The sequence below is a fragment of the Drosophila rhopaloa genome, unplaced genomic scaffold, assembly GCF_018152115.1.
Source record: "Drosophila rhopaloa isolate 14029-0021.01 unplaced genomic scaffold, ASM1815211v1 contig_154, whole genome shotgun sequence".
NCBI classification, from domain to species: domain Eukaryota; kingdom Metazoa; phylum Arthropoda; class Insecta; order Diptera; family Drosophilidae; genus Drosophila; species Drosophila rhopaloa.
The window spans coordinates 393,528-537,706 of record NW_025335033.1 but is presented as its reverse complement, the minus strand read 5'-3'; the positions used below and the strand labels follow the sequence as shown (position 1 = coordinate 537,706).

Below are 144,179 nucleotides of genomic sequence, written 5' to 3'. Positions count from 1 at the left end.
ATAATAAATGTCGTTATTCCCCGGCACGTATCCTCTAGCTCAAGTTGATTATAGGCGTTCTTTAGATCGAGCCGAGTACTTTTCTCTAGAGTTCTTCAGTTTGGTCATCAATGAGGCGAATGTCGGAAGAGGATAATTTTCCCTTTTTATGGCCTTATTTGCTCTGCGCATGTCCAAACACATTCGAATATCTTCACATTCTTTAAATTCGATGACAAACCGGCTTCATCTAGTTTTGTGTTTACCTTGGGCTTCAGCGCCGTCGGGACTCGCCTCAAGGGTTGTTTGACAGACACCACCGTTGGATCAATTGAAAGTCTTATGTGAACTTCTTTTCATTTGGGGAACGCACCAATCTGCTTAACTCGATTTATGTTTAACCCTAGCTTTAAAACATTGAGTTGTATCGCAGAATCACATCCTAGTACTGATTGTATGTACTGTTTTCTATGACGTAAAACGTAGCAATCACCTCCGGGTCCCTTTTTACGCTTATCGGAGCTTCAAATACTCTCAATATTTTGAGAGTTTCATCTAATGCATAAAAACGTAACTGATTCGGTGATTAAGTGCGCATGTTGAAAATGGTGGCCTGGTCGTCGATTAGTTTCTGCCAATCTGCTTGACTGCATAGATTGTGTTTGGAACCAGAGTCGATAACCATTTCCATTGTCCTGCCACCGACTTTGCATGGAATAATCTCATTACTATTCCCCTTGGTGGCTACTCGAAAACAATTAGTGTTTACTGACTTTTCCCCGTCGTGCACAGATCCGTATCCGTGGGTGTTTATCCCAAGGCCCGTCCGCGTCCTGGTTGGCCGCTCTTGTATTGGTCTTGCATCTCCGTGCGAAGTGTCCAATTTTGGAGCATTTCCTGCACGTGGCGCTTCTTGCTGGGCAATCTGGGCTGTTCTCCCGGTGTCCGTTTCTTTCGCATCGACCACAGTCTTGCAGTGTATAAGGGTTTCGCGTCTTTTGATGTAAAACTCTCTGAATTATGCTTTGTTGACCAGCTGCACCCATCGTCTCCGTCTGCCCGTTAGCCTGCTCTTCGATGTGACACATCTTTACAAATTCGTTTAAAGTGAATTCGATATCTAAGAGCTTCCTTTTTAAGTCCACCGCCGCCCAGGCATCTATAATTTTGTCTTTGAGACAAATCTAATCAATTACTTTCTTGGTTTCGCCGAAAGAGCATTTTGCAACTTGTCGACGCAAACGCAACAAAAATTCGGTAAAGCCTTCACCTTCAACAGGAACCATAGTCCGGAACATGTGCCTCTCAAAAACCGAGTTCCGTTATGAAAAAAAATACTCGGTTAATTTCTCCACTAGAGGTGTAAAAATGTCATTATTGGCTTCCTCGTCGAACGCAACAAGTTCACCAGGTAAGTTGTACACCACTGCCTGCAACTCTCCCCTCACTAAAACCGAGCCCTGTGAGAACCACATCCGGCCTACTGTAAACAAATGACTCCAGTCATAAAAAAAAAATTAAGTTAATACATAAGTGACTTGTGAAAGTGTATTTGAAAAAATAAAAGATAAAAAAAAATAACAACATAAAAAATTATTTTTTAAAAAAATTATCAACTAATAAATAAATCAGTCGAAAATGTTCGAAAAATTAATAAACGCGAGGTTTGCGCGTCGCGATGCAAATCGCATATCGTAATCTAAAGTTTTAATTAATTAAATAATTAATCTTTACGCACTAACGATAAACAAATGAGTAAGAACGTGGATCAGCGCACTCAACGACAAAAACAACAAGACGAAAAATTTCAGAGAGAGCAAGACAAACGTCGTTTTTCTTTGGCCCGTAACAATGCTTATTTTCCGGTGACGAGTAATACTCTAGAACCGAAAGTACTTGAAGGTGCAAGCTTACTGACCGCCGAAAACCAGAGAGCTAGCTCTTGCTCTCCCGCCCTGCTCTTTACCGCTCAAACGCCATGGAGTGAGCAATGCAAGACTCCAACAGAGCTTCTGCCGCCTAGCACAACAACAACAGCAACTACTACGACTACTACAACGGTCTCTGTCGCCAACAATGCAATAACGACTCCACCCTCTTCTTGTGCTGCAGGTAAAGCAACAACACAACCAAGTGCAAAAATCGGTGCAAACGGCAAAAACAAAGCTACAGTAGAAGAAGTGACAATTCTGCAAGCGGGTTCGGCCATGCAGACAGGCATGGATCGCTGCATTAATATCTCCAAGCGCAAGCTAACACCCCCAAAAAAGCCAAAAATAAATAGTTCCAACAAAGGCCCTGAAAATCCCGGGCCACTAAATGAAAATAAATTTTTCATTCTGGCAGAGCCTGAAACAGAGTCGGAACAATTAGCCCCAAGGAAACTAAAGCCCCCACCTATTTTTATTCGGGAGAAGATCTCGAATGCCCTAGTCAACAAAATAGTTGAGCTTGTCGGAAAAGATAACTTTCATGTTATTCCGCTTATGAAAGGGAATATAAGCGAAACTAAACTCCAAGCCAAAACCGAAAACGATTTCCGAGCAGTGTCGAAGTACTTAAACGGTGCCAAAAAGAAAAGTTGTAAAGGTTTGCAAGTTGTGCTCAAGGGAATAGAACCCGAAGTGACCCCCTCCGAAATTACAGAGGCCTTGAAAGAAAACGGTTTTTGCGCAAAAAATGTTATAAACATTATGAACAAAAACAAGAAGCCGCAACCACTCTTCAAGGTCGAGCTGGAGCCAGACAGCAGAACTTTGAAAAAAAACGCAGTGCACCCGATCTACAAGTTGCAGTACCTTCTACACCGTAGGATCACAGTGGAAGAGCCGCACAAACGGACCAGGCCAGTGCAATGCACAAATTGCCAGGAATACGGTCATACCAGGGCTTACTGCACCCTCAGGTCAGTATGTGTAGCTTGTGGAAACTGCCACGGCTCCAAACACTGCCCTGCCAACAAGGAAGACTCTCTCACTAAAAAGTGTGTAAACTGCCAAGGAAACCACACCGCAAACTACAGAGGCTATCCAGTCTACAAGATGATGAAAAGTCGGATGCAACGAGCGACAACGGCACGCTCCCTGAACACACAAAACACTTACATGAGATCACAAACGACACCGCAAGTTTTCTTCGCAAAAGCAGCCAGATCATCATTTGGCCCTTCAATTACCACCAACGGAATGTCTTACGCCAGTGCTTTAAGATCAGGCACAGTTCACATAGAGCCGAAAATTAATAACATCCAGCAGGCCATGGGACAGCCACAAAGTAACATGGAATCTATGATGATTACTTGCAACAAAATATGATGGAATTTATGTCCTTCATGAAAACCACAATGCAAACCCTTATGCAAAACCAAAATATCTTGTTACAAAAGCTTGCAGCTCAGCAGTCCAAATAAACCATGCCTAGCCTTCGAATAACTCTGTGGAACGCCAACGGTGTTTCACGGCATAAACCTGAAATAACTCAATTTCTGAACGAAAACCACATCGACGTTATGTTGCTGGCAGAAACGCATCTCACCAGCAAAAATAACTTTAAAATACGGGGATACACGTTCTACGGAACTGGCATCTTAATAAGAGACCGCGTCAAACACCACTTTCACCAACGGTTTGCAAAAAATCATTTGCAAGCTACTTCGATAAAATTACAGTTGGGCAACTGCAACCTTGCCATTGCCGCTGTCTACTGCCCACCCCGCTTTACAGTCTCCGAAGACCAATTCATGGACTTCTACAATTCACTTGGTGAGCGATTCATAGCAGCAGGAGATTACAACGCCAAGCACACGCACTGGGGATCCCGCCTTGTGACCACCAAAGGAAGGCAATTATATAATGCACTCATTAAAACATGCAACAAACAACGTTTCACCAGACAGCCCTACATACTGGCCTACAGATCCTAGAAAACTACCTGATTTAATTGATTTTGCTGTGACAAAAAACATTTCTCGCAATCTGATATCAGCAAAATCACTGATAACACTTCTTCAAAGCCCGGAAGTAGAACCAACTGGCTGAAGTCCAAAATGTACGTAAGTTCCCACATTGAACTAACTCCACAGCTCAACATCAAGGAGGACATCGACTGTTATGCCGATGCACTGGAGTCTGTACTCGTCGCAGCAGCCAAAGTCTCAACACCGCAAGGGTGGGACGGGCACACACACCAACACAAAACTAACCTTGAAATCGAACAGCTTGTTCTGGAGAAAAGACGTTTGAGACGTGCTTGGCAAACCAGCAGATCGCCATCCTCCAAACAAAGTCTTAAGGAAGCTGGTCGCAGACTGACCAGGGCTCTAAGGCAAGAAGAAGTAAAAGCACAACGCCAGTACATTGAGAAACTTTCACCCACCAGCACTAAGCAGCCCTTGTGGAGGGCCCACCCAAATCTAAGTGCGCCGGCCGAAACAGTAATTCCCATAAGAGACTCTTCAGGCAGCTGGGCCAGAAGCAACAAAGACAGAGCTTGTACATTTGCTTTGCATCTTCGTAATGTTTTCCACCCAAACCCTGCAACTAATTCATTTGCACTACCGTCTTCGTCAATTCGAATCAAATCTGAGACGGAGCCAATTCTGTTTCAACCAAATGAAGTTGCAAAAGTAATCAGCGAGCAATTGAAACCAAAAAAGGCCCCAGGCGGTGATCAAATAACTCCCAAAATGTTAATCGAACTTCCAAACTGTGCAGTTGAGGTTATTTGTAAACTCTTTAACGGGATTACACGACTTGGCTATTTTCCAAAAAAATGGAAAAAATCGGTAATAATAATGGTCCCAAAACCAGGACAAGATCACACAATACCAGCTTCGTACACACCGATAAGTTTACTCTCGTGTCTGTCAAAACTGCTCGAAAAATGCCTTTTGACGCGCATAATCCCATATCTGAAAGAGCACAACGTTAACCCAGCACACCAATTTGGCTTTCGAGAAAGCCATGGAACAATAGAGTAAGTCAACAGACTAACAACAGAAATACGGACTGCATTCAAGCTTCGGGAATACTGCAGTGCGGTATTCCTTGACGTTGCACAGGCTTTCGACCGAGTCTGGCTTGATGGCCTTATGCATAAAATCAGAACGATCCTGCCGGGAAACACTCACAGGATACTTGAATCGTACCTTTACAACAGAGCCTTCGCCGTGAGATGCAACACTACAACATCCGACGACTACGCTTTAGAGGCTGGAGTTCCCCAAGGTAGCGCCCTTGGCCCAACTCTATTTCTCCTCTACACCGCAGATATCCCCACGAACGAGCGGCTAACTACTTCTACATTCGCAGACGATACCGCGATCATAAGTCGGTCCAAATGCCCAATTCAGGTAACAGCACTACTAGCTGATCATCTCGTTGTAGTGGAGAGGTGGTTATCAGACGGGCGTATAAAAATAAATGCGCAAAAGTGTAAACATATAACGTTTACTCTTAACAGACAAACGTGTCCCCCGCTAACCCTGAATAACACGCCACTTCCACAAGCTGACGATGTAACGTACCTTGGCATCCACCTAGACAGGAAACTTACATGGCGGAGACATATCGAAGCTAAGGAAATTCACCTAAAACTAAAATCAAACAGTCTCAATTGGCTTATAAACGCGCGCTCCCCCCTCTGCCTGGACTTCAAGGTCCTGCTCTACAATTCAACGATTAAGCCAGTCTGGACCTACGGCTCCCAATTGTGGGGAAACGCGAGCAGCAGCAACATCGACATTATTCAGCGAGCACAATCAAAAATCCTGAGAACTATCACTGGGGCACCTTGGTATGTTCGAAACGACAACATCCACAGAGATTCTACCCGTAAAAGATGAAATATCAAAACAAAAAGCGTCATACCACACCAAGATAACTTCTCATCCAAACCAGCTCGCCAGGGGCCTAGCCAGGGTTTCCAACCGGACCCGATTGCAACGCAATGACCTTCCAGCTCAGCAATAGTTATTAGAGCCCCTAAATCTCGCGCCAGTCACCTTGACTGTCAGATAGTTTTTTAATTTAAGATTCTATCATTCTAGCTATTAGTCTCAATTCAGAGAATTTCCAATAAATAAAATGCAAAATGTTAAAAAAAAAAAACTAATAAATTTAATTGGCGCCCAACGTGGGGCCGCTTCTTCAAAAGAAAAAAACGGAATTCGCGCGATCAAACAACTCGAATATTTTGTGAAAAATCAAACCATCCGCAAACGAGACAAACCCAAAGCGATTGTGATCGTTAAAACATTTAAGTTGAAAATAATTGATAAAAAATAATCCATTTAAAAAAAAAAAAAAGTTAATAAAAAGGTGTACCGAAATTTAAATTCACTGGAAAGCAAGAACACAATAAATAAAATAAAGAACTCAAAAAAAAAGACACAAGTAATAAAAAACACATAAACTAAAATATATGTAAATAAAAATAAACCAACACACAAAAAAAAACCCCAAAAGAAGGAAGGAAGGTCTGAGAGCATTCCCTCGCCACAGAGCTACACTAGAAAAGTTTATTCACTGACAGGAAGGAAGGGCTGAAGGGCAATCCCTCGCCACAAAGCTACACCGGAAAAGTTTTAATTTTTACCTCAGGAGGAAACAACAATCAACCACGACCAGCGGATCAAATCCTGACGACGATCTACAGGAAGCAGCAAATCGTGAGGAATTAAAAATTAATTATTTTTTTTACATATATAATTATATCATATAAAGTTAGCCGATAGTTGATAATCTTAAATACTTATTGAACTTCTGTGAATCAAAAACCAATCTGGAAAATTTATTAATTAATTATTATTAATTTATTAATTATTTATTATTATTGGCAACCGGTGGGAAAGGTCAGAATCTTACCAGCAGTGGTCTGGGATCAAATCTAACAATGGAAATAATAAACCGAGTGGTAAATTTACAGTTGACAGGTTTAAATGAAAAAATGCAAATGTAGTGGAAGACTATTAGCTTCAAATAATTGACCCCACAGTTAGATGCGATACAACCCTAGAAGTAGTAAAAGCTTTGCCAAAATTTTATGGAGAACAATCCCAGTATGTCGGATGGAGGTATTTATTGCCCTAACCATTTTACGGAACAAAATCAGGGAAGCGGCGCACCACGCCTTAACTAACCATGGTACCGTATTAAATTTCAAGGCCACACTTTCGAGACTGGATTTTATCTACAATGATAGAATACCAATCCACGTTCTCGAGTCAGAATTAAGCATTTTGAGACAGGGTAAAATAACATTTACTGACTTTTATAACGAGGTAAACAAGAAAATGACAATGCTTATCAACAAAACCATAATGACCTATGGAAAAGAAAGCGAAATTACCAGGGAGACTACAAGAACAATAAGAGGCAACGCCTTAAGAGTTTTCATTTCTGTACTGAATGGTTCAATCTCCGAAACTCTATTCTCTCTAAACCCACCAGACTAACCGAACGCTTTAGCGAAGGTACAAGAACTAGAGTCGAACAACTTCCGAGCTCAGTTCGCAAATAAATACTATGGATTTCAGCATGAGACCAAGAAACAGGGAAATTATCAAAGATTCAACCAGGTGCAGCCCAAGCAAAACTTCAACCCTAAACCGGGAAATAATTGGTATCAAAATAGAAATTATGATCAAAACAATTTTCACCAAAAACAAGCAGTAGAACGTAACATAGAACCAATAGAAGTTGATCCATCAAATCAAATTAAACCCTTTAAATTGTTTAATTGGCAGGGACATAATGAAAGGCAGGGGAATTACAATTATTATAATTCCAACAAAAACTCCAACCGACAGTATTCAAGACGTCCGAACTATTACCAACAAAATAGTAACGAGCCAAATGGAACACATCCACCACTAAAACGCGAACCAACTAACACTATAAATCAGCTCCAAAATAAAACCATGCGAATTAACAACATCGAAGAGAATCATTTTTTAGACCAGGAATAAAAGTAGGGTTACCCTACTTGACGAGGATAGATAGGCAGTCAAACGAAAAATTAAAAATATTGATTGACACATACTGCTATATAAAAAAGGGGATATATTCAAACAAAAGTGAACTCCCCATATACAAAAGAGTCTCCACTGTAAATGGATACTCAATAATAAAACATTACCACGTAATAACAATTTTTAATACAAAACAAATATTCTACGAAATAGAAGGGTTAGACGCCGATTTGTTAGTAGGATATAACCTACTCAAAAAAAAGGGGCCGTAAGCGACACAAATATAGGCGTCATGAAATATCACGGAAAGGAAGAAAAATTAGTTTTTCATAATAAAGTGAGCGGAAATAAAGCAGGAAAAAATTAATCTTCCCCTAAGTGAATTCATTATAAAATAAAAACAAGAGAGAACGCTATAGTCGGGTGCCCCGACTATCAGATACCCGTTACTCAGGTAAAGGGAGTGCGAGGGAGATGGAGATAGAAACTTTGATCACGCATAACTTTTTAACGAATGGTCCGATTTGAAAAATTTCTTTTACATTTCGATAGGTATTTATAAACACAATAAAACTGCATTTTTACTTTTCCGAAATATTTAAATTTTTAAAATCGTATATAAGCGATTGTGGGCGTTAAAGGGGGCGTGGCACCATTTTGAAACAAACTTGCGCTGCGTAGGAACTTCTAAAATCTACATGCAAAATGCCAATCTTCTAGCTTTTATAGTTTCCGAGATCTCAGCGTTCATACGGACAGACAGACAGACGGACAGACAGACGGACAGACGGACATGGCTAGATCGACTCGGCTAGTGATCCTGATCAAGAATATATATACTTTATAGGGTCGGAAACGCTTCCTTCTAGCTGTTACATACTTTTGCACGAATACAATATACCCTTTTACTCTACGAGTAACGGGTATAAAAATACTTCAATGAATTAGCATTAAATAAAACCGATTCACTCTACGCTGAAACAAATAATTGCAGCTCGAAAACCGAGCGTTCCGACGTTGAATTATCCGTCAATAGTGAATTAAATAATATCCAGTTGGAATTGTAAACCAAGTGGAAAGAATGAAAGAAAATATAATAAATTAAATCGAAACAAAACATTCTACGATCGATATCCAAATTTCATTTCGAACGGATGTAAGAGGAGAAATTACTACAATTCATGACAGAACAGTTTACAGCAAACAGTATCCCTACGCTCTGTCAGTCTCAGATTTTGTTATTAGGGAAATAAGCCGAATGCTATCGGAACAAATAATAAGGCCAAGTAGAAGCCCGTCTTAGTGGTCCCTTAAAAAGGGACAAAATGAAGACTGAAGCCCTAAGTTAAGATTAGTAATTGACTATAAAAAACTTAACGAGAATACCGTTCCGGATAGATATCCGATGCAGGATCCATCAGTGATCTTAGCAAATTTAGGGAAGGCAAAAGTATTTTCAACAATCGACTTAGAGTCCGGTTTTCATCAAATCTTGATGAAAGACTCCGACATTGAAAAAACGTCATGTTCCATAAATAATGGGAAGTACGAATTTTTAAGAATGCCATTTTTCAGAGAGCTATGGAAGACAAATTAAGGGAAAAAGTCGGGAAAATTTGTCACGTCTATATGGACGATATAATTATATTCTCCGACTCAATTCAACAGCATTACCAAGAATTACTGAAAATAATAAATATTTTATTCAAAGCAAATATGAAAGTGTCTCTAGAAAAATCCAAAAACGTAGTATCCTACAATATTATTAAAACAGACCCCGAAAAAATTTCAACAATACTTAAATATCCGCAACCTAAAAATATTAAAGAACTCAGAAGCTTCCTTGGATTAACAGGTTATTATAGTTTGTAAAGAACTACGCACTAATAGCGAAACCTCTTACCAAATATTTAGGAGGGTACAATGGTAAAATATCCAAAACAATATCTAAAAAAAACTTTCATACAGCTGGATTAACCCGCTGTAAAAGCTTTTAACGAGCTAAAACCAAATCTAGTAGCTCAAATAGAACTAACTCAACCAGATTATAACAAGAAATTCACATTGACTACAGACGCTTCAGATTTTGCTAATGGCGCAGTCCTTTCACAGGAAGGCAAACCAATAACTTTTATTTCAAAAACTTTATCGAAAACAGAGCAAGTTTACGCAACAAGCAAGAAGGAATTATTAGCCATAGTCTGGGCATTAAAACACCTTCGAAATTATCTCTACGGGGTAGTTCACGGTCTCAGACAAAAACCCTAACATAGAAATGAAGCGATGGTACTCATTTATTGAAAGTTACTGTCCTAAAATTAATTACAAACCAGGAACTACTAATATAAAAATTAACTACCTCTCAGATGAAAATCCAAGTTTAGACAATTCAGTATCAACACATTCAGAACAAAAAACCATTCACTCAGCAGAAAGCAGTTTCGAGAATATTATCGAGCAAACAAACAAACCTTTGAATCAGTTTAAAATTCAACTACTTATTACAACGGGCAGGGTCACCATTCATGAGTCATTGAAAATATTCGACAATACAAGACACATAATCCAGTACGATACACACGAGAATGTATCAATTCTTATAGAATACATTCAACCAAACATAACCTTTGGACTTCACTGAACCCTTAAAGATTTTTACGCAATTCAAAAACCTCTTAAGGAAAATTTCATTAACAAGTTTTTATACCCGTTACTCGTAGAGTAAAAGGGTATATTGTATTCGTGCAAAAGTATGTAACAGCTAGAAGGAAGCGTTTCCGACCCTATAAAGTATATATATTCTTGATCAGGATCACTAGCCGAGTCGATCTAGCCATGTCTGTCTGTCCGTCTGTCTGTCCGTCTGTCTGTCCGTCTGTCTGTCCGTCTGTCTGTCCGTCTGTCTGTCCGTCTGTCTGTCCGTCTGTCTGTCCGTCTGTCTGTCCGTATGAACGCTGAGATCTCGGAAACTATAAAAGCTAGAAGATTGGCATTTGGCATGTAGATTTTAGGAGTTCCTACGCAGCGCAAGTTTGTTTCAAAATGGTGCCACGCCCCCTTTAATGCCCACAATCGCTTATATACGATTTTAAAAATTTAAATATTTCGGAAAAGTAAAAATGCAGTTTTATTGTGTTTATCAATACCTATCGAAATGTAGAAGACATTTTTCAAATCGGACCATTCGTTAAAAAGTTATGCGTGATCAAAGTTTCTATCTCCATCTCCCTCGCACTCCCTTTACCTGAGTAACGGGTATCTGATAGTCGGGGCACCCGACTATAGCGTTCTCTCTTGTTATTTACAAGAACATTCGTTCTAGACATAGAAAAATATGAAGATAAAGCAATTATTATTGAGGAAATTCATTGCCGTGCCCATAGAGGACTGGACGAAAACTATAAACAAATAACGAGACTTTACCACTGGCCGAAATTATTTTTAAAACTTATAGAATATATTAAGATCTGTACAATTTGCAACGAAAACAAATACTGTAGACACCCTGCAGAAATTCCGATTGGGGAAGCCCCTATACCATCAAAGGAGGGAGAAAATCTACACTTAGACATTTTTTACGCTGATATTGAAAACAAGGTCTTAGAAATTTTACAACAATACCCACTGGCCAAAACACTTATGACGGACAACGAGCCAAGTTTCGCTTCGGCACAATTTAGAGCATTTATAAATAGATGCGGACTTACAATACATTACGCTGACCCTAGACATACATAGTTCTTCGAACGGACAAATCGAAAGAGCACATTCCACACTGACAGAAATTGCTAGATGTATTAAAGACGAATTTAATCTTACTGACCACTCAGAAATAATTATTAGATCTGCCCAAAGGTATAACCAAAGCATTCATTCTGTAACAAATGAAAAACCAATAGACATTCTATACAATAAAATAAAACATGAAAATGTCCCTGAAATACTTAAGGTAGCGCAATTAAAAATGCTTAAATCACATATCCAAAACAAAAAAACAAAAGAATATCATGTAGGACAAGTAATATATGAAAAAAAGTACGGGGAACAAAATAAATTAAAACCAAGATAAAAAATAAAAAAATATTTTTAACCTGCATTGACGCGTACTCCATATTTTTAGTAGTAAAAGAAATTGAGAATAAATTAAATATTGAAAACAAGGTCTTAAAAATTTTACACCAATACCCACTGGCCAAAACAATTATGACGGACAACGAGCCAAGTTTCACTTCGGCACAATTTAGAGCATTTACAAATAGATGCGGTCTTACAATACATTACGCTGACCCTAGACATAGTTCTTCGAACGGACAAATCGAAAGAGCACATTCCACACTGACAGAAATTGCTAGATGTATTAAAGACGAATTTAATCTTACTGACCACTCAGAATTATTATTAGATCTGCCCAAAGGTATAACCAAAGCATTCATTCTGTAACAAATGAAAAACCAATAGACATTCTATACAATAAAATAAAACATGAAAAATACATATACTGTTAATATATTTATTCATTATTTAAGGCGAACTGTTGGGCCAGCATAAACTAAGCTGGACTTGGCCGGCGGCAAAACAAAAAACGCAGTAAGTTTTTATTTTTTTAGTAATTTTTCTATTTCAGATATACTTGGTCAGGAAGAGCCAGTACATAAAGCACGAAGTCTAAAAAAGGGCACCGAAACCGAAACATCCTCAACACCTCCGAGACAACTGAAAACGTACATATGTAGATTGAATTAAGTTAAATTAATTAGTTATATGTAATGAAATAAATGAAATAATAATGAAATATTGTAATAAAATAAAAAATGAAATTTATATGAAAATTTACTGAATGAATTTTACTGATGAAAAAAAGCGATGAAAAAGCGATGAAAATTCGATGAAAATGCGATGAAAATGAGATGAAAAAGCGATGAATTACTGATTAAAGAGTGATGAATTACTGATGAAAATGTGATGAATTCATCACTCTTTAATCAGTAATTCATCACTCGTTAATCACTATTTCATCGCATTTTAATCACTCGTTCATCGGATGTTCATCTGTAAACGCTGTTCAAAGAGTGATGAATTACTGATTAAAGAGTGATGAAAAACTGAAAAAAGAGTGATGAATTACTGATTAAAGAGTGATGAATTTTTCACTGATTAACTCCTAGGACATGCCAATGTTAAATTCATCACTAATTTGTATGAAGTTTCATCGCCGATTAATCAGCAGTGATGAATTTTTGGTGATGAAAAAGCGATTAAAAGGTGATGAACGGTACTGCAGGGTGGCAACATTGTGAAATAATATAACCTATAGTTGTCTCAGTCGCTCACATGTAAATAGAATTGATGCGTGTGACCAGAAAGTAAGCAGTGACAATCAAAGAGGGAAAGATTCCCGGAAAAATGCCAACAATTGCTGAACTTAAGGTAGACGAGTTAAGGTTCCTACTAAGAGCGAGGAACGCGGCAAGCGCTGGCCTAGAGCCGAATTAGTACATCGCCTAATAGAGTTAGAGAACTCTGAAGACATAGAGATGCCAACAGCGGCGGGGCTAACCGCTCAACAAGAGGAAGTGATGACGTCACAATCAGCCGATATTTCACAACTGAAGAATGATATGCGTGAGTTGAAAGAAATGATGGCTCAGTTAGTCAACATGCTAAGACAAAACGTAGTAGCATCGGCTACAGCTATTCAGGAGCAGCAAAATATGGAGGCAGAATCCGAAGACACAAGCAACGAGGGTAATCCTGGTAGTCAGGCCACCAACAACGTAAGGCAAGCATTGGTCAAAGAGATTTCAAACACTTGCCAGAGTTTGATCATCTCCGTGGATCAGTTTATCGATCGTGTCAACAAAGTGGTTGATGCCTACCAGTGGGACGAGAAGTTCTTTTTGTTCGCAATTTACACCAAGCTCAAGGGTCCTGCTAAGATGTAGCTAGATTCCTCCCCTGTTTTACACACAACATGGAACCATTTTGCTCAAGCTATATGCGGCGAGTTCGGAGCAAACCCAGACCCAACATGACTAACGCAATCAAATGGCCAAAGGAGACAGTTAAAGAATACTGTTTCAGGATGTCCGCGCTTGGGGTGCAGTACAAGCTTAGTTGGGCAGCAATTATAAGATATGTCAGATAAGGTCTACAGCACCGAGAATTACAAAACAGTATTGCAGCGATTCACTTTTCAACGATAAAGAAACTTCGTGATGCAGCCGAGTCATATTTTGTAATCAGAGGGTGTTCAATTACAAATAAGAAAGAATTCTTCCCAAAGAGTAGCAAGCCACCAAAGGCAAAGGAGCCACAGAAACGTTACAACTGCGGAGATTTGGGACATTTTGCCAATTCGTGCCCAAAAGAAAGGAAAAAGTCGCGCTGTGCCAAATGTAACAAATTCCACGAGGCAAATGCTGTTTGCCAAACTGCAAATGTGATGCGCTTAGGAGCCACTAATCAAGACAAGATATTCTCCAGGAAAGTAAGCGTAAGCTCTCAATATTATAACGCTTTCATTGTATGTAGTATCTAGTATTATCGACACCCAGTTGCACAAAAAATTAACGCTGAACGTCACAAGTGCTCTATGAAGATTAGAGGCATTCACAGAAGCAGTAGTTTTGGATATGGACATCGACGGCAACATGATCACGAACAAAGTTTACGTAGCAGATGACAATCTTTTACAGGAGGAATTTTTGTTGGGACAGGACGTCATTATTAGCGCTTAGCTAACTTTAAAATTTCAATAAGGCGATACCAAAGTTCAACGAACTTAACCAACAGTTCTCTTAAACGACACTGCTGTCAAACAACTTCTTGTTAATTTTTAAAACGGCAAGGAATAATTCAAAATGCTCAGTTTGTTGGGAAAGTTCGTTGATGTTTTCTCCACAGGAAGAAATCATTCAAGCTGATATTATCGTCGAGAGTAGTCATGCAGTTTCTCAAGCGCCCTATCGAATTTCCGAGCCAAAGAAAGAAGTTATTAGCAAAATGGTCGACGAACTTTTGGAAAAGGATATTATTACCACATCAGAGTACGCCAGCCCGGTGGTGCTTATCAAAAAGCCAAACGGTAGTGATCGAATGTGCATCGATTACCGCCGCCCAAAGAAGCTGATCAAATAGGAAAATTTCCCAGTACCAAACATCGAAGAGCTTCCGCAGCAGGCAAAGCGATTTAAATTATTTTCTTCCCTGGACCTCAACAGTGGCTAATACTAAATCAAAGTGGCCCCAGAAAGCAGTTTACAGCATTTATCACCACGGATGGTCTTAATGAGTTCCAGCGGCTAACGTTCGGATTGAAAAACGTCCCTGCTGCTTTTAATCCACTCATGACAGAACTACAAAAACGCGTGCACAAAGGCGACATGATTCACTACATGCCACTTTTCACAACCCAACTTTACACCAGTCAGGGTGTGGACAGGAACAGGTGGTAGTCACTTGGCGCTAAGTCCGGGCTATATGGTGGATGCGATAAAATCTCCCATCTTCTGACGAGTCATCAAAGAAGTGTGTGGTCTGGCGTTTAGGGTTGTCAAAAATTTTAAAAATATCGTATCGATGATATTTTTTTATCAAAAAAAAAATGATAATATTTAAAATATCACATAAAAATGTCGATATATTTGATATATTTGATATTTTTTGTGTTAAATGAAAAATTGACCGCCCACAATAAAAAGACAATAAGTTTCTTTTTAAAAACAATAGTATTTTATTATATAATATATATTTTATGACCAGTATGCAGGGTTTAGGGATTTGAATAACACCCTTTGCGTTATGTGTGCGTCAGTCATCCTGCTTCTTGAGTCGCACACAACACATTTGATGGCGGACGCCGTTTTTTATATCCGTATAGTTTGATTTTAGACTCAATTTTTTATTTTGCCCCTGAATTCTTTCAGTCGATGTTGCTTTGGAATTCAGAGTGACCAAGGGCAAAAATATCAAAAAAAATATCGGAATTCCGATATTTGGGCAAATAAAAAATCACGATATAAATATATCATTTTTAGGGAAAAATATCGATATATTGATATTTTGATATATTATCAACAACCCTACTGGCGTTGTCCTTGTGAAACACTACACCCTTCCTGTTGGCCAATTCTGGTCGCTTCTGGTCGATCGCCAGCTTCAAGCGGTCCAGTTAATTAGCGTCTGGCCATAAGGGAGCAGCTCATAGTGTATGATTCCCTTCCAATCACACCAAACACAGAGCAAAACTTTCCTGGCCGTCAATCCCGGCCACGACCACGACCGTTTTGCTTGATATTGTCGTATATGATCCATTTTTCATCGCCATTCACCCTCCGCTTCAAAAATGGGTCGAGTTCATTCCGTTTCAGCAGCATATCGCATGCGTTGATTCTGTACAACAGGTTTTTTTGCGTCAAATCATGCGGATCCCAAACATCCAGCTTTTTTTTGTATCCAGCCTTCTGCAGATGGCTTAAAACGGTTTGGTGACTAACTCCTATCTCCTCGGCGATGTCACGAGATGTCACATGCCGGTCTAGCTCGATGTTTTCCATGATTTGATCGCTATTTGTCCTCCATGTTTACACATGTATAACTTTTAAACGCAATAACCAAACTTTTTATGAATAGCGTCGTTTTGTAGGTCACGACCCTTCAATCGATATATTGCATTGCCCGATACCGAAATGTAGCGCTTTGCACAAAGCCGCAAAATTCCAAACCCCAAAAATGCGGACAGGAGATATTTGACAACCTGATATCAGAGCCCTTACGAATTATATTGCGCAAAGGTCAGAAGTTTTAGTGGGAAGCTCCACAACCTAAAGCATTTGACGAATTCAAGAAATGCCCTATTTCAAATCCAGTCCTGAGTACTGATACAACGTGAAGAGGATCAGCTGAAACCAATTGCTTGTCGAGCGACTTCAAAACCGGAGAAAATTTACCACAGTTATGAGTTAGAGCGATTCAAGTACTACATTTATGCCAAAAATTTTAAAGTTATCACAGACTGTAATGCCTTGAAATCGTCAATGGAAAACCGAAGGCTTATTCCCCGAATAGCAAGATGGTGGTTAGGAATCCAAGAATTTGACAAAGATATTGTTCATCAAGACGGAACACAAATGACGCGTTAAGTCGCGCTCCCTGTGAGGATGCGCGTAAGATGGAAACAGCGTGCCTAAAGATATCAAAAAGATCGGCTCTTTCGTAAATATGACAACAAGTTGTTATGGGTTGTACCAAAGCAGTTACGATAATATGATCTATACGAATGCCACGATAAGTCTGGACACATGAGCACAGTCAAAACAATTAATCGTATCCTTAATTTGTTTTGGTTTCCTCGAATGCGCAACTTCGTTAAGAGCTACATAAAGTCATGTGTGGGTTGTGCGCTTTATAAAATACCAGGCGGACGTCAGGAAGGTCAGTATCATTACGATGTCATTAATCCTGTCCCTTTTTCAACTATACACATGCATCATCTGGGACCCTTTCCAAAGAGTTCCAAGCGAGATGAACATATTCTTGTAATTGTCGACGAGTTTACTAAGTTCACCATAGTACGCGCCGTTAAAAGTACAGCAACTAAACAAGTCCTTGATATCCTACCAGCTACATAGGATTACCAGATTGAATCATTACTGATCGTGGAAAAGCATTCACTTCTAAGGATTTTGAAAAGTACTGTAAATCAAATCATGTAAAACATGCTGTCAGAACACCGAGAGCGAATGGTCATGCAGAGCGAACGAATCGAATCATTTTGTCAATGTTATTGCCTTCAAATGAAAACGAGAAGCGTTGGGATGAAAACATCCAATCAATATAGTGGAGCATCAATACCATGCTAAAAAGTACTACTAAATGCTCCCCATTTCAACTCCTGTATGAATATAGCGCCGAGATATTCCGAAGAACATCTTAACGAACGCGATCCAAGGCCAGGATTTGAAGATGCAAACGGATGCAAAATTGGAAAAGCTCCGAGCAGAAACATTCAGCGATCATCGAGCTGCTGCCAAAAAACGCTACGATTCCAGACGTTCTAAGCCAACCATGTACAGCCTTGGTGATTTTGTGTTGGTCGAGAATGAGCCATTTAGTACAGGTACATCACGCAAATTGGAGCCTCGCTATAAAGGTCCTTAATCGTCAAGGAGGTTCTGCCAAACGACCGATAACTTTTAGAATATATCCCACATGCACAGCAAACGCAAAGGCACTATTAATCGGTGTACTCGTCCGACAAAATTAAGCGCCGGTGCGAACAGCCACGAGACGACTCAGATGAAGATGACTTAGAGGACATATCACATCCCGAATCTCGCGAGGACGTTGCGAACTGTCAGGAAAGGCCGACTGTGAACTGTTGTTAATTTAGCAACGGTGTTGAGGCCGTGTTCTACGAAAACGGTCATATATAAATATCGATATAACCCAAGCCAGTGGAACATTGTGGAAGCCGAGCAGCAGACGGCGTGTAGAGCAAAAATCAATTTCCCAAATAAACCTACTTATACTACCCTTCACAGGTAGGGGGACGTGTTTTCAATACCCCTGAGTTTCCAATTAGAAAGCCTTAAACAGCCCGAAAATAAACAAAGTGAACACGTGATCCCCAAGGAGGCGGTACGACCAGGGTGGGTCTGTGCGTTGAGTACACCATATTTTAGCGTTTAGATCAGTTAAAACTGGTGCCCACCGAGGGTAGAGGGAGAGGGGTCACCAAGACTCTGTTTTCTCCCGCTCTCTTCCCACTGGGAAAACAAAAACAAAGTTTTCCCGCGGGCGATCTGCGCGTTTCCCTTTTTGGCAACTGGACAAACAGCTGATCACCGAAGTGCTGGAAAGCGCTCAAACCACAGCCAGAATCGGAAACAGAAACCAGCCGCTACTATCAGCTAAAAAATTGCATAATTCTAGGCCGAGCTCAACCAGTAGATATTCAACTCGTAGCAGACAGCTTGAGCAGACAGCTTGAAAGGGTCGAAGCGTGAGTTCAAAAGGCCGATCTTCTACACTAGTCTAGATAGGGAATTAGGGGCAGCAAGTCAAGGATCCGACAAATCCAACCCCCCGCTTAGGCGGTGCCCCAGCAAACGGGGCTCTGGGGACCGAAAAGGGGCGGTATAACCCCCATCGTTAGAAAGTCTAGGAGAAATCTGAGACCAGCGAGGGAACCCCTGTCGCGACGGTGAAAGACCAATGGACCAGGCAAACCCCTTCGCAAAAGCACAGCGATGGCCAGATCGCCAAGGCAGGCCAGCATAAGGTTGAACAGCAGCCAAAACAAGAGGCATACGTCCCTGGAGGACATTATTGCGAAAATAGGCCCGCCGTGAATGGCCTCCCTTCTGTTTAAGGACCACAGGGTCGTCAAACAGCCGATGCGCGATCTCCTAACAAGCTGGTAGAGCTGCAAAAAGGCAGTGGCCTCCATCAAGCAGGAGGAAGCCACAGGAAAGGAGGCAGGAAAGGCCACGCAAACCACACCGAGAGCCGAACAGCAGACAACTGTGGAAAAAAAGGATAGTAGCGACACCAAAAGGGCAAGGGCCAGCAACAGGCCAAAAATGACGCCACCAATGAAAGGGTACATCGGGAACGGATACAGAGAAGCGACACGAAGATTTCCAGCAAGTAGCCGACAGAAACCCTAAGGAAATCAAAGGCAGCTCAGGGCCAGACCAGACGCCATCGTGGTTGCAAGAGTCGGGGAGATTACCTACGCGGAACTTCCAAGGCCGTTAAAGGAGACTCCACGTTAAAACACGTCAGTGGGGACGTACAGACCATCCGAAGACGGCCAAGGAGATCTTTGCTGCAGCTGAAGAAGTCTCCAGACCACAGCGCGGAGGAGGTTAAAAGGCAGTCGGAAACGCCTCGGGGTTAAAGCAGTTGTAAGGGCCCTGACCGAGCAAACCAGACTTCAGGTCAGGACTTGGACGAAGTCACAACCAAGGAGGAGATAGTGGAGGCTCTAAACAGTAAGCTAGGCGATACCCCTCTTCGGAGGAGGCCGTAAAGTCGCTAAGAGCCACCAGAAACGGCCTGCAGATAGCCACACTAATGTGCCAACACCCACAGAACAAGCTGGTAAACTTGGGAAAATAAGGATTGATGGGTGATCTGCCGGATTAAACCCATTTTTCGCCAAAACGCTCTATAGTGTCTAGCGTTCGGCCATATCTCGTCGAACTGCACGGAAAAAACGGATTTGCGCGGAGCATGTTTCAAGTGTGGTGGAAAAGACCACGAGGCCAGAAGCTGCAATAGGGACCCACATTGCCTACTCTGCGCGCAGAAAAGAGATCCCCAACAAACCACGCGTCTGGGAGCTTTAAATGCCCAGCGATGTCGAGGCGGTAAAACTCAACAAAGATGCTAAGGGTCATGCAGCAAACCTCAACCACTGCAGGGTGGCCCAGGACCTTCTCACCCAAACAATTGAGCCAAAATAGACCTGGCAATTCGGCGAACCCATAAAGCAATTAGATCCAACACGTGGGTCACGGATCAATTGGGAAAAGCAGCAATCTGGACATGTGGGCAACCGGCCCAACATCTAGCAGGCGTGAAAGCATCAAAGGCTACGTAAGGGCGAAGCTAAAAGACCTTTGGATTTTTAGCTGCTACTTTCCACCCAGCTGGACACTAGAGGAGTTTAGCGAGACGATAGACAGCCTGGCAATCGACATAAGAGCACACTCGCCTGCGATTGTTGCCGGGGACTTCAATGCGTGGTCAACGGAGTGGGAGTCAGCCTCAACAAACGCCAGAGGAAGAGTGGTCACTGAGACGTTCGCATCGCTGGACGTTATCCTACAAAACAGGGGTTCACCCCTACATTTAGGAGAGCGGGAGCGCAGTCCATAATCGACCTCACCTACTTAAGCGCAAGCTTGGCGGCGACGGCGACCTGGGAAATTAGCGAGACCTACACGGCGAGCGACCATAGTGCAATTATAAGCACCATCCGCATGAGAAGAACCGCCACACCGACAATTACTCGAGGACACTACAAAGAAAATACGCTCGACATACCATCATTTAGAGCGGCCCTGGAAGGGATGGAATTAGCGGAAAACGAACGGGCATTGATGGCAAAGGTCAAGGAAGCCTGCGACGCCAGCAGCAGCGCAGTAAAAGCTTCAAGGGGCGCAAGCCAGTCTACTGGTGGAACCAAGCGATTGAGGAGGCACGCCGCGAATGCATAAGCGCAAGGAGAGCCTACCATAGGGCCCGCGGAACCGAAGCCTTCCATATACTCAGGGAAGTTTTCACCCAAAGAGGAAGATCCTAAAGCGGAAAATAAAAAGCAGCAAAAGGCGGTGCTTCCTGCAACTCTGCGATGAAGCAGAAAACGACCTGTGGGGAAAGGCCTACAAGGTGGTAATGAAAAAACCAACGCCGTTAAAAACGTGACCCCAACAGGCTCCGAGAAACTGGGAGAGATTATAAGGCACCTTTTCCCAGCGCAGGAAACGAGGCAAGCGGAAGCGTTTGGTGTCCCGGACCACCAGATACCACCGGTTACCCTACAGGAGCTGGTCAACATAGCCCAGAAGGTACCAAACAACAAGGCACCAGGGCCAGATGGGATCCCAAATCGGGCACTCAAACTTGCCATCAGCATGTACCCGAGCACCTTGCCAGTGCATACACTAAGTGCCTGGCCCAAGCCTGCTTCCCAGAACGGTGGAAACAGCAAAAGCTGGTGCTTATTCCAAAGCCAGGAAAAGACAAGGATGAACCGTCGGCTTATAGGCCCATTTGCCTTCTAGACACGGCCGGCAAAATATTGGAAAGTATTGTCAGTGCAAGACTCGGAGAGGCAATAGAGGCTGCCGGAGGGCTCTCAGAAAGACAGTATGGCTTTAGAAAGGCTCGCTCGACCCTAGATGCACTAGAAGCCGTGGACCGCATAGCCAGGCAGGCCATAGAAGGCAAAAGGTGGCTGGGAGGAAACAAACAATACTGTTTGGTGGCAACTCTGGACATCAAAAACGCCTTCAACTCGGCATCCTGGAGCAGAATAATGGCCTCACTCGGGATGCTGAACATCCCAAAGTACTTGCAGGCGATCGTTAGCGACTACCTGAGCGACAGGTGGCTCCACTATGACACGGACGAAGGACCTCAACGCTACAAAATCACAGGAGGGTGCCACAAGGGTCCGTCTTAGGCCCATTATTGTGGAACACTATGTACGATGGTATCCTGCGACTAAACTTCCAGCAGGGCGTAAACGTTGTTGGCTTCGCGGACGACGTCGCGGTCATAGTGGTCAAAAAGTCCAAGCTGAGGTAGAAAGCCTACAAACGCAGCAATCAGTATGATAAGTGAGTGGCTACAAATCGTAGGACTTGAACTGGCTGAGCAGAAAACCGAGGCGGTACTCATCAGCAGCAGGAAAAAAAGTGGAAACGGCACGAATCACTGTGGGCGGAGCCCAAGTGGAACGAAAAGGGCTATAAAATACCTAGGTGTCATGCTGGACACCAGGCTGTCCTACAGGGAGCACCTGCAGGCGACTCATAAGAGGGCCACGGAGTCACGATGGCAGTGTCCCGAATGATGCTTAACCATAGAGGCCCAAAATCCACGAGCAGGAAGCTACTGTTTAACGTAGCAAAGTCGTCCATCATGTATGCAGCACCAATATGGGCCGAGGCGACAACAAAAAGAGCTACATAAAGGGTATAGAGTCGGACTACAGAATAGGAGCTCTTAGGGTAGCCTCCGCCTTCCGCACGGTCGCTACAGAGGCCATTCTGGTCATCAGTGGTATAACACCAGTCGAGCTCGCAGTTGTTGAGGCCAAGGAGAACTTTGAAGCGAGAAAATTAGCTGACACACAGGCGGACCACCGCTTGGCAAAACTAAGGTCAAGAACAAAGTCCCTTGAAAACTGGCAGCAACTCATCCCCAATATAGCGGCTTGGGTAAACAGACCACACGGCGAACTAACGTTCCATCTGACACAGGTGCTGAGCGGGCATGGATGCTTTAAGGAGTATTTACATCGCTTCGGACACGAGACAAGCCAAATCTGCGATACCTGCGGAACAGTGGAAAATGCCGAACACGCACTAACCACATGTGTCAGGTTCGGAGAAGAGCGCCGAAGAGCTGAACAAATCCTGGGGACCCCTATCACAGTGGAGGGACTTGTTCCTAGTATGCTGGAGAGTCAGGATAACTGGACAGCTGTATGCAGTCTGGCTGCGGAAGTCACGACGGAACTGAGGCGGTTGGAACGCATAAGGAACGAGAGGTCCTAAACAGGCCAGCCAGCCTTGCGAAGCAATGCTTCACGGCAGTCCCGCAAGTCTGGATATCATATGTATATTTATTAATTTTGTCTATATATGTAATTTATGAATAAAAAAAAAAAAAAAATACTACCCTTCACACACGTAAATTTATAAAATTGGTTAAAATGCGAGAAGTTTTTCCAGCCAAAAGCGAAAAGTGTAATACTACCACCGCCTTTTTCTTGATAACAAAGTAAGTATTTAAATTGTTTTTTTTTCTGAACGCACAACATTTCAAGAATTTTGGATTAAAATTTTAGAATGATTAAAACTTACCTGGGGAAATTTGTCCTTTAAATAATGCAATTTGAATTTTTCAATTTAAACCACCTTTTTTTTAAGGTGCCGCTGGAGATCGCCTATATCTCACACACTTTTCAATATTTTGGATAAAAACATTCACACATATTGTTTAATTGTTTTTTTTTTACTCTCATTTCGACTACATTTTTTCCCTTCAAGAATGCACTTTTTATGAATACAAATGTGATTATAAAATATGTTTAAGTTGCAGACACTTAAATACCATTTGGATTTATAAACCTGTATTAAAAAATTAGTATAAATTAATTAATAAAAATATTTGCATTTAACAGGGATTAAATTTCTTTTGCTTTTTGTTTACTTGTTTTTAAAGGTTTTTATTCACAAATATTACAAAACAATTTTTAAATACATCTGAAAATATATACTAATGTGGATGTTAAATAACTTAATTTTCTTTATGTCTCCAACATAGAAGTTGTTGTGCTTGCAGTTATTTGGTTTGATCAATTGTTTTAAGGTTTTGCTTGTAAGGTGTGAGAACTATTTATCCACCGTAAAGTGATTTATACATCTAAAAACTAGGTTTACTACAGATTCAGATTCGTCGAAGCACTCTCCTCTGCGTTGTGTATATTCTTTATAATTATGGCGGTGACAGCAATACTGCTTCCGTTAGGACTTATGTTTACGTTTTCGAAATTCACACCTCTGTTTGAAAAGGAACTCCTGCTTCTTAAATGTTAGGACTCGACTCGATCGCAACTTTGATTTGTGTGTTGTATTAAGCCTTAAGGTGAGTTTCTGTCCAAAGTAGCACCAATTACGCAGCCTGAAGAAACATATCTTCCTAATATCGATTTAACAATAGATACGGGTAGTGCATGAACGATTTCATCTCGTTGGCAACCTTGACACAAGCGTCACAGCAGAATTTCAGACTGGGCCCTTGGAAAGGACATCTCTTGTTCAGCTAGTAAACCCAGCCATGTTAGACTGGACAGCCCTAATGTTGCATTTTTTGCACAAACAGACCAAATTATTGTTACTCATTTTACTTATTTGAACCAATGTACTAAGAAAACGATATTGAAATTTATAAGCGAGCAGTTAAAAGTACCGCAAGAGTGCAGATACTGCACGCCTTTCGAAACAAAGAGAGCGAGAGCGTAATTTAGTTAAAGTGCATGCAAAAGCAACACTAAAAGCAGCAGTACGACTTACCACGAGATACAAAATTAAAAGTTCTGTTAGTTTTTAGTTTGTGCACAAAGTTAGTACAAAGTTGGTACAACAATTGCTGTCACAGACCCGACGCCGTTATTGTCTGTAGGCAATTTGTTCATTGTGAAATTCAACAGAAATCTGCGAATGTGTGCAAATAAAGGACGCCAAGTTTACGTATGTATTAGTACGTGTAGTCACAGAACCCGTTGCGCATTAAGTGTTGGTTTGCAAGTCTGTTCGAAAATTGTCTCAGGAAGCGGAGAGCGTATTTTGGTGACCAAAGACGGCTATGAACAGGGGCATAGCTAGCCGCCAGGGCGAATAACACACCCCCAACCTGTCGCTAAAAAGTCCTAATCCACTAAATGAGACAATACAATTTAAGAAGCAAAAAGATGAGTTCCTCCGATAAGCAAGATTCTGTTGAAATTGGAATTGGAAAATTTGGACGACACCATACTAGAAAGTATAGATCAAGTTGCAGGAGTGGATGTACATAACAAAATTGTACATCAGGGTATGAATGATATCGCACAACAGAAGATAGGTAAGAGCGACAACTCCGAAATTGTGCAGATCTCCAAACAGACATAAAAAGTATTAAACATGATATTCGAAATGCACATTTAGGAATACAGAGTAATCAACGTGACATTAAGTCTCTATCTGATCGACAATTAAGGCAGTTTGAATGCGTACGCGATACGCAATACGATGAGAGTAAACATAGAACGGGTAAAGAAAACAATACTGACTCCAACGGATGCCATGATCAACTTTTGTACGCGAATATTCAAAGTCCTCAGGGATCCACCGTAGTCCTTCATGATCTACCTAAGTTTTCTGGAAATACTGAAGAATGGCCGCTGTTTAAAAGAAGTTTCGATGACTCAACAACTCTTTTTCAGTACAAAAATTTGCAGAATCTGTTACGTTTAAGAAAATGCTTGGTGGAGAAACCAAAGGAACAGTGGCATCCCTACTTATATATTCCGACAACACACGAGATATCATGGAAGAACTGGAATTCAGATTGCTAATTCGCGCTCAACTAACAATTCGAGAATTCCAGAAGGTGCCAGGCTTATGAACAGATTGTAACTTTCTTAACGAATGTTCGTAGAGTGGTTAATTTTTTATCAGCGTCCAACCACAACGAGCACTTACATAACCCAATCCTATTATAAGAACTTCTAACAAAACTTCCCACTCATTTGCAGATGGAATGGCTCAAGAGAGCAGAGAGTAATGCCGTGGGTGCTTCTATCGACGAATTTTCCTCTTGGTTGAGCTCTACTGCAAGAATAGTTGGTCTATTACCAGCACTGGTGGATACTTCAGGAAGACAATTACTTACACGCAACTCTAAGCCAGTATTTATCGCGAATACACACACAGTCTCAGTCTGCATTTTGTGCAAAGAAGAGCATAATTTGGACTCATGCAAAATTTGGAATGAACAAACTGATGTCAAATCGCGATGGGACATTGTGAAAGAGAACCGTTTATGCTTCGCATGCCTTAAAAATGGGCATAGGGTTGCAGAAACAAGCGACTTTGCGCAATTTAAGGTTGCCATCATTCACATCATGTCAGTCTGCACAATTTTACACACCCGGAACTTCCTCAACCGACGGATTCGAAGCCTTTATTCAATTGCCATCCCAACTCTGCAGACGTACTTCCATACCTTTTTAAAATCATCCCAGTTAATTTGTATGGACCAAATGAAAAAAATGGAAACATTCACCATGTTTGACGACGGAAGTGCAGTAATCTTGTTGGAGGAAGTTATCGCAGATCAATTGGGCTTAAAAGGTAAACAATTTCCATTAACTTTACAGTGGTATGATAACAAAAAGAGTGTTGAAATGTCTAAAAAAGTAAGACTTAAAGATCTAAAAGGCGTACAAACTATAAAGAATCTAGATTTACCACTACAGTCCTTTTCAAGGTATCAATATGAACCTACCAATCCTTGATTATACCCACGTCAAGCCTGATTTGCTAATAGGGCCAACTTAGGATTGCCGCAAAATATTGTAAGCAAATAAACTACACAGCCAGTAGCAATTAACACAAAGCTGGGATGGTTAGCTTATGGCCCAGGCTAGCAATTGTCAAAAGAACGCAATGTAGAGATATTTCACGTACATTTCGTGGAAACAGAGACCAAATGGCAGGATGTAGTTACCGAGTTCGTGGAATCTGAAAATTTTGGATTGAATAATTGGCCTCCAATAGAATCCGTTGATGATATCAGAGCAAAAAAGCACTTGACCGAAAAAATCAATTCGATTTGGAAAACATTTTGAAATAGGATTACCATGGAAGGAAAACGTAACTATGACTAATAGTTACGATAGTTAGATGGCTGAAAAGAGGTTACATGGAATCGATAGGAAAATGAACGCTAACTCAAAGTTTGCTAAGAAATACAAATCGGAAATGGCCAAATATCTCTCAAAGGACTACGCTCGAGAACTTAGTACCTCTGAAATCAGTGACTCTTCCACTCTTCTATGGTACATACCCCATTTCGCGGTACAAACAGTACACAAGCCAGATAAAATGCGAATTGTCTTCGACGCTGCTGCTGCGGTCGAAGGTATGTCACTTAACAAAGCGTTACTTAAAGATCCTTGTTCGCGCACTTTGCGTTTTTAATATTTTTTGAATAGTGTGAGGCGGGAGCGGGAGCGCAATAAAGTTTTAATCGCTCTCGCGAATTCGCTCCGTCTCTCGCCCCCTTCGTTAAGTTAGGGTTAAGCATTTTTATATTGAAATTAAAGTCAGTTGTTAAATGAACCTCATCAAGCAAACTCCCTTTCATCGCTTCATCGTCAAAAAAAAATAAAGTCGAATTTTTCCCCTACAGTAATAGTTTCGCGTTATTAATACAAAACAGTATTAAACTTTTCATGGTGACCTCGACGTGATTTGCAGTGGAACTCGAGTGTTATTTTTTTTGGTGAAACAAACATAAATTGTGTTTTGGCCCATCTTTCAACTTTTTGCATTCGTGTGAAAAATTCGGTAGATAGCGAGCATTTTAACCGAGAAATAAATAAAACTTGCATGTACTAACGATTATAATTCTGATACAAACATCCATACATATATAGTGACATATCCATAGCACCACAAACCTCTATGTACATGTCTACACACCCACACATACATACACACGTACACATTACTTTAAGACACCCTCAGAGAAATCGAAACCTAATTGTCAACAAACCATGGAAAATTTCCATGTTATTAAAAACTCCAGACTAATAGACTAAACAATTCAAATGAGTCGCTGATCTGACTATCGGCCCTTTCCCACGACTCAGGATACTCAGATTTCGGAACCGTCATAAACAAGATGAGAACAAAGAACGGTCCAAAGTACAATTATGAAAGTCACTCAATAAACACTAAAGCCACTCATTAGAAAGCTCCAAAGCTCAGAACCGAGGTTTGATCGTAGAAGAAGTAGGAGTTAGAGAGCGAGTTCAGTTTGAGTCTTAAAATAGTTAGGACGGTGTTCTTCCAAATAACCATTGTAGTTGATAAGTTGATAAATAAAAATTAAAACCAGTTTTTTTTTATGTAAAACTTATGGTGCAAACATTTAATTATATACATATTTCGAATTATACATATAACACATAAGTGAATCGCTTTGGATTAAAGTTAAATAAATATTTGTCGGCGGTTTAAAAAAAAAAAAAATAAAATTCCCCCTTTTCCGTCGTAGTGAACACCAATTATAGCTTTACAAAAAATTAAAAAGGTAAAAGTTGAGAATTGAGAATTGTGAAAAGTTATAATTCCAGAATTAAATCCCCGGCAAATTTTCTGCCGCGCATTTTCCTCAACTTTCCCTCGCTTTTCGCCAGTTCCCGCGCTTTTCAGCGTCAGGTTTATATATTCGTTGCCCTTAGTTATCGGTCAGTGCATCATTCTCCGTTAGCATAGCGTTGAGCACCGCCAGCCGTACACACATACACACACACACAGGCAGCGCAGCCCGTTCTTTCGAGTTCTCTTTCGTCGTTTTCGTTTTTGATCGCTGGAACGGTGCAAGCGTTGCCGCTGCCTAAACGCTTGTTCGTTTTTTGGTGTTTGAGCTTGGCGTGTGCTTCCCTACACTACGTGCGCTCGGCATATAATAATTATTGAATTATTAAAATAAATTAGGATTCCTTAAATTAATTCCTTAATTCATTTTAAATAACTCCCTACACTGCTTGCGTTCACCTTATTCCTCTCGTTGGTTATTATTATTTAAATTTAATAAATTTAAAAACAAAATTTTGTTGTACACACTTACATACATATAATTAAAAAAAAAAAAAAATGAAAAGTTTAATACGGTTTTGTATTAATAAATTGGACTTTATTTTTTTTGACAATGAAGCGACGAAAGGGAGTTTGCTTGATGAGGTTCATTTAACAACTGACTTTAATTTCAATATAAAAATGCTTAAGCCTAACTTAACGAAGGGGGCCAGAGACGGAGAGAATTCGCGAGAGCGATTAAATCTTTATTTCGCTCCCGCTCCCGCCTTACACTATTCAACAAATATTAAAAACGCAAAGTGTGCGAACACCGCCCCCTCTGAAGGACCGCCGTCTTCAGCATACCACAGGCAGCACCGCCAGCCTATGGACCGCTCGCCGATACGTCGCATCCTTCGTCCTCACGTCCGCCACTCGGACCTTGCCGTCAGCGCCGACGTACACCGCCACGATCCGCCCGATCATCCACTGCTGCGGCGGAAGATTGTCCTCGGCGCCGACTGGTTGGGCTGACTTGGTCCGGGAGCGCTGCTGAGGGTGGAGCTAGGAGGGGCCCGCCGATCAGGAGATGGCCTGGGCTTAGGGCTTCGCCGTCGTTGGGATCTGTGCTGATCGCTCCGAGAGGCCTGGAGTTGAGAACGGCCTCCACGCTGGTGAGGAGAGTTCCGAGCTCCTCCGCGGTGAGGATGTCTTCGCCGACCTTCCGAAGAAATAGGTGTTTTGCAGACTTCACACCTGCCTCCCAAAGTCCGCCGAAGTGAGGTGCTCTGGGCGGTATGAACGCAAACTCGCATCCTTTTCTTGATGCGAATGTTGCGATACCGCCCCCCTGCTCCTCCAGACGGGCCCGAAACTCTCTTATGTGGCGCTCGGCTCCGACGAAGTTCGTCGCGTTGTCGCACCACACCTTCTCCGGACTCCCGCGTCGACTCACGAACCTTTGGAATGCCTAAGTGGACCGCTTTTGTACGGTGGCTTAACACGGATATGATACGTTGTGTTAAATGGGCCACAAAAATCGACACCACAGATATTAAAAGGGCGGAGAGCTCGAAGTCTGTCTGATGGCAAGTTCTCCATGATTTGCGCCAAGAGTTGCGGCTTGCACCGAAAGCAACGAATGCAAGAACGAACTGTTCTGCGGCAAACTTCCTGCGCATTAACCAACCATATCTTTTCTCGCAACAGACTTACAAGAGCTCGAGAGCCAGCATGACAATTTGTAACGTGCAGGTAGGACACGTAAGTTTTAACAAACTGTGAGCCTTTCGACAACAACAACGGGAAATTGGCTTCGTACGGGATAGAAGCATTCAACAACCGACCCCCAACTCGCAGCAATGTCGAGGAACACCAACCTAATTTTCTCCTGGAGAAAAGGGCTTAGTTTTTGTATATTCGTTGCTACCGGTTTATTTTTCCGAATTTAGCCTATGTCGTCACTGAACTCGAGAGATTGGATCTCTTCCACTATTTTCTCGAACGCAAAGTTCAGTTCTCTTGGTGTAATACTTTTTTCAAAGGGCTGCGACACTTTTTTACACCTATGAATAAACCGTAAGACCCACACGAAAACCCTTAGAAGCCTTATGTGCGACGAAAAGGATTCTATTTTCTGAAGCAAATAATTGGGCTCTGGGGTTACCACAAGCGCCAATGCTGATTTTCGTAATTCCATCGACACGACATCAGCAGGTACTTCGAAGTGTCGATTTACAGGCCAATCTTTTTTTTGCATCGAGCAAAAACGACGGCACAGCGAACCAAATGTTACATCCCCGTGACACGATGTCCGCTGGGTTTACTTTCGTGGGGACATGTCGCCAGATTGCTTTTTCCGGCCACTCTTGAATCTCCGCAACTCGGTTTGAGAAAAAAACCGACAACGACGAAGGATGGGTTTGATCCAATGCAAAGTGATCTCCGAATCCGTCCAGAGGAACACTTTTGTAATCGGAAAATTAAGCAATGGTCTTACACGATTATAAAGATCCGCAAGAAGGTGAGCTGCGCACAACTCAAGGCGAGGTCTTGAGGGGAGCTACTTTGGATTTTGCTATCAATAAAGATACTTTTAAACCTTCAGCGGTACTAGTGCGAACGTAGATGCACGCTCCATATGCTCGCATGGAAGCGTCAGCGAAACCATGTATTTCTGCCGGGACTTTGGCGTCTGTATGAACGAATCGCGATACCTTGATCTTGGGCAGCTGCAACAGCGTTCCATTAAAAGCTTCCCAAGATGTCTGCAGTTGCATCGGCAGCGACTCGTCCTAGTCTAACTTTCGAAGCCACAGTTTCTGCAACAACATTTTTGCCCTAGTCACTAGAGGACACAATAGGCCAAACGGATCGAAAAGTCGGGCAGTCACCGACTGTATGTTTCGTTTTGTCGCACGAAGATCCAGGAAAGAGTCATCCAACCGAAATTGAAAGTAATCTTTACCCGGCAACCAAACCACGCCAAGGGGTTTAGTTACTTCTGAATCTGCCGTTAGCGGCATGACAGCGCTTTCAGATGCGGACAACTCTGGGCAGTTAGAAAACCACTTTGCCAATTAAAATCCTGCCTCTTGCAATACCTGAGAAACTTCGTCTCGAAGGCTTAGCAGGTCTTCAATGCATCTGGCGCCAGTCAACAAATCGTCAACATAAAAGTCATTCTGAATGACCTTAGCGGCTTTTGGACACGAATCCTGCGCGATCTCTCCAAGCCGCATTAAACACCGAATCGCCAGATATGGTGCTGGCGAATTTCCATAAGTCACGGTGTTCAGCTTGAAGATTTTTAGAGACTCAGATGGATCTCGTCTCCACACTATGAGCTGAAAGTTTCGGTCAGCTTCGTCAACCATTACTTGACGATTACGTCTGCTGCAAGCGCAAACTTGTGCAGTCTGAACCGAAGCAGGGTCGAATAGAGCTCCTCTTGAATGGTGGGGCCAACCATCAACATGTCATTCAACGCGACCTGCGTCGATGTACGGCTCGAGGCTCTCAACTTTGTCGAGGTTGCTGCACGCATTGGTGCGGAATGAAATAGTGCGGACTGTCTGGAATTTTATTGTTAGTGGAAGACATGTGGCCCATGGCTTCATATTCTTCCATGAATTCCAGATACATATTTTTTAAAGAAGGATCTTTGGATAATCTTCTTTCAAGCGACGAAAATCTACGTTTCGCAACTTCATATGATGAACCAAGAGTGTTTGGGTCAGATTTGAACGGCAGACCGAAAATCTCCTGGACGACAATCTTTGAGTATTTTTCTCAAAGTGTTGCTCACAAAGTTGCTGCTCAGGAGTATGGACCTTGGCCTTGGGCGGCAAGTCCTCCACAGACCAAAATTTCTGCAGGGTTGTGTCTATTGACTCCAACACTTCCTCCTGGCAGCTGAGATGTACCAACTTTTCAGCATTTCTTATTTTTTCTGACGCACATCTCCCTGACACTATCCAGCCGAGAACTGTTTTCTGCAAAATGGGAAACTCAGGCCCTTGCTTTATCTGGCCGACTGACAATAGTTCAAAGAACGAGTCTGCGCCTATAAGCATGTCTATTTTTTGGGGCTTGAAGAAGAATGGATCTGCCAATTGAATATTTTCAGGCACCCTCCAGCCGCTGGTGTTCACCGTTTGATCCGGATGATAACCAGAAATATTTTTTAATATGTAAAATTCGGACGACAATTGACTGCTACCCACTCGCGACTTGACTATCGTGTGTATTTTTTTGGTTGCTTGAGCATTAGTTCCACCTATGCCCCGCAAGCTCAAACACACGTCCTCTCTCTTAATCTGAAGTCTCTGGGCGAGCTCATCGGTCACAAAATTTACTTGTGAACCAGAATCGAGCAACGCTCGAGCTAAAACTAATTCGCCACTTTTTGTTTGGACGCTCAGGGCCGACTCACACTCGCTCCAAAGAGGAAGCGAGGTATAATCTAACTGTTCTTCCCATTTTCTTTTAGTTCCTGCATCGACTTTGCCCATTACTAGATGGATGAGGATGGCAGTCCTGACAACTTAAAGTCTTTGGTAGCCATTCTTATGCAGTTCAGACAAAACAAAATCGGTGTAACCGCAGATATTCGGGAAATGTTTTCCAAAATAAAGGTGCACGAAACTGATCAACACGAACAGCGTTTTTTATGGAGAAATGGAGACTCGACTCAGCCAATTCGACATTATGCTATGACTTCCTTAATATTTGGCGTCATATGCTCACCATTTTGTGTCGATTATGTCAAGAATCGGAATGCTGAAGAGTACAGAGAGCAATATCCAAGGGCAGCAGATGCTATTCGTGGATGATCTCGTCATAAGTTTTACTTCAGAGGAAGGAGGCATCGAAATCTGTCAACAAATAGTCAAGGTTCATGGTTTTGGAGGTTTCGAACTACGTAATTTTTGTTTGAATTCCGATACATTACAGAGCGTCATGAATGGTAAAAACTTCCAAAGGCATTCAAGTTATCTACAGAACCAATCGAGCAGTGAAAAGGTCTTGGGCATGTATTGGAATACGCAGCAAGATGTCTTTCAATTCGAAACTAAGTTTCATCGAATACCGAAAGGAGTAATAGATGGAGATCGAGTTCCAACTAAGAGAGAGCTACTAGGCATAGTGATGGCAATATTCGACCCATTTGGCTTGATTGCGGACTATCATATATATGCCAAAATTCTTGTACAGAATACATGGAGCAATGGTACAAATTGGGATGACGCTATACCAACAGAGTTACATCAAAATTGGAACAACTGACTACCAGAATTGTGTCATATGCACCACTTTAAAATTTCGCGAGTATACTCTCCCAACTTAAGTTGTTATGAAAAATTGGAAATGCATATTTTTGTTGACGCAAGCCAGGCCGCTTTTGCAGCTGTTGCCTATTTATGTGTTCTTAGTCCAACTAAAGTTGATGTTGCCATTGTCATGAAAGCAAGAAAGTTTAAACCATTTGTCGGCCACCGAATTGCCGAGATCTTAGCCAGTACTACATCAACGCAATGGAACTGGGTACCATCCAACTTGAACACCGCGGACGTTTGAGTAATTTACCAAAAATATGTAACGACAGTCCTTGGATACTTGCTCCAAGCTTATTAAAATCGCCACGTTCAGACTGGCCACAGATGATTGACATAGCTGCAACGGAACCATTGGAAGAGGAACTTTGCGAACGCAAAATGCTGAGGTGTCGGGTAGGTGTCTCAGTTATACATTTTAATCGATTCTCTTCTTACAGTAATCTGAAGCGTGTTGTAGCCTGGGTAATGCATGCAAAAATAATTTGGCTTAAACTTGCACCCAAGAGAGGATCTTTGACTGCCGACGAACTATCTGATGCCGAAATCGAGATATGTAGACTGGTCCAGCAAGAGGCATACGCAAATGAGATCACGTCATTAATAAACAACAAAATGCTGTCAAGGGATAGTGTAATTTATGGATTTTCACCTTACATAGAGACAGATGGCCTGTTACACCTCGCGGGTCGAATAGATGAGGCATCACATCTTCCAAGCTCGAGACGGCGACCTATTCTGCTCCCGAAAGATCACAAAGTGTCCACCCTTATCATGAGATATTTTCATGTAAAATATCATTATCAAAATCAGGCGGTTATAATCAACGAAAGTCGACAAAAGTTTTGGATTCCGCATGTCAGGAAATTGCTTAACAAAGTTAGCTCAAATGCTCTAGATGTGTTATAGACCGAAGATTACCGAAAACCCCACAGAAGTGTCAATTGCCACCTGATCGGCCAACGCCGAGCGTTAGCAACTCATCTTGAACAAGGTGCAGACCTTTCAACAGATGTATTTATAATCTGTCTACGAAATTTCGTCAACCGTAAGGGTACACCTGTAATTAATCGAAGCGATAACTGCACAAACTTCATCGGTGCTAATAAGGAGCTCAAGGATCCTGAGAGTTTGTTGGATTTCGATACTATACCGAACGAAGCGGCTCAAAAGGGTATTAAATGGATTTTCAATTTAATTCGAATCATAAAGGGATTGTTGAAGAAAACTTTAAGCGATCTTTACCCACGCGTTGAGACTCTTCAGTCAGTATTAATAGAAGCGGAAAACATTCTGAAGGCGCGACCTTTAACTGAAATATCCTTAACACATGAAGCAGAAGAGCCTTTGACACCAAACCACTTTTTAATGGGATGCACAAATTCAACGCAAACCCCACACCCACCGGATGAAGCTATTTGCCTAAGGAAGCAATGGAGGATCGCTCAAGCCCTTAAGGATCGCTTATGGAAGAGGTGGATAGTTGAGTATCTCCCTCAACTCATGTCTAGAACTAAATGACATCATAAAACAACTCCATTTGAAGTTGATGACTTAGTACTTGGTACTTAGTACGCCACTGCACCGAGAAGTACTTGGAAAAAAGGAAGAGTCATAAAGGTGTTTGTCGGGAAGGATCAACAAGTTCGTTCTGCCGACGTCAAAACTGAAGATAACGTGCTACGCCGGCCAACATCCAAGTTAATTAAACTTAAGTTAAGTGGAGAATCCTAGGACGATTCACGGGGAGGGAGGATGTAAGGATTTAGTATTAATTTGAGAAAAATATGTATTGTTATTGAAAAGGAAAGAGATTTGTTTTGTTATGAGCTGGTCTTACTGGCAATGTGAAGAAAAGAGTTGTGAAAAGTAGACGCGCTAAGGAAGCACAAAATTGAAACGCAGAATAAAGATTGAAAACGAGAATTTTTGTGTATTTGACTGAACAATAACGCTGTAAAAAATGTGAAGTAAAAATTGTCGGAATTGAAATAAGTGAAATTCGTTGCATTGGACAAATACGAATTTAAAAGCGCGGGAGACAGAAGAAACCAGGCTGAACACACAGACATGACTTTTTGGCTGTGTGGAAATAATGTGCACTCGAACTGCGCTGGTTTTACTGGCTGAACAAGTAATGACCTATGCAAGGGCCAAACCCTCCAATTCTATTGTGACGCTTGTGTCACGGTTGCAAACGCGATAAATCCGCTTACGTTTGAAGAACCCAGCATAATCATATCTGAGGTTTCCGCCCGCTGTCTCCGCAATCTCAGGAACGCAGTAAGATTGGATCAATTCAATTCTTAATCTGAGATCTGATAAACAAATGTTCAGTTTCCCTACGTAATAACTCTCATAATGTTAATTTTAACAGTTGTTTACTGATTGCTAAACAAATGCGAAGAGACTGGCTTTAAAAGAGGGATAGTGCTACTAATGCAGTTGCTAACATCAAGCCTTTAGAGCAGAGCTTCTGCAGCTGTCGAAGGCAGCATCCATACTAATGCCAACACCCTCATAGAAATAAATGATTTGTATGCCGCTAACAAGCACTTGTATGGAGCGTGAATTTTCGTTCGTACTCGCACAGCTAGTTAGCTTCCCTAAACAGGACGCAAATGCCTCGCCTTGAGTTGTGTGCAGCTCATCTCTTTAACTGTTGTTTGTCGGTTTTTGTCTCAAACCGAGTTGCGGAGAGTCAGGAGTGCTAAGAAACAGTAATTTGGGTTGACGTCTTTAAAGGGCAACGCCCGATAAAAAGAATTCAAGAAATATGTTTTGATTAATAAATACATTCCTTTTCAGAGGAAATAGAATGAAAATTAGTCGTTTATTAAAACAAAGCACTTTATGATTAACTCAAATTTCGATTAACATTTAATTAATCCAAAAATTTAATGATTTATGGGAAATTATCAAATACTTTTATTTATAATATTCTTCTCTATGAGAACTTTTATATTTAGTACAGGATGATAATTAGTTAATCGTACATTATTCAAAAACTAAGGAACTGACTGTAACAATCCGAATACCGGATGTACATGTACGCGTGCCAAATTAATTCAATTGACTGAATTAAGTAAGCAATACATTTTGTAAAACCTCATATTTTGTAATAAGGCCAATTCTTTAAGTGAATACACACATTTATGTAAGACTATATAATTTCTCAGAAAATTACATAAATAAGCATAAATAACATAACTTAAACTTAAAAGTAAGCATTGAATGATCAAATTAAAGACGCTTTCTGGTTAAATTTGTTTATTAAATTATTACAAGTGAAAAAGGGCTTACACCAGTTTGGCTGTGTTTAAGAACACATTTAAGTGTTTTCTTCTATAACATATAATTAAATCAAGATAAAAACCACTTAATAGGAACAGGGAATAAAGAGTAAGAAGGATAAGCTATACTGCTTAAATAACATTTTAAGTACGATATTTACGAGGCAACGCAAATATAGGTAAATAATAATGAAAACAAATATATAAAGACATGCATTTTGTATTTATATATTTGTTACCTGTTTAATAACACTAGTGCAGGGTAACTTTTCATTCACACAAAAATATAAAAGTTAATTATTCTATGAAAGCTTTGTAATCAAACATGTTTACTTGAATTTAAACAACAATTAAGGAATAATACAAGTAAAGTAAAGTACAAATATGCGTGAAAAGTAACTATAAGGCTTTAAGATTTCGAGTTTAACAACAGTTTTTGAATATTACGGAAAATTTAATTATCTACAATAAGCTCAATAATTGATGTTGACCTTATTTTCTTATTGAGGCTTACTTTGCCAACTTTCAGAACTACCATCCAACTTTGGCAAAAGGGGCATGGAAGCTGCTGGCGTGTCTCTGTCATCGTGTTCTCCATTTTGCAGATCTCCTTCTTCTGAAGGAACTAAACTACTTATAGAGGCATTATCCGTATACTCAGGGTTGCTTTTCTTCCGGTTATCTTTAAAAGGTTCACTGACACTGTTGCTTTTTTCGTCGTGAGATAATTCTATATTTGTAGGTGATGAATTCACACTACGGGTAGGCTTAGATAGGCGTCTCGTACTTTGATTTGGTGCAAGGAACCGTGGTTTTTCATCTTCTGTTATAGAGTGTAATAATCGTTCCACTTCATCATCAAAAGTCTCACTGGAAAATGTTCCTGATTTACGACTCTTTTCCAACAAAGTAGCTTTTTTTGCCGTAAGATATAAAACCCTTTTAATTGCAATGTAGATCACATCAGATATAGCACGAACGGAATAATCAGGTACAAAGGATTGTCGAATTTTCGAATCCATATTTAAAGACTGCAAAGAACCCATTTGTGTTGGAGAGTCTAGAAAAAATGTAAACATATAAAATTAATTATTTTAAAATCGTTTTTTGGCATTTCCGAGATTTAATATTTATAAACATTAGGGTATATTAACAATAATAAAATTATCGCATTTCTAATAAATATATTCTTATCCATTACATTTTATAATATCTTGTTTGTATGGATTATAGTTAAGGGTCAAATAATCTAGAAATGATATTTTTTCAATTTAAAATTTTTAAATGCTTATTTTTAATTTAAAAAAATAATAATAATTTTTAAATGTTTGTTTTAAAAATTGGAAATAAAAATTGTATATAAATATCCTTTAAACACGAGGTATATAGTTTTTGTTATAATAATATAATCATTGACGTTTTTGTCATGACAAAGCAAAAAGGAAGCGAAGATTTCTGCGACATCAAAAGTGGTATCGGCTTTGCCCAATGGACAGGCACCTGACCAAAACATATGGAAATATTCAAGAACATACAGATTCCGAAAGCACCAGTGCAGAATACACCTGACACCGGTGGTGCTGGAGCAGACCCCGAACCTTGATGTACGGCTGACCTTATATTTGCAAGCGACGTAATGGAAGGCGCGCTCTGGTAATATCCCTAAGCAAGACGTTAGAAAGCAGCGGGCACAGTGGAACCGCCAAATATGTTTTCTTGTAAAACCAAAAGGAGTAATAGGCTTGTCTGTTGATTCTGCTCCATTTTGTTTTGACTCTGGACCACAATATTCCTTGGTTAAGGAAAGCATAGTCGACAAATTTAAAGAGACTTTAGAAAATTGTAAACTAATTGCATAGATGAAAAGAGGCCGCCTATACGTGGTTAATGAAATGCTAAAATCGAAAATTATTCGCCATAGCTTTTCACTTTTTGCTATCCCTATGAAATCAGCGCACCTGAGTTTGGCCATGGTTTCACTAAGCATGTTAAGCTAATATTCGTTCTTTACAAAGCTTAGCCTAATAATTGTGTTAGTAAATTTAAATAGATCTTCCAGTAATCGGGTATGTGTTTAGTTATTTTAACATTTTTATTAGATTTGTTTAATCTCGTAGCTTTGTCAGTGTAATTTACACTCTCTAAACTTACTACAACTCTTTTACTCCCTCTCAATCTCTCCCGCTCTATTTTATAACTGTAATTTACTTTCTATGAACCTGCTGAACTTCTGGTAAACTTTTTCGGTGCTATTTCTCTAACTTTGAGGTATTTTTCATATTTTAATTTTATTTGCTTTAAACTTATAATGGCTCTTGTCTGTTCTAAGAAAAATTGTACTCTTGCGTCTTCAACTAAAGACCCTTTTATGTTTTGCTGGCTCTGCGATTCAATAATGCACGTTAAATGTGCAGGATTTACTGGCAGAGTTAAAGATTTCATTGATCTTAATTCTGTTCTCATGTGGTCATGTGGGTCCTGCAAGGAAATGGTAGTTGAGATGAGCGGCTTTATGAAGCAGACTCGAGACAGCCAATTGAATATCTCAGGAGCATTTAAACAACTCAATGAGGGGTTCAATTTCGTCTGTGCCCTGTTTAATAATAAAAAATTATTAACCGAGTCTTCTAAACGCAAAAAGCCAGTTTAACCGCCGTTAATACGATCCGAAAATATTGCAGTTTAATAATTACGATTTTCATACGCTCGTAGGATATAATCTTTTAAAATATTCGCTGCGCCTGATGTGTTTAATGTATTACTTTCTGAAAGCTTTTGGATTAATGATGATTTAGTAATTAAAGAATTTGTTCCCAATAAATAAACCGAGAACAAATAACAGGCCTTCCACTGTGCCAAAAAACTAATAAGTTTATTTTTGGCGTATCAAAATGTTAGGGGACTAAATATGAAGCTTCACAAGCTTTATGCTGACTACTCTGCATTCACTGAAGATATTTTGGCTTTTACGGAAACTTGGCTGAAACCAGAGATATCTGACTCTGAAGTTCTGTCAAATAACTTGAATACTTATAGGATAGATCGCCTCTCACGTAGGGGGGGCGGTGTGCTGATTGCCGTTACCTCTAGCCTAACATCTGAAAGAATTCTCACTCTAATCCCAAATAAAATTGAATTTGTAAGTGTTAAAGTTTCCTTGCAATCTTTATCTATTTTTGTTACATGTTCTTATATTCCACCTGGCTCTGATCTAGTAATTTATGAGCACCATCTGTCTGCGATAAAATCCGTTCTATCCCTTCTTTCTAACAGAGACCTTTTGATTGTTTTGGGTGGCTTTTATCCACCTGATATTTCTTGGTCTCCTCCTACTGACTCACTTGTCGCTATACCTTTATCTGCCCTTGATTTTGTGGATGGCCTTTTAGAATTATCGTTACAACAAGTAAGCTTTATACGAAATTCCTTAAATAGACAATTAGATCTTGTGTTTGTTTCTGAGGTCTCGGTATGTAGAATTGACGCTCTTGTTGTACCTGAAGAGCGATATCATCCAACAATGGGATTGACAATTTGCCTCCCCTGCCCTGATACCCTCTCTCCTTTAGTTTCTCCAACTAAAATGAGATGTTTTCGTAAATATGACTATAATAAACTTAACGATATGATTTCTCATTATAATTGGACAGACTTGTACAGATATTGAAAGTGCGACTGAACTATTCTTTATAGTGTTAAATACTTTTTTTAATGAATGCGTTCCTGATAAGTTTCCTTCAAACCTAAACAGGCCTCCTTGGTTTACCAATGCGCTTCAAAGACTTAAAAACCTTAAATCAAACACTTATAAAAAGTATAAAAAATCGGGTAAGACATCAGATTTTTCGAAATATGTGGTGGCTCGATCGGATTTCAATGTTCTCAACAGTCATTGCTATTCTATGTATCTAAATCGATGTAAATTTGAATTTTCAAATGATCCGAAACAGTTTTTCAACTTTGTTAATGCCAAGCGTAAGTCATCGACATTGCCTTCGCCGGTACGTCTAAACTCAACGGAGGATTCTGATATTGCTGATTTATTTGCTGAGTTTTTCCAAACCACTTATAGTTCGACAGCTTGGTCAAATTCTAACTACCCTAATCCCTTAAATAGGGCAAATTGTATTTTTACCCCTTTAATTACTGAAAACTCTGTCTTAATCGATTTAGAAACAACAACGCCGACTTATTCTCCCGGTCCAGATGGACTTCCTGGATGTGTGCTTAAGTTTTGTGCGTCAACCATTTGTAAACCGATTCTTAAATTTTTTAATTTGTTTATTTCATCATCAGTTTTTCCTATTATCCGGAAGGACTCTTTTATTATTTCACTTCATAAAAATGGTGCGAAAGCGGTTGCCAAGAATTATAGAGGTATTTCTAAATTTTCTGCAATTCCTAAAGCATTTGAACTTCTCATTTGCAACATTTATGTTTCTCGCTTATATCACCGTGGTTTTGTTAAGCGAAGATCGATCTGGTGGTTGAATTGTCCTTCAATTCCTTCTTGAATTGTCATCTATTGTAATAAATGGATTTAAGAACAAAATGCAGGCTGACGTTATATATACAGATTTTAGTAAGGCCTTTGACTCCGTCAACCACTCTCTTCTTTTATGCAAAATCTTATAAGAGGTGATTTTGATTCTGCAGAACTTGTAAACCGCCTAACTTTCAATGTTCCTGATAGACTAATACGAAATTATTATCCTCTAAATTTGCCACGATGTACATCAAATTTTTGTCTGCCCGAGCCCTTTCGCGCCCTATGTAATAACTATAACATCCTTTATCATTTAATTTGCATTTCAACTTCTATCCCGGTATTAAAAACTAATATTTTAACTCATTTGCTCCAATCTAGTTGTGCCTTTAATTTTCATTTGTGTCTTGTCTCTATTTGTTTTATGTATCTTCCTCGCGAACTCGCATTTTTTGCCCAAATTGATAATAGGGCCCCACGCGTAACAAGCACGTGCTTGGTGTCGTTGGACCACTTGTTTGTACTGCTCGAAGTGCATCAACGTCCATCATATATATATCATATATGTATAACCCCCTGCGAGAATTTAAATGGAAACCGGGATGTATTCCTTGTTGAACTATAACTTGAGCTACAAAAAACAAAGATGAATATGATTTCCCAATAATTGTTTATAATTGATGTAGTTGCAGTGGGAGCGCAGCTTCAAAAAAACGATCCTGTAAGGTGTTTCCGTTGTCAAGAGTTTAGGCATTCTTTAAATTCGCCAGATGTGAAGGTGACCATGAGCCAAAGGACAAGGGGAAATGCCTGGCCATGAAACTGTACCTCTTTCTTGAGCATTTAGCTGTGGTTTTATACATAGTGCGCCCGTCGTTTTCCTGCCTGTTTCAAAATGGTTGGTTTGCCTTGCGTCTTCCTGCATTCCGAAGTTAGCCCATGCTATCGTTTGATTTAGGTAAAAAAGTATTACGCCGACTAAGCCAACCAAATATTGTAACTGTAAGCGAGACCTCTTTGTATGAACAACCTGGCAAGGACAGGTTTCTGGAATTTGGTAATGAATAAGAAAGCAGTAAGTGTCTGCAATTAACAAGCTGTTGGTACGGATTAATCAATTAGGGGATAAATATCGTTATTCAGAACGCCAAGAACTTAGTTAGCAGAGATTAAGCACCTACTCCAGGAACGTAACAGTGACATTTTACTGATCTCAGAGACACATTTTATCAGCCGTCCATTCTTCCTGATGATCGACATCGTGGTGGTGCTGCTGTGATGGTCGAATTCTCTTTAGATTATCACCCAAGCGCCACAATATTGGAGCCTGACCTGCAAGCAGTTGCCAGAAGTTTGCTCAGATTTTCAGAATTTTGTTTGGTCGGCTGAGAAATATCTGCGCCTGTTTCGCTCTGTAGGTAGGCACTTTTTATTGGGATAGGAATATAGGGGATAGGAATGCGCACCACAGTTTCTGGGGTGCAGGCGCTCGTAACCCCGGGGAAACACCCTGATGTCAGTTGTTGCTGACTCAAATATGCAGATTTTGGCTACTGTCTTTGTTGAGCAGATCCATCAAGCTGCCCCTCCTTGTAGAAGTATAGATAATCCTCCTCCAAATTGGGATTCTTCGAAGCCAGAAATTTTTGCCTTGGCCAGAGTATGACATGCACTTCGCCGCGTCTGGATAAGGACGAGGCATCGTCCTTATGGCAAGGTTGAAAGCTATTGTGTCAGAGCTTAGAAAAGTCCTCTGCTTGGCAAAGCCAGAATTTTTTATGGACAAGCTCAGTGCTATTGGTCCTAACCAGACTCACGGAATCGCGCTGTGGAAATGCACCCGCAACCTAAAAAGTCAGCCGCATCAGGGGTTTTTCCTTAAACGTAGCAATGACACTTGGGCCCACAGTGGCTCCGAAATTGCTGAAATATTTGCTAATGATCTGGAGAATCGCTTCACTCCATTTGGAATTGCAGCAAGCGAAGAGGTCCAGACAACAATCCCAAGGATAGGGCTTTCCTTTGGCCCTCCTGTTGCTGCCCGTTTAGTAGACGACGATGAGGTCCGTGATCTTATAAAGCGACTGGTTTACTACTCCTGGCATGGACGTGATTGACGGCAAAGTAGCAAAGGCACTGCCTACCTCATTCATATCTCTCCTTTGTGTTTCCTTTTGATTGCCTGAACGTTGCACAATGGTGCAAAAAAAAAAAAAACCCATGATCCCCGGTATCTTTTAGGCCGATTAGTCTCCTTTCCACTTTTACAGGGCTCGAAGGATTTTGCAAACGACACTGTATTTCTTGCAGCTGGTAGCACCGTCTGCCTTCCGACGAGTCCAGACATTCATAGACGAATTTGAGTGCTGGGCTTCTCGATCGAACATTGGCTTAATGTTGACAAAACGCAGCATGCCACATTTGGTCTCCGCTCTGGTCGTTCTCGTAGCACGAAGAAAAGGTGAAAAACATTTTATTGATGAAGTGGCCATTTAAATAAACCTTTCCAGACCCGTATATAAAGGGCTGTCAGGTCAAAAAGAAAATACATTTCGCGGTGAAGTCCCAAATAAATTGTAGTGAGGTGTCGTTCGATTTTCGGAATTTTAAATAAGCCTAAGGATATCACGCTGACCATTTTCTGAATTAATAGCTGTTGGTAAATTTAGGCAAGCTCCGACTATCCAAATCTGAAGAAGATCCTTAAGGGTTGTACCTGACGGATACAAGCCCCTCAAAAAGATGAATATAGTTTCAGTTGCAGCAAAGAGCTGTTAATATCGACTGATTTGTCACCTAAGCATAAGTTATGTGAAAAAACAAGAGAGAACGCTATAGTCGGGTGCCCCGACTATCAGATACCCGTTACTCAGGTAAAGGGAGTGCGAGGGAGATGGAGATATAAACTTTGATCACGCATAACTTTTTAACGAATGGTCCGATTTGAAAAATTTCTTCTACATTTCGATAGGTATTGATAAACACAATAAAACTGCATTTTTACTTTTCCGAAATATTAAAATTTTTAAAATCGTTTATAAGCGATTGTGGGCGTTAAAGGGGGCGTGGCACCTTTTTGAAACAAACTTGCGCTGCGTAGGAACTCCTAGAATCTGCATGCAAAATGCCAATCTTCTAGCTTTTATAGTTTCCGAGATCTCAGCGTTCATACGGACAGACAGACAGACGGACAGACGGACAGACGGACAGACGGACATGGCTATATCGACTCGGCTAGTGACCCTGATCAAGAATATATATACTTTATAGGGTCGGAAAGGCTTCCTTCTAGCTGTTACATACTTTTGCACGAATACAATATACCCTTTTACTCTACGAGTAACGGGTATAATTATCGAAGAACTACTCAGATATTGCCATAAGGTTGGTTGAGGAAAGGCTGCCGTTTTAACGTCATCCCAATTGGTTGAACCCCAGTTGAACGGTTGAAATTTTTGAAATGAATCTTTTAACTCTATAAAGGTGAAAATAATACTTTTAAAATACTTTTAAATTGCAGGCAATGTGATATTGGTTCAAATATTATAAAAGCTTTGAATTACTAGCTTACAGCTATTGTTTAAACAAATTGTTGCCTGGGGACAGCTTACCTCTTCAGAGAAATAAAGAGATTAAGGCCAACCAGTAAATTTGATTTAATTAAAGTACGTATTTTGATAGTTGGTCGAGAATTCACGATTAGTTGTATTAACTTTTCTCCGCTTACGGCTGGACAGATAAAACGACTCTCCTAGTCATTGAAGCGTTGCTTCAAACATTAACAAATAATTAAGATATTATACAAGCTTAACAACGTAACATGAGGTACTGAACAAGCCTCAATTCCGGATATCCGGTGTTTAAAAAATTAAAGTGAGTCCGCGAAACTTTCCAACTTATACGTCAATAATGCATGTTTAGAGCACTTGATGAATATTGAGTCTGGAGTGTTTTAAGTTCTTCAAACTGCAGGATTTGAATTGACAAAATGGGGTTCTTACTCTCCTGAAGTCACAGCATCTGAGTTACAGTTAATATCCATACATATATTGTATTCAGAGTCAACTAGGGCTTAAGAAATATCGCAATTGCTTAACGAAGATGCCTTCATGTTTTAAATAGACACTAATGTTTTGGGTCGGTGACTTCGAAACGGTTGGACCCCTTTGCCGACCCATCCATAAGACCTTGTAGGGCTGGCGTCTATATAAGTAGCAAAAGTGCAGGAATATTAAATTGTCGTTTTTGACATTAAAGCTCAACGTAGAACCGCTCAATACTAAAACGCTTCCGAACGAAAAGTTAATTGGTTGGATTTCGAACTTACGCTTTATCATGAGCTCCAGAACCCCAGGAGCGATCAGCAACGACACGCACTAACTCCCGGGAACTTACTAAAAGGCTAGCCGCTGGTAGCAACCCCAATACAATAGCGCCATCTAACGGATGACTTTGGAACAGCTGGCCAAAGTGTTCAGCTGAGTCAACGTTAATTCTCGATAAGGAATTCTATTAAAGAAAATTGCGATGGTTTTTATACCCGTTACTCGTAGAGTAAAAGGGTATATTGTATTCGTGCAAAAGTATGTAACAGCTAGAAGGAAGCGTTTCCGACCCTATAAAGTATATATATTCTTGATCAGGATCACTAGCCGAGTCGATCTAGCCATGTCCGTCTGTCCGTCTGTCTGTCCGTCTGTCTGTCTGTCCGTCTGTCCGTCTGTCCGTCTGTCTGTCCGTATGAACGCTGAGATCTCGGAAACTATAAAAGCTAGAAGATTGGCATTTTGCATGTAGATTTTAGGAGTTCCTACGCAGCGCAAGTTTGTTTCAAAAAGGTGCCACGCCCCCTTTAACGCCCACAATCGCTTATATACGATTTTAAAAATTTAAATATTTCGGAAAAGTAAAAATGCAGTTTTATTGTGTTTATCAATACCTATCGAAATGTTGAAGAAATTTTTCAAATCGGACCATTCGTTAAAAAGTTATGCGTGATCAAAGTTTATATCTCCATCTCCCTCGCACTCCCTTTACCTGAGTAACGGGTATCTGATAGTCGGGGCACCCGACTATAGCGTTCTCTCTTGTTTTTTATTTGTCAATACCGAACTATATCCCAAGAACTATGCAAATCAAATCAAGTTAGCCAAATTGGAGGTCTAAGTCAAACAATGGCAAACAATGTATGTATGTAAGCATATACATATGTATGTATTTACATTGTACACAGTAAACATACAAGAAGGCATATTTATATTAAGTTGTTTAGCTGAGTAACGGGTATCTAATAGTCGAGGCACTCGACTATAGCGTTCTCTCTTGTTTTATTTTTTATTTATTTAAATTCTAGTGAAATTCTAGTGAAGTACTCTCTCGTTCTTTGCGCATCTGCCCTGTCTTCAACATTCGTTAAGCTAGAAAAACAAAGTAATCGTTGATATTGAGTCAAAGCGCACGAACTTTTTTATCATCGTTTTCAAGTTTGCCAAAAACTACAAACATTTCGGTTTTTAATAGAAAAATATTTAAAGTTTTATTTTATTGTTATCAGGTTGAATATTCGGTCTATATTTATAGACACTTTAAAAATTTATTCAAATCGAAACATTATTTTAAAATTTATATGTGTATGTTTTTTTACGACTTTATAGATTGTCGAGCTAAAAAATTGCTGTTGCCACCTGTAGTCTCCCGAAATTTCTGATGCCATTTTTAGTACGCATGTCTGAGTATACTTAGTAGTAACTCTCAGACTTTACTTATCAGTCAAGCGCAGCGGTTGAAATTTATTAATGGATTGGAGAAGCAAAAAGAGGTTGCTGCGATAGCTCAAGCGGCCCAATTGACAAGTTGTTGGTCAATCTCTTGAGATGGAACGCAACATTGAAATTGTACTGATAGAGACACATTTTACAACCTTTCTTCCCTCCTTATTAAGGGTATGCTGTGCACTCCGTCAACCACCCTGATGATCGACAACGTGGTGGTGCTACAAACATCGTCAAATGCTCTTTAGATTATCATCTGAGCGCAGTCTCACCTGTTGCCATTCATTTCTGAGCAAACCCTCTGATGTCAGTTGTTTTTGACTCAATCATGAGTATTGGATTACATAGGCATTTTCTTGGACGTACAATACAATGTACAGAAGCATCCCGTCAACCATCTCGGACTCCCACATTCCGCTTCTGATATATCTCTGCTGCCAATAGGGTCGTGCCCAAAACCAGGCTCCTATCTTCTGTTTTGGATATAAGAAGTTTCGGTGTCCGACTTTCTGTCCTGATTCAAAAACAAACTTCAACCAAGCTGCATTAGCTAGAAAAGGTCATGCACTTCGCCGCGTCTGGACGAGGACGCAGCATACGAGGGTGGTCCGATAAGTACTTAGCCTCCAAAAGAAAAACGAAAATTTTGGAAAAGCGGCAATTTATTTCTCAACATAATCTCCTTTTAGCTCGATACACTTGTCCCAGCGATGCTTCAACTTCTTTAACCCGTCTGAAAAATATGTTTTCTCGAGGTCTGCAAAATAGGCCTTTGTGGCGGCGACGACCTCCTCCTTTGACGCAAATTTCCAATTCGACCAATTTGGCCTTGGCGAGGGCGGAAGTGTGAGCTCGTGCGTGGTCATGATGGAAGAGCACTCTTTTCTTCGTCAAATGGGGCCGTATTTTCTGCAATTCGGCGGCGAATCGGCCCAATAATTCGGCGTAGAACAGCCCTGTGACCGTTTTGCCCTTCTCCAGGTAGCCGATGTAGATCACACCCTGTGAATCCCAAAAGACCGTGGCCATCACCTTTCCGGCCGATGGGACAGTCTTTTCCTTCTTCTGAGCAGGTTCGCTGGGTGAAGTCCACTTTTTCAACTGTTCCTTGGTCTCTGGTGTGTACCAGTGGATCCATGTTTCGTCGACGGTCAGAAACTCCTTCGACGCAGAAACTCCTTCGAATTGCGCTTAAACAGCGTCAAACACTGTTCTGAAGTGGTCTCACGGTTGCGTTTGTTGTCTGGAGTGAGCAAACGCGGCACCCATCGCGCCGACAGCTTTCGCATGCCCAAAATTTCATGCAGGATAAGACCCACGCGGGTTTTGACATGCCTACTGTCTCAGCTATCTCGCGTATCTTCAATCGGCGGTCTGCCAATACGACCACGTTGAAACCAATGCCAATGCGACCACGTTGAAACTCGTTAAACCAATTTTTGACGGTCGCCATCGAAGGAGAAGAGTCACTGTACACAGCATCCAAGCGCTCTTTGATTTCGCTGCTCGATTTCCCTTCCAAAAACAAGAATCGAATCACAGACCGATATTGCTCTTTCTCCATTTTAATATTAATTTTAGAAGCTTTTCCGAGGACTTTTTTGGGAGGGAAAGAAATATTCGATTTAAACGAATCTTTCAGGTTTTATTGTTCTTATTGTCTTCTCAAATTTGTTCATTAAAATATATGTCATATTATGCCTGGTACAAGCATTTCGAGGAAAAGATGAAATATCCATCAGAAAAACAAAAACCGAACAAATTTTCTATTTTCACTAGTATAGCTTGAAAATTTAACAAAATGTGAGAAATTCTAATATTTTTCGCAAAGTGAAAAAAAAAATGTTTTTTGTTTAAAAGTGGGTTAACTTTTTTAAGGTTGTTTAGGTTTAACTGGAAGAGAATTTAATCCCGAATCCAATAAATTTTGTCTCGTTTCGATAGGGCGTTTAATTTTTCCCCATCTTTCCCCCCATTTAGGAGAAATCGTAAAAATGAAAAACCGAGAATTCGCATGTCAAAGTTCCCACTTTAAAAATTAGCTTCTTAAATTTTAGGGACACATTCTTGGATAGTTTTGTTAGGTAGACATTTATGCAAAAATAAACATTTCGATTTTTTGAAGCCTCTAAAGAAGGTTTAATACTCTGTACAGCTATGTAGCACAACTACAACTATCCCCCCTTAACGTATTTAAAGACGTAGTTGTAGTTGTGCTACATAGCTAACGGGGATAATGTATTTAAAGACGTAGTTGTAGTTGTGCTACATAGCTGTACAGAGTATTAAACCTTGTTCTAAATGCTTTCCATCACAAAGATCACAAATACTACTCAGCCGATTGACAGGCCTTTAACATGGTTGAAGGATTGTCGCCTTTGTTGGATAGGACAAATTAATAGAATCTGTCGGTCAGCAAGGACAAAACTTGAAGAAATGGACTCGCTCCTTCGTCCAGGTAGCGGCCTATGCCTTAAGGCCAAGGGCTTTTAACTTACTGGGCGACTGCCTGTGATTCATTACTAAAACGGGTGCATCCCCGCACTACAATAGCTCTCTGGAGGATGCCTGGGGGTGAAGTGGTAACATTTATGTGGAAACTCGCCTTTTATTTCAGGACACGGGAGTTTTGATGTTAACAGAGACGATTTGCTATTTCTCAAATCGGCTGGCTAGACATCGGTTTCCATTAAATCCCTGTACACTCAGATTCAATAGAACATTTTTAAACCCTTGTAGAGGGTCTTATAATTTTGGTCAAAAGTGTGCAACGCAGTGAAGGAGACATCTCCGACCCTATGAAGTATATATATTCTTGATCAGGATCGCGTCCTGAGTTGATATAGGCATGTCCGTCTGTCCCTCTGTCCGTCTGTCTGTCCGTCTGTCTATCCGTCTGTCAGTCCGTCTGTCTATCCGTCTGTCAGTCCGTCTGTCTATCCGTCTGTCAGTCCGTCTGTCTGTTTCTACGCGACCTAGTCTTTCAGTTTTAAAGATATTGAATTGAAACTTTGCACACATCCTTCTTTCCTTTGCACGCAGTATATACGTCGGAACAGTCGGGATCGGCTGACTATATCCTATGGCCTCCATATAACTGATTGATCGGAAATGCCAAAACTATGGTGTTTGTAAAGTAAGGAAGTTGGGATTTTTTTTGGTTTTTATTTTTAGCCAATTAGGAAGTTGGGATTTTCTATGGGTTTTATTTTTGGCCAATCAATCTGACCTACCAAATTTCATCGGCCGACTATTTCCTACAGCTGCCATATAACTGAACGATTGGAATTGCCATAACTTTGCTGTTTTAAAAGTTAGAAAGTTGGGATTTTTGATGAGTATTAAGAATGTATCATAAGAATAATATTGGAGATTATAATTTACAAAATATTCTGCAAGGGTATTGCAACTTCGGCTCTGCCCGAAGTTAGCTTTCCTTTCTTGTTATTTCTTAGAATACATGTAGAGAATCTCGGATTTAAAATAAGAAATGGAGAATAGTTGACCGATTTGGTTCTGCCGCTATAAATAAGACCATTTATTGGCTGAGCTTCTTATTTTCGGAAGTTTGTACTAAAATTTGTTTGTTTTTTATTTGCTTGCGAGAGCATTGATGCTCTAATTGTGTAATTAACCCCCATTGAATTATATACGGACGCAAGTTATAGAAAGTATTACTGTAAATGTACTTTTGCTGCCGAAAGCAAATACCATTTTTACGAACTAAACACTGTCAATGGAATTAAACATTTCAGCCATTCAGGTCACAAGTTTACACAATACAAGGACGTTACTTCAAAAGTGCACAGGTGGTGGGGATTTTTCCAACTTTTGATCTTGAGCATAGACAAGAAAAGCGAATGGCACAACATATACAAATAAGTGCGTATTAAATAACTTAAACAACGTGACAGTGATATAGCTGATGTAATGGAAAAACTAGGCAACAACCAAATGTCAGAAAATTAAATTGAAAAAAGGAATAATGACTAAAACGAAAAAAGGCACGGTAAATCCGAAAGTGTTTTTTTTTTGAGGGAATTGGTCAATCTCGTTCATGGTGCATTTGGAATGAGAAAACACGTTGCAAAAAGGTAAATGGTTTAAAAACTTGTCAAAATATGATCGTATCAACTTTTTTTTGGCACAGTAAAGCAAACAAGGACGGAAGCTAACTTCGGCAAGCCGAAGATTTAATACCCTTGCAGACCTAGCCGAAATTGCTAAAATTTAAAAAGTAGCGAAAAGAATAAGGTATACTTAAATAAATAAGATTTGCATAGTTTCATGTCAATAGCTTTTATACTGTAAAAATGTCATATAAAAATAGAAAAAAAGGATTATTTCCTTCAGAAGCTATAAGATATAGACGCCCAATCGGCAAGCGCTTCTACCCTGATCAAGGTATGCGTAAATAAATACGACTTGGAAAGATTTATGTCAATAGCTTATATACTGCGCGAAATATCCTTAAAATCATTAAATTTTAACCGATTTCACCCTATTATTCCAATGTGAGCTATAGGATATAGACGACCGATCGTCAAGCGCTTTTACCTTGATCAAGGTATGCATACAAAAATACGATTTGGAAAAATTCATCTCAATAGCTTATATACTGCGCGAAATATCATGAAAATCATTAAATTTTAACCGATTTCACCCTATTATTCCTTGTACCTATGGGAGCAATAGGATATAGACGTCCGATCGGCACGCGCTTTTACCCTGATCAAGGTATGCATACAAAAATACGATTTGGAAAGATTCTTGTCAATTTACACTGCGCTAAATATCATCAATTCCTGCTAGGTATATCCGATGGGGAGCTATAGAATATAGACGTCCGACCGGGGCGCTTTTCAAACTTTACCTGCGTACACATGTTTTAGGATTACTGTGAAAGTTTCAGATCGCAAGCTTTTAAACTGAGCTCGCAAACGGTATTGAAACAGACGGACATGGCTATATTGACTCCCCTCCTCGATTGATCCCCATCAAGAATATATATACTTTATGGAGTCGGAAACATCTCCTTCACTGCGTAAGAAAATTATTATACCCTCTGCAAGGGTATAAAAGAGATTCAATGGGGTCATGTATATTTCGTATTTGTTTCTAGACGGGGGACCCATAGTCCAGAATAGAGCGGGCTAGTGAAATAAATAAAGTCTTACTCGAAGCACACCTCTAGCTTTGTTAACCATGAGCATTGTTAAAAAGGATTTACAGAGTCCAATGCTTTAATAAAGTCAGAGTAATTTACGTCTGTTTGCGAACTACTATTGAATTTTTCACAAATGAGGTGCGCTCCAAACTGTTAGTCGTTGTTGATCTGATCTATAAATCGGTGTTGACACGGAGACATATTTGATGTTCAAAGGTGCTGTAAATGAGGAGTAATACTATTTTTAAAAAGTTTATGAATCTAACCTGATATCTGTCTTCTGAAGAGGAATTGCAAAAGATTTCTTCCTAATATGGGAAAATTATTATTTGAGAAGGGTTTGCACAGGGTTTTACCTAAGCACGCACCTAAGAATACCATCGGGCTCTGGCAAATAATAATAGAACAAACAATTTTATTGCAAGTAAAAATATTATTGCATGCGTAAAGATCAGGCAGTAATAAAATTAATTACCTTGAAAACAATTTATTTGGTTGACTTATCTGATTTGTCTTCTATTACTGTACCCTTGTTAATTGTCTCTTCAATAGTATGATGGATTCTGTACAGAAGCACACCGGACTCAGTAGTCCCTTGTGGCGGTTTGAGGGAGGTGGATCCACTAAGTGTTAAACCACTGCGGAAAAATCTGAATTCTTAGAAGTCCCTGGTTGCATGAATTCTACTACGGATTGTTCGAAAACCGAATCTTTTTAGCTGCTGATGTTAGCAACATTTGAGGCTTTGCTGCAATCAGCTGCTGATCCGCCGAAATGCTCTGTTGTTCTTTTGATTGAGGTTGCGGGGTGTTCACTTTTGCTGCTTACCACCAGTTTTTTGGCGTTTAGGGGGCTCTTCTAATAGCTTACGGCTATTAAACTGCGAATCCTGCGCATGGACGATTTCATCTCGTTCGCAACCTTGACACAAGCGTCCCCTTTGAAAGGTCATCACTTGTCCGGCCAGTAAAACCAGCGCACTTGGTGTCCACCATGTTTTCACACAGCCAACAAGTCATATTAGATTGGTCAGCCTTGATTACGAGGCTGCATTTTTTGCAGAAGCAGACTAAATTATTATTATTAATTTTACCTATTGGAACCACTGTACCAAGAAAACGTATTGAAATTTATAAGCGAGGTGTTATAAGTACCGCAAGAGCGCAGAAACTGCACGCTTAGAACTTTCAAAGCAAAGAGAGCAAGAGAGCGGGAGCGTAAATTAGTTAAAGTGCATGCAAAAGCAACACTAAAAACAGCACTACAACTTACGACGATCAACGCACAAAAGAAAACCGGCGGGGTTACAAGAAAAGAAAACACAGAACAGAATTACGAAATTAAAACAATTTGTTAGTATTATTATTATTATTATTAAGTGTACAAAGATTTATAGTTCACTCGCGAAGCGAACGGAATTTAAATGTATGTTTAAATAACTCGAAGAAAATGAAAATTGTTTTGATAAAACCCACCGAAGGGAAAAACGAAACAAAAATACAAAATAGGAGCGGAGAAAAAAAAACACGACCGTTCATTTTAAAAGTCAAATAATGTATGTTCAAGGGCCCGTTCTTTTTTATCTTAACCTCGAACTCTTAGTTTGTCTTGCTTTAGTTTTGTTTTATATATAATACAATACATTAGAAAATATTTGATCAGGAAAAGCCGAGAAACTTATATTTGTTTCTTTGGTAGGATTACAGAAAGTAATTTTGGTAGTGCAAACTGTGTTTCTGCAGAACCAGCTTGGACCGGTAGTCCGGACTCTGTATTCCCTTGTGGAGGTATATGTATAGTTTAAAAACAAGAGAGAACGCTATAGTCGAGCGCCTCGACTATTAGATACCCCTTACTCAGCTAAACAACTTAATATAAATATGCCTTCTTGTATGTTTTTCGTCGCTCGAATTAGCACCTTGGCCAGCTGTTCCAAAGTCATCCGTTAGATGGCGCTTCCGTGGTACCACGGGCCATGAAAGGCGGAAATGTAGGCGCTAGCCAGGTTAATGCGTTTAATGGGTTTATGGGCGTTAGAGTGGGCGTGGCAAACTTTTATTAGGCCAATCGATAGGTATTGACGAAAGAAATACATATCAATTAAAATTTTCATAATAGCATCAAAACTGTGGGCACTGCTTGTGGCTTGTGGGCAGAGGGGGCGTGGTACCATTTTGAAACAAACTTGCGCTGCGTAAGCACTCCTAAAATCTACATGCAAAATGCCAATCTTCTAGCTCAGCGAGATCTCAGCGTTCATACGGACAGACAGACAGATGGACAGACGGACATGGCTAGATCGACTCGGCTAGTGATCCTGAACAAGAATATATATACTTTATAGGGTCGGAAACGCTTCCTTCTACCTGTTACATACTTTTGCACGAATACAATATACCCTTTTACTCTACGAGTAACGGGTATAATTAGGTGGAACCACTAGTTCGAATACCAAATCCAGAAGTTTTTTTGCGGCTTCGGGACTCTTCCAATAGCGTACGGCTATTGAACGGAAATTCTAACTCAGAGAGGAAAAAGCTATCTTTAGCAACGCCGAAGCAGCTTATCAGTTCCTTCAAGCCGCCCTTAGTTTGGCGGGTGAACGATTTTACATCGTTCGAAACCTCGATACAAGCGTCACAACAGAATTGCATGTTGGCCCTCTTCGAAAGATAGTTGTAAGCTGTACTAGTACTATTTCATTAAACACAGCTTATAATACACGTACATATATGAAAAAAATACATTTTGTAAGTTTCTTCATCATAACTTTACAACTGAGAGACTACTTATATTTGTAAAAAGGGAAATGACAAGATTAAACTTGGCTTTTGATCCTAATTATTCACTGCTTTGCATATTAAAATATAAGTTCTTTAAAGTTGAACAAGATTTTTGATTCCTTCCAAGTTTGGGAAATTGGAAAGTTTATTTGAATTTCCACTATGTAAATCAGTGCCAACTTTTGAAAAAAAAAACGTTTTTAACTGGAGAAAAAGAAAAAAAAGCTGAAAATAATCAGAAAAAACGCAAAAAACGCGCAAACAATTTTTCTTTGGGCATTGTGAAATACGGGTTGATCACCACTTACGCGCACTTTTTATATTGTGATGGTAGTAGTTTAACGTAAAATAACGATGGTAGTATTGGCAAATATCGACAAAAACATATGATTATGTTGCCACTTCTATACACATTTGGTACATTTGTACAAAAACTGGTGGGTGTAACTGCGTTAGTACACTTTTTATCCACAGCTTTATCAAAAATTTTATTTTTTGTGTCTTTTCATGAAATTTGTGGCAGCATTAAAAAAAAAGGCTTTTTAAAAAATCCAGAATTCCCGCTTCCCGCAATTCCCAAATTTTTCTTTGATAAAAGCCTGATTTGACGAGAAAAAAGCTATATTGGCAGCACTGGTGTATTTGGTGTGTTTCTCTTGTACAATAAATTACCTTTGCTAAGAATTTTGATACACTGAATTATCTATGTTAAACACACACTAAAACAGGAGATTGTTTCTTGATCGCAATGCTGCCTTTTATTTTACTCACTAAACTATTTCAATAGCTTGCATAAAAATGATCGGACTGGCCAGAGCCCAATTTTCAAACCTTTTTTTTTTAAGATGTATGCTTTTTATACCAATATTGGCAGTAACTGCATCGGCATTTATAACAAGCTAGCATTCTTTCGTGTCAATTGATGTCTTTCCTATAGTTTCGTGCAGCAACGTGCATATATATAATAAAATCGTGCATATAAAACCATTATTATATGCTTTTTTCTGTAAAGAAATCAGTCTTTTAAAAAAAATTTTAACTTACCAATGACCACATTTGGCACTAACGCCTGAGTTCCGAAATAGGTAAAGGGGCCACTTTCAAACATAAGGGCTTCCTTGCCAATTGTGACTTCCACCCGACCCTCCAATATAAGTACAAAAAAGTCGACAGCTTTTCCTTGTGTGAAAATATAAAGGCTTGTGTCGTCTTTACTTTTTCCTTTTGTTTTTATATTGTGGAAAACGTCTTGATTAAGTAATCTTCGCAAAATGGGCTCCGAAATTACATCCTTTTTAAAGGCATCGACAGCTAAGAATTGTTTTTTTATAGTTAAAAATTTGTATTAATAATTCAAAGTTTATTTTACCAGTGCTTAAGTACTGAAAAGTAGCCAATGTTAATTGAGGAGAAATCCGTACGGTTTGCACTTCTCGACGTTCCGCAAAAGCCGAAAAGTCTGCTTTTTTATATCGGTTTCGTCTGGTTTTTGTACGATTATCAACAAACACATCGGTTTCATCCACGATTTCAGCTTGAATCAGTTCTTCAATAACATCTTCCAGTGTAACCAAACCTACAGTTTCATAAAATGGGTCTCCATCGCCCTCATTATTTACGCGATGAACAAAAGCGATGTGCCCTATTGTTCCTTCTTTAAATTGATTGAACATAATGTCTAAAGTATAATCTTCAAAAACGAAATGAACTGGATTTTGATAAAATTCGCATAGAGTTTTTAAAGGCGTGTTGTCATCGGTATCAACAAAAGCCAAATCTTTAATGTATAGCAACGTCACAATGTTTTTTCTATCGCCATCGTATACCGGAATACGTGAATAACCAGAATTCATAATTTCAGACACAGTTTCAAAATCAAGTAAAGAATCTAATGACAGCATGAAAGCATCATTTATGTGCGTCATTACATCAGCAACTGTTTTTTTACGTAATTCTAGAGCTCCAGATATGATGTTAACTTCATTTTTATCAAGATCGTTAACATCGTTAGTAACCTAAATAATAAATGTGAACAAAGTTAAAAACAGCATATACAAAACAAACTATTTTTACTCACACGAACAAGTTCTTTTAAACGTTCACGGTTGTAAACATTTCCAATTTCTTCGCCTAATAACTTATCAAGAATACGCGAAACTGGATAAGAGAGTGGTGCTGTTATAGCCATAACAGTTTTTGTTATTAAAATGGTCTTTGCTCCAATGGCCAAACCATGTCTTGAACAGACAGCCTGTAATTTTAAAAAAAATTTATCAGTTTACTAAATGATAGATGGTACGAAAATTTTAATATGGACTTGCGTATGTTTTTCAAAGTTTTTTTAAAGGGTTTTAGTGTTCACATTTTTATGTTTTTGATGTAATGAACAATTGTAAAGTTTCGCCTCGATTGGACCACGTAAAAATACACTTTACCAATCGTTCATAAGACTGCTATACATTATATAGCAATATCAAAATATAAATTAGTTATGTATTAAGGGGGTATATACCTTTTTTTGTCGAAAAAAATAAGAAAGTTTGGATTTTTATTATGTATGTAACTATTGTTTTTATTAAATGAATGATTATATTTTTCTGAAAGTTTATATTGTTGACAATGTTTATGCAAAAATTTTTGAAAAAATATTTAATAGTTTTTAAGGTGTGGCTGTTTCCCTTAAACGCCTTTTTGTTTAAGACCCTTGCGGTGATAATTCCCCAGGACGAATGGGTCAACTGATACCGAAAAAATAAAAATATTTCATTAGTTTAAAGTAGTATCCTGTACTTGAACGAACGTTTTTAAAATTTTTTTTTTTTTTTGTGCATGCGGGAACGTTTAATGCAAAAATGACGTTTTTGGACGCAAAAATTCTTACAAAACTATCTATTTCGGCGAAATACAAATTTTTACATAAAAAAACGATCGTTCAAGTACTAATAAAATTCATTTGGAACATTTAAAAAAAAATTTGAAGAAAATCGGTTCAGTAGTTTTTCGCCAATTTATATCACCGCAAAGTCATTTAAAAAAAAACCATTTCGAGTTATTCGCGTTTAAAGTTTCAAGTTTGGGTTTGGACGGGGAAGAGGCGCGCGGCTAGGAGCGCTGTAACTTTTTTTCTACTGCTCAAATCTCTATAAAAATTTTGGGAAATATTCTCAAAAAGTTGTTTTTTAAGATAAAGCAAAAAAAAAATTTCGATTTTTTGAAAATTAAAAAGGTATATACCCCCTTAAACCAACAATAAGTTTTCACTGTTTATACTAAAACTATAGAATTTTATTACACTAGCTTAAAAAATAATATTAATCTGTTTGTACATGGCTTTGGAATTATAACGACTAGTTGAAAATAGCTCATCGCAAGTAGCTCACAGCAACAAAGCAAACAAATTATTCAGGTCCCATTACTCGAGCATAAACAGCTCATCCCAAATATTTCTGATCAGGCAAATATTGCATCCAAGCTCATTACTTGTAAATAATTAAAATATGTCAAGGGGTAAATACTGAGCAGACGTCAATGTGTGTGTTCTTGTGAGACTTCGAGTGAGTCTATAAGAATGTTGGTTTAGTTTTGAGTAATAGCAATTTTCCTTTTTATATTCTTGCAGAGCGTATTGATTATAATTTCAGTCAAAAGTTTTAACGCAGTGAAGGAGACATTCCCGGCCTTATAAAGTTTACATATTCTTGATCGGCATCATTAGGAGAGTCGATCTAGCCATGTCCGTCTGTCCGTTTCTACGCAAACTAGTCCCTCAGTTTTAAAACTATCTGCATGAAAAGTTGTCTTTCTATTGCAGGTAGTATATAAGTCAGAACGAGCAAGATCGACTATAACATATAGCTCCCATAGAAACAATCGGAAAAAGAATCAAAAAAATTATAACTTTGTTTAATTTTAATTTTTGTTTGTTCTTTGGGATTTGGTAATATTTAAATATTATGGAATTACGGTTTCAATTAAATTAAAATCGGTCAACAATGTTATATAGCTGACATAGAAACAACGGCAAAATGCACCGCAAAGTCGACACAGCTTCATTGTTTTTAGTAATATAGGCATAGAAATCGAAATGTTATCGATTTGTAATAACTGCAAAGGTTTATATAAACTTCGGCTGCCAAAAAACTGTCAGTGCGAGCAAAAGTAATAGGGCGTAGCTTTGGACTGTCCCCTTCTATATATATTATGTACAGCAATAGTAAGACCAGACAGAAGACTGTATGGGATCATCATTTTGTGAAAAAAAGTAACAACAAAACAAGCACACGAGCTACACGAAGCACTGAACTATTCCTCAGTGATGCAATTCATGCACTGGAACTGTCTGATACGTCGCAGCACCCGCATTGATTTTGCGTATGTCGGCTGCCTGGCTATCAAGACCCACTGGCCAGGCATCTACCCTAATAAATCTCTAAATCTTACCCAGTATAGCAGAAAACGACACTCTTATTATAAACTTCACCAAACACACAAAGTGTACATTCCATCACGCTAGTCCATGCGTTTAGCGGTATTTACCTTATAAGGAAATGTCTAAGCTAAACATTGGATATCTCTATCTTTATTGGTGTCCTTACAGGCACTACCTGAACTGTAAACAAAAAAGAATAGGAGGAAAAACAGACTGATTTTCAGTCAATCAATCATTTCTTCATAGTTCTAGTTTGTAGTAGATCTGCGGTCATACTAGCTCAAAAAAACGCATATGGCAACTTATTACGATCTATTTTAACAACGCGTCTACATATACAGTGAGTCACAAAAGTATTCGTTGCAAAAAAGGTTAGGAGAAAAATTCCAATTTTAAACAAGTAATCATTATAAAAATAAGAAAAATGGTTTTGAGTAGTATATCACAAAAAAAGAACTGAAAACATTTCCATAAAAAGTTATTGTCAAAAATATAAAACAAAACAGTTTTGTATGCTCACAAAAGTATTCGTTGCATATAAAAAATATTCCTTGTCTATATTTTTTTGGGACTAGCGCATTTTTTTAAATTTAGTTGCGATTCTATTTTAAGGACTGAATTCGATGAAAAACACAAACTTTAACTTTAACAAAATGACAAAAGGAACGGAGTTTACAAAAATACAGAAATTCTCCAGAAACTACCCCGTTCTCGCCGTCTTAAATCATTAACAAACTGAGAAGAAAGGTAAATCCTTTGGAAAAAAAGAAAAACCCGCATCTATCGGCTTGAAAAATTTATACCGCCATATCCCCATCCCTATGAACAAACGTATTCACTGAAAACGTCCGAAGAGTGCTTAGAAGCCATGATTTACATGGGAGATACCCTTGCTCTTATCCATTAATATATCAAAGAGGTTTTTTTTGCATAATCCCATTTAGCCCGGAATTTATATTACTTGGAACAATTAATATTTAGTGCTGAAGACAAATTTAATGTATTTGGATCTATTGGATAGGGAAAAGCGCGGTAATGAACTTAAGATAAAAAATGCTAGACCAAAGGTTAAGCACGCCGGAGGTTCCGTTCTAGTTTAAGGGGGCTTCTCATGTAAAATTTTAAAAATAATCGTTTTTTTTTATTTTCATAGATCGATAGAATAACGTTTTGACAGTATATTCCCGAAGTTTTATGACTCAACTCTCAATATTATGAAAAATATGAGTGATTGAACGAGCGCGCTCGGGCGCGCTTTGTGTGCGATTTGGCCACTAACCCAAAACTTTAAACCGTTTTTTCTCAAAACTATGATTTTAAAAACGCGGTACACGATTACGAAAAAACTACTGAACTACTTGATTTCTAAAAAGTGTTTTGCAGATTATACATTGAACGAGTGCATGAATATCTGAAATTGTGAAAAAAAGTTATTTTATACACTTTTCAGCCCAATTCAGCAACAAAAAAAGACAAAAAATGGCACTTTTTTTTCAAGACGTGATTTCAATATTTTAAAATCGAATTTTTTGAAGTTGCAGACATTCATGCACTCGGGGGAACCCTGCTGAATAATAAAAAATGTTTGTTGTATGTTTCAGATGAAAACTTTGGGCTCCACACTGTACCGCAATAAGTCCGTCAGCCGCGTCGCGCCACACGCGACCTTGAATTGATTGATTGGCCAAAAATAAAACCCATAGAAAATCCCAACTTTCTAACTTTACAAACACGAAAGTTATGGCATTTCCGATCAATCAGTTATATGGCAGCTATAGGATATAGTCGGCCGATCCTTATGAAATTTGGTAGGTCAGATTGATTGGCAAATATAAAACCCATAGAAAATCCCAACTTCCTAACTTTACAAACACCAAAGTTATTGCATTTCCGATCAATCAGTTATATGGGAGCTATAGGATATAGTCGGCCGATCCCGGCCGTTCCGACTTATATACTGCGTGCAAAGGAAAGAAGGGTGTGTGCAAAGTTTCAATTCGATATCTTTAAAACTGAGAGACTAGTTCGCGTAGAAACAGACAGAAGGACAGACGGACATGCTTATATCAACTCAGGAGGTGATCCTGTTCAAGAATATATATACTTTATAGGGTCGGAGATGTCTCCTTCACTGCGTTGCACACTTTTGACCAAAATTATAGGGTATAGGCAGAGGGTATGCAAGGGTATAAAAATGTACACTCCAGTGCCACCAAAATGGTCTAGAAAGCGACAAGTTCCCAATGGTATTCCTAAACATTGCGGAAACCCTTTTCAAATTGTTTATCTTATCTCTAGAAACTTTAAAATTTTCCCTATTTAGAAGGAATCATTTGTAATTCCTCTTTATAAAAAAATGTAACAAGTTAGATTCTTGTGATTAAAGTGTTGTCGGATATTTCTAAGCTTTTTGAAAATATTATTACCCCTTATTTACAAAACATGCTTAGATCAATTATATCACCGTGTAGATTATAGATCAGTACAATAACTAATAATCTTTCGAAGCTCACTTCATCTTTGATAAAGGGCTTTAAAAGTAGTTCCCAAACAGACGTTAACAATGACTTTAGATAATCATTTGACTCTGTAAATTAGTTAATGTAGTTAAATGGATCTCAAGTTATCTGAGTGGGAAGACACAAAAAGTCGTGTTTAAAAATTATCTTTCTAAAGTCCAGCGATCTAAATAGCTTTCAAAACTGGTGCCGGAATAATTTACTGAATTTAAACGGCTCTAAGTACAATATGATGACTTCATACCGTGGCAGATCTTTGGATAAAATAACTCATATAAACGATATTGGTGTTCTTTTGGACCGAAAACTAAAGTTTAAAATACGGAATACATTTTGACTTCATGCAAGAAACTGTCTACTTTTAGCTTTAAGGCCTCTAAATTGGGATGCAAATATGAACTTACATTCTAATTCTAGTAGACAACCGATAATTAATTTAGCCTCCTTAAACAACCGAATAACGATGCTTTGTAATGTCTGAATTTATGACCTTATTCATGGTAAGATTAACAGCACCGACTTGGTAGGTCGGCTAAACTTTTCTGTGCCAAGTATTGTAGAATAACTGAAAATTTTACTCCCCTAATATTAAACCATCGTAGATCTAACTATAACTTGCATGAGCCTTTCAGAGTATTATGTTCTGACTATAATAGGAGTTTCGTATTATCTTAAATCTTGACTCTGCTGCTTTAAAACGATTAATACTTACTTCATGAGCACAAAATTAGATCTTACTTTATTCCCCGGACTTCTCTATTTATCGTATTATTGTGCTGCATCACCCAGTCGGTTGGTTGTAAGCCGTGAGACTTCGCACGAAGCGAAAAAAAAAATAAAATAATAAAGGATAAGACAGCTATAGAATATGATCAACTCAAAGGATGTATAACACCATCATTTTAGGCAAAAAAGTGAGAAATTTGGATAATTTAAAACCCTCTAAAATGTTAGAAAGCTTAAGAAATTGACGGCTAATACTCAAATACTCTTCTTCACCAGTTGGTTTCTATGAAAACTATAAAATACAGGCTCCCGATCTGCTGAATTTTTTGCGAAATTTAAAGTCACTGTGTTTCAAACTTCTTACCTAAATTATACTCTGCAAGAGTATAAAACAGTGCAAAGACAAATAAGTTCCCCTCAAAACTCCTTTATATAAAATATATCAGTGAATTTGGCAAGATCGTTTCTTTAAAAGTAGAAGATATTGACCCATAACTTACCTGTGGCGTAATTTCCCCAAAAAGTACGATGGCCAATGTGGAGAATATAACAGCAAACAGTCCAGAAGTTAAACCATCCAGCAGAATGGTAAAGGTTGAGTTAACCAACACATTACCCAAGAGAATACTGCACAATAGATAATTACCTTGATCTCGAACAGGTGCAATTTTTGATGCATATTTTTTTTCTTTTTCCGTACCAGTGTTCCGCAGTATCTATAATATTACAATTTTATAAATCGCTCTAAATCAAGTTATTTATATCACCTTTAATTCTGTGCGGTCCATTGACATTAAGCCCAGGTTAAGTCCAGAGAATAAAGCCGAAAAGCACAGACATGTTACAATAATAATTATTGCCAGCCACACTGGTAATAATGGTTTATGAGTTTTTATCTTCAAACAATCTGAATTTCCTTGATGCTCTAAAGGCTTCGTAGTTGCGGCTTTGCTATACTAAAAAAAAATAAGAAATATCGTTTTATTTTACAGTTTTTTTAGACCGAAGACAACGGACAACCGCTGACAGAACAAACAAAACGCTTACTGGCTTTTAAATTGTTCAAGTTTTTGGATCGATTTTCGCATTTAATTTTTTATACCCTTGAAGAGGGTATTTCAGTCAAAAGTTTGCAACGCAGTGTGGGAGACATAGCCGACCCTATAAAGTATATATATTCTTGATCAGCATCACCAGAAGAGTCGTTCTAGCCATGTCCGTCTGTCCGTCCGTCCGTTTCTACGCAAACTAGTCCCTCAGTTTTAAAGCTATTTGCTTGAAACTTTCCCAAAAGTTGTTTTTCTATTGCGGAACGAGCCGGATCGGGCGACTATATTATATAGCTGCCATATAACTGAACGATCGGAAATGCCATAACTTTGGTGTTTGTAAAGTTAGGAATTTGGGATTTTTTATGAGTATTAAGAATGCATCATATGAATAATTTTGGAGAATATAATTTACAGAATATTCTGGAAGGATATATCAACTTCGGCTTCGCCCGAAGTTAGCTTTCCTTTCTTGTTTTTAAATCAATTTTGGTCAAGTTAGTGTTTGTAAACAGCGAAGGAAAGTCTGGTGTCCGCACAGTATGCAGAAATGTATGCTTTAATTAACGAATCTGAGAAACGAAGAAAAGTGTATTTTACTAAATGCTAGCAAAAGTCTATCACTATCATATTTATATTCTTAGTTAATGAACAGTCGAGTCAATCAAGCCTTGCCCGTCTGTCCGTGGATTTAAGACATGAACATTATATTAATCGAAAACAAGAAAGGAAGCAAACTTCGGCAAGCCAAAGTTTATATACCCTTGCAGTTATTACAAATCGACAATATTTCGATTTCTATACCTTTATTACTATAAACAATGAAGCTGTGTCGACTTTGCGCTGCATTTTGCCATCGTTTCTATGCCAGCTATATGCTATTGTTGTCCGATTTTAATTTAATTAAAACCGTAATTCCGTAATAAGAAAAAAAAATTTTAAAACAACAAAGTTATAATTTTTGAAAAAAAAAATTTTTTTCGGTTGTTCCTGTGGGAGTTGTATGATATAGTCGCCCGATCCGGCTCGTATCTGCAATAGAAAGACCACTTTTGGGAAAGTTTCAAGTAGATAGTTTTAAAACTGAGGGACTAGTTTGCGTATAAACGGACGGATAGACGGACATGGCTAGATCGACTCTCCTGGTAATGCTGATCAAGAATATATATATATTTATAGGGTCGGAAATGTCTCCTTTACTGCGTTGCAAACTTTTGACAGAAATTATAATACCCTCTGCAAGGATAATAGGAAAACAAAAACTTGCTACACAAACGCATAAAACTTTTAAAATATGTAATATTATTTTATTTAGTCCTTTTATAGAATATTATAATTTAGTTATCTACAATGATATTATGTATACTCTACCCATTTAATAAAAACAGAGTTTAAGCAGAGTTGGTCTTGGTTAATGAAAATTACTTACATTTGTTGTTTTCTCAGCAGTTTTTGCACAAATATAAAATTCATTTATAAAAGAAGGAAATTTTACTGAGTACGTCGCTGAAAATCCATCGCTGGCCACTTCTATAGGGGTAAACAGGTCAGTAGATGGCTTTAGACATGCACCACCATAATCATTATTTTCGTTGGTAAACGTTATTGCAGTATTTTTTTGTAGTCCGCTACCAAAAACTCGAAAAGTTTGTTGCTTGTCTATTAACACACTTGGTATGCCGTTCTGTGCCTCAACTGTGTCATCTTCCAAACGAATGCCCACTATTCGAAACGAATTGGCTACGGAACGTGAACTGGAAAACAAATAAAAAAAATGAATTGTTTTAATTTGTAATAAATTTTATTTTTGTTTTATTTTATTATAATTGTTGCTAACTAGTATATAGCACTAGTCGCAAGAAAATAAATTAAATTAAATTAATTTAAAGGGTCGAAGTTCATATTAATAATAGTAAATATAAATATTTAGTAAAGCCAAAAACTTGTTTGATCAAACAGACTCTATATAAAAATATCATCAGAATATTCCATGAGCGAAATTTCGTACACACGATTCTATTTCGTAGGGTTTTTTAATCAGAGTTGTGTAAAAATTAAAGTATTTTAATTAATATTTGAAGTCTGCGATTATTGGCTTTGGCCAATGTATTTTGGTATATTATGAAAGGAAATCTCTTAAGCGAAAAAGCTTACAAAAAACCACGCACAAACACGACGAGCTTATGCCTACAATATGCCTACATTACAATCTTAAATTAAAAAAAAATAGAAAGGTCGTTTACATAGTAGTAAAAAGAATTGTCATCTCGAGCTCCTTAAATTGACTTTATCCCAACAAATACCAAATAGCCAATCTGGGTCGTCATTGCTAACTATAGATTCGCGCGATGTTCTTGGACTTTTTTTATTGAATCTTAATCAGAATAGTTTTATGACGACACAGTCGAAAGAAGCGAAAAAATCATAGGATCATTAGCGTTGAAATCGCTAACATACTTTGTGTTTTGTACAAAGTAAGTGATAGAACACAAGATAAAATATTTCTCAGCCCGTGATATCGAAGCGGAAAAAACTTTTTTAAAGACCTCCCAGCCTCTTGCTCTCCCGCCCTACACACTCCAACAAAGTATAATGTCATTTATGAAAAAAAAATCTTTACGCAAAATCAAAATATACTGACACAGATTCTTGCGTCTCAGCAGTCGAAATATTCTTTGTCTTCTCTACGACTACCGATGTGGAATGCAAAAGGGTGTTTCACGGCATAAACTGGAAATAACACAATTCATCACTGACAAGAAAGAAAGCAAACTTCGGCAAGCCGAAGTTTATATACCCTTGCAGTTGTTAGTTGTTAGTTTCGATTTCTATGCCTATTTTACTAAAAACAATTAAGCTGTATCGACTTTGAGCTGCATTTTGCCATCGTTTCTATGCCATCTATATGATTTTGTTGTCCGATTTTAATTTAATTAAAACCGTAATTCCATAATATTTAAATAATACCAAATCCGAAAGAACAAAAAAATAAGAAAGGAAAGCTAACTTCGGGCGGAGCCGAAGTTGATATACCATTGCAGAATATTCTGTTAATTATTCATATGATGCATTCTTAATATTCATAAAAAATCACAACTTCCTAACTTTAAAAACACCAAAGTTATGGCATTTCCAATCGTTCAGTTATATGGCAGCTATAGGGTATAGACGGCCGATCTTTATAGTAGGTCGGATTGATTGGCCAAATATAAAACCCATATAAAATCCAAACTTCGTAACTTAACAAACACCAAAGTTATGGTATTTCCGATCAATCAGTTATATGGCGGCTATAGGATATAGTCGGCCGATCCCGGCCGTTCCGCCTTATATACTGCGTGCAAAGGAACGAAGGGCGAGTGCAAAGTTTCAATTCGATATCTTTAAAACTGAGAGACTAGTTCGCGTTGAATCAGACAGACGGACAGACAGACAGACGGACATGCTTATATCAACTCAGGACAGCTCAAAGAAGTTGGGTCGACTAAAATAAAATTTTCGAAAATTGAATAGCTTAATCGTTTGCCCATTTTTTGCCCATGTTTGCCCACTTTTTAATTTTTTTTTGCCCACCGTTAGTTTTGAAAATATGGAATCTTCGAAAATTTTCGAACATTTTCGAAAACATAAAAGTTGACTTTTTCAAATTTTTTTTTTTTTCGCAAGAGAATCGTTTGCCCACGTTTGCCCATCTTTTAGAATTTTGAAAATATTTATACTTTTGAAAATATTCGACTTTTAAGTTTTGATCATATTTACCTGCAGAAAAAATTGTTTGCCCACCCCTTAAAAATAGTTTTTTCGAAAAAATAAAAAATGCCCATATTTGACCATCTCCTGAAATTTAAGAATTTAAAAAAAAAATCGTTTGCCCACCTCTTAAAAATAGTTAATTTTGACAAAAACGTTTGCCGACGGCTTAAACACGAGATTTTAAACAAAAAACGTTTGCCCACCCCTTAAAAATCGTTTTTTCGAAAAAATAAAAAATGCCCATGTTGGCCCATCTCCTGAAATTTAAGAATTTAAAAAAATTATCGTTTGCCCACCTCTTAAAAATAGTTAATTTTGACAAAAACGTTTGCCGACGGCTTAAACACGAGATTTTTAACAAAAAACGTTTGCCCACCCCTTAAAAATCGTTTTTTCGAAAAAATAAAAAATGCCCATGTTGGCCCATCTCCTGAAATTTAAGAATTTAAAAAAAAATCGTTTGCCCACCTCTTAAAAATAGTTAATTTTGACAAAAACGTTTGCCGACGGCTTAAACACGAGATTTTTAACAAAAAACGTTTGCCCACCCCTTAAAAATCGTTTTTTCGAAAAAATAAAAGATGCCCATGTTTGCCCATCTCCTGAAATTTAAGAATTTAAAAAAAAATCGTTTGCCCACCTCTTAAAAATAGTTAATTTTGACAAAAACGTTTGCCGACGGCTTAAACACGAGATTTTTAACAAAACCCCTTAAAAATCGTTTTTTCGAAAAAATAAAAAATGCCCATGTTGGCCCATCTCCTGAAATTTAAGAATTAAAAAAAATTATCGTTTGCCCACCTCTTAAAAATAGTTAATTTTGACAAAAACGTTTGCCGACGGCTTAAACACGAGATTTTTAACAAAAAACGTTTGCCCACCCCTTAAAAATCGTTTTTTCGAAAAAATAAAAGATGCCCATGTTTGCCCATCTCCTGAAATTTAAGAATTTAAAAAAAAAATCGTTTGCCCACCTCTTAAAAATAGTTAATTTTGACAAAAACGTTTGCCAACGGCTTAAACACGAGATTTTTAACAAAAAACGTTTGCCCACCCCTTAAAAATCGTTTTTTCGAAAAAATAAAAAATGCCCATGTTTGCCCATCTCCTGAAATTTAAGAATTTAAAAAAATTATCGTTTGCCCAACTCTTAAAATAAGTTAATTTTGACAAAAACGTTTGCCGACGGCTTAAACACGAGATTTTTAACAAAAAACGTTTGCCCACCCCTTAAAAATCGTTTTTTTCGAAAAAATAAAAAATGTCCATGTTTGCCCATCTCCTGAAATTTAAGAATTTAAAAAAATTATCGTTTGCCCACCTCTTAAAAGTAGTTAATTTTGACAAAAACGTTTGCCGACGGCTTAAACAAGAGATTTTTAACAAAAAACGTTTGCCCACCCCTTAAAAATCGTTTTTTCGAAAAAATAAAAAATGCCCATGTTTGCCCATCTCCTGAAATTTAAGAATTTAAAAAATTATCGTTTGCCCACCTCTTAAAAATAGTTAATTTTGACAAAAACGTTTGCCGACGGCTTAAACACGAGATTTTTAACAAAAAACGTTTGCAAACCCCTTAAAAATCGTTTTTTCGAAAAAATAAAAAATGCTCATGTTTGCCCATCTCCTGAAATTTAAGAATTTAAAAAATTATCGTTTGCCCACCTCTTAAAAATAGTTAATTTTGACAAAAACGTTTGCCGACGGCTTAAACACGAGATTTTTAACAAAAAACGTTTGCCCACCCCTTAAAAATCGTTTTTTTGAAAAAAAAAAAGATGCCCATGTTTGCCCATCTCCTGAAATTTAAGAATTTAAAAAATTATCGTTTGCCCACCTCTTAAAAATAGTTAATTTTGACAAAAACGTTTGCCAACGGCTTAAACAAAAGATTTTTAACAAAAAACGTTTGCCCACCCCTTAAAAATCGTTTTTTAAAAAAAAAAAAAATGCCCATGTTTGCCCATCTCCTGAAATTTAAGAATTTAAAAAATTATCGTTTGCCCACCTCTTAAAAATAGTTAATTTTGACAAAAACGTTTGCCGACGGCTTAAACACGAGATTTTTAACAAAAAACGTTTGCAAACCCCTTAAAAATCGTTTTTTCGAAAAAATAAAAAATGCTCATGTTTGCCCATCTCCTGAAATTTAAGAATATAAAAAAATTATCGTTTACCCACCTCTTAAAAATAGTTTATTTTGACAAAAAACATTTGCCCACCCCTAAAATAAAGAAATTAACAACAAAAAAATTTAATAGGTATTATTTATTATTATTTATTGCGTCTTTTATTTATTGTAGGCTTAGTTTACTTTAGTTTAGGCTTATTTTACTTTAGTTTAGGCTTATTTTACTTTAGTTTTAGCTTAAGTTCACTTTTGTATCCTCTTCTGTTTCGCTCTCTCATAACCAAGTGATCTCACTGCTCGCAGGCAGCTTGCTTTCAACCCCCGTTTTCGCGAGAGGCGCTCTCTTGAGAGAGTAACATGCTCTCTCGAGAGAGCGTAACTCAAGGAATATAGTGGCCAGAGCATACTTATATTAACTGGCCTGCTACAAAAAGTATAACTTAAAAATAATACCTTAAACATATAAAAAAAATCGATTTAATAAAAAAAAACACGATAGGTATAAGTGGAACGAAGTAATTACATTTATGAGTTGATAATTTAAGCAGATAGTTAAATATTGAAAACAAGCACCAAATGACAGGCTACAAAATGTTTTCAATATTAAACTATCTCTATTAATTAACTAAGTAAAATAAGCCTAACCTAAAGTAAAATAAGCCTAAACTAAAGTAAACTAAGCCTACAATAAATAAAAGACGCAATAAATAATAATAAATAATACCTATTACATTTTTTTGTTGTTAATTTCTTTATTTTAGGGGTGGGCAAATTTTTTTTGTCAAAATTAACTATTTTTAAGAGGTGGGCAAACGATAATTTTTTTAAATTCTTAAATTTCAGGAGATGGGCAAACATGGGCATTTTTTTTTTTCGAAAAAACGATTTTTAAGGGGTGGGCAAACGTTTTTTGTTAAAAATCTCTTGTTTAAGCCGTCGGCAAACGTTTTTGTCAAAATTAACTACTTTTAAGAGGTGGGCAAACGATAATTTTTTTAAATTCTTAAATTTCAGGAGATGGGCCAACATGGGCATTTTTTATTTTTTCGAAAAAACGATTTTTAAGGGGTGGGCAAACGTTTTTTGTTAAAAATCTCGTGTTTAAGCCGTCGGCAAACGTTTTTGTCAAAATTAACTATTTTTAAGAGGTGGGCAAACGATTTTTTTTTTAAATTCTTAAATTTCAGGAGATGGTCAAACATGGGCATTTTTTATTTTTTCGAAAAAACTATTTTTAAGGGGCTGGCGTTTGCCCGTTTTTTTCTGCAGGTGAATATGATCAAAACTTAAAAGTCGAATATTTTCAAAAGTATAAATATTTTCAAAATTCTAAAAGATGGGCAAACGTGGGCAAACGATTCTCTTGCGATTAAAAAAAAAAATTTGAAAAAGTCAACTTTTATGTTTTCGAAAATGTTCGAAAATTTTCGAAGATCCCATATTTTCAAAACTAAAGGTGTGCAAAAAAAATTAAAAAGTGGGCAAACATGGGCAAAAAATGGGCAAACGATTAAGCTATTCAATTTTCGAAAATTTTATTTTTGTCGACCCAGCTTCTTTGAGCTACTCAGGACGCGATCCTGATCAAAAATTCAAAACCAAGTTATAATTTTTTTTGAATTCTTTTTTCCTATTATTTCTATGGGACCTATATGATATAGTCGCCCGATGTGGCTCTTTCCGACTTATATACTACCTGCAATAGAAAGACTACTTTTGGGAAAGTTTTGAGCAGATAGCTTTTAGGGTTGTTGATAATATATCAAAATATCAATATATCAATTATTTTTCTCCAATATGTCGAGGTACCGGCAGATTCAGATATCTTAAATTTAAACTCATCTGCGAAAATAACGTAGTTCCAAAGGTCAAATGGCTTGGAAATGTGTTCCTTAGCGAAGTTCAACCGACTAATTTGGTTATTCTTGCTAATAAATTACTTTTTCCTTGCTACTCGATCATTAAAATCGTAATCACGCAACGACCGGCAGACAGTTTTTGCCCAACATGACTTGCCTAGCTCTTGGTGAATCTGCTCAGTGAGTTTTCGAGCTAACAGCCTGGGGTTTTCCTTAATTTTCCCCACTATTAAGCGCTGGTTCAAAATCTTGTTCGATGCGTTTCTGCCCATCTTTTCGACTCGATTTCGACTCAAATAAAAAATTTTGGTAGTTCTGCGCGAGATACCTTATTTTTGAAATGTGGAAGACAAGTTCACGCTTCTTAAGTGATGTACGAGGACCCATTGCTTATTTTTGGAGCTCAAATTACGAAAACTAAAGCGGGAACTGCTAGCGAATTTGACGGAAAATCAAATGTAAACAAGAAATGAAGCAAATATATACCCTTGCAGTGCAGTGTTTTGGTGTGCAGTTTACTTACTGTACAGTGAGTGAAATTTCATGACTGGTACATACACACATACAGGGTTGCCCATATTCGACGGACCCATCTGACGACGCCATAACTTTTGACAGAGATGCCAGATCGCTTAATGACATACCGCGTTTGAAGCGTCAGTCCAAGCAGATTTTTACCATGGAACAATACACGCCACGCGAGCGCTCTGAAATAGTTGAAATTTACATTCAACAGAACAAGTCAATTGTGAAAACTGAAGAAATTGTTTCCGGGCCGTTTGATGTCGAAAAGTGGTGATTTGGACTGGCCACCGCGTTCGCCCGATTTGACGCCGCCTGACTTCTTCTTGTGGGGATATTTGAAGTCAAAGGTTTACGTTAACAAGCCAAGGACCCTAGAAGAGCTCAAGGACAACATTCGTGAAGAAATAGCCGCTATTCCGGCCGAAATGTTGGCGAAAACGATGGAAAATGCTGCAAAAAGGGCACAATACGCCATCAACGCCAGAGGCGGCCATTTGAAAGATATCATATTCAAAAATTGATGTAAACAAATCTACTTTGAACAAATTAAATGATTAAGATTGCCAACCGCCAAATTTTTATTTTTTTCTTTGATTTTTTAAAAAAAAACATGGGTCCGTCGAATATGGGCAACCCTGTATATAGATCTCGTGTGTACATACACAGAAAGAATACGATTAAAAAATTGATTTGTATTTTCGTTTAAAATGTATTTATTATAAAATAAAGAATTTAGAAATTATTAATATTTTAATTAAAACTAATTATAATAATTATTTTATGTAATTAAAGAATCTATATATAAGTTATTAAAATTGGAATGAAGGAACATTATTTTATTTACCATGGTTCAGAGGTCATCTGCAGTCATCTGCACAATTGTACACAGTCAACATACAAGCTGTACAGCGTATTTAAAAAAGGACAAATGTTGTACTCACTCACGAAGACTACAACCATATACTGTACTGACTCGAAGTGAGTACACTGAAAATGTTGTGCTATCTTCTTCTGGCCTATAGAGTATACTGTACAGTAAAGAATGAGTGCAGTATTTTTAAGACAAGGGAGAACGCTATAGTCGAATGCCTCGACTATTAGATACCCGTTACTCAGATAAACAGATTTTGCATTAACATAAAGTGAATTAAAGTGACCACAGGAAAAAAGGACAAAAAGTTCAAATTATCAATTTGAATTAGGCGATCTCTTAGAGCTGGCAGCTTTACAGCACGAGCATCAGCACCAGCGCTGCTTTAACGCAGGCAGCTTTTGTCCTGCACCAGCATACACACATACGCCATTGTTTGACTAGACCTCCAATTTGGCTAACTTGATTTGATTTGCATAGTTCTTAGGATATAGTTCGGTATTGACAAATGAAAACCATCGCAATTTCCTTTAATAGAAATCCTTATCGAGAATTAAAGTTGACTCTGTTGGCGGAAATGTAGGCGCTAGCCAGGCTTAAGCGTTTAATGAGTTTTTGGGCGTTAGAGTGGGCGTGGCAAATTTTTATTAGGCCAATCGATAGGTATTGACGAAACAAATACATATCAATTTAAATTTTCATAATAGCATCAAAACTATGGCCACAGCTTGTGGCTTGTGGGCGTCAGAGGGGGCGTGGCACTATTTTGAAACAAACTTGCGCTGCGTAGGAACTCCTAAAATCTACATGCAAAATACCAATCTTCTAGCTTTTATAGTTTCCGAGATCTCACCGTTCATACGGACAGACAGACGGACAGACGGACATGGCTAGATCGACTCGGCTAGTGATCCTGAACAAGAATATATATACTTTATAGGGTCGGAAACGCTTCCTTCTACCTGTTACATACTTTTGCACGAATACAATATACCCTTTTACTCTACGAGTAACGGGTAGAAGTCAGAAGTCTAATTCGTACACTGTACTCTTATCTTGTAATTGAAAGGAACCTTAAACAACCAAATACTTTTCTTTTCTAGCTCTGTCCAATAAGATGAAGTATATATTACTGTTTTGTATATACAGTTTGAAACTCTGTTTGGCTTAAGTGGTTGTACTTCACAAAAATTGTCATTTGCAGAATTCCAAGGCCAACTTCCTTAGCAAATTCTCTTATTTAGCTGTCATCTTTGATACTGACATAAAGTTGATTCGGACATTACGCGATTAGAATCGATTTTAAAGTTATAAATTAAATATTCCGAAGAAATATGAACCATAATCATTCTGTCTTCGTTCTATATTGGTAAAGGAATAATTCTAAAAAAGCTTAGATGGATGTCTACTAAATAGAGGAATTTTAGCATATATAATCAACTTATTTTCGATAAATAATCCCCTAGCTGTCAAAAGCGTATAGACTTCCTTAAGCTCAGTACCTGTCTTTTTCCCTGGAAGAACTAATGTTTCGGAAAGGCTACCTTGAATTTTGGATATCTCATTTTGTAATTGATTTGGTTTAATGATGTGTGTGTTTAATCTACCACGATTAATGTCAACTAACAAACTTATAATTGTACCTGTTCGATGACATCATAAGTCAACATTAATTTTGATTTAATTATTATTATTGTTATGAATAACTTCGTTCAAGCTGATTAATAATTTGAATTCTTTGCCAACTTGTTATATTTAATTACCCCACACTGTAATCATATGCTTATGTTTTGAATTCGCCTTACGCTCTTTTATATATGCAGCTCACACATGTACATGCATATATATATCTCTCTTTGTAATCTCGAAATCGAACATTAAAAATCAGTGCATATTAGAGACCGAAACAAGTCGAACATTTTATTCTATTCTAATAACTCTGCATTCGGCAGAGTCCGCACATTTTGGCGACCGTGACAGGACACGAACCTGCAATCTTCGGATCCGAAGTCCGACCATAAACCACTTCGAATCATTCCCTCTGCATTCGGCGGAGAAATAGATTCCATCAACGCCAGAATAATTGGTGTATTTCGGCACGCAGTGCAGCTCATCGGAGTATTGGCAGTGCGTTTGGCATCAGCGTTGGATCTCCGGAAGCATCGTTGGATCACCGGAATCATCGCCACTGGATCGTCGTGGATACCTGCATACAGGGTATGCGCATCATAACCGTCGCAAGTACAGATTTGGAGACCAAAGAACAGCGGCACAAAGAGGACGAAAAACTGTAAGCTAGACTCGCAAATGCAATCGCGGTTTTGTCATACCACTCTGAACCAAAGGGCATTGCCCATATACACACATACATACTTGTGCAGCTGGTCTGCAAATAAATAAGCCAAAAATTGTGTTATTTTCCCAAGCATCGGAGTGTTTTGTTTTCTCCCTCTGAACCAAAGGGCATTGCCAACATATTTGGAATTGCTTCACTCAATAATTACTCCACAATTAGTTTTCGCTAAATAAATCGTTGCAAAAATGACTGATACTCAACTCGTGTCTTTAAGACAACAAAGGAATACAATTCAGCGAAATATAGTTAATCTCAAAGTTCGCATCGAACTGCAGAACGACCTTGCTGCCCTTGAATGCCAGTCACAAATTTTGGAATCGTATTTTAAACAAATTCTTCAAATTCAATCACAGATCGAACGGCTGGATGCGGCTGACGACGGCCGGCAAGAATTAGAGGACGTATTCATAGAAACCAAGGCAATTATCATCACTCGTATTGGGGCGTCAAAGAAGGACCGGCCAGAAGATGCAAGTTTCTTTAATTCATCGGCAAATTGCGCAACTGGGCACCATAATCGCTTGCCTTCGTTAAAGCTGCCTAAGTTCGACGGGAAGTATGGTGACTACATGAAGTTTATTACTGCCTTTACTAGCATGGTACATGATGACGCTTCTATATCAGCTGTTGACAAATTTAACTACTTGCTTAGCTGTTTGTCTGGCCCCGCGCTGAGTGTTGTGGCCCCTTTTCAAGTGTCCGAAATCAATTATCCAAAGGCGTTAAAGCAGTTAAAGGAGCGTTACGATAAAAAGGTTTTGATTTTCATAGAGCACATATCTAGCTTATTTGATATTCAAATTATGAAAAAATCGATCCCCAGCCTTCGTTGTATCTTGGATACCGTCCCGCGCTGCGTGAATCGTTGTTGTCGTTAGGAACAGAAGCAGATGTTATGAACGCAATACTAATTCATCTTGTTTTATCTAAAATTGATGCAGATTCGAAATTATCGTACGATCGGGTTCAAGAATACGAGGTGTTGCCTACTTGGGAGGATTGTTATCGCAGTTTAAGCCGTCATTGTCAATTTTTGGAGAGCAACGTTAAACGAACATCTGATGAGAAGCCAAAGGAAAAAAAAAATGTTCTGTTTCTGATCACTCTCTCAATCAGTGCCCTTCATTTGGTTTACTAGACTGGCAGGATAAATTGAATTTCGTCAAGCAATCCGCTCTGTGCATAAATTGTTTGCGCACCGGCCATTTGGCGAGCAGATGTCCAAGTAGATCTCGTTGCCGCGTTTGTCAATTCTGCATAGAACATCTCATCCAGAGCAACCAACACAAATTGTCTCCCACACATCTCAGCAGCAGCGGGAACCCACACATGCTGTTTCCATACTTTCGCGTCATTCGAAGCGCGCTTTAATTCCTACGGCAATAGTATTGATTAAGGATAAGTTCGGAATATTTCAGCCAGCCAGAGCTTTGCTTGACTCAGGCTCTGAAATAAATTTCATCTCTGAAGAGTTGGCCAAGCTCCTTCAGCTCAGATTCGAGAGACAGAAGTATGACATTTCTGGCATAGGTGATGTCAGAACGCAGATGAGATTCTCGGTCTCAACAACTATTCGATCACGATTATCTGTAAATGAATGGCATTTACAATTCGCTGTAGCCAAGACAATATCGCTTAACCAGCCAGAGCGATTCGTTGACACTTCACAATGGAACATACCCTCGGAGATTGACCTTGCAGATCCAGGCTTCTACATGCCTCACCGGATTGACCTACTCATCAGCACACAAGAGTTTTTTGATCTACTTTCACATGGCAAAATTTCTTTGGGTCCAGGCCTTCCTTGCCTGGTCAATACTGCACTTGGTTGGATCGTTGGCGGAAAGGTTTCTGATATTCCGCAATCCCAAGTCGTAACATGCAACATGGCACGTTCTACGGAGCTGCAAGGTGCATTAGAAAGGTTTTGGCTAATCGAGGAGTTTGATTCGCACGATCAAGGTTTCACCGCAGAAGAGCAGGAATGCGAACGACATTTTGTGGCAAACACAAGGTTTCTCACATCTGGACGAGTCCAAGTTTGCTTGCCATTTAAGGAGAATCCTCACATGTTAGGTAAATCTTTTGAAATTGCCAAATCCCGGTTTTTGCAAAATGTACGGAGGTTGAGCCGCAACCCGTTGTTAAAGGAGATGTACGTTCAATTCATGAGGGAATACCTAGATTTGAAGCACATGCAATTGGCATCTGATTTCGACTCTCAAAAGACCCATTATGTAATCCCGCATCATGGAGTCCTGAGATCAGAAAGCACGACTACCAAGCTGCGTGTTGTGTTTGATGCATCGTGCAAAACAACGTCGAACCTTTCTCTGAATGAGTTGTTGATGATTGGCCCAAGCATCCAGCAGAATCTTATCCTAACACTTCTTGCCTTTCGCTTACATCGTCATGCACTTGTAGCTGATATCTGCAAGATGTATCGCCAGTTTGAAGTATCACCAGACGATCGTATGTATCAACTTGTTCTCTGGAGAGAATCCTCAGCTGCGCCTTTAGAATTGTTTCAGCTCAACAGTGTTACGTACGGCAATCAGGAGCTTGAAATATATTGCAGATAAGTTCTCAAATCAGTTTCCCATCGGAGCAGCAGTACTTAAAGAAGATATGTACGTCGATGACCGCCTTACTGGAGCAGACAGTGTCGAAGAGCTTCATCTCAAGGCTACAGAGGTCACCAGCATACTTTCTAAGGCTGAATTAGAGCTTGCAAAGTGGAACACAAGCAAAATAGAAGGCAACGAAGCAGAGTTTCAATTTAAGGTTGATACCAAAGATGTTACGAAGACTTTGGGCATGTCGTGGCAACCAAAACTAGATGTGTTTTGTTTCAGGTATACCCTACCTACAATCTCTGTCGTCACCAAGCGGAGCATCGTTTCACTTGTAGCTCACCTGTACGATTTGCTAGGGCTCGTATCACCAGTCGTTATTCGATGCAAAATATTGGTCCAAGAGTTGTGGATGCATCGTCTAAACTGGGACGATCCACTTCCCCCTGAGCTTCAATCTCAGTGGAAGCGAATAGAAGACGATTTGCACAATCTTCAAACCATCGAAGTTCCAAGATTCATTAACTCGTCACCTAAAAATCTATCGGAAATACACGGATTTTCAGATGCATCGCAGCGAGCTTATGGCTGTAGCCTATATCTACGAACATACATAAACGGAGAGTTCAAATCAATGCTAATCATCGCCAAGTCTAAGGTGGCCCCAATGAAAGCAATTTCATTGCCGCGGCTAGAATTGTGCGCCGCATATTTATTGTGTCAAACATGGGCCAAGATTAAGCATAAATTCGAAAAATACATTGATAGTATTTTCTTTTGGACAGATTCAAGAATCGTTCTACAGTGGCTTACCATGCACTCATCCAGGCTAAACTGTTTCGTCGCTAACCGGATTTCTGAGATGCAATCAACCACGTCAAACATCACTTGGAGGCACGTTCCGGGCAAGGACAATCCCGCGGACATAGTTTCAAGAGGCTGCGCAGGGTCCGAGCTTATGGAAACTATATGGTTTCGTGGACCAAGCTTCTTACGTCAAGACTCATCTGGATGGCCTCAACCAGTACCAAATTCTCAGGACACCAATGAAGAGTTGGAGCTGCGAAAAGCAACAGTCCTCACATGTACCGACAGTGGAAGCAAGGAAGATGTATTCGATGAAGTTATCAACAAATTCTCATCCTATCGGCGCATTTTGCGAGTCACAGCTTTTGTGTTGCGCGTCTTTAATAGAATCAAGGTCAACAAAAAGGTGAACTTAGTCGATGTAATTCATACACCAGCAACTGAATTGCAATACGCGTTCAAGCACATCGTATCACATATTCAGCAGAAGACCTTTTTCAACGAAATCCAGCAGCTAAAGGAAAACAGGATTTTAAAACCCGAATTTCAGAAACTAAATCTGTTCCTAGCAGCGACTAACGGATCAAACGGTTCGATAACACTATTACGTGTAGGAGGCCGCTTAGCCAAGGCGCCCATTTCACTCGATGCCAAATTTCCTGTTCTTCTACCAAAGAATCATTGCTTCGCGTTGAAATGATTCACATCACATGCACGCTGGACCAAAGGCTCTCATTGGAATCCTGCGACTTCAGGCTTGGATTGTAAACGCCAGAGAAGTTGTGCGAAAGATTGTACGGCGCTGCACACACTGTTACCATTATAAGCCTCGTTTAATGGAACAAATGATGGGATCACTTCCAGTTGATCGCTTTCATTCACAACGACCTTTTTTTGTAACTGGAGTCGACCTATGTGGACCATTTTCCACATCATACCGCATTCGAAGCAAGGTGCCATATAAAACATACATGGCCGTGTTTATATGCTTTTCGTCAAAAGCAATCCACATAGAACTCATTTCCGATCTATCTACTAATAATTTTATTCTCTGTTTAAAGCGCTTCGTCAGTCGCGGAGGCATCCCACTACGCATTTATTGTGACAATGCAACTAATTTTGTCGGTGCATGATCGCAGCTCGAGGACTTTAAGCAGCAGCTATTCGACGAAGCCAACACATTGAATTTGCAGAAGTTCAGCAGCATCGTGAGATTCGAGTTCAAGTTCATCCCTCCGCGTGCTCCCAACTTTGGCGGCTTGTGGGAGGCCGCAGTGAAGTCCCTGAAGAGCCTAATGATGAAAAACTTGGGCAACACTGGGCTAACGTACGAGGATCTTCAAACGATTGCAATCGAGTCGGAGGCAATCTTGAACTCAAGACCAATGGCACCCCTTTCCGAAGACCCAAACGATGGAGAGGCGCCTAGCCCAGCGCACTTGCTGATTGGGTCCTCTTTGATGTCCGTACCGGAGCCTTCAATTGACGAGAGCAGACCATCTTATCTTACGCGGTGGCAGCGCGTAACGTATTTGAAGCAGCAGTTCTGGGAGCTATGGAGGCGTGATTATTTACACACGCTTCAGGAGCGCTCCAAATGGCTCAAACCCCACGCCAACATTCGAATTGGCCAAATGGTGATAGTTCACGAGGATAATACACCTCCCCAGGAGTGGATCCTTGGTCGCATCACCAACACGCATGTCGGAGCTGATGGACGAGTACGAGTGGCCGAGATCAAGGTGAAAAATGGAACCATTCGAAGACCCATCTGTAAGATAGCGCCCCTGCCTGAGCAAACTGGTGCTTGAATACTCCTTGGATCATTCAACGAGCGGAGAATGTTCGATGACATCATAAGTCAACATTAATTTTGATTTAATTATTATTATTGTTATGAATAACTTCGTTAGAGCTGATTAATAATTTGAATTCTTTGCCAACTTGTTATATTTAATTACCCCACACTGTAATCATATGCTTATGTTTTGAATTCGCCTTACGTTCTTTTATACATGCAGCTCACACATGTACATACATACATATCTCTCTTTATAATCTCGAAATCGAACATTAAAAATCAGTGCATATTAGAGACCGAAACAAGTCGAACGTTTTATTCTATTCTAATAACTCTGCATTCGGCAGAGTCCGCACAGCACCCTTTCACCTTCTTCAATCAATGCGTTAAGTTGTTTGGTTATCATAAAGAAATTAATCGACTCCTTATAAACACAATAACTTTCTTTAAGAACTTCAGTAATATTTTCAATTCTAGTATGCATATTCTTAAAGTTATCGTTAAAGTCTTCAGTTGTTTTCTTTAATAAATTTGTAGAGGAATCTACCACTAAAGTTTGCTTCTGAACTAACTCATTTAAATTGTGCTGATTGTCTAATAGATTTCTCATACAAGTATTTTCTTCTAGTTGCTTCCTATCATCCTCATCCATTATTCCATATAAAATGTGATATAATGAACCCATGAATTCGAAAAGAGCACGTTTGCTTATTGATCTCTTTTGCATCATGAATAGATTATTATTTTCCTTAAGTTCTATTAATTGATTTTGCATATTATTTAAAACGATATTGCATTGATCCTCAAAGCTATGGGGCTTCCCGCAAACAATTCTCATTTTTTGAATTAGCACATTACTTTTCTGAATTATGTGAAAATAGGCATCCATATTATAGTAAATCACCAGGTTCCATGATGCGCTTATAATTTCTACATCTCCTAGTGGATCTAAGTATATGGCCGTGTTATTTATATTTTGAATGCTAAATGATTTATTCTCGTGTTTTATTGTTGCTGCTTCTGACACTTGACAGAACAATGTAAGCAATAGCATTACCATGACAGTGCCTAATTTAGAAAATCTAGGTGTAACCCTTTTTTTTGTTTTCAACTGTCTTTTCCATAACATCCTCTGCTTGTTTTACAGGACCGATTTTTGTTATCGGTCTTTTACATGAAGCTTCTTGGGTCTTAACATTTACAACTCCCACCTTATCATCTGTACCTTCTTCTTCCAATTCCCAAAATCTTTTCAAGTCCTTGCACTCTATCGTGGTTGCAACTACCGTGTTACTTCCTTTTGATTTGGTGCATCCAGACACTATCCAACCAAAGTCTGTGTTTTGACCAAGAAAACCGTCTATCTTTATTCACCTTTCTGAAGAATTTTAGCATATAAATCGGCACCTATAATTAAGTCCACTCGACCTGGCTTATAAAACTCGGGATCGGCTAATGGGTAGTTTGGCAATTGCCTCCACTACTAATTCATTTTTCCTTTCTTTTAAAGGTTTAATGTTTAGTTTTATTTTATGCTTTGATATGTATGTTTTTATCGAGGAAACTCCACTAATCTCAGTATAGTTTTTTATTTTTGGCAACTTGAGAATTTGTGAAGCTTTCTCCGATATCATCGTACTCTGAAATCCACCGTCAATCAGCGCTCTGAGTTTTTCGAAGCCTCCACTAGCTGATTTCACATGAATCAATGCTGTGGCCAATAAGACTTGTTCCGCCGTCCTATACGTAGTCACTTGTTATAGTTAATGTGAAGAAGCGTGTGGTGCGGTTTTTTGCAATTCAAGCAAAGAATTTTTTTTGCTTGAATGCTTTAGACACTTTAAACAAATGTGTCTTTTCTTTGCCCAGTCAATTCTTTCTGCTGGTTCCATTCCCTTAAATTTATAACACTCTGTTATATTATGGGTTGGTAAATTACAACAAGAACAATTTTCTTTGCTGCTTTTGATTTGAAACTCTTTTCTCAAAGGTTTATTTTCCTGTGGAAAAGAGGAAATGGAGCTGAGTCTTTGCTCTAAAAACATCAGGAAGTGTTTGAATTTCCTTTGTCCTTTTAACATGACTCTCATATAAATTTAGAGAATCCTTGTTAAATTTCCGAAGTATTATGTGGGCAAAAACTGCATCCACATCTTCGGATAATTGTGCCTTTAATTATACGCGTTACTCGTAGAGTAAAAGGGTATATTGTATTCGTGCAAAAGTATGTAACAGGTAGAAGGAAGCGTTTCCGACCCTATAAAGTATATATATTCTTGTTCAGGATCACTAGCCGAGTCGATCTAGCCATGTCCGTCTGTCTGTCTGTCCGTCTGTCCGTCTGTCTGTCCGTATGAACGCTGAGATCTCGGAAACTATAAAAGCTAGAAGATTGGCATTTTGCATATAGATTTTAGGAGTTCCTACGCAGCGCAAGTTTGTTTCAAAATGGTGCCACGCCCACAAGCCACAAACTGTGGCCACAGTTTTTATGCTATTATGAAAATTTTAATTGATATGTATTTGTTTCGTCAATGCCTATCGATTGGCCTAATAAAAGTTTGCCACGCCCCAAAAACCCATTAAACGCTTAAGCCTGGCTAGCGCCTTTCATGGCCCGTGGTACCAATGTATTGGGGTAGATGGCGCAATACAATAGCGCCATCTAACGGATGACTTTCGAACAGCTGGCCAAGGTGCTCAGCAGAGTGAACGTTAATTCTCGATAAGGATTTCTATTAAAGGAAATTTCGATGGTTTTCATTTGTCAATACCGAACTATATCCCAAGAACTATGCAAATCAAATCAAGTTAGCCAAATTGGAGGTCTGAGTCAAACAATGGCGTCGGCTCTGCCGACTTTGCCTTTGGCTCTGCCGGCGTCGCAGTCCGCTGCTGATAAAACGGTGATGAATTTTTGTAGTGATGAATTTCGGAACTGCAGGGTGGGTACACTGAAAATGTTGTGCTATCTTCTTCTGGCCAATAGAGTATACTGTACAGTAAAGAATGAGTGCAGTATTTTTAAGAACACTACTCTACTGTACAGATCTGTTATGCTACAAATGAGTACATTCATGCAGAAGTCTAATAGCTACTTTCAAGGGACCGACGATTTTACGTCGTTATACTCGGAAGACGCACTAACCAAAATATAACCTTCCATATAAGTTGGTATGGGGACGCAATAACCGGACGGACACTATAAGCGGAGTCGTTATAACCGGATTCTACTGTATTACCAAATCCCAACGAACAAAAAAAAAAACAACAAAGTTATACTTTTTTATATTTTTTTTCCGATTGTTCCTATAGCAGCTATACGATTTTGTTTTTTCGATTCTAACAAAACTAAAAGCGTAATTCTAATATAGAAAATAATTACTATATTTTTAACGGAATATTTTGATAAATAGAAAAACAGCAAAATACAAAATATGATCCAACACCTATATTACTAAAAACAATGAACCTATGACGATTTTGCACTGCATTTTGACATAGTTTCTATGGTAGCTATATGATATTGTTGTCCGAATTTAATTAAAATATCCAAATCCCAAAGAACAAAAAAAAAGTTAAAAACAACACAGTTACTTTTAAAATTTTTTGTTCTGATTGTTCCTATAGTCGTTCTGGACTACCTTTAAAACTGAGGGACTAGTTTGCGTTGAAAAGGACGGATGGATAGACGCACATGGCTAGATCGACTCTCCCGACTTTATAGGGTGGGAAATGTTTTCTTAACTGCGTTGCAAACTTTTGACTGAAATTATAATACTATCTGCAAGGGTATAAAAACGGTATTGAAAAATTCGGCTCCATAGTTGCCCAAAATCGTTAACAAATACTTGCATCAAATAAGCTGTGGCCTAAATAAGTATGAGATTTTTCTGTATATGGGTTATAAAATAAAAATAACGTATTTTAATGAAATTAACGATGTTTCTTTATTAAACTAGATATATTAAATCGTTTAAATTTTTAAGATAACTTTTTTGTTGACTCTTTATCAAATAAGCTGTGAGCCACTGTACATATGTACATTAGCTCGCTCATTGATCAATGAGAAAAATTTAAGTGTGCAAAAAATGTGAGAATCTAAAAAAATATAAAATTTAAGTTTCCTAATAAATTACGACGAGTAATGTCAGTTTGAATTAATTTTTGTATACAATCCAAAAGTACTTTTTATCCAAGGCGCAGACCAAAAAACAATATTCATACATATTTAGAACACCCGAATGCTACATACATGCATTGGATTGGTAGTGGAATTGATGCCAACCGTTTAACATATTTATTTTAGTGTCCACCGTAAAGCTATTCGATTGGTATTTGATTTGATACCAACCGATTTCAGTCGAAAAAGATTTATGTGGCACAACCAATAAGCGCTGTTTAACCTATTTAATTAAGTGACAGTAAGTTAAAGAACCAAAAACTAACAGACAAGTCGATCGTAGACTTGGAAGAGCGTTCTTATCAAAATTATATTTTCCTTATATAGTCTAATGCTACTGCTTCTCCCTGTTTCGTTGAGCAAATTGAATTTGTTCAGAACATTGGATTTCCAGGTCGTCGACGTAAATTAATAATTTTATGATAGAGTGCTAACTTATTGCCTTTGTATGCATGCACACATACTCTGTCTTATCGATAAAAGAAAAATATGAGTGTGCGGATAGCACGGACCCAATCATAAATCAACAAAACACGCCAGCTAAGACCGACAAAATCCAGTTTTTTTTGGATGAACATGACGTGTTTCAAATCGGGGAACGTAATATGCAGAGGCAAGTCCACTTGGTTACTTGGACTTTATAAATATATTTTTATACATAGTGTTTTTTAAACTTATCTTAAAACAAGAAAGGAAGCAAACATCGGCATGCCGAAGCTTATATACCCTTGCAGTTATAACAAATCGTCTACATTTCGATTTATATGCCTATGTTACTAAAAACAATGAAGCTATGTCGATTTTACGCTGCATTTTGCCATCGTTTCTATGGCAGCTATAAGATATTGATGTCCGATTTTAATTTAATTAAAACCGTAATTCCATAATATTTTAATATTACCAAATCCCAAAGAACACAAAAACAACAAAGTTATAATTTTTTTCCGATTGTTCCTATGGGAGCTATATGATATAGTCGCCCGATCCGGCTCGTTCCGACTTATATACTACCTGCAATAGAAAGACAACTTTTGTGAAAGTTTAAAGCAGATAGCTTTAATACTGAGGGACTAGTTTGCGTAGAAACGGACGGACGGACGGACGGACGGACGGACAGACGGACATGGCTAGATCGACTCTCCTGGTGATGTTGATCAAGAATATATAATATATTTTATAGGGTCGGAAATGTCTCCTTCACTGCGTTGCAAACTTTTGACTGAAATTATAATACCCTCTGCAAGGGATCGGCCGACTATATCCTATAGCTGCCATATAACTGATTGATCGGAAATGCCATAACTTTGGTGTTTGTTAAGTTAGGAAGCTGGGATTTTCTATGGGTTTTATATTTGTACAAATCAATCCGACCTACTAATAAGGATCGGCCGACTATATCCTATAGCTCCCATATAACTGAACGATTGGAAATGCCAAACCTTTGGTGTTTTTAAAGTTAGAAAGTTGGGATTTTCTATGGGTTTTATATTTGGCCAATCAATCCGACCTACCAAATGTCATAAGGATCGGCCGACTATATCCTATAGCCGCTAAATAACTGATTAATCGGAAATGCCATAACTTTGGTGTTTTTAAAGTTAGGAAGTTGGGATTTTTTATGAGTATTAAGAATGCATCATATGATATATCAACTTCGGCTCCGCCCTAAGTTAGCTTTCCTTTCTTGTTATACCCTTGCAGAGGGTATTATAATTTTGGTCAAAAGTGTGCAACGCAGTGAAGGAGACATCTCCGACCCTATAAAGTATATATATTCTTGATCAGGATCACCTCCTGAGTTGATATAAGCATGTCCGTCTGTCCGTCTGTCTGTTTCTACGCGAACTAGTCTCTCAGTTTTAGAGATATCGAGTTGAAACTTTGCACACACCCTTCTTTCCTTTGCACGCAGTATATAAGTCGGAACGGCCGGGATCGGCCGACTATATCCTATAGCTGCCATATAACTGATTGATCGGAAATGCCATAACTTTGGTGTTTGTAAAGTTAGGATGTTGGAATTTTCTATGGGTTTTTTATATTTGGCCAATCAATCCGACCTACCAAATTTCATAAATTCCATATAACTGATTGATCGGAAATGTCATAACTTTGGTGTTTGTAAAGTAAGGAAGTTGGGATTTTCTATGGGTTTTATATTTGGCCAAATAATCCGAACTACCAAATTTCATAAGTTGGGATTTTTATGAGTGTTAAGAATGCATCATTTGAATAATTTTGGAGAATATAATTTACAGAATATTCTGCAAGGTTATTTCAACTTCGGCTCCGCCCGAAGTTAGCTTTCCTTTCTTGATTAATCAGATCTCGCCTCTCGACAGTACAGTGTTCGCCACGCCCCATGTAGTCAGGACTGAATGTTACAGAAAAATCTCAAAATGCTTGGGACTGTTAAATAACACCCAAAACTTAACCACCACAAAACTCTTTTAAAATTAAGTAAACTTAATTATTCTTGCTAATTTCTCTGGCACTACTATTATTTTGACTGAGTCAAACACGTAAATCTTTGCAAAAGAAGGCAAAAAAAATAAAAATAGAGACGAGCATCGAAAATAACTACACATTATTATAGAGCAGTTAATTACAGTTACTAATGTGAAAAAATGAATTGAATTTTTGAAGAAATGGAGAAAATATTGAGAAAAAACTTGTTGATTGACCGGCACTACTATTATTTTGACCACAACTGTAAATATATATAACAAATTAAGTAACTTTGGGCATAATTGTAATTAAAAATATCAAGATTTATGTCCACAGCAACGTAAAAAAAATTGTCTACGCTGAAAATTAATTTGTCTGAAATGTGTTGAACACACATGGATTGGAAAAAAATAAGAATCTTAGATATATATCTATAAGAATCACCTAAAATACACAGATTTTATAGATTCTCAATTTTACAAAAGACGCCAAGCCTTACTTTTCAAACACTTGCAGTCTTACCAAAAATTGTAGACGTGCACTGGGCTTATATACAGTTTGTCAAGTAATTGTTTGTAGAATGAAAAATGTCATAGAAATTCAGGTTTAAATCGAAAATTGATTAGCAAAAACAAGACATTCTTATGTAGAGTAGGTATTAGCTATTATTATTATTTATAAATACCGTATTTCAGCATAAATCATAACGAAAAACGTGAAAAACAAATATTCGCTGTCAATTATTTGCAAAACGCAAGCACAAGGTTAATTAATATTGATAGCTTTAAAACGATATAATTTTGAGTTAATATTTAGTACAGTAAAGCACCTAGGTGTCGAGACATGAACAGGATACGGACATTTAAGTCGTAATATACCGGTATTTTCTTTCATTCCTCATCGATTATTTTATTAGGCCTATTTTTTTTTGTTGGTGCGTCCCCTTTTTGTCACCTTCTTCTTCGATAAAGCTCACAAATTTTCTATGGGGTTCAGATCTGGACTCTGGGCAGAAGTATCAATAACTTTTCAGCAGTTATACAGCAGCCAGGTCCTGCAAAGCAACGATTTATGCTTGGGATCATCATATCGATATAGCCTGTACTGCAGTTAATTTTGATTTTGAGGGTTAACAAATCCAAAATGAAATACGCTTGTTGTTAAAGCGTTTTTAAAATGTCCAAATAAAATTATATCATTTAAAATTCGGATCTCTCCAATGCCTTCGGATGAAATTCAACCCCATACCATTACAAAAAGCTTGCCATACTTTACTGTTGGTATAATATTCTTCTGCTAGAAGGCTGAGTTTGGCTTTCTCCAAACTTTGCTGGGTTCATCGTGATAGTAAAACATTTTAGTTTTGTCACAAGAAATTATGTTGTTCCAATACTCAGCCGGCTTGCCAGAGTGGGCAATAGAAAAAGTAAGATGTCTTTCTATGTTGATAGCAGAAAGCATAGGCTTCTTTCTGGCTACATGTGATAATTACTTGTGCGTTTTCAAAACTTTTCATACAATCTCATGGCTCACTGTTTTATGCAATCATTTTTTTAAGTGCAATGCCAACTGTCATTGTGGCGTTTGAGCATTCAAGTCAATTTGTTAGATAATTTTTGAATGATCCCGTCCGATAAGCTTTTCTGGTAGGTCTTCAGAGGCGGAATGCTGCACCCGATTTTCCTTTTCTGCACGATTCATTATTTCGACCAATTCTTTTGCCAATTTACCCTTGTAATAGTTGTAATAAGCCAATTGTAACCAATTTTCATTAGTTCGTGTTCCAGGCATTCTTAATAACGCCGATATCTATTACTTACGCAGTTCTTGAAACAAAAATCTAAAGAAAAATAAAAGGGAGCAGCAATCCAAACACACTACAATTTTCTCGCGAATTTACTTAACCGTTGATTTTTTATGCGTCTCTTACTGCCTTGTGCTTGCATTTTGCAAAGAATTAATTGACAGCAGAATATTTGATATTGTTTTCGACAAGTTTTATGTTGAAATATGCATTTTTGTTGAATCTATTTTGGTAGCCAATACCTTAATACACAATATTAAAAAAGGAAAAATGTGAAAAGTTAATTTTTTATTGCGAAATCTTCAACAAGTTAAGTTTTTACGAAATTTTACATATTGCAAATAATAATTACTTGACAAACTGTAAATAATAAAAAATGAAGCCATTTTTATCCGATTGTTTCAGTGGCATCTATAAAATATAGCCGTCCGATCGGAAAGATTTTTTACATTATCAGTGCATAATAATAATCGTTAATAATTATTAACAAGAAAGGAAAGCTAACTTCGGGCGGAGCCAAAGTTGAAATACGCTTGCAGAATATTCTGTAAATAATATTCTCCAAAATGAGCATTCTTAATACTCATAAAAAACTTCCTATCTTTACAAACACCAAGGTTATGGCATTTCCGATCGTTCAGTTCTATGGCGGCTATATGATATAGTCGGCCGATCCTTATGAAATTTGGTTGGTCGAATTGATTGGCCAAATATAAAACCCATAGAAAATCCCAACTACCTAATTTTACAAACACCAAAGTTATGGCATTTCCGATCGTTCAGTTATATGGCAGCTATAGGATATAGTCGGCCGATACCTGCCGTTCCGACTTATATACTGCGTGCAAAGGAAAGAAGTTTCAATTCGATATCTTTAAACCTTTAAAATTCTTTTTTAGTTTTTTAAATACGATTATTCGTGATATGACCATTTAAAGAATGTCACTTTAATATTTTTATTGAACCCCTTCGGACGTTGATGCACTATGATCAGCGCAAACAAGTGGCCCTTACGACACCAGTGCTTGTTACGCGCGGAGCCTAATAGGCGTAAAAACGAGATCGCGAGAAGTTAAATAGCACAATGTAGAAGCGGACAGACTAAGATTAGAAATACGTACGAGACTAACACTAATACTAATTTTATGCTAAGTAAGATAAAATTAATGCTTTTAGGCTTGGCAAAGAGTCGGTAGTAGAAATAATATGGTATAGTTTATTATAGTAGTTACACAGTATTCTAAACGGTTCATGCATATCAAAGTTAGATCTACAAATATTTAATGTAAGAGGAACATAGTTCCTGGTAATTCTATTAGGCACGGAGAAGCTTATGCCACCCAGTAACTCGGGACTCTCCACATCCCCGTGAATAAGTTTATAGATAAAAGTTGTGCCAAGCATCGTTCTACGGTTTACTAAGGATGGTAGATTAATTAGGAGAAGTCTACTAGAGTAGGATGGTAAAATAGGGCTTGCATTGCAGTTAAGGCCCCGTAGAGCAAATAATAAAAAGTTTTTCTGCACAGACTCTATCCGGTCTATATGTACAATATACTGAGGACTCCAAACTGCAGAACAGTACTCCAGGATTGGACGGACTAGTGAAATGAACAGAGTCTTTGTAACATAGGGATCATCGAATTTCTTTGACCACCTTTTAATAAATCCAAGTACTCCCCTGGCTTTATTCACCATAGAAGTAATATGGTCACAAAACTTAAGTTTAGGGTCAAGGAGGACGCCAAGGTCATCAACATGCGTAATTCTAGACAACGCGCAACCACCCAGCGTATACGTTGCATATTGTGGGTTCACCCGAAAAAATGTCATTACTTTGCACTTAGCGCTATTTAAATCCAAAAGATTTTCACAACACCATGTTTGAAAAGCATTTAGGTCAGATTGTAAGTCTGAACTGCCAGAAATTTCGTTATATTGCAGGCATTACTTAACGTCATCTGCGTACATAAGGACACGCGACTTTGTCAAGACTAGAGGGAGATCGTTTATAAATAAAGTAAAAACAAGAGAGAACGCTATAGTCGGGTGCCCCGACTATCAGATACCCGTTACTCAGGTAAAGGGAGTGCGAGGGAGATGGAGATAGAAACTTTGATCACGCATAACTTTTTAACGAATGGTCCGATTTGAAAAATTTCTTCTACATTTCGATAGGTATTGATAAACACAATAAAACTGCATTTTTACTTTTCCGAAATATTTAAATTTTTAAAATCGTATATAAGCGATTGTGGGCGTTTAAGGGGGCGTGGCACCTTTTTGAAACAAACTTGCGCTGCGTAGGAACTCCTAGAATCTGCATGCAAAATGCCAATCTTCTAGCTTTTATAGTTTCCGAGATCTCAGCGTTCATACGGACGGACAGACGGACAGACAGACAGACGGACAGACGGACATGGCTATATCGACTCGGCTAGTGACCCTGATCAAGAATATATATACTTTATAGGGTCGGAAACGCTTCCTTCTAGCTGTTACATACTTTTGCACGAATACAATATACCCTTTTACTCTACGAGTAACGGGTATAAAAAGTGGGCCAAGGTGGCTTCCTTGTGGGACGCGTCGTAGATCTTCGCCTTATAAATCCATGTTGACATGGAGATATAATCGATCTACAAAGATGTTGCAAATGGGGTATAATAGTGTTTTCGAAAAGCTTTGGGATGGCGGATAATTTGGATATGCCTCTGTAATTACTTGTATTGCATTTATTTCCTTTCTTATGAAGGGGAATGACAAATGACTCCTTCCAAATAAGTGGAAAATGAGATGTTTTTAAAGACAAGGTAAACAATTTGTACAGAGGTCTACACAGAGTTTCAGCACAGTATTTAAGCACGCAGTGAATAAACTGGCTTAACTTTATGGAGATCCAAAAGAAGGGAGCTTTCGCTTAACCTCGGACAAAAAATCAAGTTCGATTTGGGTATGGCATTTGAATAAGACGGATTTGGACGGGATGAAACAGAATATGTTGTCTGGAAAAACTGGGCAAATAGATTGGCAATTGCCTGATCAGAGTTTGCCGTAGAGTTTTCGAATGATAGCGATGCAGGGTAACAGGCTGATTTACGCTTAGTGTTAACAAAATTATAAAACTGGATCTTGTGAAAATTGGAACCTACAACGAGTCAAATAGCTTTTTTAGCACCGGGCGTTAAGCACGATAAAATTTGACCGAGCCCTTAGGTACCGAGAGAAGGCAGATTGTGAACCGCACATTTTAAATTTATTGAAAAGTCTGGATTTAATATTTTTTAGGTGTGACAACTCTTTATTAAACCACGGAGGTTTATTTGAATTTGACGGATAGTATAACGAAACACACAGATAAAAGAAGGAATACAATGCATTATAAAAGATATTAACGGCCTTAGCCACGTTAGTGCATGAATAAAATTCGGACCAGTCATAGCCGGATATAAAAGTATTTAAAAGATGAAAGTTTGCCTTACGAAAGCAGCGGATTCGTTTAACCGACTTTTCGGATTTTTTTTTCAGCTCTGTTCTTGCGTCTACAGTCAGCTCTAGAGTTGGATGATAAGGATCTTCCGGTTGTGTAAGTGGTGACGTTCTTGATAGGCAAACGCCTTCTGAATTTGAAACAAAACACAAGTCCAGTAAACGTCCTAAGGAGTTCATAACATGGTTCACTTGGGATAGCGCAATGTCAAGTAAGCCGTCAATAAAGTCATGCTGCGCTAAAGGAAGTAAAATGTTAGAGTTTTCGTCAGGGGACCATGTCGCTGTAGGTATATTAAAATCACCCAATACTATTAACTGATCTCGATCTGACAGTTTTTTGGAAATGGACTCAATAACGGAAAGGTGATTTGCGTAAATAGGGAATTCAGATGATGGTGGGATATATGAACAAGTAATATATTCAAAACTACAGGAAAACGATAATTTTATACCTAGGAATTCGATGTCATAAAATTCTTCAAAAGATAGTAATTCAGACGAAAAGGTGGAGTCGACAGCAATCAGGACTACACCTCCCCGTCTGGACTGACGACCAAGCCTATAAATTGTGTACTTACCCGGGAGAATTTCGGAGCTAAGAATATTCGGCCTCAACCAGGTCTCTGTACATACCATAATATTATATGGGAAAGAAAAACTATCCGAATACAATTTAGTCAGCTTACTAAGTAAGCCTCTTGTATTCTGATAGCAAAGAAGAAAAGAGGAGGCTAGTTTTTTGGGACAGAAGAGGATGTGGAGGGCGCTGGGGATGGTTTTTTAATGGTATTTTCCATTTCCCCTGAACTATTCTTTTTTCTCTTAGCTTCGTACTCTTTCACAAATATGCCCTCGGGCCAGAAACTGGTGGAACACACAGATGCAAAAAGAGCACAAGCATTACCAATCTTAAATGATGATACTTTCCTAGCATTAGAAAATTTAAATTGTTCGACCTTCAAATCATCAACTTGGATTTTGTTACGGATATAAGCCGTATTATCCAGTGATGAGAGGTCTGGGGCGAGCCGTGAAACAAATACATGTTTTAGCTGGGGCACCCGAACACAAGTAACCGTTTTTGGTACAACACATGCAACCCTTTTTGGAACTACAGAATTTGTATCTGTACTACCAATATCGGCCGGTAATCGGGACGTTAAGTCTACATGAGATGTTGGGGCCACTACTTTATTTTGATCGGACAGAGCGGAAGTACCTATCGGAAGTACATCGGTTCCAGCAACTTCGGGTACCGAATCACTTTTTGCCCCCGATCTTAGTACTATTTGAGTGGCGCCTAAGATTGGCAGCTGAGCTGGAATCGAATCGCGAGCAGCAGGTCGCACGGCACCTGCCATAAAATGCCCACCGACCGCGACTTTCTAGTGAGCTGCGAATCAAGCGCCACGAGCAGGTCCGTATTTTTACGGCAGTTCCGGATTCCGTAACACTGCTTTTTGTGAGCCGCCTAATAGTTATTGCCTGGTACTCGTATACAACGCATTCATCGCAGTAGTAGCGTAGGCCACTCCTCTTATCGATGGCATCACGAACCAGGCCAGAATAGCCAAGACACTTTGCGTGATAAATTTTATCACATGTATGGCAGGGAATACTTTGCTGTCCAGCCGAGATAACTTTCTTGCAATTTTTTAATGACCACGGACCACTGTGCACTATAGCGGACACAAAATTGAAAGCGCTCAAGAACTTTTTAATGAGAGATCAAGAAGAGCGACAGAGCGGGAGCGAAACACCAAATAACTTTGATGTTAGGCACGACGAAACGAGATAGAAACGAAAAGAGAGAGAGAGCGGGATTAATAACCGATTAACTCCGGTATAAAACACCTCTGAGAGATTTGACCGTTGGAGTGCGTGCCGTTCTAACAGCGCTCAACGACGAAGAGAAAGACTGAAAAGAGGGGCAATAGAAAACAATAACAACAAACCAGCACCGAATTAAATTATGATAAAAACTTTTTGTTTACTAAACACAAGTTAATCACGATGCACTCGCGAAGCGAACGGAAAGTTGTTAGAAAACACTTAAAGGTGTAGAAACGTTAAAGAGATTTAAGTTAACCCCAGTGGTTTCAATAAGAAAAATGAAAATTCGGAGCGCAAAACAAAAACACGACCGTTCTCTGTGAAGACGGACAAAGGCGTCCAAACCAAAATAAGAATAGTTATTTACAGAAACTTTACAGTTCTAAAGGATTTAAAAAACTAAAAAATAATTTTAAAGGTTACGATGTGCACTTTGAGGTAAAATTAGAACCAATGTCCAAAAAAATGTGTTATCGAATATATAGCTTGTTGAAATATGCCAAAAACGTCAATTTTCACACTTTTAGGTTAGAATATCTCAGAAACTGCTGGAGCCATTTTGGCACCGGATTTGGATTCAGCGCGAAAATTATGCAATATAAGAAAAAGTGGGTCCAGTTTTTGGGTCAGGGATTTTCTAAAATTTTGTTGGCCTGTGTAATCATTGTGGCACACCAGAAGGGGCTGGGATCAGTTTAAAACACAGCTTTTAAAGAGGAATCGTCCTCCCGCTCAGAAAACTGAATATTTATTTTAGGTCATCTGAAAAACATAAGTTTCTAATTTCAGTACAAGAATCAAGTGATTGTCAAATCAATAGCTTTAATAAAACCAGTGTAGATTACTCTAAAGATTATTTCTGAATAATTACGTCAGCTGCACAAGATTTGTCCTCGTTGACCTTCGCCTTATAAATTCATGTTGCTATACAAAGGTCTTAAATTAATAACGTCTTTACAAAGACTGGAATAATACTTGAAAACCCAATAGAAAACAAAAAAGGAAGCAAACTTCGGCAAGCCAAAGTTTATATACCCTTGCAGTTATTACAAATCGACTACATTTCGACTTTTGTCTATATTACTAAAAACAATAAAGCTATGTCGATTTTGCGCTACTTTTTGTCATCGTTTCTATGGCAGCTATACGATATTGTTCTCCGATTTCTATTTAATTAAAACCGTAATTCCATAATATTTAAATATTACCAAATCCCAAAGAATAAAAAATAAAACAAAGTTATAATTTTTGTAGATTGTTTTTCCGACTGTTCGTATGGGAGCTGATATAGTCGCCCGATCCGGCTCGTTCTAACATATATATTACCTGCAATAGAAAGGCAACTTTTGGGAAAGTTTCAAGCAGATAGCTTTAAAACTGAGGGGCTAGTTTGCGTAGAAAGGGACAGACGGACATGGCTATATCGACTCTCCCTCACTGCGTTGCAAACTTTTCACTGAAATTATAATACTCTCTGCAAGGGTATAAAAAAGCTGAAGCCTAGAAAAAAACTATTTTTGGAATTGAAAAAAGTTGAATTCCAGTAAACGTCCCAAAATATTGACACAGAGCATTGTCAGGCAAGCCTTCACTTCATACTGCGAAAAAATAAGTAAAATATTCGATTAATCGTCGGGGGACCAAGTCGCTCTAGGGATATCAAAATCTCTTAACACTACTAACTTATAAGTCATGCCATGAGAAAAGTGACACATACTTTTTAAAAATATATATTTAAAACAAAAAAAACCAGTACAAAAATTAATTAGTGTTACTTTCCGAAAAAAAATAAATATATCCACAATTTATTTTATAATTAGGTAATTTTTAACTTTGATAAGCCGAAGTTTTCATTACCTTGAAGTCTTACCTAAAATTGATGAGTGTGTGCACTGCTCGAAAATATATACTACATGGACAAGTCCATAAGTCAAATTATATGACTAATTATAATCGTTACTTAAAGACTCAACGGTATATTGTATTCGTTAAAAGTATGTAACAAATAGAACGAAGCGTTTTATACACTATAAAGTATACTTTCTTGATCAAGACAATAGCCGAGTCGATTAGGACACCTTCGTGCAAGAGGTTAAGAGATTTTTTAATTTGCCTTAAGGGTTTATTCTGGTTAGTTGCGTCAAAAAATAGGCAATTTTCAGGAATTTTTTTGAACAAAGAAAAAAACATAGGTTTCAGGTATATTTCTGATATGTTAAAGATTGTTTTGTAACAAATTTCAAAAATTTTGAATCATTTCCGGAAGCAGGACACAGGGCGACGTAGGCCAATGCGCGAAACAGGAACCCCGCTGGCGACTCTTCTACAGGGAGTAAAAAAATTCAAAAATGTTCTTGTTTGATAGGAGTGTAATTATGGAATGGACTACATTTATCGAAATTGAAAAAAAAAATAACAAAATGGAGCCGTTTTTAAAATTTAGTGTCCTTTTTATCGACAATATCGACAAGCTATCTATGTAATTCTAATTTATTACATGGACAATTTAATTACGCGAAATAAAAAAAACATTAAGATTCGTTAAAAATTGTCTGAGATATGAAAAACGCCATCTCGAAAAATGTAGTTTTCCAGAAAACTCGTTTGAAGTTTTATGTATATACGCTCCTTTGAGTCTGTCGGCTCGGATGCTCATAACTTTTAAACTATTAAGCCTAGTACTCAGATCGACAAAAACTCTCCGCCAGTCATGAGAGAGAGCGAGAGGCAAACAGCTGGCGTTCACTTTTCGTCATCGTTTTTTTTCACCTCGGTCCTCAGATCGACGAAAAAATACCAGAAAATTGCATAGCGTTGCCAGTCTGCGGAAATGAACTTTGGGTGAGCCCTAGCGAATAGAATAAAAAATTTAATCTTTTGGCGTGCGCTTCTCACTGAACATTATAAGAAATGGAGATGGAAAAACATCAAAAAACTCGCAAAAGTCGATTGCAGGAGTTTACATGTGAGGACAAAATAACATTAATACTCTCTGAGGTGCCTCTTGTCAGAGCAAAATGAGAGCAAATGTACGAAAAAACACAATAAAAGTTCAGCTAACTTGAACTTTAAATTAGCAAATAATTATCAGTAAATTAAAAAAAACAACTGTTAAATTCAAATTGTATTGTTTTTTAGTTTCTTTGTACAGCGGCTTGTCTTGCCAAGTAGAGATGCAGAAAACATCGCCTTTCCGATGTTTTAACAGGCAAACATCGATGCTTGCATCGGAAAGGCGATGTTTTCTGCATCTCTATTGCCAAGGTATTTGATAATATATTTAAAAGGCTCTTTCCCGCAAATACGATATTTGAATTTTAGCTGCTTGTCAACAAACCCAGCTGATTGACAGTATAACCGTAGCACGCTTAAATCTGATGAACTCTCGAAATTTTGGTCACACTGGAAAGATTAAAGTTTTTACGCTAGCATACTCGTTTGTCGATCTGAGTACTAGGCTTTACGTATTTCGATTTGCCCTTTTAGTATGATATTTAGACACTTGCAGCTATCGAAAAATGAAAAACAAAATTTGTTCGATTTATTTGAACAAACTAACTAGAATGGACTCTTAAAAATATTGAAAGAAAAGCCAAAAAAAAATGCTAAAATATAGCACAAAAATTATTTGTATATTTCTCACTTACTGTGTTTATTTCTGAACTCAACGGTAATCGGCCATTCTTTTTAAAGAACTTTAGTTAAAATTACTTAATTTTGCTGTGTTTTTTGAAACGATTAGTGAAAATGGAACGAGGTCAAGATTTGTCAGCAGATTTGCGAAAATCGGCACTAAATTTATATATGGAAAATCGTAGCTATCGCGAAATCGGTCGTATTATTGGAAAATCACCTTCTACAATACATAGTGTAATCCAAAAATTTTTTAAAGCGGGATAATGAGCTTCAATTCACGGAAATTGATATCTACAGTCCTGAAATATCCAAATACAACATCTACCTGCATAAGGCTGGTTTACATGATAGCTTTGCTCGTGGAAAGCAATTAATTTCTGCCATCAAAAAAAAAAGCGTTTGGAGTTCGCAAACATATTTAACATATTCGGCACAATGTCCCCTCTAAAGTGTGGAGGAAACCAAATGAAGCCATGAAAAAGAAGAACTTAATTCCAACTGTTAAGTATAGTGGCGGGAATGTAATAATTTGGGGGTGTGTAGCTGTAGGTGGAGTCGGACGAATGCTCTTCATTTTAAGAGAAAATTAGATTCCCACAAAACTTGGGCTAGATCCGAAGACATTCTTGTTTCAACAAGACAACGATCCGAAACTTTCTTCGTATTTGGTGCAAGAGTGGCTTTTATATCACTGCAAGCAGACGAAAACACATCACCAGTCACCTGATTTAAATCTAATAGAACATGTGTGGGATATTCTTAAGAAAAGTAGCTAATATTTAAAATATGCAAACATCAAGAAATATGTTTTTCTTTTAATATTCTTTGAAGGGTACGAAAAATTTTTTTTCGTAAAATTATGACTTTTTTGGTTAATTTAAAAAAATATTAAATTTTAATGTTGAAACTTCCTTATTTTTATTAAAATATATTAAAAGAATGTTAACCTTCACGATGAAACATAAATTGTTTGTTTTCGTTACGTTTTTGTTGAGTTATTAATGAATAAAGTCGAAAATCACGGGTGTCCGATTAAATGTTGTGCTGACTGTTTTAAAAGAGCTGAACCGAGCGAGAAAACTGTTACCGGGGGCGGGGAAGCTGCTCGCCGTCAGCCTGTGGCGCCACCTAAAATTTTCGAAACGTGCCAATGCAAGCATACACCACCTGACCCTCTCCACCAGCAAAGCAACACAATTCAACTCCTACTATTCATTTTAATTTTATAAATAAATTAAAAAAATTTAAGAATCAATATGAAATCTGATAACTAAAAACAACAAATTTACAAAAGTAATGAAATTTTTCTGCAGGCCATAGGTCTGGGTCAATGTAAAAATAGCGCCATAAAATAATTATGCAACACGGAATACAAGTTTTTTCTTCACAATAGCAGAGGCTTATATAAATTTTATTATTTTTAAATTATTTATATTTATAATTTTTATTGAAATTACAACAATTGGGCTACCATAAATAATATTTTTATGAATATTTGCATGTATGCCTGTACATACATAAATATGTAAATAATGCGTATGTACATATGGTAAATAACGTACAGTGATGAACTTAATTATTGGCACAGCAAGCATGATAAATATTAACACTATTTTTATCTAATATGCTGATATTTAAATGAAACAAAATATTTTCAGATAGATTCATTAATTTACTGATAAATATAAGTGACTTCATTAATTTATCTTTTATAAATCATTTAATAAAAATAAAAACAAGAAAATGGACCAAATTTACCTGAACAAAATTATAGGCACACTTGGGATTAATTAACTATTTTGTTAAAACTTTAGCGATTTGTCCACTTTTTTTTTACTTAATCCCATTGGCCTCTATACTCTAAATGGTATTGATACCACATTGATACCAAAATTCGGTTTTTGGTTGAAGTTCAACTTGCTGTGCCAATAATTAAGTTCATTACTGTATGTGAATGAAAATAAAATTTTAAACACATGTAAGTATATGTTTTTACAAACTTTTTGGTTCTTCAATATTTATGATTTTATTTTACATGACAAAAGACAACGAAACCAAAAATATTAGGAAACATATGTAATTAATGAGTTCAAACTTTAGTGACTCACCGTATGCACATTATTGTGGGTGTTTTTAAACAGCACATAACCAGATATATCTGGATAGTTAAGTACATACATATAGATAAAGAAAATGTGTTTGCATATGTACATGTGTGTATGTATATAAATAAAAGATATAAAAATACTGTCCAATTTTAATGTTTTTGCTTTTTGATATATCCGACTTAATAATACGCTTTTGACAAAATCAGATATTTTAATAAACGTTTATAAATTTTTGTTATGTGAAAAACTTGCCTTGCTGGATTTTGAGATGATGACACTAATTCAGATTTAAAGTTGTTAGTTTTCCATGGCACAGTTTTATTGTTTGTTTCTTCAGTAGAAGTTACATTTACACCATTAGCAAAAAGAATAATTGTAATTAAAGAAGCAAAACAAGTGTTTTTCATTGTTCCAGAACCAAACACCAAAAATGCACGGTCATTTTTTGCTAATTTTTCATTTTTTAACCTTGTTTTTATGCTTTTAGCTTCTTGGAGCAAACAATGTACAATTTTCAAAAACTTTTCCAAGATTATAATAATGATGGCAAATTTTAGGTTTTCTGCCCATTTAATCCGCTTTTGACTCTTGTAAAAATAATGTTTACTTTTTTCCATGCTCCGCTTTGGGTGTTATCGTTTACTATTTCTCTCTATCACGTTTGTAAACACCGTATAATTTGTCTCTTTGTTTGTGAAAATAAAAACGTGTTTAAGTACTAAATAAAAAAATACCAACACGTGAAAACCAACAAAAGCAGAAGCAGAGCTCGAATGAAATTTTTTCTACTTATACAAAGATTGCGCGTTTTGCGTGCTGCTTAAATACTTTTTTCGCCCTCTTTTCACTCTCTTCATAACTGTGACTTGCACTGAAATTCAACTCTTAAATTTTCTCTTACCTTGATGTCAGTATCCCTGCTAGAGTTGGCAAAACATAGATATAATTACCGCTTATAACCTAGTCCCACAAAGCACCATCACCCATTAGTCTGCGGGATAGTCCATAATACCCAAGTCCCACAAAGCACCATCCCCCATTCCTTTGGGCAATAAACCTAGTACTCAGATCGACGAAAACTGTACGCCAGTCATGAGAGAGAGCGACAGGCAAACAGCTGGCTTTCACTTTTCGTCAGGCTTTTTATTCACCTTGGTACTCAGATCGACGAAAAAAGTACCAGAAAAAAACTTCGCGTTGCCAACCACCTGAAATGAACTTTTGGTAAACCCTAGCGCAAAGATTACAAAATTTAATCTTTTGGTGTTCGCTCTCACTGAACATTTTAAAAAATGGAGGGCAAAATACAAAAAGCCGCAAAAGTCGATTGCAGGAGTTTACTTGTGAGGACAAAATAACATTAATACTATCTGGGTTGCCTATTGTCAGAACAAAGTGTTTCTTAGGTCAAAAATGTACGAAAAAACACAATAAAATTGCAGCTATTAACTTTATATTAGCAAATAATTATCAGTAAATTAAATTTAAATTGTATTGTTTTTTTTAATTCTTTGTACAGCGGCAGACTTGTCTTGCCAAGGTAGTTGATAATATATTTTAAAGGCTCTTTCCCGCAAACACGATATTTTAAGTTTAACTGCTTGTCAAAAAACCCAGCTGATTGACTACCGTGGCACACTTTATTCTGTTGAACTCTCGAAATTTTGGTCACACTGGAAAGATTAAAGTTTTTACGCTAGCGTACTCGTTTGTCGATCTAAGTACTAGGCTATAGCACTCAAAGCTTATCGTGATGAACTCTCAAAAATGCGGTCTCACTGGAAAATGCTTTTCCGCTGGCGAACTCGTTTTTCTATCTTAATATTTGGCCTTAACATTTTCCAGTTAATGCACTCTTCCCATAGAGTCCATGCGTTCGAAACGGGTGGGATTTTTGACAAATGTGAAACTGCAATTCCCACAGATCACATCCACCACCCAATAACAGCTGATCTGAACAGCTGTGACTCTTCATTTGAGCCCGTTGCATTTTGCACAACATATAAAATGAGCAAAACAGGGTTATAATGTCAAGGATGACATGATCTCGGTCAGCGCTCGCTGCTCCTCCAGCCTTTCTCGAGCACTGTCTCCACAAGCTCGGCCTTGTAGTCAACCTTTGCGCGCTTTGCAGAAGGCGCAGAGCTGCCTGAGGATAACTTCCGCTGCAGAGGCTTCTAGGTCAGCGGGGTCCACATCTAAAACCTTGAAAAAGTATTCCCTAGTACCTGCAATAAATATATTTTATTATTGTAAGCCACAAATATAAGTCTGGGGACATACTCTCGTTCTCCAAGGTGTTTTGCTCCATGTTGTGAGTATGGTATGCGCCTAGGAAAGAGTAGAGTAACTCTTAATGCTGCCACACGGATGCATAAAAAAGTCCCTTAAAGTTTGGATGGGGAACTAACTGGGAAATTTCGGAACGGCAAAACCTTAATTCAGCTGTAATACCCTCTTCCCATGGAGTCCAACCGTTGGAAACGGTTGGGATTTTTGGCAAATGTGAGACTCTGATTCCCACAGAGCACATCAACCATCCGATAACAGCTGATCTGTACAACATTTAAAATGAGCAAAACAGCGCTATAAATGATACGTGGTAACATACTGCACGAGAGCTACGCGAACAACCAAATCTGACTAATATGTCTGCAGATTTTGGCCAACCTCCAGAAAAAAATAAGAACAGCTATTGCCCAATAATGTCTAAATGGTAACATATCAAGTTAATTAAATATAAATATGTTTTTTTTATACCCTTGCAAAGGGTATTATAATTTCAGTCAAATGTTTGCAAAGCTGTGAAGGAGACATTTTCGACCCTATTAAGTATATATATTCTTGATCAGCATCACCAGAAGAGTCGATCTAGCCATGTCCGTCTTTCCGTCCGTAGCTCCCATTAGAACAATCGGAAAAAAATTCCAAAATATTAAAACTTTGTTTCATTTACATTTTTTTTGTTCTTTGGGATTTGGTAATACTTAAATATTATAGAATAACGGTTTTAAATTAATTAAAATCGGATAGCAATATCATATATCTTCCCTATTAACGATGCCAAAATGCAGTGCCAAATCGACATAGGTACATTGTGTTTAGTTATATAGGTGTTGTCTCAAGATATGAAGTTGTCATGAAATTGTTAAAAATTGAAGTATAGTGCAAGTTACTTTGGGGCGAAGGCGGGGGCACAATAAAGTTCTCTCTCGCTCTCGTCGAAGTCGCTCCATCTTCGCCAAACTTCGTTAAGCTAGGCTTTAAGTAATTTGTCTAAATATAGAATGTCATTCGTTAAAACTGAATTGAGCCGTCGAGACGTTTATTCTCTTCGTTTTCGTTCGTTTTTCTTTTTGCAAATTTACAATTTTAGCCACCACAAGTTTTTCGGTATTTTAATTAGAAAACTATCTAATTTTTCATAGCGCCCCCGGGTGGACGCTAAAACTATTTATATTATTATAAGGCAACTTAGTGACAGTGACACAAATAAAAAATATAAGCCAAGTGCAATTTAGAGAAAACCGATTGCAAAGTGATCTTTATTGTTGCGCGCGGCGTGTTGGTATTAGTAGAAAAAAATTCATAGCAGCCCTGCCAAACTTATCGTGCCGGTCGCGAAATTCCCTGTTCATCCGACAAAGTACTGCCGCCAGAGGGATGCCTTGCGATTCCTCGATGTGCAAGAGGAAAGTGGCAGCATGATTAAAAGAACCTAAAGCCTAGTACTCAGATCGACGAAAACTGAACGCCAGTCATGAGAGAGAGCGAGAGGCAAACATCTGGCGTACACTTTTCGTCAAGGGTTTTTGTCAACTCGGTCCTCAGATCGACGAAAAAAATAACAGAAAATTGCATAGCATTGCCAGTCTGCGGAAATGAACTTTGGGTGAACCCTAGCGAAAAGATTAAAAATTTTAATTTTGGAGTGCGCTTCTCACTGAACATTTTATAAAATGGAGATGGAAAACATCAAAAAACCCGCAAAAGTCGATTGCAGGAGTTTACATGTGAGGACAAAATAACATTAATACCATCGGGGTGCCTCTTGTCAGAGCAAAATGTTTTTTAGGTCAAAAATGTACGAAAAAAACACAATAAAAGTGCAGCTATAAACTTTAAATTAGCAAATAATTAAATAAAAAAATAACTATTAAATTTAAATTGTGTTGTTTTTTTAATTTCTTTGTACAGCTGCAGACTTGTCTTGCCAAGGTATTTGACAATATCTTTTAAAGGCTCTTTCCCGCAAATACGATATTTGAATTTTAGCTGCTTGTCAACAAACCCAGCTGATTGACAGAACGACCGTAGCACGCTTAAGCCTAGTATCCAGATCGACAAAAACCGTACGCCACTCATGAGAGAGAGCGAGAGGCAAACAGCTGGCGTTCACTTTTCGTCAGGCCTTTTTTCACGTCGGTCTACAGATCGACGAAAAAATACCAGAAAATTCCATAGCGTTGCCAGTCTGCGGAAATGAACTTTGGGTGAACCCTAGCGAAAAGATTAAAAAATTTAATCTTTTGGCGTGCGCTTCTCACTGAACATTATAAGAAATGGAGGGAAAAACTCAAAAAACTCGCAAAAGTCGATTGCAGGTGTTTACATGTGAGGACAAAATAACATTTATACTATCTGGGGTGCCTCCTGTCAGAGCAAAATGTGTTTTAGGTCCAGAATGTACGAAAAAACACAATAAAAGTGCAGCTATGAACTTTAAATTAGCAAATAATTATCAGTAAATTAAAAAAAACAACTGTTAAATTTAAATTGTATTGTTTTTTAATTTCTTTGTACACTGGCAGACTTGTCTTGCCAAGGTATTTGATAATATCTTTTAAAAGCTCTTTCCCGCAAATACGATATTTGAATTTTAACTGCTTGTCAACAAACCCAGCTGATTGACAGTACGACTGTAGCACGCTTAAATCTGATGAACTCTCAAAATTTTGGTCACACTGGAAAGATTAAAGTTGTTACGCTAGCGTAATCGTTTGTCGATCTGGATACTAGGCTTTAAATCTGATGAAATCTCTACATTTTGGTCACACTGGAAAGATTAAAGTTTTTACTCTAGTGTACTTGTTTGTCGATCTGGGTAGTAGGCTTTAGCAACGTTATAATTGTTGTTGGAATTTTGATTTGGCGCGCTGACAATTAAAGTGACGCCTACCCTGCATTCGGACGGTTATACTGAATTTTGCCGTCATTTGCAACCACTATTAATTTTGATACTTTGTGGCTCGATATTCAATTTAATATTTTTTTGGTCGTTTTCATTGTGGATAATTATTAAAATAATTCGAACAAATTTAATAATTAAATTAAATTATTAAGTATTATTATTATTTCTATTTTTTTTGTTTCGAAAATTTATTTAACATTTTCGTAGTCGTTCTAATTTAAACAATATTATCCTGTGTTTTAAAATTTATTTATTTTATTAATTTAATATTCTTTGGATAAATAATGTATTTATATTTAAATTTTTGAGTTTTTCCGGCTCGAGGTCAACAGCTGAAAAATGTTTTAAATAAATGTTTTTAATTTTTATTTTTTATTATTTCCAATATAATTCGGTTGCACTTCGACAACCGTCTTCAGGGCAACTATAATCAACATAAAAACATAAAATAACATAAATTTAGACAATAAAAAACAAAGCTTTAAAAATTATTACACCTACATAATTTTACACGTCTGCACCGTCGGACATGGAGATTAATACTAGTTGTTATTAAGTAAGTGTCTGTAAATGTGAGCGCAATTTTCAACGTCTGTTTTGTAGTTCAGTCTTATGCTTGTGGGTGTGTTTGTCATATGTAACATTTCTATGGTGAAGCGTTTTTTGTAATGTTGTTCTTGTTCCAAAATAGTCGTTGCTTCAAAATTTGGTGAGTGACCGCTGGTTTTACAGTGGGCACGTTTTTTTTTTATTTAACTGATAATTATTTGCTAATTTAAAGTTTATAGCTGCACTTTTATTGTGTTTTTTTCGTACATTTTTGACCTAAAAAACATTTTGCTCTGACAAGAGGCACCCCGATGGTATTAATGTTATTTTGTCCTCACATGTAAACTCCTGCAATCGACTTTTGCGGGTTTTTTTATGTTTTCCATCTCCATTTTATAAAATGTTCAGTGAGAAGCGCACTCCAAAATTAAAATTTTTAATCTTTTCGCTAGGGTTCACCCAAAGTTCATTTCCGCAGACTGGCAACGCTATGCAATTTTCTGTTATTTTTTTCGTCGATCTGAGGACCGAGTTGACAAAAACCCTTGACGAAAAGTGTACGCCAGATGTTTGCCTCTCGCTCTCTCTCATGACTGGCGTACAGTTTTCGTCGATCTGAGTACTAGGCTTTAGGTTCTTTTAATCACGCTGCCAATTTCAGTTCGGCTTTCGTCTTCAACATGGAACTCCTGAGCAATTGCACGGAGTTCTCAACTTTGCTTTAGAAGCCTTAGAGAAGAAGGAGTATGCAGTTGCTGCCTTCCTTGATATCCAGCAGGCCTTTGACAGAGTGTGGCACCCTGGGCTCCTGTACAAAGCCAAAAGTCTTTTTACGCCACAGCTGTTCCAGCTCTTGAAAAGTTTCCTGGAAGAACGCACTTTCCACGTATTTGCTGATGGGTACAAGTCGTCAACCAAACCGATCTCTGCCGGAGTTCCCCACAGTAGCGTCCTACTCTATACATTATTTATGCTTCAGATATGCCTACACAATCTCCAATCACTGAAGTTGCTGAACAAAACGTGCTAATTGCGACCTACGCTGATGACACTGCTGTCCTGACAAAAAGCAAAAGTATCTTGGCGGCCACATTTGCATTGCAACAGTATCTGGACGCATTTTACCAATGGGCCATGAACTGGAACATTTGAGAAAACGCAGACAAATGTGCCAATGTAACGTTCACCAATTGTCGAAGTAGCTGTCCTGGAGTCAGCCTCAACGGAAGTCCAACCAGAGCCCTTCCTGCATACAAGTACCTTGGTGTCACTTTGGACAAAAAACTAACATTTGGCAGGCACATTACTTGTATCCAACACTCCTACAGGACCAAAATTTCTCGGATGGCTTGGCTTCTCGCACCACGCAACAAGCTCGCACTTGGATGTAAGGTACAAATGTATAAGTCCATATTAGCGCCAACTCTTTTCTATGGACTCCAGGCTTATGGCATCGCTGCAAAAACCAATCTCAACAAAATCCGGGTTTTGCAAGCGAAAACACTTTGAAGCGGTCACTCACCAAATTTTGAAGCAACGACTATTTTGGAACAAGAACAACATTACAAAAAACGCTTCACCATAGAAATGTTACATATAACAAACACACCCACAAGCATAAGACTGAACTACAAAACAGACGTTGAAAATTGCGCTCACATTTACAGACACTTACTTAATAACAACTAGTATTAATCTCCACGTCCGACGGTGCAGACGTGTAAAATTATGTAGGTGTAATAATTTTTAAAGCTTTGTTTTTTATTGTCTAAATTTATGTTATTTTATGTTTTTATGTTGATTATAGTTGCCCTGAAGACGGTTGTCGAAGTGCAACCGAATTATATTGGAAATAATAAAAAATAAAAATTAAAAACATTTATTTAAAACATTTTTCAGCTGTTGACCTCGAGCCGGAAAAACTCAAAAAATTTAAATATAAATACATTATTTATCCAAAGAATATTAAATTAATAAAATAAATAAATTTTAAAACACAGGATAATATTGTTTAAATTAGAACGACTACGAAAATGTTAAATAAATTTTCGAAACAAAAAAAATAGAAATAATAATAATACTTAATAATTTAATTTAATTATTAAATTTGTTCGAATTATTTTAATAATTATCCACAATGAAAACGACCAAAAAAATATTAAATTGAATATCGAGCCACAAAGTATCAAAATTAATAGTGGTTGCAAATGACGGCAAAATTCAGTATAACCGTCCGAATGCAGGGTAGCGCGTCACTTTAATTGTCAGCGCGCCAAATCAAAATTCCAACAACAATTATAACGTTGCTAAAGCCTACTAACCAGATCGACAAACAAGTACACTAGGGTAAAAACTTTAATCTTTCCAGTGTGACCAAAATGTAGAGATTTCATCAGATTTAAAGCCTAGTATCCAGATCGACAAACGATTACGCTAGCGTAACAACTTTAATCTTTCCAGTGTGACCAAAATTTTGAGAGTTCATCAGATTTAAGCGTGCTACGGTCGTACTGTCAATCAGCTGGGTTTGTTGACAAGCAGTTAAAATTCAAATATCGTATTTGCGGGAAAGAGCTTTTAAAAGATATTATCAAATACCTTGGCAAGACAAGTCTGCCAGTGTACAAAGAAATTAAAAAAACAACACAATTTAAATTTAATAGTTATTTTTTTTTATTTAACTGATAATTATTTGCTAATTTAAAGTTTATAGCTGCACTTTTATTGTGTTTTTTCGTACATTTTTGACCTAAAAAACATTTTGCTCTGACAAGAGGCACCCCGATGGTATTAATGTTATTTTGTCCTCACATGTAAACTCCTGCAATCGACTTTTGCGGGTTTTTTTATGTTTTCCATCTCCATTTTATAAAATGTTCAGTGAGAAGCGCACTCCAAAATTAAAATTTTTAATCTTTTCGCTAGGGTTCACCCAAAGTTCATTTCCGCAGACTGGCAACGCTATGCAATTTTCTGTTATTTTTTTCGTCGATCTGAGGACCGAGTTGACAAAAACCCTTGACGAAAAGTGTACGCCAGATGTTTGCCTCTCGCTCTCTCTCATGACTGGCGTACAGTTTTCGACGATCTGAGAACTAGGCTTTAGGTTCTTTTAATCACGCTGCCAATTTCAGTTCGGCTTTCGTCTTCAACATGGAACTCCTGAGCAATTGCACGGAGTTGTCAACTTTGCTTTAGAAGCCTTAGAGAAGAAGGAGTATGCAGTTGCTGCCTTCCTTGATATCCAGCAGGCCTTTGACAGAGTGTGGCACCCTGGGCTCCTGTACAAAGCCAAAAGTCTTTTTACGCCACAGCTGTTCCAGCTCTTGAAAAGTTTCCTGGAAGAACGCACTTTTCACGTATTTGCTGATGGGTGGGTACAAGTCGTCAACCAAACCGATCTCTGCCGGAGTTCCCCAAGGTAGCGTCCTACTCTATACATTATTTATGCTTCAGATATGCCTACACAATCTCCAATCACTGAAGTTGCTGAAAAAAAAACGTGCTAATTGCGACCTACGCTGATGACACTGCTGTCCTGACAAAAAGCAAAAGTATCTTGGCGGCCACATTTGCATTGCAACAGTATCTGGACGCATTTTACCAATGGGCCATGAACTGGAACATTTGAGAAAACGCAGACAAATGTGCCAATGTAACGTTCACCAATTGTCGAAGTAGCTGTCCTGGAGTCAGCCTCAACGGAAGTCCAACCAGAGCCCTTCCTGCATACAAGTACCTTGGTGTCACTTTGGACAAAAAACTAACATTTGGCAGGCACATTACTTGTGTCCAACACTCCTACAGGACCAAAATTTCTCGGATGGCTTGGCTTCTCGCACCACGCAACAAGCTCGCACTTCGATGTAAGGTACAAATTTATAAGTCCATATTAGCGCCAACTCTTTTCTATGGACTCCAGGCTTATGGCATCGCTGCAAAAACCAATCTCAACAAAATCCGGGTTTTGCAAGCGAAAACACTTTGAAGGATCTCTGGAGCTCCGTGGTTTATGCGAACTAGTGACATCGAACGTGATCTCAATGTGCCCAAACTTGGAGACAAGCTGTCGGAACTTGCTCGGAAGTACATGAAAAGGCTAAATGAGCACCCCAACAGTCTAGCCAGAAAACTTGGTACCGCTGCTATAAACAGCGCTGAACCAAGTAATCGAGTCAAAAGAAGACTGAAACGACACCACCCTCAAGACCTACCGGACCGGATTTTGACCTAGCAACATTACTTATTAACTCATTTTAATTAATAAAAATATATATATATATATTACGAATTTACTTCTTGCCCTAATTAACGATTAGACTAATTATTGTATATTTTTTGTATAAACCGATTAGATTAGCAGTGTGCTAATCTTAAGAATAAAATTTTAACATATATAAACAAAAAAAAAAATCCCTTAGGGTGGTGGCAACGCTAAACTATTTTCGGACACTGTATATCTATGCTCGACATTTATTAAATTTGCATTTCGAAGCAGTGTGACCTTTTCGCATACAATTGATGCATAATGAAGCAGATTTTACAAAGTCGAACCGTTGCATTACCGAGAGACGACTAAAAGGACCACAGTTCGCCAGGATATGGTCTCCTGCATTGCAATAGCTACAAGTTTGCTGGGATTTACTGTTGGACGTAGAACAAGAAAATGAACTACGATTGTGTGTCTTGCTTTACTTTATCTTGCTTTGGTTTCGCCGATTCTTCAGCAGGTAAATGCTGATATCGGCGGTTTAACATTTTATCAAAATTGATCTTCCCTTTTCTGTTTGGTCACTGGGTCTACTCTGATCAAAACAAGATAGATCAACATTGCATTCGAAATCTTGGTGTCGTCTAAATAACAAAGATCCGTATTTAGATGACACGGTGTCGATAATACTTCTTAAAGACGACGCTGACTGTTGCGTTATTTCCGGAAGACTAAACAATGTTGAAATATTATTCATAAATATTAAAAATTCGTTATCATACACTTTTTCAGGCTGACCATAGCCTTGTTATAATTAGTAGGCCTTAATAGATCCCAAAGCTTCATCAGAAAGATAAAAAATTAAGTGATTGAATTTTTCAATAACAGGAATGCTGTCGTCTTGATGAAAGACTATTTGCCGCCGATTCGAGTTGGGGCTACAGAAGCCGATCCAATTATCTTGGTTTCGCTTGCCATCTTCAAGGCTGAGTGACATTTTTTTTGCCTTGGTTATTATTGAAAGCTCTTTCAACTCTTCTCCGAACTCATCGCCATCATCAAAATCTTCGATCTGTTCTTGTAATTGATTTGCCTTAATAATTGAAGGATTTAAAATCTCTAGCCGACAAATTAATTCTACTACTTGAATCGGAATCTGGAAGCCTTCTATACGATCATTTAATCGGCGGATGCTCATCACTGGTTTATTGAGCTTGTTTTAAAGGTTCGCAAGAAGTTTAAGAAATTTTGTCTTATCTGGACTCATTTTTAATTAATTTATATATGTAAGCCACGAAAAAAAAAAAATAAATACATAATTTTTTTTTTATTTATTTTTTTTTTTTAATTTTGTTTGTAGGCGACCTTTGATGTATGTTTAAATTTTTTGAGTTTTTCCGGCTCGAGGTCAACAATTGAAAAATGTTTTAAATAAAAGTTTTTAATTTTTATTTTTTATTATTTCCAATATATTTCGGTTGCACTTCGGCAACCGTCTTCAGGGCAACTATAATCAACATAAAAACATAAAATAACATAAATTTAGACAATAAAAAACAAAGCTTTAAAAATTATTACACCTATATAATTTTACACGTCTGCACCGTCGGACGTGGAGATTAATACTAGTTGTTATTAAGTAAGTGTCTGTAAATGTGAGCGCAGTTTTCAACGTCTGTTTTGTAGTTCAGTCTTATGCTTGTGGGTGTGTTTGTTATATGTAACATTTCTATGGTGAAGCGTTTTTTGTAATGTTGTTCTTGTTCCAAAATAGTCGTTGCTTCAAAATTTGGTGAGTGACCGCTGGTTTTACAGTGGGCCATAAGGTATATAGGTATGCTGGGAAATAGTGAGACTACATCAAATGATATTAATTTTTCATCATCACAGATGTACGTGTTGTTGATTCTTTTTTTTAAATTCTACTGAGTTTTTGATGTTAATATGTCAAACATATTAAAGAACATCACCATAGACTCCAGCTACAACATCAAACATGGAACAAAAAACAAAATGTAGAGAACCTACACAATACATGTCCCTAACATATATACCAAGACTATCAGAACGCCTTAAAAAGTCCGAATTTTACAATAAACAAAAAATAACAATAGCACACAAGCCCAACAATACCCTACGACCAATATTCAACAAGACCAAGTCCAAAATACAAATGTTTGACAAAAACAATGTGGTATATAAAATAGCATGCAATGGAGATATAAATGAAAAATGTGACAGTATATATGTAGGAACAACTAAATCCAAACTAAAAACTCGAATATCACAACACAGATCAGACTTCAAATTAAGACACCAAGCTAATATACAAAAAACAGCACTTATGGCCCACTGTAAAACCAGCGGTCACTCACCAAATTTTGAAGCAACGACTATTTTGGAACAAGAACAACATTACAAAAAACGCTTCACCATAGAAATGTTACATATAACAAACACACCCTCAAGCATAAGACTGAACTACAAAACAGACGTTGAAAACTGCGCTCACATTTACAGACACTTACTTAATAACAACTAGTATTAATCTCCACGTCCGACGGTGCAGACGTGTAAAATTATGTAGGTGTAATAATTTTTAAAGCTTTGTTTTTTATTGTCTAAATTTATGTTATTTTATGTTTTTATGTTGATTATAGTTGCCCTGAAGACGGTTGCCGAAGTGCAACCGAAATATATTGGAAATAATAAAAAATAAAAATTAAAAACTTTTATTTAAAACATTTTTCAATTGTTGACCTCGAGCCGGAAAAACTCAAAAAATTTAAACATACATCAAAGGTCGCCTACAAACAAAATTAAAAAAAAAAAAATAAAAAAAATAATAATGTATTTATTATTTTTTTTTCGTGGCTTACATATATAAATTAATTAAAAACAAGAGAGAACGCTATAGTCGGGTGCCCCGACTATCAGATACCCGTTACTCAGGTAAAGGGAGTGCGAGGGAGACGGAGATAGAAACTTTGACCACGCATAACTTTTTAACGAATGGTCCGATTTTAAAAAATTAAAAAATTTAAAATTTCTTCAACATTTCGATAGGTATTGATAAACACAATAAAACTGCATATTTACTTTTCCGAAATATTTAAATTTTTAAAATTGTATATAAGCGATTGTGGGCGTTAAAGGGGGCGTGGCACCTTTTTGAAACAAACTTGCGCTGCGTAGGAACTCCTAGAATCTGCATGCAAAATGCCAATCTTCTAGCTTTTATAGTTTCCGAGATCTCAGCGTTCATACGGACAGACAGACGGACAGACAGACGGACAGACAGACGGACAGACAGACGGACAGACAGACGGACAGACGGACAGACAGACGGACAGACGGACATGGCTATATCGACTCGGCTAGTGACCCTGATCAAGAATATATATACTTTATAGGGTCGGAAACGCTTCCTTCTAGCTGTTACATACTTTTGCACGAATACAATATACCCTTTTACTCTACGAGTAACGGGTATAATGAGTCCAGATAAGACAAAATTTCTTAAACTTCTTGCGAACCTTTAAAACAAGCTCAATAAACCAGTGATGAGCATCCGCCGATTAAATGATCGTATAGAAGGCTTCCAGATTCCGATTCAAGTAGTAGAATTAATTTGTCGGCTAGAGATTTTAAATCCTTCAATTATTAAGGCAAATCAATTACAAGAACAGATCGAAGATTTTGATGATGGCGATGAGTTCGGAGAAGAGTTGAAAGAGCTTTCAATAATAACCAAGGCAAAAAAATGTCACTCAGCCTTGAAGATGGCAAGCGAAACCAAGATAATTGGATCGGCTTCTGTAGCCCCAACTCGAATCGGCGGCAAATAGTCTTTCATCAAGACGACAGCATTCCTGTTATTGAAAAATTCAATCACTTAATTTTTTATCTTTCTGATGAAGCTTTGGGATCTATTAAGGCCTACTAATTATAACAAGGCTATGGTCAGCCTGAAAAAAGTGTATGATAACGAATTTTTAATATTTATGAATAATATTTCAACATTGTTTAGTCTTCTGGAAATAACGCAACAGTCAGCGTCGTCTTTAAGAAGTATTATCGACACCGTGTCATCTAAATACGGATCTTTGTTATTTAGACGACACCAAGATTTCGAATGCAATGTTGATCTATCTTGTTTTGATCAGAGTAGACCCAGTGACCAAACAGAAAAGGGAAGATCAATTTTGATAAAATGTTAAACCGCCGATATCAGCATTTACCTGCTGAAGAATCGGCGAAACCAAAGCAAGATAAAGTAAAGCAAGACACACAATCGTAGTTCATTTTCTTGTTCTACGTCCAACAGTAAATCCCAGCAAACTTGTAGCTATTGCAATGCAGGAGACCATATCCTGGCGAACTGTGGTCCTTTTAGTCGTCTCTCGGTAATGCAACGGTTCGACTTTGTAAAATCTGCTTCATTATGCATCAATTGTATGCGAAAAGGTCACACTGTTTCGAAATGCAAATTTAATAAATGTCGAGCATAGATATACAGTGTCCGAAAATAGTTTAACATAAGCCCAGAGCCTACTATTGCAGTTATTCAAATCAATCCGACATAAACATTTAACAAATGTCAATAACATAAGTCCAGAGCCTACTATTACAGTTATTCAAATCAATCCAACATAAACATTTAACCCCTCAGACATATATCTTTCCCACGCCTTCGATCGGCGGCATCCGAATTATAAACACTTCACACGCCTTTATCGGCAGACATAAACAATATTCAGACCTTTAAACAAAGGGTCCAGCCTGAGAACCCATTTGTCAGCATAAAAGCTTTGGCCAATCCAAATTAATTAAACAAAAGATGCAGCCTAGAAACCAACCCATCAGGCCACAGTTTTGACCAATCAAAATTATCTAATCAAAGTCCACTTTCGCTGCTCGCGCGCTGTCACCGGTAGAAGCCATAGTTATAAGAATAATGCATTTTGTAAAATCAGTTTAAGATTGGGGATCTAACTTGAAAGAACTTTACCAATAAAGACTCCGCTATATATTAAAATAAAAATCGTTTTTTTTAATATATTCCGAACCGAAAAACATAATTGGCGCAGCCGGTAGGATACAAGTAATATCCTCGCGAGTGACTACCTAAGAAGGAATTAAAAAATTACTTCGCGAAAATAAAACATTATTTGTATCCGCAAAACGAACTTACTTTTAAAAAAAAAAAAAAATTTTTTAAAAAAACAACATTAGTTAAATCACGAATGAGGATTTCTAGTGTCTAAACCAGTGAAAATAATCTAAATTATTTCGCCTAAATACAACAACTAAAAAAAAAAAAAAACATTAAATATGGATCTGCCATCAACATCAGCAGCAGCAGCAGCCGTAGCCGCAGCATCAAAAGCTGCACAAACCCTTTCAGATGTATCAATGAACCATTTCCTTCTGCAACTGAAGCAGATAAATAAATTTAATGGAGACCCACTCTATTTGGCTCTCTTCATAAAAGAAGTCGATGAATTAGTCTACCATTATCCTACAGCATCAGAAGGCCAAAATCAAATTATACAAGCAGCCATCAGGAACCTCCTAGTTGGACAAGCCCGATCACTCTTGATGAGAAATGTACCACAGGACTGGAAGGAATTGAGAAGCCTACTTATCGGCGAGTTCAACAGCGCAACGCCTCCACATCGAATGATAGCCGAATTACGTGAGACTAAATACAAAAATAATTTACGTAAATTTGTTGAAGAATTAGAAGAACAGACAAGTAGAATTTGTTGTAAACTTAGCTTAGATAATAATCCGTCAAACACAGTTCTAGTTTCGAGGACATTGAGTGATACAATAGCTGAAGTGATTCGTGAAAAATTACCAGTAAAAACTTTTATTACGTTGAGCAAATTTGATATTTCAACTCCTCTTAAATTAAAACAAGCTGCCCAATCTGTAGGAATGTTTGAAGAAAAATCCATAAATAATCGTTCGTATATGTCCCAAAACTCTCAGGAAGACTATGAATTTCAAGATTTTAAAACATCAAAATCATTATCAAATACAAAACCCAACTATCATTCAGATAATAACCAAGGGGGTAGATTCCAAAATAATAATTATCAAAACAAATATAACAACAATCAGCAGAGACAGAATAAGTTCGACTCTAATAGAAGTTGGGGTAACAACAATAATTATAATAATTCAGGAAATAATTATTATCCTAAAAATTCTCAATATAATCAAGGACAGGGTAACCAGAGTACTCAAAGTACCAATATTCCCCAAAAACGTCCCCGAGTTTCAGAATCAGATCAACAACGCAAGTCTGAACCAATGGACACATTTGAAAATTTTCAGACAACAGCCTCGGACGAAACACAACAGCCATAAAAATCAAAATTGATAATAAACTACGCCTCTGTCTTATCGATACAGGATCAAGCATAAATTTAATTAACAAAAACTTCTTTGAATACCCAATTAAAAATAATTCTACTAAAATTGAAACTATAGGTGAATCTGTAATTTTGAATAAATATATCCAGTTTAGTATCCCAAAATTATTTTCATCTAAACAAACATTTTATATAAACCACTTTTCAAATCATTATGACATTCTTATTGGAAGAAAAATTCTAAAAGAATCATCAGCAAAAATTGATTTTATGAAAAACACTATTGAATTAAATAAATATGAATTCCCAATGGTAAATATAACGGAAAAACCTAAACAAACTTTTTCAAATATAGTAGACGATGAGGAATATATTTATGCCTTACAAACAGATTTATCTGACAAGCCTACTATTACAGTTATTCAAATCAATCCAACATAAACATTTAACACCTCAGACATAAATCTTTCCCACGCCTTCGATCGGCGGCATCCGAATTATAAACACTTCACACGCCTTTATCGGCAGACATAAACAATATTCAGACCTTTAAACAAAGGGTCCAGCCTGAGAACCCATTTGTCAGCATAAAAGCTTTGGCCAATCCAAATTAATTAAACAAAAGATGCAGCCTAGAAACCAACCCATCAGGCCACAGTTTTGACTAATCAAAATTATCTAATCAAAGTCCACTTTCGCTGCTCGCGCGCTGTCACCGGTAGAAGCCATAGTTATAAGAATAATACATTTTGTAAAATCAGTTTAAGATTGGGGATCTAACTTGAAAGAACTTTACCAATAAAGACTCCGCTATATATTAAAATAAAAATCGTTTTTTTTTAATATATTCCGAACCGAAAAACATAATTTATATATATATTTTTATTAATTAAAATGAGTTAATGTGTAATGTTGCTAGGTCAAAATCCGGTCCGGTAGGTCTTGAGGGTGGTGTCGTTTCAGTTTTCTTTTGACTCGATTACTTGGTTCAGCGCTGTTTATAGGAGCGGTACCAAGTTTTCTGGCTAGGCTGTTGGGGTGCTCATTTAGCCTTCCCATATACTTCCGAGCAAGTTCCTGCAGCTTGTCTCCCAATTTGGGCACATTGAGATCACGTTCGATGTCACTAGTTCGCATAAACCACGGAGCTCCAGAGATCCTTCAAAGTGTTTTCGCTTGCAAAACCCGGATTTTGTTGAGATTGGTTTTTGCAGCTATGCCATAAGCCTGGAGTCCATAGAAAAGAGTTGGCGCTAATATGGACTTATAAATTTGTACCTTACATCCAAGTGCGAGCTTGTTGCGTGGTGCGAGAAGCCAAGCCATCCGAGAAATTTTGGTCCTGTAGGAGTGTTGGATACAAGTAATGTGCCTGCCAAATGTTAGTTTTTTGTCCAAAGTGACACCAAGGTACTTGTATGCAGGAAGGGCTCTGGTTGGACTTCCGTTGAGGCTGACTCCAGGGCAGCTACTTCGACAATTGGTGAACGTTACATTGTTCCAGTTCATGGCCCATTGGTAAAATGCGTCCATATACTGTTGCAATGCAAATATGGCCGCGAAGATACTTTTGCTTTTTGTCAGGACAGCAGTGTCATCAGCGTAGGTCGCAATTAGCACGTTTTGTTCAGCAACTTCAGTGATTGGAGATTGTGTAGGCATATCTGAAGCATAAATACTGTATAGAGTAGGACGCTACCTTGGGGAACTCCGGCAGAGATCGGTTTGGTTTGGTTACGTGGAAAGTGCGTTCTTCCAGGAAACTTTTCAAGAGCTGGAACAGCTGTAGCGTTTTGGCTTTGTACAGGAGCCCAGGGTGCCACACTCTGTCAAAGGCCTGCTGGATGTCAAGGAAGGCAGCAACTGCATACTCCTTCTTCTCTAAGGCTTCTAAAGCAAAATTGACAACTCAGTGCAATTGCTCAGGAGTTCCATGTTGAAGACGAAGGCCGAACTGAAATTGGCAGCGTGATTAAAAGAACCTAAAGCCTAGTACTCAGATCGACGAAAACTGTACGCCAGTCATGAGAGAGAGCGAGAGGCAAACATCTGGCGTACACTTTTCGTCAAGGGTTTTTGTCATCTCGGTCCTCAGATCGACGAAAAAAATAACAGAAAATTGCATAGCGTTGCCAGTCTGCGGAAATGAACTTTGGGTGAACCCTAGCGAAAAGATTAAAAATTTTAATTTTGGAGTGCGCTTCTCACTGAACATTTTATAAAATGGAGATGGAAAACATCAAAAAACCCGCAAAAGTCGATTGCAGGAGTTTACATGTGAGGACAAAATAACATTAATACCATCGGGGTGCCTCTTGTCAGAGCAAAATGTTTTTTAGGTCAAAAATGTACGAAAAAAACACAATAAAAGTGCAGCTATGAACTTTAAATTAGCAAATAATTATCAGTTAATTAAAAAAAATATCTATTAAATTTAAATTGTGTTGTTTTTTTAATTTCTTTGTACAGCTGCAGACTTGTCTTGCCAAGGTATTTGATAATATCTTTTAAAGGCTCTTTCCCGCAAATACGATATTTGAATTTTAGCTGCTTGTCAACAAACCCAGCTGATTGACAGTACGACCGTAGCACGCTTAAGCCTAGTATCCAGATCGACGAAAACCGTACGCCAGTCATGAGAGAGAGCGAGAGGCAAACAGCTGGCGCTCACTTTTCGTCAGGCCTTTTTTCACGTCGGTCTACAGATCGACGAAAAAATACCAGAAAATTCCATAGCGTTGCCAGTCTGCGGAAATGAACTTTGGGTGAACCCTAGCGAAAAGATTAAAAAATTTAATCTTTTGGCGTGCGCTTCTCACTGAACATTATAAGAAATGGAGGGAAAAACTCAAAAAACTCGCAAAAGTCGATTGCAGGTGTTTACATGTGAGGACAAAATAACATTTATACTATCTGGGGTGCCTCCTGTCAGAGCAAAATGTGTTTTAGGTCCAGAATGTACGAAAAAACACAATAAAAGTGCAGCTATGAACTTTAAATTAGCAAATAATTATCAGTAAATTAAAAAAAACAACTGTTAAATTTAAATTGTATTGTTTTTTAATTTCTTTGTACACTGGCAGACTTGTCTTGCCAAGGTATTTGATAATATCTTTTAAAAGCTCTTTCCCGCAAATACGATATTTGAATTTTAACTGCTTGTCAACAAACCCAGCTGATTGACAGTACGACCGTAGCACGTTTGGGTGAACCCTAGCGAAAAGATTAAAAAATTTAATCTTTTGGCGTGCGCTTCTCACTGAACATTATAAGAAATGGAGGGAAAAACTCAAAAAACTCGCAAAAGTCGATTGCAGGTGTTTACATGTGAGGACAAAATAACATTTATACTATCTGGGGTGCCTCCTGTCAGAGCAAAATGTGTTTTAGGTCCAGAATGTACGAAAAAACACAATAAAAGTGCAGCTATGAACTTTAAATTAGCAAATAATTATCAGTAAATTAAAAAAAACAACTGTTAAATTTAAATTGTATTATTTTTTAATTTCTTTGTACACTGGCAGACTTGTCTTGACAAGGTATTTGATAATATCTTTTAAAAGCTCTTTCCCGCAAATACGATATTTGAATTTTAACTGCTTGTCAACAAACCCAGCTGATTGACAGTACGACCGTAGCACGCTTAAATCTGATGAACTCTCAAAATTTTGGTCACACTGGAAAGATTAAAGTTGTTACGCTAGCGTAATCGTTTGTCGATCTGGATACTAAATCTTTAAATCTTTAAATCTGATGAAATCTCTACATTTTGGTCACACTGGAAAGATTAAAGTTTTTACTCTAGTGTACTTGTTTGTCGATCTGGGTAGTAGGCTTTAGCAACGTTATAATTGTTGTTGGAATTTTGATTTGGCGCGCTGACAATTAAAGTGACGCGCTACCCTGCATTCGGACGGTTATACTGAATTTTGCCGTCATTTGCAACCACTATTAATTTTGATACTTTGTGGCTCGATATTCAATTTAATATTTTTTTGGTCGTTTTCATTGTGGATAATTATTAAAATAATTCGAACAAATTTAATAATTAAATTAAATTATTAAGTATTATTATTATTTCTATTTTTTTTGTTTCGAAAATTTATTTAACATTTTCGTAGTCGTTCTAATTTAAACAATATTATCCTGTGTTTTAAAATTTATTTATTTTATTAATTTAATATTCTTTGGATAAATAATGTATTTATATATATATTTTTTTTTCGTGGCTTACATATATAAATTAATTAAAAATGAGTCCAGATAAGACAAAATTTCTTAAACTTCTTGCGAACCTTTAAAACAAGCTCAATAAACCAGTGATGAGCATCCGCCGATTAAATGATCGTATAGAAGGCTTCCAGATTCCGATTCAAGTAGTAGAATTAATTTGTCGGCTAGAGATTTTAAATCCTTCAATTATTAAGGCAAATCAATTACAAGAACAGATCGAAGATTTAGATGATGGCGATGAGTTCGGAGAAGAGTTGGAAGAGCTTTCAATAATAACCAAGGCAAAAAAAATGTCACTCAGCCTTGAAGATGGCAAGCGAAACCAAGATAATTGGATCGGCTTCTGTAGCCCCAACTCGAATCGGCGGCAAATAGTCTTTCATCAAGACGACAGCATTCCTGTTATTGAAAAATTCAATCACTTAATTTTTTATCTTTCTGATGAAGCTTTGGGATCTATTAAGGCCTACTAATTATAACAAGGCTATGGTCAGCCTGAAAAAAGTGTATGATAACGAATTTTTAATATTTATGAATAATATTTCAACATTGTTTAGTCTTCCGGAAATAACGCAACAGTCAGCGTCGTCTTTAAGAAGTATTATCGACACCGTGTCATCTAAATACGGATCTTTGTTATTTAGACGACACCAAGATTTCGAATGCAATGTTGATCTATCTTGTTTTGATCAGAGTAGACCCAGTGACCAAACAGAAAAGGGAAGATCAATTTTGATAAAATGTTAAGCCGCCGATATCAGCATTTACCTGCTGAAGAATCGGCGAAACCAAAGCAAGATAAAGTAAAGCAAGACACACAATCGTAGTTCATTTTCTTGTTCTACGTCCAACAGTAAATCCCAGCAAACTTGCAGCTATTGCAATGCAGGAGACCATATCCTGGCGAACTGTGGTCCTTTTAGTCGTCTTTCGGTAATGCAAAGGTTCGACTTTGTAAAATCTGCTTCATTATGCATCAATTGTATGCAAAAAGGTCACACTGTTTCGAAATGCAAATTTAATAAATGTCGAGCATAGATATACAGTGTCCGAAAATAGTTTAGCGTTGCCACCACCCTAAGGGATTATTTTTTGTTTGTTTATAAATGTGAAAATTTTATTCTTTAGATTAGCACACTGCTTATCTAATCGGTTTATACAAAAGATATACAATAATTAGTCTAATGTTAATTAGGGCAAGAAGTAAATTCGTAATATATATATATATATTTTTATTAATTAAAATGAGTTAATGAGTAATGTTGCTAGGTCAAAATCCGGTCCGGTAGGTCTTGAGGGTGGTGTCGTTTCAGTCTTCTTTTGACTCGATTACTTGGTTCAGGGCTGTTTATAGGAGCGGTACCAAGTTTTCTGGCTAGGCTGTTGGGGTGCTCATTTAGCCTTTCCATATACTTCCGAGCAAGTTCCTGCAGCTTGTCTCTAAGTTTGGGCACATTGAGATCACGTTCGATGTCACTAGTTCGCATAAACCACGGAGCTCCAGAGATCCTTCAAAGTGTTTTCGCTTGCAAAACCCGGATTTTGTTGAGATTGGTTTTTGCAGCGATGCCATAAGCCTGGAGTCCATAGAAAAGAGTTGGCGCTAATATGGACTTATAAATTTGTACCTTACATCCAAGTGCGAGCTTGTTGCGTGGTGCGAGAAGCCAAGCCATCCGAGAAATTTTGGTCCTGTAGGAGTGTTGGATACAAGTAATGTGCCTGCCAAATGTTAGTTTTTTGTCCAAAGTGAAAGGTACTTGTATGCAGGAAGGGCTCTGGTTGGACTTCCGTTGAGGCTGACTCCAGGGCAGCTACTTCGACAATTGGTGAACGTTACATTGGCACATTTGTCTGCGTTTTCTCAAATGTTCCAGTTCATGGCCCATTGGTAAAATGCGTCCAGATACTGTTGCAATGCAAATATGGCCGCGAAGATACTTTTGCTTTTTGTCAGGACAGCAGTGTCATCAGCGTAGGTCGCAAATAGCACGTTTTGTTCAGCAACTTCAGTGATTGGAGATTGTGTAGGCATATCTGAAGCATAAATACTGTATAGAGTAGGACGCTACCTTGGGGAACTCCGGCAGAGATCGGTTTGGTTGACGACTTGTACCCCTCATCAAATACGTGGAAAGTGCGTTCTTCCAGGAAACTTTTCAAGAGCTGGAACAGCTGTGGCGTAAAAAGACTTTTGGCTTTGTACAGGAGCCCAGGGTGCCACACTCTGTCAAAGGCCTGCTGGATGTCAAGGAAGGCAGCAACTGCATACTCCTTCTTCTCTAAGGCTTCTAAAGCAAAATTGACAACTCTGTGCAATTGCTCAGGAGTTCCATGTTGAAGACGAAAGCCGAACTGATATTCCGGAATCGCACTGGTGACACACTCGTAAGTGAGTAGCCTGTTCAGGATCAGCCTTTTCATGATTTTTCCCAGGGATGTTAGAAGACTAATGGGCCTGTATGAGTCCACGTCAGTCGGTGACTTACCTGGTTTCTGGATCATGATTATATTCGCCGATTTCCAAACTTTCGGGAAGTATCCAAGAGTTAGTAAGCTGTTTTCTTCGGTGAGAGTTTAGCTACAAGGTCTTTAACCTCTGTCAGTGTGACAGATCTAGCAGGTAGGCTCATTTGAAAGGGAGATTACAGAAACTCTTCAACTTGTCGACGTATGCTTTCAGGCGAATAGTCGTAAGGCTTGAAACGTTGCTCGTACGGCACCAGCCACCTGAGGGGTTTTTAATTCCTGATTTTGGGGTGGGCTGAGGCTTGTACCGTTTTGTGATACGCCAGAGCGAGTAGTTAGATATAGCGTCTGTGCCTAGATTTTCCAAAAAGCTGTATATAGATTTTTGTTTTCTTCTGGCGAGCGCCTTGCTTAGACAGTTAGCCAGCCGATTATGTATCTGATGGATTCGGGCGTCTCCCGTTCTTGCATATTCTCTTCTTACTCTTCGCTTTAGGTTGAGAAGTCCCCCAATTCTGGGTGGTAGCTGGATATGTCTATTGGTCTCCGTATTTTGGTGATTCCATGCGCATGAAACGGCTGATAGCATTGTCAATGTCAGAATGTTCATGGACTTGCAAGTTAACCTCGCTCAGCTGTTCCAGATACGCATTAAAAGCGTTTATACTAGCACCTCTGGCAAGGAGTCGCGAGGGCTGTGGTTTTTCCACAGGTTTGGCCTGCAGTATGGCCAAGATAGGAAAGTGGTCCGAGGAGAGCTCATGGACTGTTTTTACTTGTAGCCTGTCTATAGCGTATCCGTTGATTATGAAAAAATCAAGAGCTGTCGGTGTTATCAGCGGGTTGTATGAGTAAAAAGTGGGTTCACCCGTGGCAAGTACTTGGTAATGCCCATTTGCAATGACATCTTGCAACTGCTTACCCCTTCTACAGGCTCTTGAGTTTCCCCCACCATGCATGTTTGGCATTATAGTCACCGCCAGCAATAAATTTGCTTCCAAGTCCGGCTAGCAAGGACTCTAATTCTGATTGGATCCATCTTTCTGCTGGAGGTAGATGTATAGCTGCTAATTGTACATTTCCGTCTGAAGTCTGTAATTGGATGCTCGCTATCTGTCTGTCATTGCTAGAAGCGGCGGGCAAGGGATTATGACTTATGACTATAATGACTGCAGAGCCACCTTTGCTGTTGCCACTGGGGTGATAAGCATGGTAGATAAGATAGCCTGGCAAGTAGATGCGCTGACCATCGCGCATGTGAGTTTCTGTGGCAAGCATTACGTCTATGCTATGAGCGCTGAGGAATATTTGAAGCTCTTCAGATACTCTGACTAATCCACGAGCGTTCCACAATCCGATATTTAATGCTGGTTGAATCATTTCGGCAATCGCGCGATGAGAACGTGGACCAGCTCTCTGAAAGCATTGTTGGAATCTGCATTTTCCTGCATCAGCTTAAATAGAGTGTCCAGTTTGCTATTGATGTCGCGGATGGCATTATCTAACGCTGTGAACTAGGCCTAGGGTCTGAAGGAGAGCTTGAGTCACTCTGCAGGGTTGAGCCAGTCCTTGCTTTCATATCTTTGGGTCGAGCTATATCAGCATACGATATATTCGTTCTTAATGCCTCAGATAAATCCACGCGATGCGCGTCCTGGATCATTAGATATCGGAAGTCTAGGCCTCGGCTTTTGTATTTTATTTTTTCTACTCTGACTGGGCATCCTTTATCTGTCGAGACGTGGTTACCGCCACAGTTTACGCACAAGCATGTATCGCTTACACAGAGTATGGAACCGGTAACATGAGGACCACTACATTTACCACAAACAGGGTACAGAACACAGTAGTTTTTAGAGTGTTCAAAAATTGGGCATCTTTGACATTATAGTAATTCCTTTCTACGGGAAGCACGGTCGACAGTGACTCTGTATGTCCCAAGTTGCATAATTTTTAGGGACTCTGCTACGTTTGCACCCTGCTTAAGGTTGATATAAAACAAATTCTGCCTAGTTTTATAATTTACCGCAGCTTCGTTGTCATCCTCGTTAACCTGGATGTTTTTCCAATCGGTTTTTTTGGGGCAGTATATGCTCAGAACCTCAAAGCCGAATTCAGTAAATCCCTGTATTATCTGTGATTTCGGAACGTTTGTATGGAGTCCTTTGATCACTACTCTGTAGGCCTTGTCTTCTTTTAACTGATGGTGCCAAAATTGACAGTTAAGCGTTGTCAGTGTTTTTACAGCTGCCCGAAAAGCGTCTGAGTTTGCTTTATAAATTCTGGATACACCAAATTTGGAAGTGCGGATGTTGTAGTTTTTGGAGCCAATGCTAAGGTCAAGAGATTGTTCCAATAAGACCGGATCGCTTACGTTCGGCACACAAATAGCAGGGATCTTGTTGTCCTGTTCCATTTGTTCTGCTTCAGCAGCCAGAATCGCGAATCGATTGTTACCCAATGCCTTTGCAGAAGAAGAATTGGTCGGCTTGTTGAGCGGCATTGTGGCCTGCAACTTAGTTTTGCGGATCGGGGGCGGAGTAAGAACAGGTATAGAGGGCTGAGCCACGCCTTTACGTTTTCGACTGACATTTCGGTCAGGAGCTTGAAACGGGCATTTCGAATTATTCGTTTTGTTCGTCAACGAAGTTATTACATTTGTCAACGCAGTTGCAGCCACGGTGTAAGTAGAAGAACTGACCAAGATTGTTTGGGCGTTCGAAATTTTGCAGGTAACACTTGTAGTAGAGTTACTGCTAATTGTCACCATGGAGCTGGTGATCGTTAAATGATCGGTCATACCTGCAAGGTGGACAGATAAGCCTGGATGGCGGGCGCGGATTTGGGATCTTATTTCCTCAGGGTCTGCACCAGCTATATTTCTCATCTTCTCAAATTTATCGCTCCTATTGCTAAGCTGCGAGTGAGCAGATGACTCTTCCATTATATCAATTATCTTTATACTTATGATGTATAAAGCAATTGATATTCACAGTTCACGATCAAAGTCTTCAAGATAAGTTGTAAACAACCTCCCGCTTACGCAACGCGCAGAGCGAGGGGTAAAAACAACACGCTTTGAGTCTTGCTTATCGCTGTTGTTTTTCGCAACAATAACAGCCACCGCTTTGCAGTGGCCAAAAATAGTCTTCGTGTGCAAGGTGTACACACGAGCGGTAACGAGGCCTAGGCTGGATTACTTGAGGTAACTATAGAACACACGTCTTTACTCCACGAATGCTGGGGGGCGGGGGAACTAAGGGATTATTACTCCCTCTTTAAATCAAGATCAGCCTTCCGCATTACATGTTACATGCGACATCATTGGACAGAGCTATTTTAGCCACGTCGTAAGTGGAAGAACTAAAAACGGTAGATATATATTTGAGCACTTCTTGACTCTGGGTCCCAAACTAATTTTATAACAGAGGACCTTGCTCACCGCTTACAGATCCGTAAAGAGGAGTCGTGTATCAACTTACTTGGTATTGGCGAGTCAAATTCTCAAGTTATGAAAAAGGTACACACAGTGGTGAAGTCGCGTATAAATGGTAGTGAGTTTTCTTCTTTTGATTTTCGGATTTAAAAATTAATATCATGATACTATCCTGACCAGTCTGTTAATATCAGTGACTGGAAAATTCCAAAGAACCTACAACTAGCGGACCCCTATTTCTAAAAGCCACAAAGAATAGGTATGTTAATAGGATCAGAATCATTTCTCGAACTATTAGCTGTTGGACAAATTAGACAAGGTCCTGAATTTTTTAACTCTGCAGAAAACCCTCTTCGACTGGGTTGTATCGGGTAGATATAAGGCATCTTCCCCTACAGAAGTTGTGAAAAGTTTCAGTTGCAGTAAATAGGTTTAAGTATCTATTGACAGCACACTACAGAAGTTTTGGTCACTGGAAGAAATGCCATCTCTAAAAAAAAAGGTCATCTGAGTAAAGGTTATGTGAAGAACACTACCGGAAGTCGGTTTTCAGGTCGGTTTGAAGTAAGACTGCCTTTTAAATTTGTCGCTTGAAAGAAGGTTTTATCGAGACTCGGAGATGAAGAAAATGTACTTCAAATTTATGGAGGAGTACCTTTCCTTAGGTCATATGTCTCCTACAGATAAACTTCCTTCTGCTCCACATTATGTTATCCCACATCAATGGGTTCTGAGACCCCAAAGTACGTCAACCAAGTTACGTGTCGTTTTCGATGCGTCTTGTAAATCGTCAACTCAGAAGTCTCTAAATGACATTTTGATGGTTGGGCCGACAATCCAAGATGAGTTGTACTCAACGTTACTGCGCTTCCGGCTGCATAGGTTCGCCCTGACCGCCGATGTAAAGAAAATGTATCGCCAAGTGATGGTGAATGAAGCAGATAGGCAGTTTCAACTTATAGTGTGGAGAAGAGACCCCTCTGAATCCTTGAGATTATACAAGCTCAACACCGTAACATATGGTACTAGACCATCCCCATTTCTGGCTAGTCTGTCAAACTTTCTTTTCCTAAATCTGCTAATGTTATTGGATCCGACTTTTATGTCAATGATATGTTGACTGGTGCTGCATGCATAGAGGAGTTAAAGACTATTAGGTCTGAAGTATCTCAGGTTCTTCAAACAGCGGGTTTTAAATTGGCAAAGTGGCTTTCAAACTCACCTGCCGTTACCGCATCTGAGAGCACAGTTAAATCCATACCCATCTCGGACTCAGAGTCAAGTAAGGCGTTAGAAATATCGTGGTTGCCTAACGAAGATGCCTTCAAGTTCCAAATTGACACTGCTGTCATGGGTCTCCGACCGACAAAACAGAACATACCATCGGTCACATCGAAGCTGTTTGACCCCCTCGGCTTATTAAGTCCTATTGTAATTAGAGGAAATATCCAATTGCAGGAACTTTATCTAAATAAGTTAGATTGGGATGAGTCGATTCCAATTCATTTGGAAACAGCATGCAATAGTATAAAAAGGACACTGTCTAAATTAGAAGAAATATTAATTACCCGGTTTGTGCATACCGATCCAATGTCACCGGTAGACATTTACGCAGCCGAGCCACGCCGCCGCCGCCGCCGATTTTTGTCTTTTTTAAGGCGCCGCCGCCGAATCACGAAAATATCAGCGCGGCGGCGGCGGCGGCGTTCGGCGGAATAGCAATTTGTTTGATGCTTTTAAGTAATCGAATAAAAGAATCGATAATGTCTAAGCTCCATGTCGTAATTCTCATCTCTAAGTATTATTTCTAGAGCATTTCACAGCTGTTGTCCTCGTGTGTTTGTTTTGAATTGTGCGTCCATTTCGCGATTTCATAAAGTAAGTTTTAAATTATATTATTCGTAATACATATATGTATATGTATGTATTCTATATTTTAAAAACAAATAGATGGATAAGGCACTGAGCATGTATTCAATCAAACTTCAGCGAAGCACAGCTCGTAAAAGCAACGTGTGGGATTTCTTTGGCACCTTGGTTTTTTGTAAGCTGTGTTTGGAAGAACAGAAAAAAGTCGACGAAACTACAATATTTTCATGGTAAAACATATTTTTTACTTAATTAAAATCCAAATAAGATGTAAATTGTTTCAGTGCTAAAGTACAGTCATATTCAAAGAGCTGTTCGACAGGAAATTTAAGTCGTCACCTCAAAAATGATCACAATTTACGCGATATCGATTCTCCGGGTACTTCATTGGCTGCACGAGGGGCATTACCAAACTTCTTTAATAACACCATGCCAATTAAATCTCCAAGAGATAGAAAATGGGCGCTGGGACGTGATTTAGCTTTGTGGATGGCTAGAGATCTGCTGCCATTTCATACAATAAGCCATAATGGCATTAAAGACTTCTTAACAAAATATAAAGTTGTGGTATCTGCAGATGACATTCCACACTTCAAAACTTTGTCAACAACAGCTTTAGACGATGTATATGAATGCATTTTAAAAGAAGCAATAAGGATGGTATCAGGACAAAAGCACTTCGCCTTAACATTCGATTTGTGGACCGATAACTATAGAAGAAGAAGTTATATCACATTTACATTTCACTTCTTGTCGACGAATTTTGAGATGAAGCATATAACGCTAGAAACAAAATACGTGGCAAAATCTCATACGGCAAGTAATATTCTAACAGAGCTCGAAGAGGTAACTGAAATGTATCATTTGGAAATGGGATCAAATTTTGTGGTAACCGACCAAGGAAGCAATGTCAAAAAAGCTATTAATTTGGGCTGTATAAACAACCACTTCTGCCTTGGACATGGTCTTCACAATTTGCTTAATATAGATGGTTACAATTCCGTGTCGGATATTAAGAATTTAGTTGTGAAGTGCAAAAATATTGTGAGTGCTTTACGATTTAAAACACATGTATTAAGATGCCAAGCTGACGCTCTTTAAAATGAGGTTTTGTCAAGCATCGACAATTTGGAAGAACTCCTCGGAGTTTTTGTTAAAAATGTATAAGGAGCTACTTGGCGATCCACAACAAGATATTGATCAGCAGGATAGTTCCAGAGATGGTTCATCAGCATGCAAAATTTTAAAGCTAGCTCAACGACACTCCAAAAATACAAAAAACAGCAATTTGGAAGCTGAATGCCACCTACTTTTAAGTTTGTCCTCATCCCAAGACGTTTTAACATTTTGGAATGAAAAGGCACCTGCAATACCATTGTTATCGAAGCTGGCACAGAAGGTGTTGTGTATTCCGGCAACGAGCACACCTAGTGAGCGAGTTTTTTCGATTGCTGGTCTTACCGTTTCTCAAAAACGATCTCAGCTCAGTCCTCATAATGTAAATAAAATTATATTTATACATGATAATTACGAAACATGCAAAGTTTAAAAAAAATAAAAATTTAAGAAATTAAGAAAACTTTTATTTAAAAAAAAAATTTTTTACTGCGTACGCCGCCGGCCGCCGACAAATTCGACGGCTTAGCTGCCGCCGCCGCCGCCGTTTCCATTTTAACTCTACGCCGCCGCCGGCGGCTTTTCTTGACCCCCACGCCGCCGCCGACGACCAAGCCATCGGCGTAAACCTCTAGTCACCGGTCAATTACATGGCTTTGCCGACGCATCCTTAAGAGCTTATGGAGCTTGCGTCTACATTCGTAGCAAAATTGCAGAAGGTTATAAAATATCGCTGTGGACTTCAAAGTCTAAAGTAGCGCCGCTCAAGACGAAGACTCTCCCAAGGCTTGAGTTATGTGCCGCTCACCTACTCGTAGATCTCTGCCACAGAATCAAGCCCCTATTAAAGTTACCTATCGAACGAATTGTTTATTGGTCGGATTCTAAAGTTACGCTTCATTGCATCCGGTCTCATCCATCTTCATTATCCACATTCGTATCGAATAGAGTTGCGGAGATTCAAGAGTGGTCAGGTAAAGCTACATGGCGGCATGTTCCAACGAAACAGAACCCAGCAGATATTGTATCAAGAGGTTTTGACGTCGACGAAAACATACAGTCAATATGGTTTACTGGACCTGCGTTTTTAAAAGAGAAAAAAGAGGAAGATGCAAACTGGCCTACTACAAGAATCGAGGAAACTGCGGTCGGACTGACCGCTGCTGTAAGAAATTTGGATTTGGTAGATGTCATCGAGGGATTTTCGTCACACCTTAAACTGCTTTGGGTATTCGTTTATATGTTCTGCTTTATAAGAAAATGCAAAGACAAAAGTATAGAATTTGAAAAAACTTTGTCGCCGACTGAATACAATGAAGCTTTTTTAAAAATTGTCGAGCTATTACAGAAGCACGAGTATCATGAAGAAAGGAAAATAGTTCGTAAAGGATCCAGAGTTGGCCCAAGTCTGCAGCGATTGAATCCATTCATCCATAAAGACAAGGGGACTTGGTGTCACTTTTCGTTGTTGCGAGTTGGGGACGACTAGCTAATTCTCCTATATCATATGATGTCAAGTTTCCATTATTGTTAACAGAACGCTCCCAATTTGTGCAAAGCTATGTTCGGCATCTTCACCATTCCAATTTTCATGTTGGTACACGAGCCCTTGTGAGTCTCCTTCGACAGCGTTTTTGGATCGTAAACGCTCAGGAGGTCTACAGTCAGATAGTTCGATCATTCATACGCTGCTTTAAGTGTAAGCCTCGACTAATGACACAAATTATGGGAAATTTACCCGCAGATCGTCTCCGTGCTCTCCGGCCATTTGCTATATGTGGCGTTGATTTATGTGGCCCTGTGGCGGTTCAGCTAGAAGTTGTTTCAGATTTAACCACAGATTCCTTTTTATTGGCTTTTCAAAAGTTCGTTGGGCGCCGAGGATCTCCCTAAGTCGTCCATTGCGACAACGGGACGAACTTCTTCGGAGCGAGTCGCCACTTCCGGAGCCTTCGAGAGAGGTTAGAGGAAGAAGCCGACGCGATACGCGAATTCGCATCAAAAAGCGGATGCGAATTTGTGTTCACAGCACCGCGGGCTCCGCACATGGGCGATGGCGGCTTGTCTCGTCAGTTACGCAAACGTTCTGGCGGCGATGGTCCCGGGAATATGTTCTGGGCCTGCAAATTCGGGGCAAGTGGCACCAGCAGCACCCGAACATCCTCGAGGAAGAACTCGTCATCGTGGCCGAGGACAACCTGCCGCCCCAACAATGCCTCCTCGGGAGAATAGTCGGGCAGGGGAGAACGGCATGGTCAGGGTCGTCGACGTCAGAACTAGCGGAGGAGGCATTTTTCGGCGGGCCTTTCACAAGTTGGCACCGCTTCCAGTCTGTTGAAGTCCGATGGGTGTTCAACGGGGCCGGTGTTGGCTCAAGATATGAAGTTGTCATGAAATTGTTAAAAATTTATGTATATTGTAAGTTAGTTAGGGCGAAGGTGGGAGCACAATAAAGTTCTCTCTCGCTCTCGGCGAAGTCGCCCCGTCTTCGCCAACCTTCGTTAAGCTAGGCTTTAAGTAATTTGTCTAAATATAGAATGTCATTCGTTAAAATTGAATTGAGCCGTCGAGACGTTTATTCTTCTCGTTTTCGTTCGTTTTTCTTTTTGCAAATTAACAATTTTAGCCACCACAAGTTTTTCGGTATCTTAATTAAAAAAACTATCTAATTGTTCAATAGGCATAGAAATCGAAATTTTTAATAAGTGCAAGGGTATATAAATTTCGGCTTGCCCAAGTTTGCTTCCTTTCTCGTTTTTATTATAATTTTATATTTTATTTTATTTCAATTCAATGCATTGAAATGTCCAGTGCACTGGACAGATTAATCTTTTTCCGCTGGCGAACTTGCTTTTCAATCTGAGTTCTAGGCTTTACCAACATGCTGTATATTCTAGCTTTGTTGTTCATTTTTACGCCATGTAGCAGCGACTGAAGTTCACGAAATCCAGTTTTGAATTTTTTTCCGTTTTGTTTAATTTAAATTAAACGATATTAATCGAACCAAGTGTAATATGTCCCAATTGATTTCTCCAATGCAGTATAATGTATTCCAATTAACTTCTCAAATGCAGTGTTATTTTGAAGTCAACCTTCTGGTTGAATGTATCTTTATTGAATGTTCTTTAGTTCTCTTAAACTAAGGCTTTCTAGCTGTCGGCGCAGCGGCCGATCAGCCGTTTTATATATTTATATTAATAACGATAAAGAAAGTGAAATGATCAAAAATATTTATATATAAAAAATATTTATATATATAAAATATTTATATATATATGTTATTATCTATGTATGGCCATACTAAGTGTGATTATGAAATAAAAAGTTTTAGTCTATCCTTATGAACTTGTTTTTATCATTAACTATTATAATATTATTTCTGTCTCCTATTTCCGTTACTTTATACGGACCAGTATATTTATAATCTAACTTTCATTTCTTAATAATACTTTATCTCCTACTGATATATCTATATTGTTTACTTTCTGATCATATAGTACTTTATTTTTATTCTTATGCTCTTCTATCATTATCCTAGCTCTTTTATGTGCTACTTCTAATCTGTATTTACTTTCTTTAGCATAATCATCTATATTATATATTGTTTCTATGCTATCTATGCTATCTATGCAATTAAATTGTTTTGGCAAATTACTTGTTTTACCAAATACTAGCTCATATGGACAATAATTATGTGCTATTGAGGGGGTCGTGTTGAAACAAAAGACAAAGTATTGAAGCCAAACGTCCCAATTAGTTTTATCAACCGATATACCGATCGTATGTATTCATTAAAAGTTCTATGACTTCTTTCTATGGTTCCAACGGTCTGGTTGTGGTGTGCTGTAGATGTAATATTTTTAATATTTGCACAAATTGCATATAATTGAATTCTTGTATTCTGTTCCCATGTCCGTAATGAACGCCTTCATTGGACCGTACTTCAGAATAAAAGATTCAAATATTGCTTTAGCGACAGTATTAGCATTCTTTTTTGGAACAGGTATGGCAACTAAATACTTAGTTAAGTCACATATTAAAGTGACTGCATACTCGTTGCCATTTTCTGGTAGTGGCCCTATAGTGTCCATTATCACTCTGTCGAAAACATTTGTAGGTGTGTCTGTTATTGTTAGTGGGGTCTTGCTATGTTTAGTTATTTTAGCTTTCTGGCATTTTTGACATTTTCGTCTGTACTCAGTGATATCACGAGTCATATTCTTCCAAAAATAATGTCCTTTGATTTTTGCTAAAGTCTTTGTAATGCCAGTATGACCTCCTTGTATGGGATCGTCATGGAAGTTAGACAGAATGACTTCTTTATCTTTTTGCTTATCAATTAGGGTCACCAAGTTGAGTAGCGCTACTCTTAATGTTTTCAATATTTTATTGCCCATTAATTTGAAATTATCTATTGAAGTATATTCAAAGATATTTTCCCACGGTGCCACTTTGAGTTGGCTGATTTTATTGATACCGGCTTGCATTTCAAGCCTTTGGAAAAATGGACCTAAGTCTAGGATTCCATTGGTATATAAATCGCTAACATCATATCTTGCAGTAATTTTTCTGCCATGTTTAAAAAAACATAACATATCTTTAACTACTTTACGTTCTTCGTCATTGTTTATGACTTCATATACGTTAGGCCTAGAAGCTGTATCTAAAGATTGCATAGGCAATTCTTTTTCTTTATTTTCCGCGCGGATTTTCTGTCTATTCTGATATCTTGAAGTGACTTGATATTGCCAGTTATATTTTGTAGGTCTTTGATGGTTATTCTTGATAACGCATCAGCTATATTATTGTCTTTTCCCTTTAAGTATTCAATTGAGAAAACATATTCTTCTAATTTGAGCCGCATGCGTGTCAGTTTAGAACTGGGATTGATCATTGAGAAGAGGTATATTAAAGGTCTATGGTCTGTTTTTATTATGAAATGTTTTCCATATATATATGGTCTAAAATGTAATATTGCCCAGTGTATTGCAGCTAATTCCTGCTCAGTAGTGCATTTATTACTTTCTCCCTTAGTGAAAGCTCTTGATGCATATGCAATGGGAAGTTGGAGCGAAATTCTTCTATTAAATTCTCGAATTCTTTTCTTTTTGCCTATCTTTGTATCTCGCTTTTGTCGCAGCACGCTCAATTCTAGTCTTATCAATAATAATTTGTAGCAAGTGTGTAGATCTACACAAGTAAGACCTCCACCCCCAAGGCCGACGAGCTAGAGCCCATCCAGAACACAAATGCTATAATGGTTACACGGTACAGCCAACAACAATAAAAAAATTAAAAAAGAAAAAAATACCAAATTTTGTATTCTTTATTCGAAGTTGCGTGAAGATTGGGCCGGGAGGTAGGGGCCGGAAACGTCACATAAAAACAACAGTGAACCTTTTGTTTCTTAACTTTTTCTTTAAGTCCTGAATTTTTAAAATTTATTTACCAGAGATTTGTTGAGAAAAGAAATTTAAGAGACCAAAGACTTGTCTTGCCAAGGTAGTTGATAATTTCTTCTAAAGGCTCTTTCCCGCAAATACCATATTTGAATTTTGACTTAATTCTGACGAACTCTCAAAATTTTGGTCACGCTAGAAAGATTAAAGTTTTTACGCTAGCGTACTTGTTTGTTGATCTGAGTTCTAGGCTTTAAGAAGAGTTCACCGATGTTTTATCGATGTTTCACCGATATTTCAAAAAAAATTTATTTTTTTTAATCACAGATCAATTTTATTCAAATGATTGTTTTTTTTTTATAAAAAACTGTTTGTCAACGTCCAGCTTTGGTAAATACGCGTTCTGACTGACTCGATGAAGCGGGAACGCAAAAAAACTTTCTAGACAACTTTTTAAGGGCCTCTTCGGTGGATATCTGAAAAAAGGCAATTTGCTGTTACATTTAAAGAACAAATTCCCAATACGAAAGTGAATCGCACTTTTCAGGCTGGTGGGGTCCTGGAGGAGGGGTTGGACTCAATGACATATGACCAAGGTTAAGATACTCTCTCATGAACTCCTGATACATGTCATGCAACTCATTATTTGTTGCAAGTCTGCGCTCCAACGCAAGAAATCTTCGCCTTGCTGTCTCAAAGGATAAACCTAGAACACTTGGGTTTCTTTTGAATGACAGCTTCACCTCAAAACGATCCGACGAAAGCCTGTGTACGGTGCGCTCACAGTGTTGCTCGCAAGCGACTTGTTCAGCTGTATAAACAGCCTTCGACATATCTGTGACTTGTTCCGATTCCCAGAAACGTTCAACCAGAGAGTCGAGAGAACCGATATCTTTATGGACAGTGATGCTGCACACCTGAGCTCTATTTGATCCCTGTTGAGTATACTTTCCCGAAACAATCCATCCTAACAAAGTTTTTTGAATTGATGGATGTTCGGATCCCAACTTTATTTGGCCAACGCTCAGGAGATCGAAAAAGGACTCTGCGCCGATTAATAAGTCCACTCAATGTTTGGTGGAATGCTCTATTGCGCAAAATTGACCTCATGATCAGGTTGATAAGTTGAAATCGATTTAAAAACCCAAAAATCGCTTGCAAAACTATGAGAATTTACTCGAGAATGAATCGACGTGTGAACTTTGTGTCGTTCTATCGAGTCATTCTTTCCAACAGTGGCGATATTTAGAAGCAATTCTTCTCTGGCTAACCGTAGACGCTATGCTAAATCCTCGGCCATAAAATTGATTTGCGAATGACTTGATCACTACTCGCAACATGGCATGAATGTGCTTGATTAGGATGATCAAAGGTTGACTGTGTTTGTTTGTTATGATCTATCCCATATCTGTGAAGAAGCGTATTATGGCGTTTCGAACAAACTCAGCGCTGCCTTGCACTTCATTACTGCATGTCCTGGATTTAGGCAATTGATATATAAACGATTGTGTTTGGCGAAATCGAATCTTTGAATCACAGGAAGCGCGGCGAAAGCTTGACAACTGCCTAAAATGTGATTCGTCGCTGAGCAATATCGACATTTTGACTCAGTCCGACGATCTAATTTCGAGCATGAAAACGACGATTTCGAATACCCTTTACTCGAACCTTGTGTAGCCTTGCCCTTCCTTTTAGTTGATTCCTCAGCAGCCAAATGATGATATTGCCGATTTAAGTGAACTGCACAGTCGGACCATGTCGGTAATGTGTTGTAATCCAACTGCTCTTTAAAGCGAGAATTTGTAGCATGACCCACTTTGGACATAGCTATATGAATAAAAATGGCATTATTTATTTCCTCTTCACTTCCTAGTGACTGCATATAGAGCCGATATTTCATCAATGAGAGATCTTAAATCTGACGCAGAGGGTTTTAATACATGGGGAAGATCAAATAATTGCGAAATTGTGTCGAAAAAGCCTTTGTGATAATACATATAACCTCAACTGACTCTCTTAAATCATTGTTTGGGTTTATGATATCCATGTCTCCCTGGATACCCATTAATTTGTCACAGTAGGTATCGAAAAGTTGCATGCGGTATTCCAATTGGAATTGATCAAAAGAAATTGTTTTTTTCTCTAGTGCTGTTTTCATCCGCCTTATGTCACCCATAACCCTGTTGTGTTTTTGCATTGCGGACAGTAATTTTGTATTTTCCCTTGGAGCGACTTCCTTTATGATTGCTTCCTTTCCAGATGCTTCGATCTCTTTTTCAATCCTTTCAAAAATATTGTAAGTTAATTTAATAAGTTAATTGTAATTTGCATTCTGCAAATACGAATATATTACACACGGGTCAACGATTTCTTTGCTTTCGGAACGATGCCTATTTTATCAATTTTCCAATATTGAAAGGCAGAAAATGTATTGCTCATATAAGGGTTAATAAAATTGAATACCAAATACACAGCGACAAGTACACCAATTATTGTATTTTATTTGACCAACTATTTATGTGGATCCCATACGGGTTAATGATGCCCACAAAACACCGCCAAAATGCACAATTTATTGCTTATTTATTTTGGCAAAAAAAACAAATAAATACGATCAATGTGTGTGGGCCCAAATGGTTAACTATGTCAACACACTGCGCCGAAATTCACCAAATATTTATTTATCACTGCCTATGCACAAGCCCATATGTGCATATGTACAACTGTATGCCGCGATAAATACCACTGAACACTTTTTTGCAGGCGTCCCAAAAACTCTATATACTGTTTGAGAGCCACTGCCACAGTAAGTACTGCTAACAAAGAACTGTTCTGTAACTGGGGGCCGTTGTGCACAAAAGGGAATCGCAAATTAGCGGCACATCGCCATCTTGGTTTAAGCGGTAATTTTTACGTATATGTGCACACAAAAATTTTCCAAATGTTCAAATAATTTCCACACACATTGTTTTGTCAAAAGCAGTTCACTTTTATTTATTTTTTTGTTTATTTATTGGTGTATAATTGGTTTTCCAATTTCCAAAGTGCCAAAAATTTATAAGTTGCCAAATGCAAAGTCTTGTAAAAAAACACACAATAGGTGACGAGATTGGGAATTAATATTTGGCACTGAATACCTGGTTATGGCATGATTTTCCCAAACTTTCCTTGAGCGTCCACCAGCCAGTTTATGTTCGCACGAAAAACAAGAACAAGTGCCGAAACGAAGAAAATGCACTATATGTAGTTTAATTTTCCGACGCGAATTTAAACGAAAAATGCTAGCCGTAGTCATTGCTCGGGCTCCATGAAAATCCGGAAGATTGTTCCCGGACAATTTAAAACTGGCGACCTGGTTGGGGATTTTCCACGGCAATAGAAACAAACGCAGCAGTCCAATTGCAATTTTTAATGCGCTGACGCAGCCAACGATTCTCAGCGATAATGAGCGACTGACTCACACGAGCAGTGCCAAATTTTACAAGGGTCACGAAGTTACAAAAAGCTTATCAGTATACGAGTCCGCCGCTCAGCTATATGGAAAGCTGGAGCGCACTCTAAGCTAAGCTTGTATTACATCTTCATTGTTTACATTTTTCTTATCTATAGTATAACTTCATGTTTATATTTATATTCTACGTATTCTACATATTCTACTGCTCCAACAGAAACTGACAAGGTTGCATCTTCAAATGGCGATATAAGCTCGCACAGTTTCTTAAAAACATCCACTTCTTTTGGAGAAAACGGTGGAGGGGCATTTCGAGATGTTACCAACACGTCTGTTATTTGCTCATTCGTTTTTAGGACGCGCTTGACCATTATATAGGCACTGTTCCATAGCGTTGGCATCTCCACTAACAGCCTATACGGCTTTTCGACACTCTGCGCGTCCTTAAACTTCTGATAAGCAACTGTACTTCCTTTAAAAATAAGCCACGATCATTTTGCATTTGGCAAGAATAGTATCAATAACTGTCAAACGTAGTACGTCCTGCACTAGTAAATTAATTGAATGCGTTACGCAGGGAAAGTGTTTGTAAAGTTCTTTGCAAATCACACCCTTTTTTCATGTTTGTGTCATTATCAGTCACAATGATAGCCGCATTGTTATTTTTAGCCCACTCTGCCAGCGCCGATGTAATAGTTTCGGCAATATTGGGTGTGGTGTGTTTGTGGGCTTGTGGGTGTTGCCTCGTTGCTAGAACTGCAGATTTTAGCTTTGAGCTAGTCCACACAAAATGACACGTTATTGCTATGTATCCGTCATATGTCCTCGATGTCCAAAGATAGGTTGTCAGTGCCAAGTAGTCAATGTTGCTTTCAAGCTGTCATATGGACTGGGAGAACGGTTTCAGTGTGTCCAACTTGGCAACTTTTACCGCGGGTCAACAGATTAATAAATCCTTCATCCTCAACATAGCTGAATGGTTTTACGACTACAGCTATCCCGTTAGTTACTGGCATTTCCTGGCAGAATCATTACTACGTTGACCTTCCAACGAACACATCCACTACAGTTGGCATATGATTTCTACCTTTACCATCTCTAAGGTGGTAAAAAAAAACATTAATTTATTATTACAAGTATAAACATGTGAGGAACCGTAGAACGGCCCTCACAATTTATTTTGTAGCCATGTAAGATTTTTGTAGCCATGTAGGATTTTGTAGCCATGTAGGATTTTTGTAGCCATGTAGGAATATTTTTAGTTTAGCTTTTTAATAGCCAACGCACGCAACACATTTGACCCATCGATCGCCTGAGCGCAACCAACACGCTCTCGCTCTCTCCTACACACACTTCAAACATCAGCAGTTGCACACATTTGAACCATCGAACGCCTGAGCGCAACCAACACGCTCTCGCTCTCTTCTTCACACACTTCGAACATCAGCGGCTGCACACATTTGAACCATCGAACGCCTGAGCGCAACCAACACACTCTCGCCCGCTTCGAACAGTTTATACACCTGCACAAAGCCAACACACACATAAGCTTTTCGTCGCACGATCGAACCAAATCGCAACCAACCCGACCGATGTTTTCGAGCAAGGGGAAAATAATTTCGCACGATCGAACCAAGTTGCTACCAACCCGACCGATGTTTTCGAGCAAGGGGAAAATAATTTCGCACGATCGAACCAAATTGCAACCGATCCGACCGATGTTTTCGAGCAAGGGGAAATAATTCTGCCTGCAAACTGACGAAGCGCAAGCGCAGCAGCAGCAACGCAAAGAGGGGAAAGGCAATTACTCTTGAGGCTTCGCGCGTGCCAGACAAAAATCGTGAGACCTGATAAAACCCGGGAAACCGTCCCGCCGTGAAAAATTTCCGACAAGTGCGTGAAACGTGTGGGAAAAATGTCAACCGACAGTGGCGATGTGGATGGAGTGCGCGACGCTATTCCCGGTGCGGAGGCATGGGGAATCAACTGGCTGGATTTGCTGTGGACGGAAACGTAAGCGTCTAATATATATTTTTCCGGATATATTTTGTTTTTTTTGAAAACAACGACTGGACTGGAGTGGCGTGACAAGGAGGCTCTGCACACCCCTTGCACCAAACTTAAATAAAGAAAACAAAATATTTGAAAACCCAAAAACTATTTGCCTGACCGTGTTTTGTGTATGAGTGAACGTAGGAGGGGAATGGGAACTATTTTCTCTTGCCTCCATCTAAGAAAACCCCCCTTCTCTGCCGATCGTTACCGGACCGCGTGGTGGCCAAGGATTACGATGGAATCTTGCACTCGCTTGTCGGATCCGAGGCTGTTGCCGGTCCCGGAGCGCGTAGTGGCTGTGGATTACGACGGAGCTAGGCTCGTTTGTCGGGTCCAGGGTCAGTGCTGGTTCCGGAGCGTGCGGCTGAGGGAGATTTCGACGGAGCCTTGTACTCGATTGTCGGATCTAACTCCGCTGCCGATTTCGGCCCTTGGTCGGCATCTCTGGGTGAGAGTGCCCACAAGACCTCCTTCCTTTTCTTTTGTTGCTGTTTCTGTCGATCGTTCCCGGACCGCGTGGTGGCCAAGGATTACGACGGAGCTAGCCTCGTTTGTCGGATCCAAGGATCATTGCGGGTTCCGAGGCGCGTGGCGGGTAGAGATTACGACGGAGCTTTGCTCGATTGTCGGATCCAAACCCGCTGTGAGTTCCGGCCACGGAGTCTGAATAGGGTAATTTTTATCTCGCCCCTCCCTTGAGTCCTTGAACTAAAATAAATTATTGTAAGTGACCCTGGGAGCTCTGAGCACAATATCCCAGCCCAAGAACTTTCTTACATGGCGCCCGAGCAGGGACTTCAAGGATACGGGAAATTTTTAAATAATTTTTCCTCAAAAACAACAGTGGTGACCCAAGATTACGACGGAGTCTTGCACTCGTTTGTCGGATCCGAAGCCATTGCCGGCCCCGGAGCACTTAGCGGCCGTGGATTACGACGGAGCTAAGCTCGTTTGCCGGGTCCCGGAGCACGCTTGAAATTTTTTTGGGGAAACGGGAAGGAAAAATAAAAATCTGTGTGGTTTAAAAAAAAAAAAAAAAGTTTTTTTCCTCTCTCGCTTTCTACGTTGTCCCGAACGCGGTGGACACGTGACCGGCGACTATAAGAGGAGCACACCGGGCTACCAGAAGGCAGTCAAGCTCCGGCCCTCAAGCGGGGAACATCGTCGCGAACAACAGACTCCTGTGAACATTCGGCATCCTAGCCCGAATCCTAGCACCGCGCGCAACAAGGACCCCCGAGTCCTGTGAATCCTAGCATCGCGCAACCAAAGGACCCCCGAGTCCTGTGAACATTCGGCATCCTAGCCCGAATCCTAGCACCGTGCACAACAAGGACCCCCGAGTCCTGTGAACATTCGGCATCCTAGCCCGAATCTTAGCACCGTGCCCAAAAAGGACCCCCGAGTCCTATAAATATTCGGTACCCTCGCCCCGAAATTTTTCCGCGTACACAATCAAACGGTACGATTTTTTCAATTTCCCCCCCCCCGCTCTCTGTCGCTCGGAAACCATGGGCGTAAGATGGATATCGTATCGCCGCAAGGAGGAACTCCAACTCCTCTTAGCCGAGTTCGGGTTACCCCAAGGGGGAACCGTCGACGAACTGCGCAGTCGGCTAGCGAATTTCCTCACCCGGGAGGACCTAGAGCCGGAACTCCTGGACCGAGCCAAGGAATTGGCTAGTACGTTCCCAGAGGCAGCCACACCCAGGGACAAATCCCCGACCCCTCTAAGAGGGCAAGAACCCCGGGAACAGAAGCTAAGCACAGCAGTCGTCGACACCGGGAGCACCCCCCTAAGACTGGAAGTACCACCAGGCAACCGACCGACAAGGAACACAAACGCGTACCCACTTGCACGCGAGGAAATATCCTCCGCCACCTTGGCAGAAAAACTGCGGAACTGGGGCATTTTATTCGACGGACAGTCCGACCCGCTCACATTTGTCGAACGCCTGGAAGTACAAGCCGAAGCATACCGACTCAGGACCGCACGACTCCCCAGGGTAATCTCCGGATTGCTTACGGGAAAAGTTGGTACCGCACATTCCAAATGCAGGACGTGTCGTGGGAAATTTTCAGGAAAGAATTTCTTGAATTCTTCCTCCCACCACAATACTTCCAACGATTGGAAGACACGATCCGGACGAAATACCAGCAACCGGGCGAGAGCTGCAAGGAATATGTAGTGGAGCTCCGACTCTTGATGCAGCGGGCAAAATTTACTCCGGCGCAGGAACCTTCGACCGGAATACCAGTTATTTGTGAGGCGACAAGACTTTGAGGATCTGGCCACTCTGATCCAACGGGCCACGCCCTATGAGATCACACGCGACCGCGATCGAGCACTGCATACAAACTTTCTAGCAGCTATGCCACACCGACAACCCCGACGATTTCCAGCTCCCATACCATTCACAGGAAACGTGAGTCACCCCCTGGAACTTCCAGGCACCCCAGCGACAAATCGAATGGTGGCACAGGTACCCGAACACCGCATCGACGTCCGGAACGCTTGTTCCCGCTGCGGGGAGACAGGACACTTCCGCCAAGAGTGCCCCAATCCCCAGGTCCTGTTCTGCTGGCAGTGTGGAAGAAGGGGAGTACGGACCAACGAATGCTGTCGGGCCCGAAACCCGGGAAACGGACCGAGACCTCGCCCATCCGGGGAACCAGCGAGGACCACACACCAAGGACCCCAGAACTAACCCCACCTTTACGGTTTGAAGGGGGGCTCATCGTGGCGACGGTCAGCATCGAGGGACACGCCACCCTGGACACCGGGGCGTCAAGGAGCTTCATCAGCGCGAAAATAGCCGACGACATTGGGAGTACCAATAACCGCCGGAATGTACGAACGAGGATTGCCCTGGCAGATGGATCCACCACCGACGTCACCCACGCCCTGACCACCACCGTAACCCTAGGACGGGATACGGCTAAGACCACACTGCTAGTGCTACCGTCCATCTTGGACGAGATCATCCTCGGAATCGACTTCCTCTGCGGGATCAAGACCACTATCCAGTGCGGGAAAGCCCAGTTGTCTCTCTCCTACTACACTCCGCCGCTGACAAGCAGAAGCAAACCACCCATCGTCACCCCACGAGTAGTCGTCAGTCCAAGCGCCGTCGGACCAACACCATCTCCACGCATGTGCGTGGACTACCGTCAGCTCAACGCGCACTCGGTGCCCGACGCCTACCCATTACCGCGGATAGGACACATCTTGGAACGACTTCGCAACGCTAAGTTTATCTCGACGCTGGATCTAAAAAGCAGTTACTGGCAGATCCCGGTGGCCCCAGACAGCCGCGCCTGTACCGCATTTACCGTGCCGGACCTCGGGCTCTTCCAGTGGAAAGTAATGCCATTCGGCTTGCACTCGGCTCCTGCTACATTTCAGCGGGCACTGGACAGCATGATAGGACCCGACATGGAGCCTCACGCATTCGCCTATCTAGATGACATCATCGTCATCGGGACCTCGTTGGACGAACACTTCACCAACCTACGGGAAGTACTCCGACGGCTTAGGTAGGC

General features: G+C 38.7%; 2 protein-coding genes across 3 annotated transcripts; one reads left to right on the top strand and one right to left on the bottom strand.

Moving 5' to 3' along the window:
* Positions 1–20,500: 20,500 nt before the first annotated feature.
* LOC123037196 lies at positions 20,501–22,142 on the top strand. Its single transcript, XM_044456819.1, has 5 exons — positions 20,501–20,757; positions 20,811–21,099; positions 21,230–21,349; positions 21,439–21,525; positions 21,591–22,142. The coding sequence occupies exons 1-5, from the start codon at positions 20,501–20,503 to the stop codon at positions 22,140–22,142; spliced, it is 1,305 nt and encodes a 434-aa protein (XP_044312754.1).
* A 14,983-nt stretch (positions 22,143–37,125) lies between these two features.
* Positions 37,126–101,154, bottom strand: LOC108038104 (unextended protein). Of its 2 annotated transcripts, none has more exons than XM_044456823.1 (8): positions 100,528–101,154; positions 65,525–65,849; positions 63,814–64,002; positions 63,547–63,762; positions 57,450–57,623; positions 56,742–57,387; positions 56,417–56,683; positions 37,126–38,225 (listed from the first exon to the last, which is right to left on the bottom strand). In XM_044456823.1, exons 1-8 carry the CDS (start codon positions 100,890–100,892, stop codon positions 37,666–37,668), a joined length of 2,742 nt encoding a protein of 913 aa, XP_044312758.1. In that variant the 5' UTR covers positions 100,893–101,154; the 3' UTR covers positions 37,126–37,665. The 2 variants fall into 2 exon arrangements, with proteins under 2 accessions (XP_044312758.1, XP_044312759.1); XM_044456824.1 differs by lacking the exon at positions 100,528–101,154 and adding an exon at positions 100,276–100,301.
* Positions 101,155–144,179: the final 43,025 nt, after the last annotated feature.

Coding starts and splice junctions, on each gene's coding strand:
- LOC108038104 (XM_044456823.1), bottom strand. CDS start 100,892: ATGGAAAAAAGTAAACATTATTTTTACAAGAGTCAAAAGCGGATTAAA. Junction 65,850..100,527: donor TCATCTCAAAATCCAGCAAG/GCAAGTTTTTCA, acceptor TTTGTTTTCCAG/TTCACGTTCCGTAGCCAATT. Junction 38,226..56,416: donor AGTGCCAAATGTGGTCATTG/GTAAGTTAAAAT, acceptor CATTTTTTCTAG/ACTCTCCAACACAAATGGGT.
- LOC123037196 (XM_044456819.1), top strand. CDS start 20,501: ATGTGGGCAACCGGCCCAACATCTAGCAGGCGTGAAAGCATCAAAGGC. Junction 20,758..20,810: donor GGAAGAGTGGTCACTGAGAC/GTTCGCATCGCT, acceptor CCCTACATTTAG/GAGAGCGGGAGCGCAGTCCA. Junction 21,526..21,590: donor TGGTCAACATAGCCCAGAAG/GTACCAAACAAC, acceptor ACTTGCCATCAG/CATGTACCCGAGCACCTTGC.